General features: G+C 40.6%; 1 protein-coding gene, 1 long non-coding RNA gene and 1 pseudogene across 6 annotated transcripts; 2 read left to right on the forward strand and 1 right to left on the reverse strand.

The window, feature by feature from the left end:
* Positions 1–9,445: 9,445 nt before the first annotated feature.
* NAMPT (nicotinamide phosphoribosyltransferase) lies at positions 9,446–48,249 on the forward strand. The gene is made up of 11 exons (XM_020893508.2): positions 9,446–9,725; positions 20,129–20,285; positions 21,769–21,872; positions 23,918–24,046; positions 28,920–29,078; positions 29,570–29,706; positions 33,056–33,281; positions 34,790–34,909; positions 38,523–38,663; positions 41,096–41,230; positions 45,329–48,249. The coding sequence occupies exons 1-11, from the start codon at positions 9,669–9,671 to the stop codon at positions 45,437–45,439; spliced, it is 1,476 nt and encodes a 491-aa protein (XP_020749167.1). The 5' UTR covers positions 9,446–9,668; the 3' UTR covers positions 45,440–48,249.
* LOC139035637 (uncharacterized) lies at positions 31,282–83,275 on the reverse strand. 5 transcript variants are annotated; one of them, XR_011488284.1, is made up of 6 exons: positions 83,162–83,274; positions 63,286–63,418; positions 41,501–41,792; positions 39,529–40,594; positions 35,092–35,153; positions 31,282–32,105 (listed from the first exon to the last, which is right to left on the reverse strand). It is a non-coding gene; the product is annotated as an uncharacterized lncRNA (long non-coding RNA). The 5 variants fall into 5 exon arrangements; XR_011488279.1 differs by having other exon boundaries at positions 39,529–41,792; positions 83,162–83,275; XR_011488282.1 differs by having other exon boundaries at positions 39,529–41,792; positions 83,136–83,275.
* A 46,152-nt stretch (positions 83,276–129,427) lies between these two features.
* On the forward strand, positions 129,428–129,857 carry LOC110149937 (baculoviral IAP repeat-containing protein 5 pseudogene; annotated as a pseudogene).
* The last annotated feature ends 14,322 nt before the right edge of the window (positions 129,858–144,179 follow it).

Below are 144,179 nucleotides of genomic sequence, written 5' to 3' on the forward strand. Positions count from 1 at the left end.
AGTAAGCTCTGGGAGTTGGTGATGGACAGGGAAGCCTGATGTGCTGCATGCAGTCCATGGGGTCACAAAGAGCCAGACATGACTGAGCAACTGAACTGAACTAAACATCCTGGACAAAGATGGAGTCCAAAATGTTTCCTAGCCTCTGATTAATGGGTGCTGTAGGTGAATGGAAAATTCACCATTGGGAAAGAAAGAGGTAACTAGTCCAGGCTCAGATAAACTTTAAGGTAGATAACAGGTGGTTTCTTCCTGTTCCAAGGCAGATGGAACTGTGAGAGAATAGATTCAGACTTTCTTTGGAGAAAACACTCTCACTCTGGTGTCATGGGGAAAAACAAGAGGGATAATGGTTAAATGAAGAAAAGAAACTAAATCTGTTTTTATTGGTGTTACTAGCCAACATTTGTGAGATATAACCTTTGGGTCTTACAGTGTATCTGGCTGAGGTGTCAGTGCCACATAGACTAAACAAAGTAGAGATGGGAGGTGTAGATCTCTCTTTCTGGAAAAGGAAGTTGGTCTTTTTGGTTTAGTTTTAAAATGGAAGGTACTGAATTAGGTTTGTATGCTAAGAAGTCAGCAGAAAGGAGGCATTTGATAGTTTAGGAGAGAGAAAGGGTGATGACTAACAGGAATGGGACCTAAGGAGATGGGAGGCAGGGTGGTGAGGGGGAAGGGATTGGGTCCAGAGCACAGGTTAGGGAGATTAACCTGGGGTAGGAGAGGCACCTCTTTCCTTGAGCCTGGAGAAAAAAGGAAAGATGTGTGGAAGTTTATATCTGTCAGGATCAACCTAGTTATGCTCCAGTAACAGCCTCCAAAATCATCACGGGTTTACAAAGAGAAAATGACTTCTCACTCCCACTACACATCCAGAACCTGTTCGCTCTGATTTGGTTCTGTGTTCCTCACATTTCAGGATTTAGGCTTGTGGCTCAGTGCCTGTCTAGAATCCTGCAGTATTCATGGCAGAAAGAAAAGAGAGAATGGCAACCATATCTGAGTTCTTAAAGCTTCTGCAGGGAAGTTGTGCACATCAACTCAGTCTACATTTCATGGCTAAAAACTCCTTTGGTCGTGACTGAGTTTAATAGAATGAGAACAAAGAAGAGGGACTTTAAATAAGGGTGAACAATGCAATAACAAGGGGCTTTGAACATGGGCAAGTGATATAATCTACCACCCCATCCATCCTGCTTTTGTTGGTAATAGAAATAGCTCCATTCAGTCAGTAACTATTTACTAAATCCCTGCTATGTGCCTGGCACTACACATGGCTCTGAGAATAGACCTCTAAAATAAAACCGACCTCTTCTCTTAAAAGCTATTATAGTATAGGAAGTTCCTACTGATGGCTTGGTTTTTCTTACATAGGCAACTCTATCATCTGCTAAGAGGGAGAGAGTTGTTTGGGGTTAAGGAGTTTGAGGAGAGAGGTAAACATTTCCAAAAATGCTGAGCGAAATGGGAAAGAATGCTGAATGGGGGGAATAAAAGGATTGTCAGGCAGCATCACATTGTCCTGTCCTGTTCATAGATTCATCGTGGTGTGATGTTTCCTACCAGTGCTCAGCAGCCTGAATACTCTAAGGGCAAAAACAGTAAGGTTCTGGGGGCCAGCTAGGAAATAAGGGAACTGGAGATGATATTGACAGTAGAAGGAATGATCCAGATAAGGAGGAAAGTGAAGTCCTTTTGGGCAAATGCTGGGCAACAAATCTCTAGGAGGAGGATGAGTGAGTGAACTAGAAAGGCAAGATATACTGACCAGAGGAAACAAGGCTACAACTTAAGGTTTCACAGGTGGAGCAGTTCTTGGTACAGAAAAATTCCAGGGTGTGGACATTGGGTTGGGGCCAATTGATTTTTTTTTTTTTAACATTTTAGTGTGATGGCTAAATGGGCCTCTTTTTTTTTTTTTAATTGGAGTATAGTTGCTTTGCAATGTTGTGTTAGTTTCTGCTGTTCAGCAAAGTGACTCAGCAATGGGGCTGGTTGATCTTTATCCAGGCCTTCATTGTTCCCCAGAAATTGTTCCTGCACTTAAGAGTCATATCCATATGCAATTTTATCTTGATGTAACAATCCAATGCTTAATATACTGGGGATAATGAATTAACTACCTATATCATTTTATTTCCCCAACTCCAGAACCCAGTCATTTCATAGCTGCTTTGGAAAAGAACGAAGGAAAATGTGACATTTCCTTTTGAAGTCTTCATACTTCTTCGTACATAACTATGTATACATGCTGTGCTTAGTCACTCAGTTGTGTCCGATTCTTTGTAACCCCATGGACTGTAGCCTGCCAGGCTCATCTGTCCATGGGGATTGTCCAGGCAAGAATACTGGAGTGAGTTACCATGCACTCCTCCAGGGGATCTTCCTGACCCAGGGATCAAACTCAAGTCTCCAGCATTGCAGGCCAATTCCTAACCAATTGAGCCACCAGGGAAGCCTAGTGTGTTTATATATTCTTATTTAACTTAATCATATTGGAACTGATTCCTTTTCCTGCTTCCTACTGAGTAGCAAAAAAACTTTTTTTTACATCAAGTTTCTATAAATGTTCAGCAAATTCAACAACTATCCTTTCTTTTTTTAAAAAAAGTTTTTATTGGAGTATAGCTGATTTACAATGTTATGTTAGCTTCATGGGTACAGCCAAGGGAATCAGTTATACATATACATATACATATATTCACTCTTTTTTAGATTCTTTCCCCATATAGGTCATTACAGAGTATTGACTAGAGTTCCCTGTCTTACACAGTAGGCCTTTATTAGTTATCTATTTTATCTATAGTAGTATGACTATGTCTATTCCAAACTCCCAATTTATCCCTCCCTCCTCCTTTTCCCCCAGTTACCATAAGTTTATTTTCTAAGTCTGTGACTCTATTGCTGTTTTGTAAATAGATTTCTGTGTACAAAGTTTTTTAAGAAACCACATAAACGTGATATCATATGTTATTTGTGTTTGTCTGACTTCCTTCACTCAATATGATAATATCTAGGTCCTTCCATGTTGCTGCAAGTGGCATTATTTCCTTCTTTTTTATGACTGAGTAATATTTGATTGTATGTATGTACCACATCTTCTTTATCCATTCCTCTGTCCATGGACATTTAGGTTGCTTCTATGTCTTGGCTATTATAAATAGTGCTGCAATGAATATTGAGATACATGTATCCTTTCAAATTATGTATTTCTCCAGGTATATGCCCGAGATTGAGATTGCTAGATCATATGACAGTTCTTTATGTCATTTTTTAAGGAATATCCATACTGTTCTCCTTAGTGGTTGTACCAACTTACATTCCCACCAACACTGTAGGAGAGTTCCCTTTTCTTTACCCTCTCCAGCATTTATTATTCATAGATATTTTTGATGATGGCCATTCTAACTGGTAATAAGGTGGTACTTTATTGTAATTTTGATTTGCATTTCTCTAATAATTAGTGGTGCTGAGCTTTTTGGCTTTTTTTTTTTTTTTTTTTTTTTGAGCTTTCATGGGCTTTTTGGCCATCTGTATGTCTTCTTTGTATGTCTACTTAGGTCTTCTGCCCATTTTTTGATTGGGTTGTTTGTTTTTTTTTATTGAGCTGCATAAGATGTATAGTTTGGAGATGAATCCTCTTTGTCACTTCATTTGTAAATATTTTCTCCCATTCTGTGGGTTGTCTTTTTATTTTATGGTTTCCTTTGCTGTAAAAAACTTTTCAAGTTTAATTAGGTTCCATTTGTTCATTTTTGGTTTTATTTTTATTGTTCTAGGAGGTGGATCAAAAATGATATTGCTGCGATTTACATCAGACAGTATTCTATTTTTTCCTCTAGGAGTTTGATAGTGTCCAGTATTACATTTAGGTCTTTAATCCATTTTGTGTTTATTTTTATCCATGGTGTTAGAGAATGTTCTACCTTCATTCTTCTTCATGTAGCTATCCATTTCTCCCAGCACCACTTATTGAAGAGACTGGTTTTTTTTGCATTCTATATTCTCACTTCCTTTGTCATAGATTAGTTGACCATAGGTGCATGGGTTTATCTCTGGATTTTCTCTCCAGTTACATTGGTCTATGTTTCTGTTTTTGTGCCAGTACCATAATGTTTTGATTACTATAGCTTTGTAATATAGTTTGAAATTGGGATACCTGATTCCTCCCACTCTGTTTTTCTTTTCAAGATTGCTTTGGCTATTTGGGTCTTTTGTGTTTCCATAAAAATTCTGAAATTTTTTTGTCCTAACAACTATCCTTTCTCTAAGGAGAGCAAAATGGTGCTTATCTCCCAATCCTGTAAAGTAAAATGGGAACATGGAAATAGAAACATAAGAAAACAAAATGGGAAAAAGAGAGAGGAAATATTTTAAATGACTTCAAGAAAAGCTGTCTTTAGTTTTCTTGAGGTACAACTTATATACAATAAAATTCATCACTTTTATGATGAATTCAATTCTGACATATGTAAACCATTATATAATTATTACCACACGTCATTTCCTTCACCCCAAAAAGTTTCCTTATGCCCCTTTGCAGTTGACTTCCCTTAGCCTCAGGCTCTGACAAGAACTGATCTGCTTTCTTTCACACTAGTTTTGCCTTTCCTTGAGTTTTATATAAATGAAGTCATATAGCATGTAGCCTTTCAAATTTAACTTCAAGAAAATCTTATATATGAAAACAGCTGATACGTTAAGAAAGGCAAGAAAAATAACAAATTTCACCAGTCCAAGTGCCTATTGACTTTAGCTTCATCCTAAGTAATAATTTCCAAGAAACAAATTGAGTTATACTAGTACTATTACTATGTACTAGTTATATTTTGCTAAAACTCATTAAAAAAAATACACAATAATTGACATAAAAATGCATATCTGACTACCACTAATATGCACCTGATATTACCACCAGTGATAAACCTTTCTTAGGAAAGTGCTGCATGGAAAGATCTCAACAGTCTAATTTTAACAGTCTTATTCTCTCAGTCACTGATTTTGGCCATTGAGTCTGAAAGTGATCATCAGCAAAATTTATAAGTAGTTACGATATCCAAATTCACACACATAGTATTATAACATGTACACATTTTCCTTACTTTGTCCAAATAGTTGGTTACAAGAGTGTAGTACAGTCAGATCACAAGCATACAATAGAAAGTATACCAGAACACTTTGTAATGGAAGGTCTATGAACAATCCATGTATGTGTGTTAATTCTTCTTATACGTGACTTACACTTACTCTTAACATTTCTATTCTTGTAGACTAAGACTCAGCAGCTTTGTGTGTGTCTTTATGTGATTGTAGCAGATCCAACAAACAGTCATTAAAGAGTGCTTCAGGAGTTGACAGCACTGATAATCAGATTCATGAAAACCCATGTGTTTCTGTAGATAATGCATTTTCCTTATGAAATTAGAACTCTGAGGTGTCCCCAAAGGGCCACAGAAGTTTGAATAAGAAAAGGTCTAAGTTTAATTTAAAATTTCATCTTTAACATTTTTAACAACTGTTGTGGCTTGTAAGGCTGGAGAAAGTTATGAAGCGTGACAGATAACCATTGTCAGGAGTTCCAGGTGGGTGCATCCCACACCTACTTCTCCACTGTTTTACTTAGGTGAACTCAGGTCTGATTAGAATACCTGAGGCAACTTTGAAATACACAAGTGTGCCAAAGCTGAATGGAGGGGTGTGTGGAAATAGGAGAGGTGCAGGAACACCCACCTTGATCAAATGCATGAGTTGCAGGCCTTTTATAACATTCAGAAGGAAATAAACAAGGAGCTGGATGCCCAATTTAACCTGCTTCGACTAGCTATTTGGTAGGAATAGTAGATTAATCCTGGGTTTTGAACAAAGTCAGGGGCCCATTTGAGTCTTTGTTTTTATCATTATTTGTCATGTTGTGGAGACCTATGAGAAACAGTTTTTCAGATCTCCTATGCTACTTGTTTTGATTTAGGTCTTACCTGAATGGTCTAGTGGTTTTCCCCACTTTCTTCAATTTAAGTCTGAATTTGGCAATAAGGAGTTCATGATCTGAGCCACAGTCAGCTCCCGGTCTTGTTTTTGCTGACTGTGTAGAGCTTCTCCATCTTTGGCTGCAAAGGACATAATCAATCCGATTTCAGTGTTGACCATCTAGAGATGAAAGAGATGGGAATACCAGACCACCTGACCTGCCTCTTGAGAAACCTGTATGCAGGTCAGGAAGCAACAGTTAGAACTGGACATGGAACAACAGACTAGTTCCAAATAGGAAAAGGAGTACGTCAAGGCTGTATACTGTCACCCTGCTTATTTAACTTATATGCACAGTACATCACGAGAAACACTGGGCTGGAGGAAGCACAGGCTGGAATCAAGATTGCCAGGAGAAATATCAATAACCTCAGATATGCAGATGACACCACCCTTATAGCAGAAAGTGAGGAAGAACTAAAGAACCTCTTGATGAAAGTGAAAGAGAAAAGTGAAAATGTTGGCTTAAAGCTCAACATTCAGAAAAGTAAAATCATGGCATCCAGTCCCATCACTTCATGGGAAATAGATGGGGAAACAGTAGAAACAGTGGCTGACTTTATTTTTCTTGGCTCCAAGATTGCTGCAGAAGGTGATTGCAGCCATGAAATTAAAAGACGTTTACTCCTTGGAAGGAAAGTTATAACCAACCTAGATAGCATATTAAAGAGCAGAGACATTACTTTGCCAACAAAGGACTGTCTAGTCAAGGTTATGGATTTTCCATTAGTCATGTATGGATGTGAGAGTTGGGCTATAAGAAAGCTGAACGCCAAAGAATTGATGCTTTTGAACTGAAGTATTGGAGAAGATTCTTGAGAGTCCCTTGGACTGCAAGGAGATCCAACCAGTCCATCCTAAAGGAGATCAGTCATGGGTGTTCACTGGAGGGACTGATGTTGAAGCTGAAACTCCAATACTTTGGCCACCTGATGTGGAGAGCTGACTCATTGGAAAAGACCCTGATGCTGGGAAAGATTGAGGGCAGGAGGAGAAGGGGACAACAGAGGAAGAGATGGTTGGATGGCATCACTGACACAATGGACATGGGTTTGGGCGGACTCTAGGAGTTGGTGATGGACAGGGAGGCCTGGTAAGCTGTGGTTCATGGGGTCACAAAGAGTCGGACACAACTGAGTGACTGAACTGACTGACTGATGCTACTTGATAAATATACTAAATGCTAGCTATTAAATTGTCTTTCAAAGAAGGCCACTTGAAAATGAAATCTCTACTTTGTATTTTGTGGTAACTTCATAGTTCTAAATCCTAATTAACTAAAAATTGGTCCTGCTTAACCATGTAGTTACATATGTGTTGTTGTTTAGTCACTAAGTTGTGTCCAACTCTTTGTGACCCCAGGGACTGTAGGCAACCAGGTTCCTCTGTCCATGGAATTTCCCAGGCAAGAATACTGGAGTGGGTTGCCGTTTCCTTCTCCAGGGGATCTGTCCAACCCAGGGACTGAACCCACATTTCCTGCATTAGCAGTCTGATACTGCTGATGCCTAATTCTACCTTAGACAAATGGAGATTTTTCTATTGGTAACATGACTTCATTCTCCTCTTATCCTGTGGAGACTGCTCTGTGTTCAAGTTGCTGCTGTGAGTGCAGGCCTTATGACTGTTTCTGCATTTAACAAGCAATGTTAATAGCATATTTACTTGCACTGATATTAAGCCTTTCACCTTAAAACTGTAAATTCAATTCAAAGACGGAAGCTTAAATTTTATGCTACCATAAACAAAGCCCACTTTGTAATCAGAATTCTATTCCCCCCCCACACACACATACATAGAACAATGGTCAGTTATACATACATGGATTCCAGGAAGCTAAGCAAAAAGCATTTGTCATTTAAATAAAATAGGTTATAGAAATTTTAAATGAATGAAGGAAAAAAGGTCCAAATTAAGAGCAAAACAGATCATTTCTCTTCTCTGAATTTTACTCTTTTATGTATTAATAACAATCTCCCCAAATAAAATTTTTAGTATTTTAATATTTAGTTTTTAAAGTAATTTTCCCTAGTAAACATGAGTTAGGTCAACCAAAAAAAGCTTTGTTTGTTTTAAACCTTGTTGTTGAAATAATTCTAAATGCATTAGTATTATTCATTACCTTGGTGAGTGCCTAGGGATATCTCACCAGTCTGTAATCTTTGCCTTTACTGAATCTCCCTATAGATGGAGGCGATTGTCAGCAATCTGTACTAACTCCGAGACATAGTCTGGACTGAAGTTGCTTTTAATTGAAGAGGCCTCAGTGTTCGGACGATGAATCTCTCTCAATTCACACCCCCATCCTCCATAAAATGAGACTTCCACTAACTTGAATGACAATTGCAAAGTTCATGTACCAGTTTTCATTAAGTTGGTTTTCCCCTGGTAACCTGTGTCTTGTAAAATCTAAATCTTAAAAAACAAAACAAAACAAAAAAAAACCTATTAATCATGGGGACAAAGGAAATCAGTTTTACGCAAAAATGCAACCACGTATGAGAACTACGCAAACGGATGGTCCACGTTTGGTTGAAGTCATCCGACGTCGTTTCATTTGCTTTTGTATTTTCAGGTTGCCAACCCGTTTCCCAAAATTGAGCGATTACAGCGATGACACAAGTCTCGCACCCTGTCAAAGATTGTGGCCCGTTGCCGATTACTCCTCGGCAAACTAGACTCACTGGGTCTTGTCCTCTGATTTATCTGTCAGAACTAAATTCAACACCCGAATTTGGGCGCAGGCTATCTTCTCGGGAAAAGTCAAAACACCCTCAAAGGATCAAAGAGCTCAGTCACAGAGGTGGAGGAAAGTGGAGTCGGTTCGTCAGGTTAAGCAGACACCTCAGCCCTTATTCCTCAGCAAGCTCTTCAGATTTTAAAGAGGGTTAGGAGGACCAGGAGAGACACGAGGGATGAAGGCAAAAGGCTCGATCCCGAATCTGAGCCAGAGACAAAGGTGAGGAACTGCGCGAGGGGGACGGGGAGACGGACAGAGGGAGGCTCCTCAGCCCCCAGCCAGTGGCGTGACTTCAGGAGGACTCAGAAAACGGGCCAGGACTGGGTAAGGATAGGAAGGTGCCAGCGGGGCGGGCGAACCGGCTAATCGCAGGAGTGGCGAGGCTGGGAACGCCCCCCACCCCGGCCCCGCCCCCGCCCCGCTGCGTAGGGCCGGGAAATGAAAGCCAAGCGGGCGCATGGGTCACGGGCCGCGGCGGCCCCTCAGCCTCCGGCTTCCCGGTGTGGGCGTCTCCGAGAAAAGCGCGTGCCTCACGTCCTCCCCCGCCCCCGCCCCCTGCGATCTGCGCACGCGCGCCCTCACCCCGCCCCTCGCGTCCCCAGCGGAGCGATGGGACTGGGGCGGGCAGCCGGGGTGAGGAGGCCGCCGGGAGTCCCTAGATTGCCAGCGCGCTCCGCCTCCGCCGCCGCTCCACCGCCGCCGCTTCCCTCGCCGCGTCACGGCTCCCGGGACCTCCCTCCTCTGGCCCCGCCTACTCGCTCCCTTTCCCCCTCCTTTTACCCTCCCCCTCCGACCGATCGGTGACTTAAGCAACGGAGCGCGGTGAAGCCCATTTTTCTCCTTCCTCGCAGCCGCGCCGGGTACTCCGCGGCGCGCGGCCCCCACACTACCACCCGAGATGAATGCTGCGGCAGAAACCGAGTTCAATATCCTCTTGGCCACCGACTCATACAAGGTAGAGGCTCGGGGAGGAAGAGGGTGCGTCGGGGACTAGCGCGAGGCTGCGGGGCGGGGGCGGCCGGGCTGGGGTCGTGGCGCTGGGGAAGCCCCGAGGGAAGGCGCGGCGGCGGCGGCGGCGGCGGCGGCGGCGGGCGGGATGGGGCAGGTGAGGCTGGCGCCGCAGTTGGGGAGGAGGCTGATGGAGCAGGGATGGAGGGATGGACGGCAGGAGGCGGGGCCCGGGGGGGTGCGTGGTGGGGCGGTGCGGCTAGGGGTTGAGGCGGGCCCGAACCGGTTTCCCCGCACTCGCCGCCGGGGCTCGGGGCAGCTCAGCGGGCCGACGGCCGGGGCGTCACTGGGTGAGCTCACGCCTTCCCCAGGAGTGCGGCCTTTTGGCTCTGGGCCCGGCAGGGCCGGCCTTGGTTAGGGCTTGCCTGAGGAGAGCAGGTCAGTTAGGTAACGGCCCCTGGGATTCCGCCGTGGAAAGAGGGAGTCAGGTTTGAAAAGTGGGGTTTCCCCCGCGGAGCTGAGTCAAGCAAGCTCACCCCTTAGTCGGCAGATGTGTCCCTCCTCGAGGAAGGGGTGAGCGAGGTCTAGTAGGGCTGCCGGGGCAGCCAGCCACGTTCCTCTGCCGGTGGCCCGGGCGCGGAGGACCCTTATCTATCTGTTCCGGGGAGCCCTGCACGACTTCCCCGTCCCATTCCATTGGGCTCGGTTTCAAACTCCTTTGCCTCTGGTGATCACTCACACTCCTCATCCCCTGTGGCAAAGGCCGATCTGCCTTTATTCCACTAGAACCACTTTGTGATTTCTGTGAAAAGGAAAGTGAAACACAAGAAGTTTAAAAAACTGTAGTTAACCTAGAGAACTTGTTGAGAGGACACAGCGTTCTGTTACTATGGCTATTGGACGCTTGCATGTATAGGTGTCCCAATCATTTTATTTGAAACTCGCATACATAAATAAAGGGAAGAGTGATTAAAGGGAAATTTGAGAAATATCCCCTCCCTCAGTTTCCACATTATATGAAGTAAACTGGATTTACTTTGCTAACAAGCTTTGTTATCCAGGACACCTTAAAAATGACATGTCACTCTGAAAACACCACTTTCACAAAATAAGTTTCAGTTTTTACTTGAGCAGCATGGTAGTTTGGAGTATAGCGATTAAAGCATAATGTTGTCAGATTTTTTGTTGTTGTTGCTTTTAGTTTTTTTCTCTTAAACATTCCAGCAAAGTATTTTGGAGAATCTCATTTTACTTAGGTTCTCTGCTGAAATTTTTTTCCTAGCTGGTTTAAGATTCTACTTTTGATAATTAAGGTGGGTTATTATTTAAAGTAGAACCAAGTTCCGTTAAGGAGTGGTCTTTTAAATGGAACTTAAAAATGGAAATCTACACAGTTGCAAGGAGATCATAGTGCTATCAGGGATGGTTGGCCTGTGCTACTCTTGTGGTTACTTAGTTCATGGTAGTTTGAGTGTTTTTAATAGTGGTTTTAGAAGGGTGTCATTCACAGTTTTCTAAAACTTTATCCCCTTAACTAAATCTTTAAAATAATTTTCAAGTTTTTTAATGTATTAATAACAAGAAGGGTTAAGTTTTAACTTTTAAAAACAAAACAGTGTGCAAGCTTCTTTAGTTTGTGGCTCCTCTATTATATATAAGAAATGTAAAATTGCTTTAACATCAGTTTCCTGGGATGAAAGGTAAGAGTGGTTACCCTAAAGTTTTCTAATCTGCTAGCTAGGCATACTTAACAGCACTATTAGAATTTGTACCTATTTAATAAAGTTTATTCCTGTTCATTTCAAGTCAGACTGGTTGATGTATTTATCCCCTTCCTAATATAAAACCTTTTAAGAAGATTATTATCTTAGTAACTAACATATTTCATTTCCCACTCTCCCTCCCAAGAAAACCTTCAAGGGGATTCAATCAGGTTAATGTTTTATTATACTAGTGGTTTGCAGCAGTCAGTAAAATAAATTGTGTATTTTACACTTGGCAATTTAGTTTTTAAATTTCATTTTCCTTACATTTTTGGTGGTACTTATAGCCTGTTTATCATTTTTGTTTTTTTTATTTTCTTGGATGAAGAAGAGACAGCAGTGGTAATCTTGAGTCTAGAAACAGTGAAATTACACTTTTATTTGGAAATTACCTGAGAAGATTATATACACATCATTATCAGTACTTACATACTGTTGGCCAGTTAAAGTAGGGAGCTAGCAGCTTTGGTTGTATTGGTGGAATAGAACAGAAGAAACCAAATTGTTGATTTGGTTTTTTTTTTTGGTGTGGTGGGGTTGTGCGGGGACTGAAGTAAGGATAATTGACTGTCTGGGCACCCTAGAAAGGTATTTTGCAAGTAGATAGAATAATGTTCAAGCACATGACAACATATAGAAATTTTGTTTTTGCTTGTATCCTTTCCAGACAGTTCAGGACAATTTGGACTAAAGGGGCATTTAAAATATATATTCATTTCTGTAATCTCTTACTTCATTATACATAATGATGAACTAAGGAAATAGATGAATGTGGCTGTTTCTTCTGTTTTCATCCTGGGTTCTTGTTACAAATGAAAAGGACACTTAATCCTAAGTGCTAACCACTTATATTTTCAAAATGGTTTAAAGCAAAATTATCTACTGGGTTATATTTACATTGTGCTAATAAGCCAGCTAAGGAAAGGTGCATTGGGGCTGGCCTTAGCCATTGCCATGCTTAAAAAAGTATTTGGAACATTTTTTTGTAAAGGAAACAAGTCATTTTTTTCCTCACTTATTTCTGGGATAGCCATTGATCAGTTTCCAACTAAATGAATCAATAAAGATTCATTTCTACTCCATTCTTCTTCCCCTTCTATATAGATAATGTCTGTAACAAACTACAGCAGAGAGTAGTTTTAACATTTCTGAACATTCTACCTGTTAGCAGGTTGAAATGGAAGAAGTTGTCAATTCAGACTTAGTTGGAAAAAATTAAAATGCAGCACAAGAAAGAAATCTCTAAGCAATTTACAGTTTAAGCCACGTCAGACACATAAGTTATGAAATGTGCTGTCCAGTGTGGGTTGCTTCTCAAAAGGTCGTTTTAAACTGGTTATTCTTGAACTCGGCACATTTTCATCCATTAATTTAATAAATATTAGAGACCCATTAGGTATTATAATGGGTCCAGTCACTTCATGGCAAATAGATGGGGCAGCAATGGAACAGTGACAGACTTTATTTTGGGGGGCTCCAAAATCACTGTGGATGGTGACTGCAGCCATGAAATTAAAAGACACTTGCTTCTTGGAAGAAAAGTTATGACCAACCTAGACAGCATATTAAAAAGCAGAGACATTATTTTGCCAACAAATGTCCGTCTAGTCAAAGCTATAGTTTTTCCAGTAGTCATGTGTATGGATGTGAGAGTTGGACTATAATGAAAGCTGAGCGCCAAAGAATTGATGCTTTAGAACTGTGGTATTGGAGAAGACTCTTGAGAGCCCCTTGGACTGCAAGGAGATCCAACCAGTCCATCCTAAAAGAGATCAGTCATGGGTGTTCATTGGAAGGACTGATGCTGAAGCTGAAACTCCAATACTTTTGGCCATGTAATGCGAAGAACTGACTCAGTTGAAAAGACCCTGATCCTGGCAAAGATTGAAGGCAGGAGGAGAAGGGGACGACAGAGGATCACATAGTTGGATGGCATCACAGACTCAATGGACGTGAGTTTGTGTAAGCTCCCAGAGTTAGTGATGAACAGGGGGGCCTGGCGTGCTTCAGTCCATGGAGTCGCAAAGAGTCGATAGGACTGAGCAACTGAACTGAACTGAGGTATTATAAAAGACAAAAGATGTCCATTACAACCTAAGATGGGTGAAAGTTGATTTTAGAAAAGTTTCAAAAGGCTGTATGAACTAATAAAAATAAATGGGAAAAAAAAAAAAAGGCTGTATGATTTATGTATGGTGATTAAGCACCCAAGGTAGCTTTTTGAAAAACAGCTTTGCTTCCTCATTAGTGGCAGAATAACAAATCTTACTTGGGCATTTTGGGGTTAAAGATTTGGGGCCAGATGACAGTCATTCTTATGGGTAAGTTAGTCCTGCCTCAGACTTGAGCTACCCAGTGTCTTCCTCTGAGTTGTTCCCTGTTTTTCAAAGTTGCTTCTCCTTCACCAATTCTGGACACTTAAATATGGTTAAAACAGCTCCAGCAGCAGCCTCAGCCCTGTGAGAAGTGTGGTCCTGCTGCAGTTTGTATGTCAGAGAGCACCTGTGCATTCTTAGGATAGAGTTTTTCCAGTAAGTTTTATATTATGAATTACAGGAAAAACCCAAGCAACAGAAATAAAATCCTATATGTAAATCATGAATATACTTCATAGAAAGACTGGATAAGGCCAGTAATAATTGTAGAGTATCTTGCAAAACAAAAATACTAGAAACTGATAGACTTTTTGTCAGTTTATGAAATCTCTCTTAAAGGTGTGCCAAGAAAAGGTGCAAGTTGCTAGCAATTCTACCAGATTCAAGGGAAGAGGCACCATAATGATAATGGCCAGTTTTACAATTTCTCCCCTTCACTAAAGTAATATAATCCCCAAATCCTTAAATTGTATTTTGATGTTAGTAGAGCTTCCAAAGCCAAATAGTAATGAATCATTTTCTGGAGAAACAGAAGGACAGGGCTTGAGAAATCCTGAATAATATTGAAAAGAAGAAAAAATTCGTTATGATTTTTGCTGTTTCTGGCTCATGACCTTTGAAAAGGTAGAGAGTCTTAGCCAATAATAAATGCCTCTTATGAGTGCCCTTAGATATTACACAGGTAACATAGCTTAGTTTGTGACTTTGAGTCTGTTACTCCATATGCTCTTATATACACCTGGTGGTGTTGAAATGTTGGCTTGTGATTATTTCTTAGTGATTATAACTGAAAGTAGGTTAGTAGTAGTTACCTTTGGTCATGTGATACCAATGTGGGAGGAAAGCTCTTGGAATAGATTATGTCAACCTTATAGGAAATCTAGAGAAGCTCAGGAGAAAAGTATACTTTGCTGTCACAGAAAAACTCTATGCAACTGAAATATTTCTCATATTTCTCTTGAACTGTTATACATGGTTAGTTGACACTGGGAGTGCAGTTTTTAGCAGCTTATTTTTTCATGTAGTAAAATCAACCATATAACTGAAATTCAGATTTATTAGAAGAGCTACATTTTCCCCTGTGTCTCTGTTCTTCATCACATATATTTATGTGCTGGTGGGATTCTGTTAGTTGCAGGAAGGCTATGTCAGTTTAGGAAACATTTTTAGGGGTAGTCTTTGTGGAGGATATTAAGAGAAATTTGTTATTTTCTCATCTTAGAAATAATTTTAAATTTATTGTACAGCCATGTTTTCAAGTGGTGGAAGTTCAAAGCAGTGCTGAAAAACAGTATGATTTAAGAGCTCTCTTTTGGCGGGTCACTTAATTTTGAATTTACGAAGCTTTTTGTTTGTGTGTACTTACCATACTTAAAACTAAGCTCTTGATTTCCCTACCCAGTCATTCCATGCCTTTTCTCGTCTCAGCAAATGGCACCATCATTCACTCAGTTGCTCAAGTGAAAAATCTAGGAGACATCATTAAATTCTCCCCCTCTTTATTCCCAAATCTAATCTATCAGCCTGCTTCTTCAAAAATATTGTCATCTCTCACCTAATCTGAGTTTTGGCAATACCCTGTTAACTGATGCTCCTGCATCCACTCAGTAACCCTGTAATCTACTCTCCACCTCTGCCAGGCTGATCCTTGTTAAATGTGAATCAGATCATAATCACTCTAGCCTAAAGCATACTAGTGGCTTCCCCACTTGAGGTAGCCTGTGAGTCTTACGTGATTTTGTCCCTGCATCTCTCTCTGACTTCATGTACTTCCTCCTCCTCATTCTCTAAGCACCAACCACAGTGGTCTTCATTTCTTTTCTGACTCTGAAGTCAAAATATTTCCTATTTCCTTGTCATTTTGATCTTGTTCACATGTCACTATCTCAGGAGAAGCCTTCCTGGGCTCCTGTTTAGTCTCCCATGCCTCTTCTAGGCCATCATTTTAATTTTTCATAGCATCTCTCTAGCTCTGAAATTACTTTATGACCTCTCAGCCCTCACTAGCCCAGTGAGACTAGGGACTGTGTCAGTCTATTTTACTTCCCCATGCTTAGCACCTGAACCAGTGCCTAATTACACAGCAGGTAGAGTATATATTTGTGAATGAATGAACTGTTTATTAAATAAAAATTTATTGATAGGAGTTTCTGCTGTATCATCTCATTTTCTGATAAAAGTTCCAAGAGGCTCAGGATGACAAGTTTAGCAGAAAGTAAAATGAAGAGGACAGTAAACTTAGCACAACTAAAATTAGCTATTTTAGAAGCTATATTTACTAAGAAGCTCTGTTAAAAAAAATTTTCCCATTTAAACAATGTATATGCCAGTATATAAACAGATCTGAATATACTATTATATTTTATTCTTCTTCAAATATATTGGGTGTTAGTAAGTGGTTGATAGTAAATTGTTTCATAGTTAATTGCCAGAGAGTTTGCTGACTCTTTAGCTGAATTCTGAAACAGTTCTCTTAAGTTTCTCCAAAGATTTTAGAAGTCATACTTCATTTCTAACTAAGCCTAGACAACTTTGTATTTTTTTTTTTTTTTAATTTTTATTAGTTGGAGGCTAATTACTTTACATCATTACAGTAGTTTTTGTTATACATTGATATGAATTAGCCATGGATTTACATGTATTCCCCATCCCAGTCCCCCCTCCCATCTCCCTCTCCACCCGATCCCTCTGGGTCTTCCCAGTGCACCAGGCCCGAGCACTTGTCTCATGTACCCAACCTGAGCTGGTTATCCGTTTCACCCTAGATAATACACATGTTTCAATGCTGTTCTCCTGAAACATCCCACCCTTGCCTTCTCCCAGAGTCCACAAGTCTGTTCCATACATCTGAGTCTCTTTTTCTGTTTTGCATATAGGGTTATCGTTACCATCTTTCTAAAGTCCATATATATGTGTTAGTATACTGTAATGGTCTTTATCTTTCTGGCTTACTTCGCTCTGTATAATGGGCTCCAGTTTCATCCATCTCATTAGAAGTGATTCAAATGAATTCTTTTTAATGGCTGAGTAATATTCCATGGTGTATATGTACCACAGCTTCCTCATCCATTCGTCTGCTGATGGGCATCTGGGTTGCTTCCATGTCCTGGCTATTATAAACAGTGCTGCGATGAACATTGGGGTGCATGTGGCTCTTTCAGATCTGGTTTCCTTGGTGTGTATGCCCAGAAGTGGGATTGCTGGGTCATATGGCAGTTCTATTTCCAGCTTTTTAAGAACTTTGTATTTTTAATGTTTGTTTTCAGAGAGACATTCTGAATACTTCTGCAAAGGTTTTAAGTACCATAATTAAAGAAAACAACTGAAGTAAAGCTTTAAAATTATATAAACATATTTCATTATTGTCCATAACAGAAACTGTATTTGTAGGATGGAAAATCTTTAGTACACTTTTAGACCAAGGTAGAATTAAATAGCTTAGGTACATTTCCATTTAGCTTTTGACTGCTTGGTCTACTCAGAATAAGAAAGTAATTCATTTGCCTTCTAATACTTTTAAATCTGATACAGAAAAAGTAAACTTTTAAAGGTGCACCATTAAGTATGTGAACTGTGAAGAAAGTCCTACTAACTATTGAGTCACAACTGTGAATCTTTGTTCAAATTTTACTTCATCAGAGCTGACTTTTCTCCCACCTCACTGCTTATTCCCACTAAGGAAATTGGAGTTATTTAGATTGTAAACTGGACATTTTCATTTTTATATACATCTTGTGTACATTTTCAAGTTGGTGATATCTTTTTCTAACCAGTTTCTTAAGTAGTAATCATTTATTACTGTGATTATCCTGCCTATATATACATATGCATGTTTTTGCACTTTAATGAATCAGCTAATAGACTTAATTGCTCTGGATTCTGTATTAGCTTGGAGAAGGAAATGGCAATCCACTCTAGTATTCTTGCCTAGAGAATCCCTTGGTCAGAGGAGCCTGGGGGGCTGCTGTCCATAGGGTTGCACAGAGTCAGACACAACTGAAGCGACCTAGCATGCATGCATGCATTGGAGAAGGAAATGGCAGCCCACTCCAGTGTTCTTGCCTGGAGAACCCCAGGGACAGAGGAGCCTGGGGGGCTGCCATCTATGGGGTCGCACAGAGTTGGACACGACTGAAGCGACTTAGCAGCAGCAGCAGCAGCTGTATTAGCCACTTCACTGAACTACTTTTTAAATCTTAAATTTACACTGGCATCAGCCCCCGAGTTCTAACTTTAGAAAATGGACATGTACTTCTAGGTTTTCTTGTTTTTGTTTTGGCCTCGCCATGCAGCATGCGGGCTTTCCTCCTGGCTCAAACGGTGAGGAATCTGCCTGCAGTGCAGGAGACCCAGGTTCAGTCCCCAGCTTGGGAAGATCCCTGGAGAAGGAAATGGCACCACACTCCAGTATTCTTGCCTGGAGAATTCCGTGGATTGCAGTCAGACATGACTGAGTGACTAAAACACGCAGCACGAGTTCCCCGATCAGGGGTCAAGCCCAGGCCTCCTGTGGTGGAAGCACGGAGTCGTAACCACTGCACCGCTGGGGAGGGCCCTATGCTAGGTTTTGATGAAGCCTCCATATACCTTGTAATATATAGATAATTGTCTGTGTGTGTTCAGTCCAACTCTTTGAGACCCCATGAGCCTGCCAGGCTCCTCTATCCATGGAATTTTCTAGGTAGGAATACTGGAGTGGGTTGCCATTTCCATCTCCAGGGGATCTTCCTGATCCGGGGATCTAACCTGCATCTCTTGCAGCTCCTGCATTGGCAAGGGGTTTCTTTATACCACTGCATCACCTGGGAAGCATAGATGAGCAAAACAAAGTTCCAACTCTTACCTGACTTAGGCAACAGACCACATATTAACAATAAAGATTCACCTCCAAGATTACCTGTAAGCAGCATCAGGGGGTTATTAGACAGAGTTGTGAGTTGCTTCAATTAGAAAGGAAACATATTTTAAACATTTGTGACTTTTTTTCCTCTGTGTATTCATTTTAGAGTTTTTGTGTTAAGCCACAAAGATTCTTTAGGTTAAAGCCAAGTTTTACTTGGATTGAGACTGTGGAGCCCAACAGGGAAAACATTAGTTTTTCTGAAACTTGAGATCAGAAGTAAACAGGGAAAATGGTTTGTGTCCACAGCAGTCGTCCATGAAACTCATCTGCAAAGATTTATTACACCATTACCCTGACTCACCACCCTATCCGTAAGCTTTAAGGCATTATTATTCCTATTTTTTCAAATGGGAAAATAGACACTATTCTTCCAGTGGTTTTTTATTGGTAAAATATTGTAACCATATTAAAATGTAATAAATTCAGATTATAATAAACACAGAAAACAAAAACAAATTTTCAACAGTGGCTCTTACCCAAATTCATGGAAAAGAAATTTGTAATAATACCTCTTCATATCATTAAATTCACAAGGATTTAATGTTGCAATTGTATAGACATTTATTTCGCAATTCAGAGTGGTTTAAGAAAAGATTACAGAATAGGGTATTTTTTCCCACTGCTGCTGCTGTTGCTTTCATCCAGGTTTCACAGTGTCACTGTGAAGACTAGAAGAGATCATTTCCAGTACCTTGTTATACAGATGGAGAGCCTTAAGAAGTCATTGACTATTGACTTGTTGAGCCTTCCACACTTAAATAGTAACAGTACCAAATTCTGCTTTCAGTTCATTCTTTTATGTTGTATGTCCCCCCAGGCAGCTGCTTCCCTTTCCCAAGAGTAAACGAGATACCTTTTTTTTTTCTCCCCAAGTGTCCAGTTCTATAGAGGCTGTGTACTTCCTTAAATCAAGTCTGTTTATAAAAATTTATACTCGCCTGTGATTTTTAATTTAAGATACTGAAGTATTAAAAGTATCTTAATAATAATGGGGCTTCCCTGGTGGCTCAGTGCTAAAGGACCCACCTGCCAATGCAGGCGATATGGATTCAGTCCCTGGATGGAGAAGATCCCCTGGAGAAGAAAATGGCAACCCACTCCAGTATTCTTGCCTGGGAAATCCCATGGACAGAGGAGCCTGGCAGGCTACAGTCCATGGGGTTGCAAAAGAGCCGGACATGACTTAGCAACTAAACAACAACAATAAGCACTATACTTACTTTTTATCTTTTATCTCCAGAAAAGAAGCTCATCAATAGCAAATCAGTATATTTTAACTAGTTTTTTACATAGTTTCAAGTTCTTTTTGTTGTAATTTACATTCTGTTCTTCTGGTATTTTCTAATTGAAGTATTTCTCTTTCCTATAGGTTACTCACTATAAACAGTACCCACCCAACACAAGCAAAGTATATTCCTACTTTGAATGCCGTGAAAAGAAGACAGAAAACTCGAAAATAAGGAAGGTGAAATATGAGGAAACAGTATTTTATGGATTGCAGTACATTCTTCATAAGTATTTGAAAGGTATTGCTTTTCCTAATATGTTTAAAATACATATTTTAACCTTTTATATACCTCTTTTTTTTCATATACCTCTTCATAGTTGTTCTCTTATACTGTCATATTTTATTATTTGAACTACTTTTTGAAGAGTCTAATTTTGATATTAATTACATTAGCGGTTCTTTTGAAATTTTTAGAAATCTGTTAATTTGAAAGCATTAAATTTTAGTTTGTATGTACTTGATATTCTAAATATGAGAGAGATTTTCTGAAACTAATAAGTTTGGGAATAAATTCAGAGAAGTGAATAATTTTCTGAGAGTAATCTGGTTTGTTGGTAGACTTTAGTCACTAATTCAAAATAAAGGATTTGTTACTGACCTGGAAACTCATTTTGAGTTGTGATAGCAGTTATAATTAGAATATCTTTATGCTAGTGAGTTTTATCTTAAAGGCCTATTTTTCAAAACTACTTGTAACTGTAGACTTAGTCTCAAATTCATTTTAAAGAAGCAGAATCCCCAAAATAATTTCTGTACTTTATTACTTAGAAGTCCATTTGGAGGGTGGGGAAATAGTTCCCAAGGTTTCTATACATTTTGGAAAACTTCATTTTTACCTTTTCAAATAAAAGTAATCTCGGAATTGAATACAGATTAAGTTGAATTTTATGCAGATAATTTTTTCTGTAACATTGGCAGTTTTAAGATCAGATAGTTAAGATATGTTATGCTATTGAAAATATACTTGGATATCAAAAGTACTTCATTGCAACACAATTACCCAAGATATTTTAAATAAGTTTACTAGTGATCTTATTTAGAGAGTTACCAAAGACTAATGTTACACTTCAATTTCCTTCAGCTTAAAAGCTTTATAAAGTGTCATTTATTATTAATTACAGCTAAAATGTATGGTTTGTTATAGGCCAGGATTCAAAGAACTTTTATTCAGATGTCATAACTCATTCAGTTCTCACAACCATGCTATAAGTAGGTATTATCCTCATTTTATAGATAAAGTTAGCTAAAGGTGTATTGGGGGGGGCAACAACTTAGGAACTGTGAAAATTATTGGATTGTCAGCCTCCAAAGATATACTTTATGAATAAAGTAAACAGGTTCACCTGGAAACCACATATCAAAGGCTTACTCTCAAATCTGAAGACTGTATAAATTAACACAGGTTTTTAAAAAATCTCCGTAGAAGTGAATTTGTTACTGTGATTTAAAATATATATACATACACACATATAATAATCTCTTCTACTGCAAATTTGTTTTTCACATAATAAATGAACTTTTATGCTTCTGCTTATGAGTGATTGGAAGTGCAGATTCCTTTTCTGACTCTGCTCTTGACTCTAGGTAAATCATTTAACCTCTCAGTTCTTGTCTTTTAATCCATAGAATGTGTGAAATAGCTAGAGACATTAATCCTATGACAACTCAGCAATTCACAGCATGCCTTCAGAAATGTAAATAGGAGATATTTATTTTTTTAGGTAAAGTAGTGACCAAAGAGAAGATCCAAGAAGCCAAAGAGGTATACAGAGAGCATTTCCAAGATGATGTCTTTAACGAAAAGGGATGGAACTACATTCTTGAGGTAAAAAATAAGTATTTTTGATCTGTGTGTTTTGGTTTTTTAGTTCAAAATTTTTTGCCGTGGAATTTGAATAGAAGATTAGGCTATACAGTTGATCTTTGAAAACCAGGTTTGAGTTGCAGAGGTCCACTTCTGTGTGGAGTTTCTTTCAGTAGTAAATACCACAGTACTGCACAGCCTGCAGTTGGTGAATCTGCAGTTGCAGAACCACAGATACAGAGGAACTGCCGTTACGGATGCTGACTGTAAGTAATACCTGGAGTTTTTACTTTTGGCAGGGGGTGCCTCTAACCCCCACATTGTTCAAGGATCAGCTGTAATTACAGCTCTTGTCTATCTGGGAACCTATAACTAATATCTATTTAGATATTCTTGTGAGAAGTTAAAGGTCTGTTTGTTTTTCCTGATGATTAGTATCAAGAATCTATAGCATGTCTAAGCAATTTGATACAATATGTATTACAGTTTAAAATAACTAGCAAATCAGAAAGGTGATTTAATCCTTTATCTGAAAATACATTATGATTAAGAAAGAGCATGGGGCAACTTGAAAATTTAAGCCCATTTTCTGGACTATAGAATACCTAAGAAAATAGATGGTGTGAATCTATTACTACACAATTCTAGGACATTTCCTTTACTGAATAGTTAGAATGGTTTGCTACAGATCTGTGAAATGAATTTTCATTCTTTATTATACTGTAATATTCCTGTCTAACAATTTGGATTCCTTGCTTAAACTTTTGGGCATCCAAAGACATGGGAATTGAGTTATTAGTTGAATTGTCCCCTAGCCGTTTTCTTTATTACATAGATAGGTGGGGAATGGGATCTACTGACATCTTTCCATGTTAATTATATCTCTCAAATGAATGTCTTTTTCATTGTAAACTACCAAACACAAAGTGATAAATGCTTTAACTTTCATGCCTATATTGTAATACTGAATTTTACTAATTTTGGCTCCTTGAAGAAGTTGGGTAAGCACTCTGCTAGTTTTCCATATCTTAAGTAAAGTCAGTAAAATCTGTTGGCTAACTGCCACATTTAACTCATTTGATTTGTTTTGAGGATAACAGTTATGGTTAAGTTAGATGCTGTGCTTAGTAATATAATTCTGAGTCGTCAAGGTGGTAAATCTTTCATTTTATATTCAGAGAATCTTAGGGATTCATAGATGCTCTACAAATAATCTTGTGTAACCTGATTTTATAAGCATAGAGTCTGAGACCTCTAGAATCATGAATTTTTTTTTTTTTATCTAGTTATCTTGTCCCAAATCACATAAACTGTTAGGATTTCTGAAACAATCTACCTTACTAGCCAAAAGTTAACCACAGCTTTTAACTTTAAAAAAGGGGAGGCTTAATTAAGTATCTAGTAACATGTCGTGTAGCCACTATCAGTTCAGTTCAGTCGCTCAGTCGTGTCCGACTCTTTGCGACCTATATCCTCAGCCTAATCTGGGAGAGACTTTTTGCACTTGGATGTTGATTGCGAGAGTTCTAGAAACTATACTTAACAGTTAGCCTGTCTACTACCAAAATAGTGTCAGGTCTACTACCAGTATAGAGAAAACCTACTGGCAGAGAGTTCTTTTCTTTTTTAGTTTGTTCATTTAATTTTGCTCTCTAACAGCAGCTCATTATTTTATCTTCCAGTCATTAGCCTTTCTTTTATGGAAAAGAAGACTACTTAGAAGAAATATAGTGCTCTTAGAATATGTTGGAATAAACTCTTTGAAGGGGAAAGAAGAGGAAAACAACTTTATTTTGAAATTATCTTCAACTGATAAATTTTCTTAGCAAAAGTACTTTGTAGCATAAAATTCTAAAAATTAGTAATACTAAACTGTTAATCATAATAGTTAATTTTATTTCAGGAGGATGAGCATATTCTGACCATTTTACTAGCAATATAGTAAGATCTACAGTTGTAATTTCTCTGACAGTAAGTTTAGCTTCTGTAAAATATAAAGAACCTATTTAAACAGGTAATGGTGTACCATCTGTTGAGTGAATAATTTCACTATTGTCTTTTACCAGAAATATGATGGGCATCTTCCAATAGAAGTAAAAGCTGTTCCTGAGGGCTCTGTCATTCCTAGAGGAAATGTTCTCTTCACAGTGGAAAACACAGATCCAGAATGTTACTGGCTTACAAACTGGATTGAGGTGAATTGTTTTTTTGTTTTGCTTTTCATTCTTAACATTAATTGTAGACGTAAAAACCATTCAACTGGGATTCTAGTTTAAAAATTGCTACTAATAAAATTATGTAACCTCCTACCACCTCCTAAAGCTTTTCAGGCCTCAGTTTCCTCACCTGTAAAATGACAGTTGGACTAAATGATCTTTAAATTACCTTCCAGTAAAATCTAATCTTAAATTGTAAAGAATCGTTACAGTTAAAGTTCGGCTGGCTTCCATCTCATTTGTTGCAATCCTAAATATACACCACCATAGAGAAAGATTCCAAAAACAGCACAGGTACATCTTTAGTAACTTAAAAGACATTTTAGTAATCGTTTTTTTATTCCTCTCTAATCAGTTAGGGCCTAGGCTCCACCACCTGGTATTTCTCATCTAAATACATTCAAGGTTCACTATAGAAATTTCACCCTATTATCTGAGGTGTGTTTACTTGGTGCTTTGTATGCTCTATCTCACTAGTTTATTCGTTAAACTAATTTGTTGTTATAAAATAATACATTTGGGATTCATTTATAAAGACTAGAAACAGTTTAGAAAAACTTTTAATAGCCTAACAGGCTCTGAAACAATGAACAATTAACTAAAATAAAGATTTAAAATAGTTTACTGCTATGTGTTAAAACTGAATTGTGAACTCAGAGTAAAAGGAAACATATTAATAATTCTCATACTCCTTTACTGATAGATACTTTATTTTGAGGGGATGGAATTATAAAAAAGAAGAGTTATTAAAGAACCACATCATCTAATGTATCTTTTACCTTCAGTGCCAAAAGATCCCAAACAGATAAATCTTACTTTGAAAATCATCATTTGTGAATCACCTTTTTTCACTTGTTTTCGTTTTAGTTTTCTAGTTGAGGATTTAGTCAATAAGCACTCTTCCCCCGTGTTGAATGGGAGCCTCATAAAGCAGGTGTTTGTGGGCACAGAACTAGCTCCAAGTCTACCTTGCTTTTCAAGTATGTTTTCCTTTAGAAAATGAAAAATACTAGCCTTGAAAAAAATGTTAAGTACCTGTTATAATTATCATTATTTAGATGTATTTCACTAAAAAAAAAAAAGTTGATGTTTTTATAAATTGTGGACATCTTAGTAGTAGTTTGTTAGCAAACATAAAGATATTTTTAAAGATTATTAAATATAAAATCCAATATGAGATTTAGATTTTGAAGGGAAAAAAGTTCCCTATTTTCATCTGCTTATCAAGTTTACCTTCTATTCTAATATATATTATTTAAATAATTTCAGTCCTCGGTATGTATTTTTATCTAAGGCACCAAAATACATGTTCTGAAACAATTCTTTTCTGAAAAATCCTGTGGTTTTTTTTTTAATTGTGTTTAAATACCATGTCTTCAGAAAACACTTTCTCACAATGACTTTGCCTCCTCTGTGGGTTAGAGGATAGAGGAGGTTCATCTTTCTCTTATCCATCTCCCACCCAAGTTTACTACCTTGTAAATGCAGTCTGTTACCAAATCCAAAAAGCTTGTTATTTAAAAACTTGAGATTTTCTTCAGGAAATCCTTAATTTAAAATAATAGTGCTTAGTAGTATTCTTTGCATTTCTCCCTCCCAGTATGTGCAAAGGTTTTTTTTTTTTTTTTTTGGTGTTTATTTTTTGGCCTCACTGCACATTTTGCAGGATCTTAGTTCCCCAACCAGGAGTTGAACCAGAGCAGTCAAAGTGCCAAGTCCTAACCACTGGACCACCAGGGAATTCCTTGTGCAGAGTTATTAATAACATTCTTTTATTCACCATACACTGAATTTTAAAACCCACTAAAATTATTGAATTGCTTTATCAATTTTAATATCAGTGGTAGAAGAAATCTTAGTCCTCAAATCAGATTTCAAAATGTATTTAGGAGAGCTTAAGAGTTCTTCAGAGGTATCTCAGACTTAAGAGGGGCTGAAGAATGAGCATGTTGGGCTAAACTTAACAGTTTCTTCCAACCAAAAAAAAAACACCTTTTTGCTGTTAAAAATCAAAGGTGACTTTATAAACTATTACACTGATCAAATGCCCTCATTTCACAGATGAGGAAATTGAGCCCTGAAGGGTGAAGGGACTAGTTAACAAAGTAGGTTCAGTACCCTTTCTACTATACCATACCATGTCTCATTTTTTGAAATTCTTTATTCTGCACAGTAATGATATAATGAACACTTCTTAAATAAAACTTTCAGGTTCTTTTACTTTAGTCTTAGTTTTCAGCTAAAAATTTTATCTTGATTTGTGTGGGCAAATTGCTGTTTTGGAGAAGTTTCCAACAAGGCCTACTTTATTAGACCTTGGATTAACCCAAACTAACTTGCCTTTTTTTCCCTTGCTTACATCTACAGTGATCTTTTTTAAAGGGGAGTGATTTTATTAAGAGTATAATTTAAGCTGATTTTGTTGGACTATGGAAAGGAAATGGTGATGTGAAGGATCACTGTGTCTCATAGTTATTTCTCTCCTTCCCTGGCATTTTTCGAGGGGTAAGGTCAATCTTCTACCTTTATAACTCAACTAGAGTTTTTCACATTATGTTTTCTATCTTTCTCATACTCCTAGATAATATCATTCTAAGTTAAATTAAAATTATGAGTGGATTGAATTAAATCAGCAAATGAATATTGATTACTAGTTATATACCCCAGAAGTGCTGGGCACAGATATTAGAGTAAGGTATATGTTACTTAATGGCCTTTGGAGGAGGAGCAATTTATTCTTAACTAAACAATAATAAAAGTAAGAATGCTAAATTGGTAGCAGAAGTAGTGAATTCTGTGTATGGGAAAAAAAAAAAAAACTTTTCCGTTTCATGAAGGTATTCTTCATGAAAGAATGAAGAGTTGAGGTATTCTTAGGATGGCAAGTAGCTCAAGGGAGACTATAGCAAAAAAGTGGAATATATCATAAGCAATAAACCTTTAGATGGTAAATAAGGCAAGATTGCAGAAGGCCTCAGATTTCAACATGAATTGGCCTTCTTCTTCTGTGGAATAGATAGCCATTAAAGGATTTTAAGGAATGACACAATCTGAATAAAACTCTGCTTTAGAGGAATAACCAGTGGCAGTATAAAGAGGAAGAGAAGCTAAAGATTAATTAGAAGTAGGATACTCATAGGCTGGGGCAGTGGAATCTCTGAAATTATGAAAGAAGAATTTCAGAAGCAGAATGCCTAGGTAAGAGGTGATTTGTCATAGAGTTCAAGTTAGGAGTTGCATCAGTTTTCTACTGTTACATAACAAACTACCCCCCCACCCCCTCAAAAAAAGGCTGTTATTTCTCATGATTCTGCAGTTGACTGAATGGTTCTCTGCTGGTCCTGCTTGTACTTACATGTCTGCATTCAGGGAGGGGTTCAGCTCAGATGAGGGACAGTCTAAAATGGCCTCACTCCCATGTCTGGACCTCAGCTTAGGCAGCTGGGACTGCTGGACCTCTTCTCTTAACTTAGGCTTCTTTACAACAGGGCAGTCTCAAGGTTCTAAGAAAATGAGAGTAGAAGCTATAAAACCTCTTGAAACAGAAGCTTGGAAGTTATAAATATGGCTTCTGCTACATTCTGTTGGTCAAAAGCAAATCATAGGAACATCCCAGAATCAGGGATGAAGAAATAGATTACACCTCTTGATGGAAGAAGCCGCAAAGAAGTTAATCACAAGAGTCTTTAACGCTGCAGTTTTTGTTTTTAGGGGACTGAGTTGGGAAGTCCAAGAATAAATATTTTTATTTTTACTTATTTTATTTATTGGTCACTTATCAGGTATTCAATAAAAGCTTGTTTTTGTAAACTTTAGAAAGTAAGTAGCTTTTTGATTGAGCATAGACATGTTGTCATCTTAGCAGCTTTTTCTAAAACTTGAAGCTGCTGTAATAGCAGGCTATCTGGTTTACAAAAAGAATAGGAAATTATGATCCTAGGATGGAGGAGTGAATTCCTAAGTCATAATAATTAATGTAGTTGCTGTGATTAGCTGTTTTTTGTAGTTGCCTGGAAGCTAAGGAAAAGGGGAGAAAACCAAGAGACAGTTCTTATCAAGAAGTAGCAAGTCTTAGTATTAGAACGTAGCAATTCTTTCATTTCCTCATTTGGAAAACTATATAATAGGAACTGAATTACAAAATAGGGACCTCAGAAGTAAACAGCGTATGCAGAAATGTTTCATGTGCCTCTTTTATAATGACTTTTGATAAATGCCAAGGATATAAAACATAACTCAGTGAATAGAATTATCTAGTACTAAAGTATCTCACATATATAACCTACCAGTAGTCATATTAGATCCAAGGAAAAATTAGATCCAGTACTAGAGGAGTGAAAAAATAACTCCTCTAGATGTACACTATTCAAGGTGCAGTCCGTGGACCAGTGCTGGTCCATGAACTCTTCGATGCAAGTCTGCATGAAATAAATCAAGGATAAGCATTTAGAAACTTTTATGGCAATTGCCTTAGCATCCAAGTGTGAATATAGTTTGTAAAACTATTGATCCATGATAGATTGAAAATAAAGAAATACATCGGTCCTTCATCACAGATAGTTTTCATAAATATTTGCTTCTTTGGAGCTTAGGGTGGAAAAATAGATAATTCAACATTCTCTACTGTTTAGGGCCTAGTTTGCTTATCGCTTGTTTTGCAGCTTTGAGAGCTGAGCTCAGCACTGTATCTGAAATACATGTGGTAGGCTTCCCACCATACAGCTGAAATGTCCAATTGGTATTTCTACTAGTATGGAAATCCAGGACATACCTCCAGAGAAAGCTAGGATTTTCCTCAGAAAGAATCCAATTTTTTATGTATTAATGTTTGTGGTTAATTTTATTACTACAGACTATTCTTGTTCAGTCCTGGTATCCAATCACAGTGGCCACAAATTCTAGAGAGCAGAAGAAAATACTGGCCAAATACTTGTTAGAAACGTCTGGTAACTTAGATGGTCTGGAATACAAGTTACATGATTTTGGCTACAGAGGAGTCTCTTCCCAAGAGGTAAGAAACTGAAGGGAACCTCAATTAATAAAATATATATTGTTGGTTAGGTTACCAGTGTATAGTTTTAGGAAGTTACTAGGAAGTTATTTTGGAAGTAGGTCACATTTTGTAATTCCAGAAATTCAGTCAAGGATATTAAATACCTAATATTTGTCAGCCTCTGTTAAAGATACCTGAAATAATAGTCTTCAGTAAACATCTCTGTCCTTTATATATTTGATGGATGGGTGTACAGATGACTAAATATATGTAATAAACATGGCAGATGTCAGATAATACTACAGAGAAGCACAAGACAGTAGTGGGAAAGAGGATGATGGGAAGTACGGGTAGATCACTATTAATTAAGTAGGTCTCTTTGAGGAGGTAACAGTTGACTTCTCTTTAAAAATAATTGAAGACAGTAAGTCCTTTGGGGGCTATGCTCTGTACTTCAAGTATAGGTCTTTTTTCTTTTTTTGGATTTTGGTTTATGGTTTATTTTGCAGACTGCTGGCATAGGAGCATCTGCTCATTTGGTTAACTTCAAAGGAACAGATACAGTAGCAGGAATTGCTTTAATAAAAAAATACTATGGAACAAAAGATCCTGTTCCAGGCTATTCTGTTCCAGCGGCAGAACACAGGTAAAATTTCTGTTTTCATCCTTCTATTATCTCACATTGGTTTTCCATAAATAAGCTTCTTCATTTTTGTAACTCAGTCATGTTCTGTTTAACTACACAGCTAGGTACTACAGTAAATCTTTATACTCTGTATAAAAACTGGTATCTGGGAGGTAGACAAAACTTTTAACTGTCCTAATAGAAACAGTTTAGGAGTTCTTTTTCTAACTTTTATATTGCTGTATAAGTTTTATTGTTTAAAAAATTTTAGCTTCTCTATTGCCATATGCAGATAGGTCGTTTACTTGAAGTCTAGAAGCACTCATTGTGAAACCTGGTCAGTGTTCTCGCTCTCCCTGCTTTTCTACATAACTTCACTTATCTTTGCTCTGGAAATTATGTTCTGAACCCAGTACCCTCAGTTGTAGATGAGCAAGTTATCCCTTTTGATGAAAGGAAGAGTATTCACATTCTTCTTATGTTTCCTTGTCTGATTTTACTAAACCATTTAAGTTAAACTAGAAGACATTATAATCCAGGCTACAGCTGCTCTGGTTCTAGAGTTAGTTTTACTGAAAGTTAGGAGTTTTTAAAATGTTTGCCAATCCTTATTGCTGATTCATACAACAAAAATAATGTAATTAGTTTGGGGGAGGAGGCTTATTAAATTCTGCTTACTTGAATATTGCACAGTGCTAAAACCAGCAATGAGTAAAGCTGAGCTTTGATCCTAGCAATCTACTAGATGCTGCAAAGGATGAAAAGATATAAAGAATTAAACCTATCTTTTGGATAAAAAAAATAGTACACTGGCAACATTCTGCTCTGTTAAAGTGCTCTTAAAATGATACAGTTAAAGTACTGCAGCAGTGCAAAGGAAGGAGAAGTAGGGTCATATTCCACTGGTAGGATCAAGAAAGGCTTTATAGAGATGGTATGTAAATATTGACTTCTTGAATGATTGGTAAAATTTAATGGCAGACATTAGGGGATTCTTTATTCTCTGAATAAATATTTATTACATACCGTGTGTTAAGCATTGTCATGAAAGAGGCAAATATGGATGTGCTTAAGGCATAAGGACTGAAATGTATTTTGTACGGAGATTTTGTAAGGAATGTCAGGTGGGCTGGAAAGACAGGTTAATAAGTAAAAGCCCTCAAATGTATTTTCACATTGAATGTGCTGGGTTATTCTAATTCCATTTTCAAATGAGGTTGGGCATTGAAGTTTTTGAGCGAAGTAGTGGTGTCAGAGAAATGTTGTAGAACGATCACTTTGATAGTGGGCTATCTTATGAATTTAAAAATAGAGAAAAATGAGAAGTTAGGATTTATAGGAAACTGTTGCAATACTTTTGAGAGATGATGAGGTTCAGAACCAAGTGGCTAAATAAATGAAAAGCAGGGGATAAACATGAGCAGTGGCTTGGGAGATGAAATTGCTGAAATGATGATTTGAACTGGGGCTCAGTAGAAAGTGGATTGAGCTAACACTTAGTAGCATTGCTCTCTTAGTAGGGACTTGAATATTTTCACACATAAGTTTCAAAACTAGTGAAATTAGGAAAATAAGAGTGACATTAACAGCTCAAGATTTAAGGGTTGCAGTATTTTAATTTTTGGTCTTAGATACATGTACACCTTTTAAAAACTTACTAATACAGTACACCTAGATGAGACTGTTTATTAATGGTTTTGTTTCAAAGTAATAACATCATGAGTGTGATACTATAAATCTGAGAATAAAGATATTTTCTTCAGGACTTTCATGTTAATACAAGGTGAAAATCTACTGTATTTTTATAGCCTCATAATATTTATTACATCTACAAATTTGACTCCTTAATATATCAGCTGTTCTTAAGTAGACAAGTCTTTTTAAACAACAGCATAGTATAGTGAAAAGAGCTCTAGACTGAAAGTTGGGAAATATGAGTGACCTTACAGCTGACATACTGGGTGGCCTTGGGCAAGTCATTTATCTCTCTGTTCTTCATTTCCTCCATCCAAGCCAACAAAAGGAGGAACAAAAATTTTTGCATTTCCAACATCAGAAGGTCATTGAGGAAAAATGAACTAACATCTAAGATAACTTTAAAATAAGAAAACGCAAAGCTCTCCACTGCTAGTATTCTTTGAGCTTAATTCTCTCCCTTACAGAGAAGACCATAGCAATTCTTGATTTGAAGAAAGTGCTTTCTTTATCCATGTCTTAATTTTCCTTTCAACCTGCAGATGCTTGCATGAAGTGGAGAATAGGCATCATAGCTACTTTGTCCACTATAAAATAAATTTTATGTAAATATGCGCTCTCTCCGCTTCAGTAGCTCTGGATGGCGAAGTCCGTATCCCTGAGGTGCATCCTCTGCTGCCCCCAGCATATCCTTGACAGCTTGAGAGAAGTCGTTTACTTTAGTCCTTTAGAGGAAAAAAGAAAACAGTTTCAAAGAGAGTATGACTCTTTAAATAGCTTGGAGATGAATGGGTTGTACACTTTCCATTATTTTACTTTGGAAAATGAAGTAGAAGCAAAAATTAATAAATTAGGGAGAAAGTAAAATTACTGGGCATGAGAAAATTGTAACAATTCTAAAATTCATTATTAGGTTCTCATTAAGAATTTGTTATTTATATTATATATTAGTTAACCAGCAGGTACTTTAGTTAAATGCTGTTAATCTGTTCAAAAAGAACCACCATTATTGAGGACAGTATAAAAATCACTGTAATCATTCTTGCCTAATAGAAACTCTCACACTATTTCCCATCTTAATGATGTTTAGCTCAAACTAAATATTGTAATTCTTACTTCCTGGGCATATGTTAGTTAGTAGATTATGTTGAGTGTATCTATGCATGATACAATATAAGTAATTGCCTAAGTAATTGTCTTTTAGGTGTAAGGTTTGGAGAGTAAGAAAGATAAAATATATGTCCTTATTATTATTGGTATATGGTTTTGAAAATTCACAAAAGGGAACTGCATTGCTTAGTGAAATAATGGCAGTATGTGTTCATTCTTTCTAACATCTCAGCATAATGTATAGAGTGTATTTAACAGATGCTTTTTTAGCTCACTCATTTTAGGTTCAGAAATACTAAAAAAGAAAACATAGTTTATCCTTTGGTTGAATATGACTTAAGAGTTTGAATAACTATTGGAGAGATTATTTGTAGTCTTAAAAATTGGCCAAAGGGTGGTTTGGTTTGGCTCAAATATTCAACTAACCTCTTGATGTGCATTCATTAAACTAAATCACTCAACTTCTCTGCAGTGTTGATGGTGTAGTATAGTAAACATGAGATATAATTCAGGAACAGATGATGTGTCTACCTAAGTAAATCTGTATTCTCATTTTGTTTTCTAGTACCATAACAGCTTGGGGGAAGGACCATGAAAAAGATGCTTTTGAACATATAGTAACACAATTTTCATCAGTGCCTGTATCTGTGGTCAGCGATAGCTATGACATTTATAATGCGTGTGAGAAAACATGGGGTGAAGATCTAAGACATTTAATAGTATCAAGAAGTACAGAGGCACCACTAATAATCAGACCTGATTCTGGAAATCCTCTTGACACTGTATTAAAGGTAAATTTTAATACATAACTTGATTATTAAAAGTGCCAGTAGACCAGCTGCATCAACACTGCTTTTAACTTCATTCATATACACACCATTTCAGAACTGTCTGGACCAGTCCCCTTATTTTAGAGGTGCAGCCCAGAGAGAGTAATAGATTTGCCCAAGGTCACACATTAATAACAGAGGAACTATTTCCAGAGGGAAGGGTCATTTATTAATATGTAACTATCAAATAGACAAGTACTGTTGACTATTGAATAGATATTTTCTTTTCTACTTACCTTCAAGATTAATAAATACCATTACCATTTTAACCAGTCCTATGATTTGGTTACCAAGTTTGTGTCTTTCTCTGCCTTTATCACAAGTTATTGCTGTACCTTTGAAGGTTTTAGTGCAAAAGAAGTATGTGCAAGGTAATGTGGAACAAAAGTAATTCGAAAATACTTTTCAAGTAGAGATTCTTTAGTGATACTACCAGTCCTCAATGTAGCCTTGCTGTCTTTTTTTTCTTCTTTTTTTAAATCTTTAGGACTTGGTTTACCTTCTTTGAAAAGCACTAATAGAAACAGGTTATTGATGCTTACTACTAGAAAAATAGTGTGTTACATGCTTTGTTTAATTGTGTCACTGAATCTCCAAAAACCTTATGATCCATATTAAAACTCTTTTTTATAGACAAAGAAACCAGCTTAGATTAAAATTTACTTGCTCAAGTTCAGACAGCATGTAATAAAATGAGCCAAGTAGCCAACATAGGTCTTTATGACTATCACTGTCTCTCTTTACCACAATTTCCCAGCTGATGATTAGGTGATGAATTACTCTTTAAAACAGTGGGGTGTAGAATCAAGGAGATCTTTTCCTATCCTAAGTAATAGACCAGTCTGATGGTTTTATCTTAGCCTGAAATGTGAACTAATTTGGTTTTAGCAAACTGAACAGGTTTCATGTTTTTTCTCTTACCTAATAAAAATATACAAACCTGGTTTCAAGAATCAACTGAGTTATCATATGGAATTTTGTCATTGTTAGAATATTAAACCAGCTTATTTAAGAAAAGGGAGTGTTTGTTCGGTAAAACCTTCAAATCTCTGAGGAAGCTTTGTGATAAATCTTCAGTCAGTGTTGAAGTATTTCAGCTGCTACCAAACTTTCAATAGTTAGTGAATGAGTTGCACAACTTGCATATTAAACAATTTGGCTTAAAAAAAAATTGATGTCATTGTTAAGTGAGAAGGACTTCAGAAAATTCAGCTGGATTCATGTTTGAGTTACATCAAATTAAATTATTGGCACAAGCAGAAAAAAAAATCCAAGTCAAAAGTATTATCGTGAATTTTTTAAATGATGTTTTATATACCTTTTAAAAATATTATATTTACCATTGTAAGTTTCTAATGTTAAAGGATTTTTTTCCTGAATCTAATTTGAAAAATGTGAGGGAAAAATACATTTTTACACTTTTTTTCAGTCTTAGTTATTTTATGTTGGATGTGTATTTTTCCAAACAGGTTTTGGATATTTTAGGTAAGAAGTTCCCTGTTACCGAGAACTCGAAGGGCTACAAGTTGTTACCACCTTATCTTAGAGTTATTCAAGGAGATGGAGTAGATATTAATACCTTACAAGAGGTATGTATTTTACATTAAAGAGTTTCAATAAGGTAATTCTTATAATTAGACTGTTTACTAATTTGATAACAATAACATTAATAATTTAAGTACAATTGTTATTCTTTTAGTAAGATAGTGTATGTCTTTTCTGTTAAATGCTTAAAATTTATGGATAATAGTAACTTAAAATACAGACATACCAGCCAAACCACACTCCCAGTCCTCATTGGCCACCATGGATGATGAGCCCAAAGAAGTGTCACTAGGAAACAAGAAAATGCCGAAGAGTACTCTTTATATGTAAAACAAAAAGTCTTAACACTGCACAAATAGGTCTCAGTTTCAATAGAATGGAACTTCACATACTCTAATAAAGTGAAACCTGCATGATACTAGTCTTTTTGATAGTGTGCTTTTTCAGATTTATAGAATGGTTTGTTACCTCCTCTAAATTTAGCATTGACTGTTATTACTATTATTGTTAGAGTTAGCCAATCAGTGTAAATTTTATATTATCTTAAACCTTTTTCCTCTTTTGTTTCTCAAATAAGTTTCTAAAGAACTATAATTTTAATACTTAAAGTACTCCATAACAATTAAGACTATCACTGATACCATGATGTAGATTGTCAACTATTGTAAAGCACTGACGTTTTAATGTATACTAGTTTCAGATGATATCCACTTGTATAACGCAAGTTACCAAAAGAATTTTCTGTTTGAAAGGGTTGGTGTGAAGGGTTAGAGGAAGGTCAGTACTCCAGTTATGAACAGTTTGTTTTCTAAAGATTCATTTAAAAGAAATAACTATTGCATATAACTCTCAGTACTCCTGTGGTGATATGTATTTAGAGTTCCAAATGATGTCTGAAATAGATCTCTTAAAATAACAGAAATGAGGTTTCTTCCACCAGCTCTTCCAAACCACCTTGCCTAAGATAAGCAGAAACTTCCCCAGCTCTTTTAAGACATTTGCTGTTGGGGCATTAGGGGCTTTGATGTACAAAGGAAGAAACAGAAGGAAAGTCTGCAGCAAAGAGGAGGACCTGAATATAGAAATCTCAGGTGGCATATTTAATTGCTGTTGTCTTCTAGCTCAGCTGAATTGAAAGTTTCTGACTTGGGGTCAGTTAAGAACTAGTACCCAAACCTCCGTTTTAGCAGGTCCCTTTCAGATGAAGAAACCTGGGCAAGGTACTGTATGACAGAATGTCTACTAGCTCAGTGCTCTTCCCATTGCTTATCCCTGTCCTTCCTTGTTCTTAGGGGCAGCTCTTTTAAGTTCGGTTGCTCCATTGGGTATTTGAACTTCTCTTTAAAAACTGAAGCTCTTTGGCTTTTATTTTCTTTTTTTTTTTTTTTTTCATTTTTCTAAATAAAGTTTGAAAATGTACATGCATTTTTAAAGTTGAGAATCAGTTCAGAACTTGAACCTTTTTTAAAAAAATAACTCCATTAACAAAAAGTTAAATCCCAAGATACATATTCTTTGGCATTGGTAAAACCTTAAACAGAATGGTCAGAGAATGAGTAGTTTGTGTTAATACATGCACTCATTACCTAAAGGATAATACCTGCTCTCTCTTCATATTGGAGGTGGGTCAAAATAAGTTTTTAGAAGCAAGGAAAGGAATTTATATAGACTTTTTGTCTAGTCAGGTTTCCTTGTGTAAAATTTTTCTAAAGTAATATTTCCTCTAATTCTGTAACATCCAGTAACATTAATAGAAAAATTCACATAAACTTTAAATTGTATAAATTTCACAACTTGTGATGGTGAAGCTATATGGGAAGAACACCTTAAAGAAATTGGTCCTAAATGACAGAATATGACATTAGGTGGTACTGTTTTTTTGTGAATTCCTCATTCTTGTGTTTCTGAGGTGTACCTAAAATCAGGTGACAGGTCTGAAACTATTTTCTCTGTATTTTACCCAGATCTCCTTACTCTCTGTCTGTCTGTCTCCGTGTCTTTTACTCCCTTTTTCTCTTCTACTTGTGTTTCTTCTATGTTGAAATTCACTTATTAGAACTTTAATTTCACATTGTTTTATAAGGTTTTCGTTATTGTTTTAGTTATACTTGGTTTACAGTTAGTTCAGTGAAAAAATTTCAGAGCCCTTGAGTGTTTTGAGTTCAAGTGTAATAATAAAAAGACATGAGAATTACTTTAAAATGCATATGTCTCCATCTTGATTACTGACATACAGCAGGAGAGTTAAACTGAGATTTAAAAAGAAAGTTGCATTTCTAAATGTGGATTTGTTAAAAGATGTAGGTCCTTGAAGTTTATTTTTGTATCTTAAAATGTTGAAAATGGGGCTTCCGTGGCGGCTTAGTGGTAAAGAATCTGCCTGCCAATGCAGGAGACGTGGGTTCAAGCCCTGGATCAGGAAGATCCCCTGGAGAAGGAAATGGCAACCTACTCCAGTATTCTTGCCTGGGAAATCCCATGGACAGAGAAACCTGTTGGGCTACTCTTGATGGGGGTTGCAAAAGTCAGGCATGACTTAGTGAATTAACAACAGCAACTATTCCTCATTTAGATAAGAGGTTAGTTTGAGACTCTTGGTATTGGGAGTATATAACAAATCTGTATGAATAATTCACATAAACCTTTTAAACTTGATTTTGATTTTCTAATCACTTCTGAAAATTATGTTTAAATTTAAAAACCCCATACTTTCTAATTACTTCCTTTTGACTAGTATGAAATTAAAATAATGGTTATTAAACTTTATCTGCTACCTTCTACCATAAAAGTGATTGAGTATGTTACATAAGAAGACAGACACTAGTTAACTAAGTCCTGCCTGGGAAAAAGAAATGCAAATGAGATTGATAATAGAGTAATAAATTAATGTAAATTTTAAATTATGTGTCCCTTGAAAGAAATAGTCTAGTTGTTAGAAGTCTGTGTTTACATTGGTCTCTCTTTCTGGCTTTTTAGATAATCATTCTGCCAAAAAATGATCCACTGATAACTCTTAGCTCCCAATCAGTTCATAGTTTTGCTTATGGCACTAGAGTACCAGCCAGGGTCAGACGACTGCCAGTGCCTTAACTCTTAAATTAGCAGGAGTGTTTTACACTTTTTTTTAAATCACTAATATCTGTTGATTTTAAGTGCCCCATTATATGACTTGCACTCTGACATGTGACAACATGTATGAAATTTATTAATGATAAGTAGAGTCATAGAATCTAGTAATTTGGGACAAATGTCTGGGCCTCATTGCTTGTGCTACTGGCATCTGGGCAATAAATTAAAGATATAGATGAAAGTTTACTCAAGTAACCTTGTGTATTGATAGCCATTTTTTTCTACCTCTCATTCCCTTTATTCCCCCAACCTAAACCACAATCACTGATAACAGTACAAATTCAGGAACTTGGAATGAAATCCCCTTTTTCTACACTTATTCCTTGGGCTTCCCTCTTTGAGGTGGGTGGGTCTTTTAAGAGAAAAAAAAAAATGGGATGTAACTTCATGTAGGCCTTATTCTTAACCCATTCTTTACTGTGTTATAAACAGCTTTAGATGGTTTATTCATCAGTGTGGCCCATGGAAAAATAACTTCTTTCCACTTCCAAATTACCTGGCTTTTTTCTATTTTCTTCTTTAATCTAGATTGTGGAAGGCATGAAGCAGAAAAAATGGAGTATTGAAAATGTTTCCTTCGGTTCTGGTGGAGCCTTGCTACAGAAGTTAACAAGAGATCTTTTGAATTGTTCCTTCAAATGTAGTTATGTTGTAACCAATGGCCTTGGGGTATGTCCCACAACTTCTGCTCTTGTGTTGTTGCTATCTTCTTTATGTGTAGGCCTAGAATATGCCTAGAATGTATGTATTGAATGCAGTAGTCGAAGGATAATATGGTCCTAAACTGTTACTGTATTGTACCCCTGACAATACTCAGAAACAGGGGAAAAATAAGAGATAATAGGTGATGACTTCAGAAAAGAGGAAAGACTTAGAAAAAAGAGGGAAAATGAGAGATAATTTAAGAGAGATGATGCAGGTCAATTCATTTCTACTACTTTAGTATATACCTTTGAATCAAGAAGTTGAGCACATTTGAGTGAGAATGTCAGCTCACCTGGGCTTCCCAGGTGGTGCTAGTGGTAAAGAACCTGCCTGCCAATACAGAAGATACAAGAGACTCGGGTTTGATCCCTGGTCGGGGAGATCCCCTGGAGGAGGGCATGGCAACCCACTCCAGTATTCTTGCCTGGAGAATCCCCATGGACAGAGGAGCCTGGCAGACTACAGTCCATGGGGTCACAAAGAGTCAGACATGACTGAAGCAACTTGGCATGCACACACAATCACATCAGCTCACCTAGCCATCATACATTAAAGATAAGCAAATATGTAAATATGTCAGTGTTTTAGGAAGGTGAACTATGAGGTTCCAGTTGTTACACTAGAATCATTTTCTGGTAGTCTTCAAAGGGGGAACCCAAGATGCAGGCAGCTGAACAACCAACTCCCTAGTAGCTCTTCACAAACTCTTGGGAGTCTCTGTATCAAAGGGTGTGTTCAGTTCAGTTGCTAAGTCGTGTTTGACTCTTTGTGACCCCATGGACTTCAGTACACCAGGCTTCCCTGTCCATCACGAACTCCCAGAGCTTACTTAAACTCATGTCCATCGAGTCGGTGATGCCATCTCGTCCTCTGTTGTCCCCTTCTCCCACGCCTTCAGTCTTTCCAGCATCAGGGTCTTTTCCAGTGAATCAGTTCTTCGAATCAGGTGGCCAAAGTTTTGGAGTTTCAGCTTCAACATCAGTCCTTCCAATGATATACAGGACTGATTTCCTCTAGGATGGACTGGTTGGATCTCTGTGCTGTCCAAGGGACTCTCAAGAGTCTCCTCCAACACCACAGTTCAAAAGCATCAATTCTTCAGTGTTCAGCTTTCTTTATAGTTCAACTCTCACATCCATACATGACTACTGGAAAAACCATAGCTTTGACTAGACAGACCTTTATTGGCAACGTAATAAAGTCTGTCACTGTTTGCATTGTTTCCCCATCTATTTGCCACGAAGTGATGGGACCAGATGCCATGATTTTAGTTTTCTGAATGTTGAGCTTTAAGCCAACTTTTTCACTCTCTTCTTTCACTTTGATCAAGAGGCTCTTTAGTTCTTCTTCACTTTCTGCCATAAGGGTGGTGTCATCTGCATATCTGAGGTTATTGATATTTCTCCCAGCAGTCTTGATTCCAGCATGTGCTTCATCCAGCCCAGTATTTCTCATGATGTACTGTGCATATAAGTTAAATAAGCAGGGTGACAATATACAGCCTTGACCTACTCCTTTCCCAATTTGGAAGCAGTCTGTTGTTCCATGTCCAGTTCTAACTGTTGCTTCTTGACCTGCATACAGGTTTCTCAGGAGGCAGGTCAGGTGGTCTGGTATTCCCATCTCTTGAAGAATTTTCCACAGTTTGTTGTGATCCACACAAAGGCTTTGGCATAGTCAGTAAAGCAGAAGTAGATATTTTTCTGGAACTCTCGCTTGTTCGATGATGTGTGTAGTGGATCCTAAAGACACATGGGTTGGTTCCCTACCTTAGTTCACCTCCATCATTCTTTGGCGAGTTCTAGGTTTGCTTCTTCCACTTCTCCAGCTGCCTTCTACCTTTCTGATCCTAAAGCACTGTGCTCTAGGTCTCTAGGTTCTCAAGGTTGTCTTTGCTTCTTGTGGTAACAAGATATCATAATAGAATAAAAAGTAACAAAAGGGAAAAAGTTATGAAGTGGGCAAGCCTTTACTGTAGTAAAATCCTACTACCCTTGCCACAGATTATAGAGTTGACATGGATTTATTTTTCAGTAACATGCATGTGCTATACTTAGATCAGTTTAAGGGCAATGCATAATAGAAAAGGGGATACTTTAAGGGTCACATTGTTGACCTCAGAGACTTACTACAGATGGAGTTATTAGTATTCTGCACTAGTAAGAAAAGATTTCAAAGACTTGGATTTGGTTCATACCTTTTTCCTGATAGAGGACTCTCTCCTCCACAACAGGCTAGAGTTTTATTTCTTAAGAGCTAGATGCAGATTGGCTTAGTTATACCTGCAAAGTACCTTAAAATTTATATAAATTTGATATATACTTTTTTTAATGTGAGTTGAGTGAACATTTCTGATGATTAGTCTTCTATTTCTCTAACTTTAATTTGGATTCCAGATTAACGTCTTCAAGGATCCAGTTGCTGATCCCAACAAAAGGTCCAAAAAGGGCCGATTATCTTTACATAGGACACCAGCAGGAAATTTTGTTACACTTGAGGAAGGAAAAGGAGACCTTGAAGAATATGGTCATGTATGTATCTATGCTGATTGGGGTTTGTTTTGTTTTTTAAACAGTAATAAGTTCACTTTTCAAATTAAGAAAGGAGGCTTTTGTGTTTAAAATTATTTTCAGAAAAGTTCTTTTCTTGGAGGACAAGAGTTTTATTGTAAAATGTTTACAATTGCTGACCTAGCCTACCAAAATAAGATGAAAAATAAGAAATGGCTAGATAATAAATATGAGACCTTTACATTGAGTGAAATATTTTATAAGAAAAAAAATGGTGTTCCATATAGTTACCAGAAGAGAGTGATTGATGAGCTTCAATAAGTGTGTGTACTTGATCTTACTCCTATTGCCAGTTAGCAGTGAATCATTTCTGAACAGGAATGGTTAGGAATACTTAAAGGATGCTGGTCTTCTTAGACTATTCATAGCTGTTTATGTTACAGTAAACCCGTGGTAATTTTAGTGGATAAAAGAAGAGCTTTCCAAATTCCAAGATGTTGTTAAAGATGATTCCATTTTTTCAAAACAATAGAATCCAGTTCAGATGGTTTTCTTTAGCCTCATTTAATTCTCACCGCAACATCTATGGGTTAAAAATGCAAATTATATCATCTTAATAGTGTAAGATATAAAAACAGTAAGGCTTGACTCAGATTATAACTAGTAAATGAACCAAGTTTTCTGATTTAAGTCAACCAAGCTAGAAATATTCATAGTATGCTTAGTCTGTATGCTCATTGACTTAGAAAATTACACTTATATTCAACTTCTAGTTTTTATTAATAAGCCACTGGATTGAACAAGAAAATACTACTTTTTAGAAGGGAACTACTCATAATTGATAAAAATTTAATTTTATTGATTATATAATAAAATTGTATTTTTTAACTTTTGAATATTATACTACATATATTCTGCTTATGCTACTTCTATATTCTTTTAAGATTTTAAGCCATAATTATTACAGTAAGAGTTTTCTGTTATCTTTAATGAGAAATATGTACAAGTTCCTAAAACTTTTAGAATTAGATTTGTTTATATAGAGCCTATTACACAGCCTTCATTGAACTCTTCTACTACCGAGACTTTGCTTTATTAGTTTACCCCAGACGGACAAAAATTGCTTTAGACGTGGTCATAACTGTAACTAAAACAAGGCATTGGTTTTAATAGTATGTGGATGATACTCTAGAACGTTTGAGTCAGTAAGCCATTTATAATCATCTAGACATTTTAATAGGAACCACCCTTCCTCAATAGATTATGAATTTAACTTTGAAAATTTAAATATAAAGAAAATGCCACAGCAAGAGCAGTGTGATTGGAAACAACACAGGGATAGGTAAGATTGTTTCAAGATGGTGGAGTAGGAAGACCATGAACTCAACTCCTCTTATGGGCATGCCAAAATTATAACTATTTACAGAACAAATATTGATGAGAAAGAGCAGAATCTACCAGGAAAGATCTACAACTAAAGCCTAAAGAAGGAACTATGACAAGATAAGAGGGGCAGAATCACCATATAGTCAAGACCCATATCCCCAAGAGGGCAACCCATAGGAGAATAATTACAGAGGTTCTTCCAAAGAAACAAGGGGTCTGAGCCCCACCTCAGCCTCTCCAACCTTGGGGGCCTTGCATTCCAGAGAGCCCCAAAAGAATCACATTCAAAGAGGACCACACCAAGACACACGGTAATTAAAATGGCAAAAGTTAGAATATTAAAAGCAGTGCGGAAAAGGAACAACTTACATACATGGGAACTGTCATAAGGTTGTAATCTGACATTTCAGCAGAAATTCTGCTGGTGAGAGGGATGGTACAATATATTTAAAGTGATGACAGAGTAAAACCTTCAACCAAGAATATTCTACCTGATAAGACTTTCATTTAGATTTGATGAAGAGATCAAAAGGTGAGCTGAACTTCTAAGCAGGGGAGAAAAATGCTACAACTAGAAACATAATAATTACAAAAGGAAAAACCTTGTCAGTAAAGGCAAATGTATATTAAAGGTAGCAAATCAACTGTGTTTACTGAGGAAGTTTAAAAGACAGTAAAATCATCTACATCTGCAATAAGCAGTTCAGTGATACACAAAATGAGATGTAAAATATGTCAAAAGCAGTAATGAACCTAAATGTAAGACATGATTCCATGAAACTCCTAGAAAAGAACATGTAAAACACTCCTCAATGTAAATCATAGAAATGTTTTCTTAGATCAGTCTCCCAAGGCAAAATCAATAAAAGCAAAAATATACAAATGCAATCTAATCAAAAGCTTTTATACAGCAAAGGAAACCTACCAAAACAAAAAGACAGCCTACAGAATGGGAAAGTATTTGCAAATATGACCAACAACATCCAAAATACCCAAGGAGCTCATATAACTTAATATCAAAAAACAGTCCAGTCAAAAAATGGGCAGAAGAACTGAGTAGACATTTTTTCTAAAGAAGTTATACAGATGGCTAATAACCATGTGAAAAGATGCTCAACATCCCTGACTGTTAGAGAAATGCACACCAGAACCACAAAAAGGTATCACCTCACACCTGTCAGAATAACAGCTGTCATCCAAAAGTCTGCAAATAACAACTGTTGGAAAGGATTTGGAGAAAAGAGAACCCTCATACACTGTTGGTGGGAATGTTAACAGATACAGCCACTATGGAGATTCCTCCAAAAACTAAAAATAGAACTATGATATGATTTAGCAATTCCATTTCTGGGTATATATCCAAAGAAAATGAAAACACTTATTTGAAACGTGCATGAAATAATAAACCCACACATGAAATAATCGCACCACTATTTACAATAATACAAGATATGGAAGCAACCTAACTGTCCATCAACAAATGAATGAGTAAAGAAAATGTGGCGTATGCACACACACAATGAAATATTACTCAGCAGTTAAAAGTGAAATTTTGTCACTTGAAACAACATCGATGAACCTGGAGGGTATTATGCTATGTGAAACAAGTCAGAGAAAGACACATACTGAATGTTATTACTTGTATATGGAATCTAAAAAATAAATGAATATAATGAAACAGAAGCAGTGTCACAGATACAGACAACAAATTAGTGTTTGTGGGGAAAGGGAAGCAAGGAGGGGTGAGGCAGGGGGTAGGAGGTACAAACTTACATGTACAAAATAAATGAGGTGCAAAGACATACTGTACAGCACAGGGAATATAGCCAGTATTTCATAACAATTTTAAATGTTTATAATCTAAAATAGTAAATCATTACATTGTGTACCTGAAACTAATATTGTAAATCAACTATATTTCAATAGAAAAAGGGTAAAAAGGAAACAACATAGTGACAAAAATACTGTTATATGCTCACCTTCAGATGAGATGAAAAACTCTGGCGCAGTAGATTACTTCTATGGATTTTTCAAGAAAAAACTAGAGGCAGATAATTCCTTACTACGACAGGAATTTGCCAGACCCAAAGGGAATTTAGTCCTAATTCTCTTAATTTGTCTTTGTTACTCTTGCATAAATCAAATGGATTACACGTATCAGTGACTTCTGGAATACACACAGTCTTTAAAATCAGTGACTATGTATTGGTCAAGAAATCAATATCTACTAATATTTCTGTTTGGGTTTGGTTTCTTGTTTTTAGGGTTGACTTTTGTTTGTTTAAGGCAAAAACTTCTGATTAGTAAGTTTAGTAAATTCCAGGTTGATAAGTTTAATCGGTGTTGAGTCTCTTGGCTAGGAACAGGGACCGTCTGGCAGGCTTTCCTTGCTGATCTGTCCATCATGATTATCAGCGACAGCCATAGTGCTTCTGGGCAGCCAAAGCAGTAAGCATCTACTAGATTTGTTTTGCTGTTAAGGAAGACTGTTTTAAGAATGTAATACTTGAATCATTCCTTTTCAGAAAGTTAAACATGTCTACATCCCATTTTAGATCCAGGTCTTGCCTCTGCCTGCTCCGTCAGCATCCTTTGTATATAAAATCATTTCATAATTTGAACATTATCAGCATCTCTGTATTTGACTATTCAGTCTAATTCATCTAATCATTACTGAAAAATTTTGATAGCCTAATATAACCATTAAATTTCAATATTGTTATATTTGTGCAGGATCTTCTTCACACTGTCTTCAAGAATGGGAAGGTGACAAAAAGCTATTCTTTTGATGAAGTAAGAAAAAATGCACAGCTGAATATCGAACTGGAAGCAGCACCTCATTAGGATTTGTTTTATGACTGGGTGTGTGTGTGTGCGCCTGCGTATGCGTGTGTGTGTGTTTACGTGCATGCACACACGTGTACCCCTGTGTGTGTGAGTATGTAATACATAATGTTTATTGTACAGATGTGTGGGGGGTCTTTGTGTTTTATGATACATTACAGCCAAATTATTTGTTGGTTTATGGACATACTGCCCTTTTCATTTTTTCTTTTTTCCAGTGTTTAGGTGATCTTAAATTAGGAAATGCTCTTAACCATGTAAAAGATAATTGCTAAAGTAAGCTTTTTAGGGCCCTTTGCCAATAGATAGTAATTCAATCTGGTATTGATCTTTTCACAACCAACCACGAAACTTTTATATATAACTGAAGATCACATAAAAACAGATTTGCATAAAATTATCATGATTGCTTTATGTTTATATTTAACTTGTATTTTTGTACAAACAGATTGTGTAAGATATATTTAAAGTTTCAGTGATTTAACAGTCTTTCCAACTTTTCATGATTTTTATGAGCACAGACTTTCAAGAAAATACTTGAAAATACATTGCCTTTTGTCCATTAATCAGCAAATAAAACATGGCCTTAACAAAGTTGTTTGTGTTATTGTACAATTTGAAATTATGTCAGGACATACCCAACAAAATTACTAAACCTCCCTGCCCCTTGTAGACTATGTATTAATCATTCTACATTAAAGAAAATAATGGTTCTTACTGGAATGTCTAGGCACTGTACAGTGATTATACAAGTTGGTCATTGTATTGTACCAGTGAAATGCCAAATTGACAGGCCTGTACTGCAGTTTTATATGTCAGATATTGCCTGTGGCTCTGCACCTCAAGATTTTAAGGCGATTTTTAGAGAGAATTTCTGCTTACACTAGAGAATATATACATAAATGTAAAATATTGACAAATACGGAAGTAGTTATTTTAAAGTAATTACACTTCTGAATTTATTTTTCCTATTCTATAGTTGCTATGACTGAAATGAATTAGTGGAATGGGTAGTGAGTGTACTTATTTTAGATGTTTTGATTGTTATATTTTTCATTAAGTTTTTCAAAAATTAAGTCAGATATTCAATTTTATGGACATCACTTACTAATTTTAAACTGAATCCCTCAATAAATAATGTTCAAGCAAGTACTTACTTAAATGAAGATAAATTATCCCAAAGGAAAAATAAGATGACATGAGTTTGAAAAGAAGAATCTGAACCCTCAGTGGTAATTTGGCTGAATTCAAAGTGTTCAACATTGACATGTTCTAGAGTGATTAAACTGCTCGATTCTGAGTCAGTCATCACACCTGACTAGAGACCAGGGTTTTGTAGATTCCTTTCTGTTCTAAGGCTGTGACAAGCAGGCCAAATTCAGACTATTTTTTTGTGAATACATACTGTCTATGACTGCTTTCTCTCAACAACAGTAGAAGTTGAATCATTGCAATAGTGATCCTACAACCCACAAAGCCTGAAATGTTTATTATCCAGCCCTTTATAGAAAAGTATGTTAACCCCTGTTGTAAGAAAAAGAGTGTGCCTTGATATGTAGAGTTTTTCTCTTTTGTCTTCTCTTTTTTTCATTTAAGAGTCTGATATTAGAAGACTATTTAGAAAAGCTTTAACAATACGACGTTAAAGTAAAATTTTACAAATTGAAAAGCCATATATTATTTGTCCTAAATAGTTACATGAGAAGGTATTTTATCACGAGTAATCTAATTAGAGATGAGTTATCTTTATTAAGCATCTTTTATAAGCATTATTAAAAAGAAGATGGGTTTTAGAGATGATTCTAACCACTTGTCTAATGAGAACAGTAGGCATCAGCCATACTCCTAGGAAAAGTTTTCACCCTGTAATCCCATCCCTGGTAGGAAATAATTTTAAAGTGATTACTGTTTTTTTAAATGTATCCAAGTGAAGAGTAATAGTAAGAAAAACACATCATTCTTGATAAATTGTGCTAAGGGGCTTATAGCAAAGGGAAGGAAACTTAGCAATAACAACTTTGATAACCACTCATAATTTTTATTTTATTAAACATTGGAATTACACTATAGACAACAGTCTTTGTACACTGAATTTCAGCAATTGCAGAGTATCTCGAGGGGTTTTATTTTAGTGCTTTTCACTGAATGCTAAAATACTTGGTCAGTGATTGGGGGGGGTGGAATGATTAATTGTGTTAGTTTTCAACCACTTGGAATTGATTAATCCCGAATCTCCATCACGTAAGCACTTAGTATTTTGACCATCTCCATTCTGAGAAGCAACTGGCTAACATGGATACCAAGTAGAGCTCTATTGTGTCACCCATAAATCAGCCTAATCTTTCAGACAAAAGCAAATGGCATGTATGAGTTTGCTCTAAATCATTAGATTTGCAGTTAGCAATTAATCCCCCTCAATTCATAATATCATGAAGTATTTGTATTTTAAATAGAAGATAGGAGTTCTGTATTAAGACTCTTTATTTGTACTCTATACTTAAAATGGTTTTAATGATTATCCCTTATTTCTTTTCTTGAAATAAATTGTTATGAAAATTTTATAAGGAAATCCATCTTGGAAAACTAGAAAGAGAAAACGGCAAGGTAATTATTGTTCTGTTTGCCATAATTTAGAATTCAAACTTAAACAAGTATTTTGTAGTTTTACATTCCTTTTTAACCCATTCAGTGGAGAATGTCAGCTTTTCTCCCAAGTTGTATGTTAAATCAATCTAATATGTATTCAGCATCAAAGATAAACATGTAATAAACATGGAAATAAAGTTTAGCTCTATTAGTGAAATGTTAAATTTGACTGTGTGCTTCAAATAATGGCATTTCCAGAGTTATCTTTTTTAGTTATTCTTCCAGTTCAAAGAATTAAGAGAATGAAAGAGGGAGAGATTTCTAGGATGACTCTTACTTTCTACCTTGTGTAGCATATGACAGTGCCTTTTAGTAAAGACACTGGAGGGAGATCAGATTGGGGGGCAAAGAGCACAATTCATCAGATAAGATTTGAGATGCCCGCTCAGACATTTAAATGTGGGTTTTAGGTAGCTGGAGAGACAGATTTGGACATGAATGTGATGTATAGATGGTCAGTGGAGACATAAGAGGATATGTCTCTAGGCAGAGTGTAGAGTATGGCATAAACAAACCACAGGCTATAGGCCAAACCCAGTCCACCATCTGTTTTCTAAATAAAGTTTTATTGGAACACAACTACATCAATTAATTATTGTTCATGGCTGTTTTCATGCCACAATGGCAGAGTTGATTAGTTGTGACAGACTATGCCCTGCAAAACCTAAAATAATTTATTATATGGCCCTTAAAACAAAAATGCATGAATCTCTGCTATAAAGAAAAGAGGGCTTAGGGCAAAAGCATAAGTATTCTCAATAGTTAAGTGGCAGATGAGCCAGCAAAGGAGACTGACAAGCAGTAGCTAAAGAGGTTAAAGCCAGGAGGAGAAAGTCATGAAAGCCCAGGGGACGGGCATTTTCCTGCACAGGTGCTCTGTACTACTGAGATCACGTTCAGTGAGGGATGTGAAAGCAGCTATTGGATTTGACCTCCTGGTAGCAATAGGCAGCTGAGAGACATTCTCTCCCAGTAGTAGAGGAGGCCGAGGTCAGAAGGAAGCTACCTTACACAACTCGAGTGCTGGATGTATAGAGGAGGAGCAAATGAGGCAGCAGCATGTCTTCCTTTCCTTTTGGAGCTACTACTGTATCTCAGAAGGATGTGGGAAAGCGGGAAAAGTTGAAGACCAGAGAGTTAAAGAGATCAGCATGGTATTGGGTTCCAAAAAAGTGGAGGACCATGGAGTCCAAAGCACAGGTGAAAAGATTGACGAGATGTCTACGAGTGTTTGTAATCTAGAAGATAAAGGAGACGAAGCCAGGCTGTATGCAGGCTTTGGTTTTCTCTGAAATTTGAGACCAGAGCAGATTAAAATGGATGTTTTAAAACAATTCTTATGGAGAGTCAAGTGGCCAGAGGTATTGGAGAACTATAGAATGGTGACAACTTACAGTGAAATCTGCCTCTTGTGGTTTTACTTTTGTTCCTCTCCCTAGTAACACACTGATGCCTAGGTAAAGAGAGAGAAAATAGAGAGATGTGGGATTTTTCCGGGTAAGTCTAATAGAACAAAGGACAATAATTGAATAATTACTAAAATTGAGTTGTTGAAAAATGGGCCTGTGGTATCTAAATGGAATAGGTTAAGGATGTGAAGGCAACATACAGTGTCGTGAAGACGGCAGAGTCTGATGGCAGCTCTGATCTACTGGGAGTTGTTAAGTCGGGAAGGACAAAAAACCCTCGCCTGATCTGAGGAGCAAGTTTATGGTGTGTACAGTCTAAGGAATGGCCTTGCAGTGGCTCAGTGAGAGAAAGATTACTGGAGACAAAAGCAAGGTCACAAAACCTAGAGATAAGTGGGTTCGATGGGTGGACATTATAATTATCCAGAGTTGTAGTGGAGAGGAAAACTTAAGTCAGGTGCCAACTTGCTCACAGAACGAAGGGAAGGGGCCAGGAGGTCAGCAGGAAGCAGCAATAAGGAGGGGTGTGAACCTCAAAGGATCAGGCAGTAGAGACCACTGACCCAGGCAAGCCTGCAAGAGGAGGAGCTCGGCCTCTTGGAAGGGCTCAGACAGGTGTGGACACGTGAAAAACTGATTAACAAGTGCTCTGTGTGTTGCCAGAGTCAATGTCGCTTACCAGGTGCTCACGCAATATTTGAGTTAGTGAATGGACAGAAGGAAGAAATAATCTAGATTTTTAATTTGGTTTTAGTAGCTTGCCACAACATCCCTTTCACTGCCACTAGTCCCAAGTGTTCCAACCTTTAAATACAGTTCTTGAATTTTTGTTGTTTTTAACGTTTTAAGATTTACATTTTTAAAGAAACCATCTGAAGCTTTCCACACCAGTTAAAATCAGTCACCTCTTATTCAGGTTCTTCCCACCTCATTTTTTATTTTATTCAGAAGTTTCTCTAATTTGTTCCCCCCAGAGACAACTCTATCTGAATTGGTTCACAGTTCTTCATTCCATTAAACTGTATTAAAATTCTTATTCTTCAGCAATGAGAAATACATTCTTGAATGGAATTTTAGAATCATTTGAATTAACAACTTTACCAAAATTTTAAATTTTAAACTAACATGAAAATGAGTCCTTGGTAATTAGGAATTTTCCTTGCATCCTCTCACATGGACTGGTTGACCCCTCACCTCACTGGTATATAGAATTTTTGGTGACTTAATGGGTGTATTAACAAGGGACCTGAGGCTTTTACCACTCTTCAGGGCTCATGCTCTCTTGGTGAGTAGAGTAAGCTGCCAATTGACTTTTCTACCAGTTTATAGCATAATCTCTGCAGAAAAATATAATTTTGGTTTACACTGATACATGTTCACCCCAGGAAAAAGAAGCATCTTTAGTTGACAACAAAATATAATTAAACATACTGTTATCGTGAGGGCTTCCCTCATAGCTCAGTTGGTAAAGAAATCTGCAATGCAAGAGACCGGGGTTCGATTCCTGGGTTGGGAAGATCCCCTGGAGAAGGAAATGGCAACCCACTCCAGTATTCTTGCCTGGGGGATCCCATGAACAGAGGAGCCTGGCAGGCTACAGTCCATAGGGTCGCAAGAGTCAGACACGACTTAGCGACTAAACCACCACCCACCAACGTTATCCTTACTTTTTTTTTTTTTTAAATTCTGTAATTGCCTTCTGAGCTGTTACTTCTTTGAGTTAAACTAGAGAAGATGTTCTGTAGTTTTTACCCACATGGATCAGCTATTGTACTGAAGTGCTGTCCCGAGGGACTGACTTCAAGTTTAATTCATTTAGGTCTTCCTGAATAGCCTGAAGATTTCTACCAGATCACTGAGCCTGCGGAAAAAAACAACGCATATCTTCAACCTCTCCCTTTCTATTCCTTTCTCCTCAGCCAGTAAAGAAACATGTTCCCGTTTCTCCCATCCTTTCAGAAAAAAAGGAACTCCCTTAATAACAGCAGCACCTGTCTCCCTCTCCCATTCACATCCAGACTGTGTGTACATTTCCTCTCCATTTACCGCCTCACTTCCTGTTCATCTCCCATCTGGTTCCTATCCCTCATTAAATAAAACAGAGGCCTCTTGATTGTCAAACAAATATGTTTAGTTATCTTATCAGGGGATCTCTCTCATATTTGCCACTGTTAATAATTCATTCCTTGAAACTGCTTCATCTTATATGTTATAACACCTTGGGTTCCTTCTCTCTCTGGGGCTCTTGACACATTTACCTTTTCAGTGTTGCCACATATCACACTGTTTCCCTACTTCTCTCCTTGCTTATGCTGCCTCTGGCTTACTCATTTTAGGTGCTAGGTGATAATGCCCCCCAAAAATCAGGTAACGATTCTGTCATCTGCCATTCTCACCCCATGCCGTGTGCCCTCCCTCTGGCTTCCATAGGTACTGAGTGTATTTCTAAAACAGCTCTTAAGATGGATAAGTTTTTCAAAGTATGCTCATATATTAATGTCTTTTTTGGAAAATCCTTAACAGTAAATTCATGAAGTAAAATGTTTCATCAAAGTATAGGTTAAAAAACTAAATATGTAAACATGATAAATTGACTATACTACCCAAAGCAATCTATAGATTCAGTGCAATCCCTATCAAGCTACCAATGGTATTTTTCACAGAACTAGAACAAATAATTTCACAATTTGTATGGAAATACAAAAAACCTCGAATAACCAAAGTAATCTTGAGAAAGAGGAAGGGAACTGGAGGAATCAACCTGCCTGACTACAGACTATACTACAAAGCCACAATCATCAAGACAGTATGGTACTGGCACAAAGACAGAAATATAGATCAGTGGAACAGAACAGAAAGCCCAGAGATAAATCCATGAACCTATGGACACCTTATCTTTGACAAAGGAGGCAAGAATATACAATGGGAAAAAGACAACCTCTTTAACAAGTGGTGCTGGGAAAACTGGTCAACCACTTGTAAAAGAATGAAACTAGAACACTTTCTAACACCATACACAAAAATAAACTCAAAATGGATTAAAGATCTAAATATAAGACCAGAAACTATAAAACTCCTAGAGAAGAACATAGGCAAAACACTCTCCAACATAAATCGCAGCAGGATCCTCTATGACCCACCTCCCAGAATATTGGAAATAAAAGCAAAAATAAATGGGACCTAATGAAACTTAAAAGCTTTTGCACAACAAAGGAAACTATAAGCAAGGTGAAAAGACAGCCCTCAGATTGGGAGAAAATACTAGCAAACGAGGCAACAGACAAAGGATTAATCTCAAAAATATACAAGCAACTCCTGCAGCTCAATTCCAGAAAAATAAATGACCCAATCAAAAAATGGGCCAAAGACATTTCTCCAAAGAAGACATACAGATGGCTAACAAACACATGAAAAGATGCTCAACATCACTCATTGTCAGAGAAATGCAAATCAAAACCACAATGAGGTACCATTACACGCCAGTCAGGATGGCTGCTATCCAAAAGTCTACAAGCAATAAATGCTGGAGAGGGTGTGGAGAAAAGGGAACCCTCTTACACTGTTGGTGGGAATGCAAACTAGTACAGCCGTTATGGAGAACAGTGTGGAGATTCCTTAAAAAACTGGAAATAGAACTGCCATTTGACCCAGCAATCCCACTTCTGGGCATACACACCAAGGAAACCAGATCTGAAAGAGACACATGCACCCCAATGTTCATCGCAGCACTGTTTATAATAGCCAGGACATGGAAGCAACCTAGATGCCCATCAGCAGAGGAATGGATAAGGAAGCTGTGGTACATATACACCATGGAATATTACTCAGCCATTAAAAAGAATTCATTTGAATCAGTTTTAATGAGATGGATGAAACTGGAGCCCATTATACAGAGTGAAGTCAGTCAGAAAGATAAAGACCAATACAGTATACTAACGCATATATATGGAATTTAGAAATATGGTAACGATAACCCTATATGCAAAACAGAAAAAGAGACACAGATGTATAGAACAGACTTTTGGACTCTGAGAGAAGGAGACGGTGAGATGTTCTGAGAGAATAGCATTGAAACAAGTATACTATCATGTGTGAAGCAGATCACCAGCCCAGGTTGGATGCATGAGACAAGTGCTTGGGGCTGGTGCACTGGGAAGACCCAGAGGGATGGGGTGGGGAGGGAAGTGGGAGGGGGAATCGGGATGGGGAACACATGTAAATCCATGGCTGATTCATGTCAATGTATGGCAAAAACCACTATAATATTGTAAAGTAATTAGCCTCCAACTAATAAAAATAAATGGAAAAAAAAAAACTTAACATGTAAAAAGGATAAATTATTGGCCTAAGATTTCCTTGTATGTACTTAAGTAGTTCATAAACTTCCTTGATCTTGGACCCCTGAGAATGTACTCTGAGCTATGGACCTTCTTCAGAGAAAAACTCTTATTTGCAAATAAAACTATCTACATATAACTTAAAAGGGGGTTGCTGCACACACTCCACACTGACTCCTAGTTACAAGCAGACCTCAAAGACACTGCAGGTTCCATCCTGCTGCTGCTGCTAAGTTGCTTCAGTCGTGTCTGACTCTGTGCGACCCCACAGACGGCAGCCCACCAGGCTCCCCCCTCCCTGGGATTCACCAGACAAGAACACTGCAGTGGGTTGCCATTTCCTTCTCCAGTGCATGAAAGTGAAAGTGAAGTCGCTCAGTCATGTCCGACTCTTAGCAACGCCATGGACCTGCAGCCCACCAGGCTCCTCCATCCATGAGATTTTCCAGGCAAGAGTACTAGAGTGGGGTGCCATTGCCTTCTCCATCCTAGACCACCTCAAAATAAACATTACGATAAAGTGAGTCACATGAAGTTTTGGCTTTCCCAGTATCTATAAAAGTTAGGTTCACACTATACTATCATCAATTAAGTATGCAATAGCATGTCTAAAAAGACAGTGTACATACCTTAGTTTTAAAATATTTTATTTTTAATAAATTCTAAGCATCATCAACCATGCAGGGTTGCCACAAACCTTTAATTTGTAAAAAATAATAATAATAAAGCAAGTGCAATAAAATGAGGCTGCCTGTAACTGCAGGGCAGAGATTAAGGGTGCACTCTACCAAATGCCTTTCCTTCTTTATTTGAGCTTCTAGTGGTACTCTTAAAAATTTTTTAAGATTTTAATCACCGTAAATTGTTCTTAGAACAAGGCAGAGTAATTAAATACAATTTTAATTCAGCTCTCAATGGTTCTACAGACTTCATTGATGCAGATCCCAAAATTGGTGGCTATTTTAAATGCCTTTTTTACAGATGGAGAAACAGAATCTTCTGTGTAAACCAACGACACCAAAATTTTGACAAATGCTCTCGGTATTTTTATAACTAGACGATTCTGTTTCCAGAAATGTAAACAGACTAGGTAATTCTGACCACTGTCCCACTGAAAACAACAAAAATGAACAGGTAACTTTTTTTTTTTTGGTATTAAACTAACAGGACAATAAGAAATTACTAGGTCAAAATCCAAGTGAAAAGGAGACCCAGAATAGAGTCAAGCCCTGAAGGTACCTTTGTCCTTGGGCATCTATCAAGCCTGTGGACTGTGAGCTTCAGTTTGTAGGGCCTGACAGGAAATGTGAATAGAAATCAAAGACACTCTACAAAGCAAAGAGCTACTTCAGGATGATGAACTAGCAGTAAACCAACCCCCACACCAAGAGGGCCCTGCAAGAAAAACTGCTTTAGCTCTAGGCAGACTGAGTTTAAAAAAACCTCTAAGAAGGTGTCACTGCAAGCTAGCCCATGCACCTAGTTGCAATCCAAATTCATACCCCTACGTGTTACAGAAACTTCAAGCTGCAAATTTAGATTAAATTGGACTGGTAGAATTCTCTAAATGCCTGACAATGCAAATTCTCTTCTGAAAGGATCCAATTTCATCCTAAGCCTCAAAGAATTCCCAAAATAATGTTCTAAGGAAAATGAGCTACGCACAAAGAAATCACACAAGGAAACAGGACACCATGAATGACAGTGACAGAAAAAGAATCCAGAAGTTTCAGACATGGAAATTACGGGCTATTATAAAACATGCATGTTTTCTTTAATGAAATTGCTTGAAAATACCTGCATGAAATAGTAAAGTTTTTGAATGACAAACGTGAAAAAGAGATTAACAGAATTTGTTTAAATAAAAAACACAGAACCTAAAATTATCAGATTAGACAGCCGCAGAGAGAACCAAAGGGAAGACAGAAGAAAGAAAACAGAATTATTCAGAATGCAGCACAAAACAAATGGACAAAATCAGAAAGAAGCAACATGAATGAGGGAAAGAGCCTAACATGTCTAATCAGAGCTATAAAACAAGAAAAAAAAAATGGGGTAGAAGCTATATGTCAAGAAATTAGGGTTCAGGATTTACCTGAACTGATAAGAAGCAACAAGTGAAAAGTTAAAGAAGCTCAATGAATCCCAGGCAAGACAAATTTTTTAAAAAACCACAGAGACATGCTATAGTGAAACTGCAAATAGCACAGAAAGTATCTTAAAAAGCAAAAAAAAAAAAAAAAAAAAAGCAGCCAGAGAAAAAAAGATTGTGGGAATTCCCTGGCGATCCAGTGGTTACAACTCTGTGCTCCCTCTGCCAAGGGCCCAGGTTGACTCCCTGGTCAGGGAACTAAGATCCCAGCAAAGCAAGCTACGTGGCCAAAAACAAACCAAAAAAAAAATGCATTCTAAGGACAGAGACCAACAACTGGACTCTGAGCAGTGGAAGCCAAGACACAACACACTGACCTAAAAGGAAATAACTGCCAACCTGGAACCCTACTCCCATAAAAAAATATTTTTTTGAGAATAAAAATAAAGACATTTTCAGGTCACCTACCACTGAAATATTGCCACTAGCATACCCTCATAAAGAAAATTCTACGCGATAAAAGAATGAAGAGCAATAGAAGTAGTAAATACATATAGGACAACTAAACAAAACTGATTATATGAAAAAAAAATGATAATGCCTAACAAATTTAAATTGAACAATATTTAAAGTCTACAGGTATAGCCTAACTCAGGAGCTAGGTAAATGGAATTCAAAGTGTTCTAAGGCACTCGAATTGTCAGAATGAGATTAAACTTATTGACAGTTTTTAGACTTTGGTTAAATATGTTGAATTAATAGGAACAGGAACAAAGTATGTTACTTTCAAACAGGAAAAGATCAAAATTTTTCAAAAGTTGGCCAAAAATGACAGGAAAGAAAACAAAAATAAGTAGGGCAAACATAAAAATAATGGGGTGTATGCTCCATACATTCAATATATGTAACATGTACGTCAATGGTACATAAATACCCTACACACACATACAGTGAAAAGAATTTTTTTAATACAACTATTTGCTACTTAGAAGAGACATGTCTAAAATATGCCAAAAGGATGAAAATATTTTTGAAATGAAAAATTTACTGAAAATAATTGCTGCTATTTTCCTTTAAATCAGAGGACTTGTTTGCTGGGGATTTCTGAACCAGGCAGGCTGAAACTACACATTGCATCACTGGTTCCCAGGGGGTGCCAACAAAGTGTGGCACTCACAAGGAACAGAACTTCCAGCTCTGGGCTCAGAGCTTTATTTACCAGGCTTTGGGGATAGTATGTGCCTCTGGCAAACAGCCATCTCCCTTCAGATAATGGTGATGCCCAAGAAGCCACATTTAGGATTGTCAGGGGACACTTAACTGCAGGAAAAGATGTATCTGAGAAATAGTGCCTCCTGTTCCTTTTTTTTCCTGAAGCTTTTAGCTTCCAGTTCTTGTATTTTTTACCTCCACTCTCTATATCTTTAAGCAGGGTTTACATGCATTCCCTTTTGTATCAGTAGGTGGAGTAGGAAAGGGATAGACTGAGAATTACCTGTGGGGCTTTTCTAAAACATATTGATACATTTATTCCTGAACATACGATATGTTCTTTGATATGACAGCAAAAGGGGTCTGTGCAGTTGGGATAGACCACTAGAGAATTCATAAATACCCATCATCTCTGGTAGAGAATCACTGTTCTGTATAAATCACTACTCAGATCCTGATGTAGGATTTGTGCTTTATAAACCTTATCACCTCCATCCTAAAACTTCACCAGCAGCACCCTCCCTTCTGCTTAGAGAACAAGGCACCGTGAAAGATGGCCAAGAATGGTTCCATTAGGTTTACACAACTTGTCACCACCCTAGCCTGCCTGAGGAAAGAAAGGTCACAGTATTTTTCCTACAGGGAAGAACGAGGGGAATGACTTAGCTCTGGGAAAAAGACACATTTCAAACTATTTCCAGGCTCTGCAAATCTAGTAACATGTCAAAACATGTCCTTTCACAAACAAATGGGACCTAATCAAACTTAGAAGCCTTTGCACAGCAATGGAAACGATAAACAAAACAAAAAGACAACCTATGGAAAGGGAGAAAATATTTTCACATGATGTGACCGAAAAGGGCTTTATTTCCAAAAATATACAAACAGCTCACACAACTCAACAACAAAAAAACCAAACAACCCAATCAAACAATGGACAGAAGACCTAAGTAGACATTTCTCCAAATAAGACGTACAGATGGCCAATGGACACATGAAAATATGCTCAAAGTTGTTAATTATTAGAGAAGTGAATATCAAAACAACAATGAGGACTTCCCTGGTGGTCCCGTGGTTAGGACTCCGAGGTCCCACTGCAGGGACCACAGGTTTGATCCCTGGTTGGGGAACAAAGATCCTTCATATTGCATGTTGTCAAATAAAAAAGACAATGAGGTACCCCCTTCATACCAGTCAGAATAGCCATCATTAAAAAGGCTACAAATAATAAAATGCTGGAGAGGATGTGGAGAAAAGGGAACCCACTACACTGTCAGTGACAAGGTAAGTTGGTGAAGCTACAAGGCAAAACAGTATGGAGTTTCTTTAAGAAAGTAAAAAGAGAGTTACCATATGATCCAGCAATCAGTGTTCACAGCCACACTATTTACAACAGCCAAGACATGAAAACAACCTAAATGTCCATCAACAGATGAATGGACAAAGAAGATGATGTTTCTGTGTGTATATATATAAATACATACATATGTACACATAGTGGATATTACTCAGTTATAAAAAAGACTGAAAGAATGCCATTTGTAGTAACATGAATAGACCTAGAGATGAACATACCAAGTGAAATAAATCAGACCAAGAAAGAGAAATACCATATGATATCACTTATATGTGGAACCTAAAAATATGATAGAAATGAACTAATTTACAGAACAGAACCAGACTCACTCACATAGAAAACAAATGTATTGTTACCAAAGGGTTAAGAGGGTCAGGGAGGGAAAAATTAGGAGCTTGGGATTAGCAGATATGAACTACTATATATAAAACAGATAAACAAGATCCCGCTGTATAGCACCAGGAACTATACTCAGTATCTTGTAATAAACCATAACAGAAGAGAATCTGAAAAAGAATAGATACATATATATAAAACAATCACTTTGCTATACACCTGAAACTAACAACAGTGTAAATTAGCTATACTTCAAATTTTTAAAAAATTTCCTTTCCTCTTCTCTTCACATGTGATAACCTGGAAAAAAAATAAATAAACCTTGAAGGAGCCTTCTAGCAACAATTTCCATGTCCAAAGAGAGTTCTGAGTCTATATGTTTCTGTGTTATCTATGATCACCATCAGGGGCAAGTTGTGATCAAGAAATAACAAGCATTTTTAATAAACAGAATTACAAGTGCTGACCTCATCAGCCAAGACCATGGGGTGCCCAGGACTCTTCTGGAAATGAATTTTCCCAAATGCTGGAGGAGGGTGAGATGAGCTTTCTGCTATCATGAGTCACTAGCCCATTGAAAAAACTGAGGATCACAAAACTCAAAAGCAAATTAATTTAGCACTCTGTACACATGTATACACACATGTGTCCATGTGTGTGTGTGTGTGTACACAGAGAGGGAGAAACACGTCATTCCTCTCCCTCTCAGCTAGTTTTGAAACTAGGAACAGAAAACAAAATAATATATATACCACCAACCTAGGTAGCATATTGAAAAGCAGAGACATTACTTTGTCAACAAAGGTCTGTCTAGTCAAGGCTATGGTTTTTCCAGTGGTCATGTATGGATGTGAGAGTTGGACTATAAAGAAAGTTGAGCGCCAAAGAATTGATGCTTTTGAACTGTGGTGTTGGAGAAGACTCTTGAGAGTCCCTTGGACTGCAAGGAGATCCAACCAGTCCATCCTAAAGGAAATCAGTCCTGAATATTCATTGGAAGGACTGATGCTAAAGCTGAAACTCCAATACGTTGGCCACCTGATGCAAAGAGCTGACTCATTTGAAAAGACCCTGATGCTGGGAAAGATTGAGGGCAGGAGGAAAACGGGGCAACAGAGGATGAGATGGTTAGATGGCATCACCGACTCAATGGACATGAGTTTGGGTAAACTCTGGGAGTTGGTGATGGACAGGGAGGCCTGGCGTGCTGCATGCAGTTCATGGCGTCGCAAAGAATCGGACATGACTGAGTGACTGAACTGAACTGAACAGTTGAAAAGCTATCTCAATCCCATGTCATATTCAGGGACACATTAAATTTTAATAGGTAAAAAATAGAAGTCATTGGATAAAACTACTACTTTGGCTGGCCTTCATCTGTTTCTGCACCAAATGCTATGTTCTGTGAGGGCTGGAACAAGGCCTGACCTTTTAGCTGCACAGGCCTCAGGCCTAAGCTGGAGCCTCGCCCCTGGAAGACATTCCCCAGGTAACTGCTGAGCAAATGTCACTTCCTAATCCTATTTACAATGCTCACTTCTCCCTTCCACCACCCCTACCATCCTGCCTTATCTCATCCTCCACCTGACTCTTCTTTCCCTACCTCCAGGTCCTTATTATCTACAGCCAAATACCGGTGCTTTTCAACTGGTCAACCATTCAAGTAGCCCTTATTCACCTGCTTCTTGTGGGGAACTCCAGACTAGAACTTCCATCTGCTTTAGGCAAAAAATGGTCAAATTAGACTGTTCTCCAACAGAACTCCAAAGTACTACAAGTGGTACAAAGACCTCAGGAATTCACAGGTCAGAAGGCCTGAACTCCCAGTGTAATCAGAACTCCCTAAACAAAATATCTGATTCTCCAGATCATAATTTTTACTTGTTTGTTTCTACATTTTGACCATAATCTTTAGTAAGAAACACATTTCACACACTACGTACATGTGTTACCGAAACCCTTACCTGGTGCAGTCTTCTTACACTGCTGCATCTGTTGTTTGGGTCTATTCTAGTCTACTGTTTTGGGAATGCTGGTTCTAGGCCACAAAATTGGATGTCTTGAACCACTAGTGGTCATGATCTGCAGTTAGAAACCAGTGGCCTAAATTGACCCAGTACAGCAGCACCCACCCTGGTCTTATACTCACAAGACCATAGCTCTCCAGGAAGCCCCACATCATGCCACTCCCGAGCCACACTCAGGAATAGCCTAGGGTTCACACTCAAACCATAACCAGATAAGCTTCAGGAATGCAGTGAGTAAACAGACTTTCTGACTGTGCTACTTCCCACATAAATCAAAAAATGAACAATTATGCTTGCTAACTCTATGCTAGGCATGCTAGGTACTTTGCATGACTGGCCTTCCTTAATCCCCTCAACAGCTCTCTGTGGCAGGCATCATCCCCACTTGGGAGCCAAAAACATCGGATGAAAACAAACAGAAAGTAACAAGCTCGTGAGGAAGAGAGTCAGACTTCCAGCCAGGGCCGTGTGACTCCACAGGCCACCAGGCTCATCTTCCTGGCTGCACTGCAACAGCCATAAGAAAGTCTTTCCTTCTTTTCCTCACCCCGTGCCTGTCCACAATGCACCATCTCACTCCAGATCCGGCCTTCTGTCACTTCCTCCAAGGAAGCCACTGTTTGCCAAACTCTAGACATTCAACAGGCATTTTATTTTCCACAAGGTTCTACAGTACCTGGTCATTGTGTGCGCAGTGTGTGTGGAGCATGGGTGTGTGTAAATGTGTGTGTGTGCCTATTGCTCTTCTGCTGTCAAAACTACACACAGGCTTCCTGTAGAGAGGCGCCTGCAGGCCTCAGAGCTGTACATCAGGCTCCACGATTCTCTCTTTCTGGTGCCTCATCTGACCCAGCTACTTGAGAATGATGAGCTAGAGCATTTCCAGCTATTTTTAGTTCCTTCTGACGCTGACCTAGGCTATTCACTGAGGAGCCGGCAGGAGCTGGAAAGGGCGGTATCAGCCTCATCAAAACAACTTCTCAGGCAGCTGGCTACCTGCAGCGCTGGGACAAGGGGTGAAAATAAATCCTACGTGCAGAGCTTTCCAAGTGGGGAAGGAAAGAGCAGGCAATCCAGGATGTCCATCAGCAGTCCAGACCGCCACTGAGCCAGCTCAGGCTGTGGGCAACAAGAGACCAAAGACCAGAAAGGAGGAGGTGGGGGCACCCTAACAAATCTACAACCAGCCAACCCCCAAGAGCAAAAAACCATGAAGAGAGCCAGAGGTGGGCTCTCTACCCTGACCACCTCCTTGAGCTTTACTCAAAGGTTTGCCAGCGTACGCGGTACCGTGGGATACTGGGAACAACCTGCCTGGACTACGCACTTGGAGAAATACCCTGCACTCACACTCAGTAAAGGGGACTCGGTCTGCTAGACACAGACTGACTCCTTTGGTTGGAACGTGTCCTTCTTCAGACTGGAATACTCAAAGCCATCTACCTGCCCAGGTGACAATTCAGCACATATCCTTATCCAATGTCACTTTGAAAAACTTTCTAGATCTACTGCTTTAAGAATACACAGAGAGTATAGGTATACAGAGATATGTGGAATATATATGTGAACATGTAGAATATTCAGAAGGAGAGAGATTATACTTGACACTTTTACTCTAAGAGACCCACATTAGGAATGATAATAAGCACTTTAGAGAAAAACTACCTTTCGGTTCCTTATGAATAGACACATTTGCTCAAAGAACTCCAGCCCAAAACAACATATCAGGCCTTTTTGAATCATTTGAACTGGTGGTTTCCTCTTGATTTAGGTAGACTAAAAAGAACTAGTTTCTCAGCCTTTCTCTGTTTTTCAGAGTACTATGCAAAATATAACAGCATTCTGCAGTATTTTTCTAAATACTTCATTTGTGAGTTTCTCTACCTTTTATTTCCACTTTTGATTTATATTGTTCTTCCATAGCTTCTATCATTTTCTTATTTCATTTTAGCTTGTTTTAAATTTAGGTTATGGCTTTCATCTTCTTTGTGAGCATGTCCTTCTTATGTGCTTTCCTCATCAGAAGGAATGTTATTCTTCTCTATTTTTTCTTATAAGAACTTTGTACGAACATGAACCACAGTCTTTTCCTGTTGCTCTACGTAAGTAAAATGAATTTTCCTTTTATTTTTCAAAGGGTAGATGCCAATAATTTTTTAACTTCATATCTCTAAAGTTCATTTTGTTTTATAATAACAAATATATGGCCTTAATACTTCCTAAAATATGTTCCAATTTCCCTCACTCGTTTTTATGCATTCTCTTTCCTTTGTCCCTGTTTCCCTTTTTATGCTCAGTTTTGATCCTACTTCCAGTACCTTTTCCTCATGGCAGTACTAAGAAGGCTTAGCAGAAGAAAACAAACATGCAGCAGTGATTTATGTAGCCCGTAAAGCCTAATATATTTACTTTAGAAAACAAGTTGCCAACCTCTTCTCTAGGGCAGCTTTTTCTCTGGAGGGTTCCTTCACATTCTATATAGTCCAGGTGATGCTGTCAATCATAGTGTACCATCACAGCAACGAGATGGGACCCGAGCAGGTGGTGATAGATGGGCTCTTTCCTAGAGGTAAATGCAGACATTAGAAGAGAGATCTTTCTATCAGGGTGCTTAGCTATGGGTGCTTAGCTATTAGGGTATTTGCTTATAGGTTCGTGACTCTCAGGCTGCTTGTGGACATTGCTGTTAGCCACATGGAGGGAGCCTGCGTCCAATGAGAGAAAAGGAGGCTCAGATTGTGAAGGAAGCCGGGGTGGCTAACAGACCCTCTAAATCAAGCTGACACAGCTGCATGTCTGGACTTTCCAGTTTCACGAGCCAATAAATTCACTTTTCTGCTCGAGCTCATTTGAGGTTGATTCTGATATTGCAACCTGAAAAGCTGCAGACTAACACAGTTGCATACATGAAGACACATGTATTAATACATGGCTATTTAAAGGATTTTTCTGAAATTACTCCCTACTCTGTTTTTCTTGAGGTTTTTGTTTGTTGTTTTTAGCTAAGAAAAGGATTAAAGACAAAAGTCATAAGAGCTGAACAATGGATGAAAGAGAAATAAATTACTTTGGGAACAGTAGAATTCCTTAGTTAAGAGTTTGTAAATTAGCCTCAATGCTTTAAAAGTATGCTTATGGTTTATAACTAAAACGAAGGGAAGTAATTGGGTTAGTGAGAACAACTAACATCACAAGGGCCAGTGCTGACAGAGTTTAAAAATGTAAAAGACTATTTTGTGAAATGGAGCTTATCAGAATCATCAGTGGAGTTTTGGGGTGTTTTTTTTTTTTTGTAAAGAAAAAAAAAAAAAACATTTGAAAGGCTATAGCAAAGACCTACTGTGGTAACCCTGATATACATAAAAGTTTGAGAATGACTGCTCTAATATAGTCACCTTAATGTTTAAAAATTATGTGTACTTTATATTTTGCTGACCTTAGGGCTTTTCTAAATGATAAAGGTTCAAACTTATTTCTGTCATCTCTAAACATGCAGTCATATCACTACCAGGTAGTTTCACCAATGCTACATAACAAGTTTTCAGTTGATCACACATAGTAGTAATAAAGATTTGGGTAAATTTGTTAGATTTTTTTAATACCAAGGTCAGATCCCAAACAAAAATTAACAATCACTAGGGTATCAGAAAGCCATAGAGCTTTCTTACGATCACAGAAGAGATTTATGATACTAGCAGAGCAATAGTCTCTTTTTCTTGAATAAGAGAGTGAACAAAAATCTGACCCAGATAAATAATTTAGGCTTGACTTTAATTAGCTTCTGATGCGATTCTCTGGATTCTAAAATCATTTATGTGTAAGCATGACAGATGCCAAGCCCTTGGGCTCTTGAAAGCAACCGCTCTTCAGCCTTCATTAGAGTGGCTGAGAAGACCACTATATGCACTCTTACACACGCGAGTGGCAACAAGAAGCCCAGTATGACTACAAACTCACCTGCAAACCCCAAGGATGAAACAACACTTAGCAGTTGCATGGAACCATCAGTGCTACCAAGTGGGGGCCTCTGGGTCAAGTCCACAACGGAGGACCCCTTCTGTTCTACTGGTAAGTGCACTATAATCTGTCCACAGAGCTCTTTTGTTCTCCATGCCAGAAGAGAGACATGTGAGGGCCAGCCAGGAAGAAACAAACTGCTATAATTTTTTGTGATTTTTTTTTAATACGTAAAATAACTCTTTTCTGTACCTTTTCTCTTCAAGTCTCTGAAATCAAAGAGAGCTAGTTCTTGATATGGATGGAGGGGTGGATCAAAAGGTTGTCAATCATCCTGTGTTGTGCTTCATCTGTTCCAAAACAGTGAATGCACTTCTCCCTGGTTTGACCTTCTAAGAACTCAACTTGGCCATTTCCCAGGCATCTCAACAAGCTGCCCAACAGTCAGATCTTGGGCCACAGGTTGGTAGTAATTCTTTGAATAATTCTTTCCCACACATCCTGTCCCCAGCCACTTCCTAGAAGCTCAGGGTGACTTGCAATTAAGAGTTTTTCATTTACTTCCAGTGTTGATTCTGTCTAGAAAAAGAACTCCTGCTAGGCCCTTAGTAGTAGCAGCAGTAGTTACTAGCAAAAAAAAAAAAAGACAAATACTATCACCTTCGATTTCAAAACAGTCCTGTGAGGGGAGGCAAGTACTATGATCTTCACTCTGTGGATTAAAAGATAGATTTGGAAAAATGAAGCTAGACAGAAAGAGAGCAGAGCCTTGAAATTACAGTTTTTTAGCTATAACTCAGGTCAAGGGTGTGAATCCTCATGTTCAAAGAAGTTATATCACCTACTCAAGTTATCTCAACTAATTAGACATAGATCCTGAAACTGATTGGTTAAATAACTAGGAGAACCAGAGAAAATGCCTCTCAAATGAGAAGAGGAATCTGAACCTGAGGGGCTGGTGTTGCTTCCAAGGGCTTCCCATGGGAGATGCAACGGCTTTGCTCTGTCACACTCTAGCCAGCTTACTGCTGACAGAATGGAGAAGTGGATTTTCAGTTGACATAAGAAAACAGTATCTAATATGCCTCAGGAGGAGAGATGCTTATGCAGAGCCTAAAAATGTAGGCCGTTCAAGGAGACCCAAGCCACCTGTGGACTTGAAAACATGTCAGGACTCCTCCAGTCCCAAGGTTTCTATAAGTCCCTGGAAAAGTGGGGAGGAAGAAGAGGCTCTGAAAGCAGAAGTCATGATTCAGTGAGGACGATGGCTGCATTTTTACTCTGAGTAGTGAACCACAGAATAAAGAACAGATTTCCCTTTATTTTCTGAAGATGAGGAAGATGAAGATGAAGGAGAATAGAGAACAGAGTGGGAATTAATACAACTGGAACTGGAGACACAAAAGAAAGGGATAAGCAAGCAAGCAGGGAGGACAACGAAAAAAAGGAACATGCAGTATTCCCTCAGAGGGAACCCTTTGAAAGGACACTGCATCTCAAACCCAATATCAGCTGATAAACTCAACTTCAAGTATTCCATGGAAGAGAAAGGTATCATCTAATTGAAAAAATTTAAAAATCTATTTTTAGTCCATTTCTTCATCCCTTCCATACAGAAATATTTAACCATGCATTGCGACTGCTGTTATGGGCTGGCTGAATTGTGTTCTCCAAAAAAGATACATTGAAATCCTAACTCCTAGAACAGTCAGGGTGTGACCTTACTTGGAAATGGGTCTTTACAGTAATCAAGTTAAAATGAGATCATTGGGGTGGGCCTAATCAAATATGACTAGTGTCTTTATAAAAAGGGAAATGTGGACACAGAGACAGACAGACACAGGGAGAATGCGACGTGAGCACAAAAGCAGGGAAGACGAGGAACACCAAGAACTGAGGCCAGCAGTCGCGTGGAGAGGGGTGTTGGACAGGTTCTCCTCCAAAGCCCTCGGGAGGAGCCAACCCCGCTGACACTTTGATCTGTGATGTCTAGCCTCTGGAACTATGAAGCAATAAATTTCCATCGTCTAAGCCGCCCGGTCCATGGCACTTTGTTACAGTCTCCCTAGCAAACTAACAGAACTGGCTCTTCTCAGTTTCACCTTCCCAGAATACACACTTTTTGGTAAAGGTGTGGAATGCTCTCAATTGTGACACTCGAAAGCAAGTTAGAGCAGGAACTCAATGAGTACAACTCTTGCTTCACAACAAGAAAACCAAAATCCAGGAAGAGTGAGCAGCTTGCCCGTGTTTTCATAGTGGCAGAGCCGTGACAGAAGCCCAGGCACCCTGACTTCAAGACCACACCTCTTTCTACCAAGACCTGGTTGTACCAAAACCACAAAGACAGTTGTTGAATACTGGTTGCAAGCACCTGAAGTATGACACCTTAAGCTGAAGATAGCTATGTTTTGCTGGCATGGCAATTGGGAGAGAGGGCCCATTTTACTCCCTGGGGAAACTGACCAAACTGACCAGAGAGGCCACTGCTGGGAGGCCTAGAAGCATCTGCTCTCTGCAGGTACACGGCATCACTAGTCCTTCCCCAGATGGTCAATCCACAGAACTGGGAGGCTGGAAAGAATTCTGCGTTAGCTCAGATGCCAAGAAAGAACCAGCGACTGCAACACACGTTTGCACAAGATCTTAGGGAATTCAGCTCAGAATAAACTTTCTGATCCGCAAGTAAATGCTCAAGGACAGAAGCATTTCTTTCTTCTCCTCTATCTTTATATGAAAAAACTCATCCTAGGCTAATTACCTTCAATCATGCAGACTGACAGCGGCAGCCTGGAGTTTTTAAGTGTCTTGTCTTCCCAAGTCAGAAGGCTTGCTACCCTCCCCAAAAGCCCTCCAAAAGTGCAAGAAGTAAATACTTCATGGAGTGGGCTAGAGTAGACCTTTGCTTTCTGTCCCACTTAGCAAACCTGCCAAGTACTAGGTAATGACAGGTATAAAGGGGGGGCAATTAAGTGAAACCCTGGTAAGGCATGGATTTGTCTCCCAAGTCAAGAGAAGGTGAGGGATTTCTGCTGCTATTGACTTTCTGGGACTGGGCTTCTCTAGATTTTATCTCCCAGCAGAAGGAATGAGGAAGAGCTATGATGAAAGCAGCTTGCAGCTCCAAGGAGTGGATGGCCAAGAAAGGGTCATGGATCCTCACAGGGCACTGGGGAAGTCCTGTGTTCAGACGCTCAGATGCAGGCCTGTGGAAGGAACCCAGGCCCAGCGTGGGCACTCGGGGCCTGAGGAGGTGGCCCTGTCACTCTTCCCCACCACGCCTCCTCAGCCATTGGACCCGCCAGTGTCGCCCTCCTGGGAATGTGGACTCGAATTCAACCCCAAACAGGTTGTGCTCGTAAATGGAGGAAATATGATGCGGAAGCTGTTGGTAATGGCCATCTCTATCAAGCGGATTAGAAAGTAGAGAAAACTCCCCTACAAATAGATAGATGGATAGAGCAGACTTGCAGGCCAGCAGGAAAAAGAGACAGAAGGGGATCCCTAAGTTTCCATGGGGCTTTGACTCCTAGTTCCAGAACATCCCTAAGGTCCAGCTGTCTCATGACCTCGTGTTCCTTGAGAATATTTTGTTTTGAACTAGCGCATGTAGCCTTCTGTTGCTGACAGCCTCGAGAACTCATTTATCAGAAATCATCTATGAAACCACTGGCTGGGGAATGGCTGAGGCCAGAGCACTGTGGGACTCTCCTGAGCACCTCCCAGGAGCCGTGCAAATCCACCTAACCGTACCTTTGAAGCCATATTTTGCCACCTCATGGATGAAGATGAATTTGAGTTTTGACACTGACCTGATATTATCCAGACACTCCCCTCACCTCATATTATACTTTAAGCTGGCAAACTAACACAACCAAAGTCTTGTGTTCCTTCTAGATGACACGCTCTAAGGAGGACAGTAATGGGTCACAGTGTGTGTGTTAGTTGCTCAGTCATGTCTGACTCTTTGCAACCGCAGGGACTGTAGCTCACCAGGCTCCTCTGTTCATGGAATTCTCCAGGCAAGAATACTGGAGTGGGTTGCCATTTCCTTTCCAGGGGATCTTCCTGACCCAGGGATGGAACCCAGGTTTCCTGCATTGCAGGTAGATTCTTTACCATCTGAGCCACTGGGGAAGCCCTTGGGGAACAGTCCCCTTATTGGAAATTCTTGGGGTCCAGAGTTTTACAAATTCAAAATTTTTCAGGTTATAAAAAACATGACCCACACACATGACTCCTGTGTGTGTCTGGGACTGTCCCCTAATCAAACACATGAACATTTCTGTAGCAAAATGCACAATGATTTTTTTAAGTGGGTTAAATCAAAATAACAGTTTCACATCAATGTTAGTTTCCTGCCAAGCAGATCAGATCAGGCCAGGTTTTGCCCTCTAGTGAGTTACTAAAAACCGTAGTTTCAGAGCTTTCTATGTTGTGGTCACAGACTATTACTAACCCCTATTTAATATTAACAGATAAAAAACTGATGACTAGAGAGGGACAGTATTGATACTTCACTCAGGGTGACCCAGATAACAGTGGACCAAATGGGAATTCAAAACGAAGCTGTCTGGCTCCAAAGCCTACAGCCTTAACTCCCCCCACATCCTGGCACCCCACTGTTATACTGTTTCTCCAACTGGACACTGCATGAGGGTATCAGGCTGGTCCCAGACCTGGAAAACCACATGGAGAACAATTAAGAGAACTAGAGCAAAGGGCAACGAAAGCCGAAGAGATGTGTCCATTCTCCTCAGCTACCTGTCTCCCTCCCAAATTCCTTCCCCAATTCCATTTTTCATAAGAGGACATCGGGCTACCGAAGACACTGGAAGCGACTGCAGGGAGAAAGAGGCTCTGAGATTGGAGACAGGACCTGAGAGTGTGCACAGTGAGGAGAGGAGAGCTGCGCGTTTGAGGCTGGCCGCCAACAGCCTCAGATCTTCGTCCTTCTTGCATTCGTTCATCAAGGAATTAATGAGCAAGAAACTGTGCCTCCATTTTGGGAAATGTGTTAGCTTTGTTTCTTTCTTTTGTGTGTCTATGTTAAAACCTGTGGTGATAAAATAGAGAAAATATAACATGAGTTCTGTGGTTGAGATGGCCAAGTGTCAGGAACATCCAAGCTTCCCTCTTAACGCAACTCCAGCTGGAGTTTACTCTCTCAGCATCCTTCAGAGCTTGCGTTTGGTCAGTAGGGTGTGGGTAGAAAAATGAGGTGTGTCATTTCTGAGTTATGCCCCTAAAAGAAACATGCATTCTGCCCCTGGCCTTTCCCCTTCCCGCTACCTAAATGATGTCACAAGCTAAAGCAAACACTTTGGACTCAGAAATGGAAATCTTGTGTTGAGAAATAGAACTGCCTTGCCAGCATGGACAGCTCACCTCCAGACTATTACACTGAGAAAAATAAGCTTCCATCTTGTTTAAGCTATTATAATTGGGGGAGGGGTCTTAGTTTCAACAGCTAGGCCATTACTCTGACTAATAACAAGTTTTAAAGGCTTTTTTAGCAATTTAGAGCATTCTTGCTCAGCACTTGGTCTGCCTCTGCCAGGGACTACTACCCAAATAACTTCTCCATATTTTTTGGTTTTTTATTTTATCCTTACTGTTTTTCAAGTTAATTTCTGTGTCCCACTACATACTGTATTTGCAACCTTTCACTTGCAGAGAGGAAACACTTTAGAGAAGGTCTGCTAGGAGCCAGTTAATATGCTAAATGCCTGACCTGCAATGTCTTGTTCAATTTAACAGATGTGTGAGTCCAATATCGTCATTTTTATTTTATAAATAAGAGGCAGGCTCAGAGCAGTTAGGGGTCTTGTCCAAGGTGACACAGCTAGGTAGTGGCAGGGTTTGGCTTTGAAGCCAGCTGATGTCCAGGTTGGTTCCTTCCACCACTCTATATTTATACTGCGGTGAGTACATCATGGGCGGCATTCAGGTTGTGAGATTGCTTTTCATCTGGCTGTAATTGATTTCATCAGTGTAACTGCATGACTTTTACTTTGTCACATCTCTATGCAACCCGCAAACCCTTAGGGCCATGTCTGTTCTATTTTTTATAAATTGTGGGGAAATACTCAGAACCTAAAACTTACCATTTACCCATTTTAAGTGCACAGTTCTGTGGCTTTAAGTGAATTTATACTGTTATACAACCATTCACCAATATCCACCTCCAAAACTTTTTCATCACCCCTGAAAAAATATGGGATGTGTCACAAGTTTGTGTGCTCACAGGGACCACATGAATCATCTCTGCTTTGTTTCACGTGCTGCCCGAGTGAACACAGCAGGCGTATGACTGAGTAACTGGTTTTCTAGTTGTTGGTTCCTTTCCTGCTTTTCTTTCTTTTTTCTTTCTGTGACTGCTGTATGATCTGCCAGTAATGAAATGAACTGTCCTATTCACAGATGTGCCTGTTCAGAGTCCCAAGATAACACAGGGAGAAATGAACATGATCTTCTATAAAATGGCCTGGCTTGGGTCCTGTCTTCATCTCTGCCTCACCAATCCCCAGGAGGCTGAGCAAGAAAGCAGAAAACTCACAAGCTGCCCAGTTCAAATCTGAACCAATTAGTGACACTGATTTGCTCTGCTTTGGGGCCACTGGGGTGAGACTCAGAGCACCGTCCAGTGCCAGAGCTGGAAGAAGATACAGGGGTCGTTAAGTCTAGCCCCCTTGCTTCACTGGTGAAACCACTGAGGCTCTGACAGGCAGGACTCCTGACTCTGCCCAGAGCTCTCTCCACCTTGACATCTGCTGGTAAGTCTCGCCGAATGCCCTTCCTTTCCCTCCTAAGTCTGTTTAAGCCTTTCTCTCCCTAAAAGCCAAAAGTCTATTTAAAAGCCTCAATCCCATCAGCTCCTTACACAGGCCATGGATCCCTCTGCCCACCCCAAGCCCAGTGCTAGGGTACTACAAGAAGACCTTAAAAATATTGGCAGTCTCGTAAATGCTAGACTGTTCTTCCCAGATCCCCATGTTAGGACAGCGGGGCGTGTTGGCTGACAGCTCTCAGCTGCCAGCACTCTGGACGGTCCCTTCCCAGGACAGATGGCAGCCTGCATCCAGAGACTGGGGCCCCAAACTGGCCAGTGTGAAGGCCATCCTTGCTCTAAGCTCTCTGTGCAGCTGCTGAGGCCAGTTGTGACTACCTACAGCCCGGCCCTCCCTCTATCCAGTGTGGTTCCTTCCCCAATAGTCCCTCTAATAAACCTCCTGCACACAAACCACCCATCAGAGCCTGCCCCCAAGAGCCAACCAAAATAAAAACAACAACGAGGAGGTTTTGGTTAATAAATACTTAAAGAATGGTTTACCAATGCCACATTAAGTCAACTCCATTAATTATTCCCTTTCATATTCATGAGCATCTCAAGTGTCAGTACCCTAGTAATAATCCATAGGTAAAAATTTCTCACTTTATATAAATCCCCAGCCTATATGTAGTCATTGCAGAGAAATTGTCAATAATGATAAATTATGGGTTTTTTTATTTTTTTAGCTTGGAGGATCCTAGTTCCCAAACCAGGGATCGAACCCAGGCCACTGCAGTGAAAGCGCCAAGTCCTAGCCCCTGGACCACCAGGGAATTCCAATTAATGGTAAATTAAATGTAGCACTTACAGCCAAATAATTTCTAAGGCAAAATTATTAAACAGCATAAAACTGCTAATGCATGACTTTTGTTGGGGGGGGACTTTAAAAATGGAAATTTCATATGATTCAACATAGTATTCTCTCAAAAATATTTACCAAGAAGGTGGAAGTGTTGGTCGCTTAGCCATGTCCAACTCTGCAACTCCATGGACCATAGCTCACCAGGCTCCTCTGACCATGGAATTCTCCAGGCAAGAATACTGGAGTGGGTAGCCATTCCTTTCTCCAGAGGATCTTCCCAATCCAGGGACGGAACTAGGATCTCCTGCATTGCAGGCAGATTCTTTACCATCTGAGCCACCAGGGAAGCCCAGTTACAAAAAAATTATATTTGATTTGGGATGTAGATGCATCCTAATGACTTTGCCTTCCAAAAAGAAGCATGTAGGTGCTATGAAGATGTTAAAAATGGCCTTTCCTCTTTGAAGCATAAATGCAACAAGCAGAACATAGAGATGAAAGTCAAGATATGCCAAGATCTAGGAGAAAAGAAAAGAAATTGACCCACAGACTGATGCATCACTCTGTGACTCATGGTCCAGGGTGACGTACTCATTGCCTCTTGGGGTTTCATCCTCATGACAAGCTCCCATGTCCTCTCTGCATTTTTCCCTCGTTCTATGCTCACTCTCTCTCCTAAAGACCTTCCTTGTCTGCAGGAAAGCATGGCAAGGAGAAGAATCTATAGTTTAAGGGGAGGAAACAAATTTTGTGCTTTTTCTCTCCTTTCCATGAAAGGCTTTTCCATGATGATACCAACATTTGAGAGTTTCCTAAATTCATTATCCTTTCAGGCCCTCGTGACAATTCCTCAAATTTCCACAAATAAATAAGCCGATTCACCTCTCCAAAAATGTCTTGTCCCCACAAACACTTATTCATGAGAAGAAACTCTTGAGTTTAGTCTGTTCCTCCCAGACTATTTATTGATTGCTTTGTTTTTTGTGCTGGTTTGACATTAGTATTTGGGCTTCTGATATATACTTTATGCAACTTTGAAAGTCTAATGATTGGTACAGAGAGCTCCATGCTCTCGCAGCATGGGCTCTGGTCAGCACGCTTACCTGGACTGGCCGCCTGCCTCTCTTTTCCCTCAGAGCGTGGAGGGTGCCTGTGAGAGTGCAGACAGCGAGGCACGGGGCCAAGGGCTCTCATCTGCCCAGGGTGCCTCCAGGACCTAGTGGGGGCAAACTGAGGCTGAGTGAGCCAGGCCAGAGGCCAAGCCCGGTCCTTGAGAAACTGAAATCTTGTAGGCAGGCACACTTGTATAAGTGTGAAAACTTATACCTGCTATCAGTAAATAGGGGAGCTCCTTCATAAAAAAAAAGAGTTTATAAGCAGGAAAGCAATGACTAGTGGAAAGTGGAGTATCAAGAAAGAAACTATACACATACACACACATCATTCTAAACCCACAACCGAGAGATAACCACTTTAAATTTTCTTTGATGTGGAATCATTTTGTTGTATACCTGAAACTAATGAAATGCTGTATGTCAATTATACTGCAATTAAAAAAACAACATTTCTAAAAAATTATCTCATTTCATTTTACTTGGATTTAGCAGGAAAAAAGGGAAGGGAAACTAGAGGAGTGACTGACCTTTATACATATCTATACATATTTCCTCAAAACAAGACCTATTAGTTACTAAGGAACTTTTCAAAATGATTATGAAATATGAGGCTTTGGTGTTAATGGGTATTTTTTTTGAAGCTTATGCTTCTTAATGGCCATAAGTTTAAGTTTCCAGATGCTGAGCTTAAATGACTGTCTAATCACCATTCAAAGTCTTCAGGCTCCCTGACTTCAGACTATACTACAAGTCATCAAAGTTAAGCTACAGTCATCAAAACAGTATGGCACTGGCACAAAAACAGAAATATAAATCAATGTAACAGGATAGAACATCCAAAAACAAACCCACACACCTATGGTCACCTAATATATGACAAAGGAGGCACAAATATACAGTGAAGACAGTTTCTTCAATAAGTGGTGCTGGGAAAACTGGACAGCTACATATAAAGGAATGAAATCAGAACATTCTCTAACATTATACACAAAAATTAACTCAAAATGGATTACAGACTTAAAAGTAAGAGCAGATACTATAAAACTCTTAGAGGAAAACATAGGCAGAACACCCTCTGGCATAAACACAGCATTTTTGATACACCTCCTAGAGTAATGAAAATAAAAACAAAAATAAACAATGTGATTTAATTAAACTTAAAAGCTTTTGCACAACAAAGTAAACCATAAACAAAACAAAAAGACACCCCTCAGAATGGGAGAAAATATTTGCAAATCAAGCAACAGACAAGGTTATACTTTAGTCTCCAAAATATACAAACAGCTCATTCAGTTCAATATCAAAAAATAAACAACTCAATCAAAAAATGGGCACAAGATCTAACCAGACATTTCTCTAAAGAAAGCATACAGATTGCCAAGAGGCCCATGAAAAGATGCTTAACATCACTAATTATTAGAGAAATACAAATCAAAACTACAGTGAGGTATGTATCACCTCACACTTCAGAATGGTTATCATCAAAAATCTATAAACCAAAGATGCTAGAGAGGATGTGGAGAAAAGGGAACCCTCCTGTTGGTCCTCCTAGGTAGCACAGTGGTAAAGAATCTGCCTGCCAACGCGGGAGACACAGGTTCGATCCCTGGGTCAGGAATTTCCCCTGGAGAAGGAAATGACAACCCACTCCAGTGTTCTTGCCTGGAAAAATCCCATGGACAGAGGAGCCTGGCCGGCTACAGTCCCTGGGGTCACAAAGAGCTGGACACTACTGAGGGGGCATGCCTACGCTGTTGGTGAAAATGTAAATTGGCAACAGTCACTACAGAGAAGAGGATGGAGATGCCTTTAAAAATAAATAAATAAAAATATAGAGTTACCATATGATCCAGCAGTCCCACTCCTGGGTATATATCCAGAGACAACCATAATTCAAAAAGATACATTTATCCCGATGGTCACTGCAGCACTAATTAGAATAGCCAGGACACAGAAGCAACCTAAAAGTCCACCGATGTAGGAATGGATAAAAAAGATGTGGGATAAACATACGCACACATCCACACCCACACTGGAATATTACTCAGTCATAAAAAAAAGAATGTAATAATGCCATTTTCCATGCCATGGATGGACCTAGAGATTGCCATACTAAGTGAAGTAAGTCAGACAGACAAAGACAAATGTATCCCTTATATGTGGGAATCTAAAAAAATGGTACAAGTAGATCTATTCACAAAAAAGAAATAGAGTCACAGATATAGAAAACAAAGTTATAGTTACCAATGGGGAATACAGGAAGAAGATAAATTGGGAGATTGGGACTGACATATACCTACTACTATATATAAAATAGATAACTAATAATTACCTACTATATAGTGCAGGGAACTCTATTCAATACTATGTAGTGACCTATATGGGAATAGAATATGAAAAAGAGTGTGTATACATATATGTACACATATAACTAATTCACTTTGATGTACAGCAGAAACTAACATTATAAATCAACTATACACCAATAAAAATTTATTTAAAATAAAAATTAAAAAGATAGACAATAAATATGTTTGACATGAGAATGAAAAAAAGTAAAATTCAAAGACACCATTACTATGTTAAAAACTACAAAATCTATTTCCTTTTTTCTTTTGACAGGGAAAGAGAGAAAGAATGAGAACAAAATTTATAGCTAAGTTTATTCTCTAGGTGATTCTTCCAAAATATATTATGGAAAAGCTAATATATAAAGAAAATATGCTATAAAAATGACAAGCCATGTTCAGGAATAAAAAAGCACACTCAACAGAGGCAAATGCATATACCAAGTACCCATTACAAGTCCAAAAAGGCTGTATTTAGTTCAGAGGGCCTGTCACTAGTTCTCATATACCACCAACAGCTCAAAACTGACTTGTTTCATATTCAGACCATGACTCCCCTGTAGAGTGTTTCCTTGTATTTTCTAGAATATCTAGAGGCCATTCTTTATCTTGTTGGGGGTTGGTGGGGAAAGACTCATGCCACCATCTCACTGATAGCAGGCTGGGGTGACTTGTCTAGATCCTAATCACAAGATCTGCAAGATGTTACCCACTTTCTTCCTGAAAACGGTTTCCATGGAGCCCTCTGACTTCCTGTTCTAATTTGAACTCACTACTCTAGGCTGCAGAGCAACTGTCTTCATCTGAAGACATACTGTCACTGTCCTAGACTGGCTTCTTGGAGCCCATGTTTTTCTCTTTCCTGGCTTCCTTTTCTGCTTGGCTCTAGCACAGCTCTGAGTAACTCTTCTAGAAAAAGTACAGAGAAGATGATCTTGCCGAGTCCTTATCTGTGTCTGCAGGTATTTTTAGGCTTAGCTTAGCTGGTGTATATTTATGTGTTCAAACCATTTCCTTCAGAACCTGGAACTTGGTGCTTCATCTTTTAACATCCACTGTTGCTATTTGTAGTTTTCTGATCCAGTGTGACTTTAGTCAGGCAATTTAATGTTTTCTTCTGAAAACTTTAAGAATATTCCTTTTATTCTTACAGGGCAAAAATGTCACCAATATGTACTGAGATGAGCCCTTTCCAATCTGAAGACCAAGTCATTTCTCTCTTTTGAGAAAAGTCACATCCTCTTCTCCATATTCTCTTTCCCTCAAAAGTGAACTGCTTAGATCTTTCCCCAACCATTTTCCCCCTCTCTTTTGACATCATGTCTCTAAGTTTCAGAAGATTTCTTTTTTCAAATTTATTTTCCAAATTTCTAATTCAGTCCTTGGCTGCATCTATTTTTTTCAGACTTCTGTGGAATTTTGATATTAATTTTTTTTTTTTTTTTTGGCCACACCATGCAGCCTGTGGGGTCTTAGATGGAACCCATAACCCCTGCAGTGGAAGCACACAGTCTTAACCAGTGGACCTCCAGGGAAGTCCCTGAAATTAATTTTGATAATCATATATGTCAAGATTCAATGTCAACAATTCTAGTTTTCTGATGATTCCTTTAAATGGCAACTTGTTTTCAATGTATGGATATAATGTCCTCTTGAATCTCTCCAATCTCTACTGAGACCCTTTCAAAAGTTCTCCTCCCCAGTACTATCTCCCTTTTCCTCTAGAGGGAAGTTGTTCTGCTTGTTCACAGTGCAACTCCTCCTTTTCACCAATAGTTCCTGTTTAATTACCTGGTTATCTTTTTGCCTACATGTTGACGGATGGACAGCCAGTTTGCCCTGGGCTTCCCTTGAGCTGTATTTTGAGTAGTAGCATTTTGTAAGAGGTGAGGACTAGGAATTGGGAAAGTTTGGGTGAGGCATCTCAGGTTGACTGTAGTGTTTCAAGTTTATCCTTCTTCAACTGTGCATCCTGTCAATAACAGATACTATATGGGGCTCTGAGGGTCACTGGAGTAGGACCTCTATTTTAATACTGTTCCTAATACTTGATTGCAGATTTGCAGAAGTAAGCAAATCATAGTCAAGACCAAGAAGTTACCATGACTAGGAAAAGTGTGTCATGCTGGGGATACAAAAGAGAGAGGTGAAACTGGAAGATTAGAGTGAGTGTAAGAGGACTGACAAAAGATTTTTTACAGAGGGGAGAGAGAGGCCAATCTGATGGGAAGGGACTTCCCTGGTGGTCCAGGGGTTAAGACTCTGCACTCCCAATGCAAGGGGACTAGGTTTAATCCCTGGTCAGGGAACTAGATTCCACGTGCCTCAACTAAGACCCAGTGCAGCCAAATAAATAAATCTTTTTTAAAAATCTGATGGGAAATGGGAATACTTCTTCTCCTGCCACCTACTGCTGTTTTCCCAGAGAGAGATTTAAAGACTGATTTCAATTTCTCACTTGCCTCCCCAACAGAAATATCTACTCCTACCTCTTCACAGAGTCCTGCAGAATTGAGGGCAAAGGCATGAAGCAATCGGGAAGAGGAGGCCGTGCTGTTCAGAGTCCAAGGACCCAGCACAGCCCTGGCTGGCTGCTCAGGCTCCGGCTCAGCTCCCCCATGGGTGACTGCCCTATTGCTCAACACCACCGTGATGAGTCCACATCCCTTCCTAGCTGAACTTGCAAGCCGACTTACCATCTCTGCTGCTCAGCCAACTGATTAGGACAGCAACCTTGATGAGCTTCGCATGCTATCAAAACTTTTAAAGCTACCACTTGTAGAAACTTTCAAACATATTCAAAAGTAAGAAGAACAGATAATGAATGTGCCTGTCATGCCTGTCACCTAATATCTTAGTTTTCCTGTGCTCCTATAACAGAAGAACATGGACTAGGTGGCTTACTAACAATAGAAATGTATTTCTCACAGCTACAGGTCTACCATGGCTAATTCATTTCAATGTATGACAAAAACTACTGTAATGATGTAAAGTAATTAGCCTCCAACTAATAAAAATAAATGGAAAAAAAATAAAAAATAAAAAAAACAAAATCTTGGATAAATAAGAGAAGACCCAGAAGACATAAAAGGAAAATAGTTACATCACTCCCTATAAAATATGTAAATAGCAGGGCAGCAAAAGATCACAAAGACAAAAGGATGAGAGAAATATTTTCAACATAGATAATATCCTTAATTCAAGGACTTCTTATAAATTAGTAATATTTGTTCAAAGTAGCAAATATTTGTAAAATCTCACAGATAAAGGCTCTGATGAGACAGACTCTTCAGACTGAGAATCTGAACATGGCCAATAGATCTATGTATAGATTCACTGTCTCTTTATAGATCAGGAAAATGCAAATAATAAGAAATTGTTTCCAACCATCAAATTAGCCAAAATTGAGAGGATTCCTCATTTCCCGGTGTTGGTAAGGTTTGGGAAAGAGAGCCATTTCTGTTCACTTATAATAAGACTATAAATTGCTGCAAACTGTTTAGATAGTAATCAGGTACTGTGATTTAAAATGTATAATACGCATACTCTTGAACCCAAAAATCTTACTTAGAGGCATCCAGCCAGGAGAAATAAAGTACAAGTCTATTAAGACCTGTGTTTCATGGCAGCCTCTGCAACTAGCATTTACTAAGGAACCACTATGTTCTGACAGCTGTGCTAAGTGAATTACAAAGGATGCTTTAACTAATCCACATGACAACTTTATGAGGCAGTTCCCATTATCTCGGGGAAAAAAAAGAGAGAGACTAATATTTAGAAAATTTAAATATTTCTCCAAAGGTTTTTAAAAAATGTGCCAGTAAATGTTGGAGTTAGAACCTGGAACTGGTCAACACAACTACAGAGTTCATGCTCTCGGTCACTGCAATGTGTTGCCGAACTAGATACAAATAACCAAAAAAGAAAACAAACACCAATGCCCCAGGTAGAGCAACAGTCTTTACAATAAGCCCAACCCCTAGAAACACAAAATGCCCTACTCTGGTATCACAATTAAAATTCATTTTGGGGGTAGGAAAGTTGGAATACATTTTCCATAGAGACAGAAAGCAGTTGTAATGAGGAAGAAAGACAAGCGTGAAAGTCTTCTTAGATGCAAAGAGTTTTCTCTCCCAGGCAACCTCAACTTTTCCTTGTAAATGCCTGGTTCAAGGACTTCCAAACGGGCCCCAGGCAAGGTGCAATTTCCCCACTCCCCCTCTAGAAGTAGCTGTGTTGGCCTCACCCCAGCTGACCCTCCCAAGGCAAAGGGTTGAGGGTGTGAGCAACTTTTTTCATTGGCAGAGGAATGGCGAGTATAAGGATTATCAGGGCACTGGAAACATGGCCTCAATTTTCCTGGAAAATGACCACTTGTTTGTTTTATCTCCTTGGAATTTGGAGAGAATGTCATGAATACTCTTTCCTCATCAAGTCCCTGGCTGACCCTACCCTGAAACCTTAACCCCTGGTGGAAAGGAGAGAAGCGTCTTATCCATAGCAAGGTCATTGCCCCCAAGTTCTGGATTTCAGAGCAGATTCTCCTAAACCTCCCAGGTTTTATGTCCAGATTGTGGGAAAAGATTCCACAGATAAACCATATGCCAGAGCTGTAGCTCTGGGTCCAGAGTATCCAGAAGCATGTATTAGAAAACATTCTCACTTAACTTTGCTTTTAAAATAGTGATCAGTATAAACAAGTTGCAAGGACCAATGTCGTATGTTATAAAACAGGATTATGATTGATCCAATTCTGTACACTTCAAACCAGTAACAAACAATATAAAATAAGCAAGTAGTAAGTATTAGCCTGATGATCTAATTAAGAGACTGTGACAACCACAGTCCTGGAGTTGCTTTTTGCTTATCGTCAACTGTTATTAATAGCTACTTAACCTAAACATGTTCTCTCTTCAGACTCAGGGGAGTAAACACAGTTCTAACTTGTCCAAACCCCTGCCTTACAGTAAAAAATTCATAAGCATATTTACTGCTCAAGCCCCAATGATGCAGTATTTTCAGATAGACTCTCCCCACATCAAAGTCCTTGTAAAAGCTCCTATTGAGTTCTTCCTTTTCTTGTAGGAAAAGGTGGCTTGTTACCAGCTTGTCCAAGAAGGTATGATGCTGCTCCCATGTGCTCACAAGCCCTGAGCACCACAAATGATCACATATCTTCCCGAGCTTTGACCAAAACGCAAGGAGAAAAGACTGGCCTGCAGCATCAGCTAGGTGGGAATTGCCCAGACTCTGAACAGAATAGTACTTGGGTTCAGATCCCGGCTCTGCCTCTTAACAGCTATGTGAACCTGGACAAGATACTTCACTTCCCTGTGCCTCGGTCATGCCATCTGTGAAATAGGTTTCTCCTTCACAGCTTTAAGGAACAAATGAGAAGTTACATGTAAAACATATAGCACTATGACTACACAGAGGAAACACTCGATAAACATTCATTTTCGTTATTTTTCTCTCAACCCTTTCTTCACCTAGAAAATCAGAAGTTATTATATTTCTCCACTTCTTAGGGTTTTCAGGAGAATTAAATGAGATAACACATGGACTTTTCAATGCCTAGCACAGTAGTCAATAAATGTTAGTGGATTATTTTAAACTTTATACTTTTTATTTCAATTTCCACTTCAATCAAGAATTTAAAAATCAGAACACTACTGCTTTCCCTACTAAGATTCACAGGTAACAGTTTTCTAGTTAGTCCTTTTTTTCTTTACATTCCTTCTATTTTTTTTTTTTTTTTTTTTTGGAGCAAACCCTGACACAGGAGTCAGATTATAATGGTATTGGCATGACTCCATGAAGTGCTAGCCAAGTGATCTCAAGAAATATCAGAATCTTGGGTTTCTTAAGTAAAACCAGATAAAAGTGTCTCTCTTTTAAAGTAGAAAGATCTCCATAGGGTAATAAATAAAACATGCTTTGTAAACAATTAAACAATGCAGCAATGTAAGACCTCATCATTTTCCCAGGATGAATGAGGACTTACTGGAATAAATATAAATAGAGCATAATATAGATCTATAAAGCAGCTTCTCCATTGACTAGAGCAGATTTTTATTTCTGAATAAGTTTTTATCTGCTTTAAATGGTTAAGAATCTCTCAGGAGGAGGTGAATAGAAGGACAGAATTCCACCACAACCATCAGTTAATGAGGAAATGAGGCCACAAGAATAGGAAATAGATATGCTTTTTTCACATGGATCAAGAAGCTTAACTTTACTTCTAAGTGCCAGGCCAAGTCTTTAGGCATTTTGTGGATATGTTTGCTTCCAGTTAATTTTTATTCTACATCTCAATAGTCTCTAATGTAGACAATGAGCTAAATATTGTCTGACGATCTCTCAGTCTCTCTTCCTCTCTTTTACTCCCATGCTCTAAAAATAAATCCACAAACATCAACAGAATGTGGTAGGTAAGCGTTCACACTTCTACTAGAAAATGAATATTAATTAAATCAAGAAAAAAAAATCCTTATTTCCAATCCTCAAAACGGTAGTGGTAGGTATCTTTCTTTTTTCCCTCTATTTTTCTTTAAAGGAAATACAATTTTTCTATTTGAATTTATGAACTGATGTATGCCTAAGAAAATTAAAAGAAGATTTGAGATGCAAGAAAATGAATCTTTGTTACCTTTTCCCTTTTCCCTTTATGCAGGCAGTAGCACTGGTAACCCAAATAGCTAGCCATTAAGATCTCCGTGTTAATCCACCCCCAAATATCCTATTAGTTCCATACCAAATGCATTTTGTTCTGATGAGGAAGATGCTCAGAGCAGTCAAAATGTTGATAAAACCCATGAAAAAGGAAGAAGAGGAAATGCTTTCATCTCACAATGAGCGTATCAATGTACAAAGAAACTGAAGCCTACAGCCCCCGTCACATGCCAACCTGCAGTTCAGTGTGAGATCAGAGAACTTCCTCCTGGTGTCTGCATCTATTCCTAATTGCCCTATTTAAAAGGAAAAAAAAAAGTGAGAGAAATATAAATTGGGGTGTGTGTGTGTGTGTAAACAGACCTTTTTTCACTGTGTATTTACTGATTGTCTACTCTAGCAGAGCACTGCCAGGCACACAAGGCTGAGACATGGTCTGCTCTGTTGCAAAGGTTTCCTTCCAGAAAAGTGGATTAGACCGAACAATGGGGCCTTATACCCACCCCCCTCCCTACCCCACCCCCTCCCCAGCCTGCCTACTCCCACACACACACCCCCACCGCTGCTTCAACCAGCAGACCATAATCTGAAGCAGGTCGTGAATCCCCTCCTTCACAATCTTCCATAAGGCTTACAGAGTCCTCCCTCTTCATTCATCCTGGGCTCTTCACAGCTGGAATCCAATCATTGCAGCATGCCCAGTCCACAGAGCTCTCTAGCATCCCCCAAATAAACCACGTGACTGTGCCCAGCCCTAGCTCCAGCTCTCTTCTTTGCTGCTAGAACTGCTGCTGCTTTTCACTTCCCACCTGCACCCTGCACTTCATCCCCCACCCTACCCCACTCCCACCCAGGAAGTTTTCCCTATTCCCACCTGCCTCCCTCTGCAGCCCCTCGAATCTCCTGCCCACCAGCCCTGGAGATGGAGATGTGTCATTTTCCATCATTCTCTCCAGCTCCACCATGAGCCTGAGGAGGCAAGAGCCATGTCTTTATCCTCTCTGCCCTCAGAGCCAAGGGCAGAAAAACTTAGGAAATCTGTGGTCTTGAATTAAATAGAAGACTATAAAGCAGTCCATGCTGACTGTCTTCAGACGGACCCTTAGAGAGTCATGAAAGTCCAATGGAAAAAGAGAGGAAGAGGAAGTTATAGGAAGGATTCTTTCCAGTAGCCTTAAAAAAAACCTGCAGTGCCAAGAAATCAATAGATTCTCAAATCTCAGAAATGCACAAGGATAAAGGGCACACACTCCTGCAAGTGCCAACAGAAACCTTTAGTTAAATAAACAGTGATGTAATATTAGTAAAAATCAAAATAAACCTTTATAAAAACAAATAGTGCATGAGCCACAGCTTTAAGCTTATAAACTGATTTTTAAAGGGGCATAGGACAGAGGTTAAGAATCATCAGGGATATCTCTACTATGAAGCAACAATGCACTGGTGAAACACAAGACCTTTGAACTCACAACTTTAGTTCAAATCTTGGTTATGCCATTTGGTAGCTGTTTACAGTGGCTATCATCAAAAAGACAAGAGATAAATGCTGGAAACCCTTGGGCACTGTTGGTGGGAATGTAAACTGGTGCAGCCATTATGGAAAACAATGGAGAGGTTCCTCAAAAATAGTTAAACACAGAAGTGCCATATGATGCAGCAGTTCTACCTCTGGGACTATTTCCAAAGGACATGAAAACACTAACTCAAAAGATATCTGCACCACCATGTTCACAGCAGCAATATTTAAGAGTCAAGGCATGGAAACATCTACCAACATATGAATGGATCAAGAAAGCCTGACATATATACACACATAATGGAACATTATTCAGCCATTAAAAATGAGGAGACCCTGCCATCTGCTACAATATGGTTGGACCTTGAGGGCATTATGCTAAATGAAATATATCAGGCAGAGAAAGACAAATACCATATGATCTCATTTATATGTGGAATCTAAAAAATAAAAAAACAAAAGCAAAAACTCAGACTCATAGAAAAAGACAGAGTCTGTCATCACCAGACTCTGGAGTCAGGGGAAGGGAGAATTAGAAGAAGGTGGTAAATTACAAGTTTCCAGTTTACAAGGTAGATAAGTGCCTGGTGGGCAGGGGCAGGGATGTGCAGCATGATGACTATAGTTAACACTCTGCATGACATACAGCAAAGGTGTTGAGAGTAAATCCTAAGAGCTCTCATCACAAGGAAAAAAAAATGTTTTTTCTTTTTTTGCTTTCTCTTTTTGCTATATCAGATGATGGATGCCATCCAAACTTACTGAGTTAATCATTTCACAATATATGTAAGTCAAACCACTATGCTGTATACCTTAAACTTCTACAGTGATATATGCCAATTATATCTCAACAAAACTGGGGAGGAGGTGAGGAGATGGGTAAAGAAGATCCAGAATGTAAAAGGTTGCAACTTTGAATAGAGTGGCCATGGTAGACCTACCTGAGGAGGTGATGTTTAAGCAAAGTGGGTGAGGGAGGGAGCTCTTCAGATACCTGAGGGAAGAGTGGTCCAGGCAAGAAAAATAACCAGTGCAAAGGTCCTGGGGCAGAGTCATCCTTAATGTGTTCCAGCTTCACAGGGGTGTCAAGAGTGGCTGGAGCAGGGGAAACAATGAAAGCTGTAGAAGAGAAGGTCAGGGGGAGTAAGCCACTATAAAGACTTTGGTTCTGATTTGAAAGACAGAGATCCACGGTGTGGTTTTGAATATGGAGTCACTGACTGCATCAGTCTAGAGGTGAAAAGGAGGGACCAACTGTAAAGACAGAAGCAGGAAGAGCCACCAGAATGCTATTGTATAAAGTCAATGAGTGATTATGGCAACCAGAACAGGGCTGCAGCAGCGGAGGTGGAAAGTGCAACAATCCTGGCTACACAGTTGACCTTTGAACAACATGTGTTTGAACTGCTTGGGTCCATTATATGCAATGGTAAACACTACAGTGCTACAGGATTCACGGTTGGTTGGATCCCAGGATATGGAACCACAGATACAGAGAGCTGACTATAAAGTTATAATGTAGATTTTTGACTGCACAGAGGGCCTGCACCCCTAACCTCCACATTGTTTAAGGGTCAACTATATATTGAAGCTGAGCTAGTTGGATGGATATAAAAAGTGAGAGAGGGGAGGCAGGAAGCATCTGGTGTGAGCAAAGTGAAAGGATGGAGTTGCCATTCACTGTGGCAGGGAAGGCTCTTAGGAGGACCAGGTAGGTGATCGGGCATTTGGCTGTGGACATGTTGAGTCTGAGAAGCCCTGGACACATCCCAGAAAAGATGTGAAGGACACAGTTGAAAGTCAGAGGCAGCTGGTGTCTGAAACTGGAAGAGAAGATATGGGTCAACCAAGATGATGTGTTAGAAATTACAGTCCGCTTAACTATGGCCTTGAGAGTTTTTTCCCCACCATAATTAGTCTTGAACCTGTGGTTCTCAAATTCTAGAGTTCACAAAAATCATCAGAAATGCTTATAAAATACTGATTCTTGGGCCCCATCCCCAGAGAGTCTAATTCAATTGATTCTGGGATCCAAGGACGATGGTGGGGAGGGAGAGCAAGGAATGTACATTGCTGAGCTCAAGGGATTCAGAGGGAGTTGACTCACAGACCAACCTCTGAAAAATCTCAGGGTCTCTTCCCTTCTTCCCAAATCAGATATTCCAACCAACTGACAATATTTACTTAATTTCTCCAATGACTCATAAAAATATGCTCTCTTTCAAAATATTAAGGAGGTGGGGGACAGTGGTGCTGGAAAAAGAGTGAATGCACTTGTTTAAAGCACATTTCACTTGCTGCTTCATTATAGGCAGTCTGAATGTTGTTTTGGTCAGTTCCATCTCAGCAGGGCTGAGCCATGAACTCAGGTGGAAAGTGGACCCAGGATGGTCTCCGATCCTTCATGCTGTGCCACTTTCTTAAGTGCTATTCACCCTAATCCCACATGCCACAGTTATAGCAACAGAGACATGTTAACAAAACTCTCCTCTGAGGAAACAATGCTGAGTTATAGACATGGACTACACGATGTGAAAATTTTCTGTATTTACGTATCCTATGTTGTTGTTCAGTCACTCAATCCTATCCAACTCTTTGCGATCCCATGGACTGCAGCACTCCAGGCCTCCCTGTCTTTCACTGTCTTCCAAAGCTTGTTCAAACTCATGTCCATTGAGTCAGTGATGTATCCTACACGTGTGTGCTAAATTGCTTCAGCTGTGTCAGACTCTGTGCAACCCTATGGACTGACCCCCCCACCCCCAGGCTCCTCTGTTCATGGGGATTCTCCAGGCAAAAAAGCTGGAATGGGTTGCCATGCCCTCCTCCAGGTGATCTTCCCAACCCAGGGATCAAACCCATGTCTCTTGTGTCTCCTGCACTGGCAGGCGGGTTCTTGACCACTAGTGCCACCTGGGAAGCCCAAGCATCCTATACCTAATATCAGTCCCACAATAGGACACAATGCTTCCTTGAAGGGTGTGGCAGCCAGCCTCCAAGACGGTCCCCACCGACGGCCACCTCCTAGTGATGATGCCACGTTGCAGTCCCCTCCCCACTGAATAAGAGTAGAATAAACAAGCGACAGCATGTGACTCCCAAAGTTAGACCACAGAGTCACAAAAGGCTTGTGGCTCCATCCCGGTCTCCTAGAGCTCTTACTCTGGGGAAGCTGGCAGCCATGCTATGAGGACACTCAAGCGACCCTGTGGAGAGGCCCACGTGAAGGCACAGGGAGACCGCCTACCGACAGCCAGCACTGCTTGGCCAGCCACGTGAGTTCACGTGGATCCTCAAGTCCCAGTGAGGCCTTCAGGCGACCTCAGCCCCAGCAGATTTCTGCTGCAAACTCAAGAGAAATCTCGAGCCAGAATCACCCACCTAAGCTGCTCCTGAATTCCAGATCCACAGATACTATGAAAGGCAGGAAACGATGATTCTCATTTTAAGCCAAGTGCTGGGGTGATATGTTTTATAGCAATAAGTAAATAAAAAGGGATACCCTAAGTATCCCAGCTTTCTGGGATACTTACAGATACAGTTTCTGGGACACAGTTCTCCCAGCTTCCCATAAAGAAACGCATTAAAACTCATATGAATGCAACGAGGTAATAAGTACTTTTTAGTGAGCCCCCATATTAAAAGAAAGAAAGAAAGAAAGCAGGAAGGAAAAGAAAACAGGCATTGAGAAGTTAAGTTCTTAGCCAAGGCTATTCATTCAGGAAGTAGAAGAGCAGGGGTGGAAACCAGGCGGTCTGGCTCCAAAGTCTGTGCTCTTAGCCACCACACTGTCCTGCCTTGGGTGTGGGAGTTGCCTTGAAAAGAAAATATTTGTGCTTCTTAGCTTACTCTGAGTAATACTTTGTACTCTTAAATACTTCTTCTCTGTTTTGGCATTTACGCATAGTACTTTTTTAGAAACTGACTGCAGTTCAGGACGTGATTTTTGACTTGGAGTAAACATTACTTTCTTCCAAAAAACACATTTCTAATACTATAAAACATCACTGCGAAAAAGTATTCAGGGATCAAAGTTTCACTTCACCATCAAGCTATAGGCTCTTCAAAGCAAGGCATACCTCTTTCATCCCAGCCTGCAACGCAGGAGACCTGGGTTCGATCCCTGGGTTGGGAAGATCCCCTGGAAAAGGAAATGCCACCCACTCCAGTATTCTCGCCTGGAGAATGCCATGGACAGAGGAGCCTGGCGGGCTACAGTCCACGGGGTCACAGAGTCAGACACGACTGAGCACAGCACACAGCAGTGTTTGCTCATCCTCGCTGGATACACAGGGTATTGTGGAGGAAACATAAAAACAGCTAACAGTGAATCTTTCTCAAATCCTTACCACCCTACTTAATCTGCACAGTGGGGCATTTGCTGATGTTATCATGTATTCATTTTCTGTTAACCATCTCCCTAGCTTAATAATCAGCTCTTTGCATGAAAGACTAATGGTTTACATCTCTTCTACCCTCCATAATGTGTTGCACATAATAGACTTTCAAATCTTTGTTTATTTAAGACACTTCAAACTTTCAAAAATAAAAAAATCATTCTAGTTGTTCCTTGAACAGCTTCCAATTCCACAATCTCCTCTTGCTCTGACATCCATCATTTCTGTGGTGACACTCAGTTAACCACCCCCTCCCTGGTCAGGTCAGAAATAAAAGGACAGAATGACAGTGTTCCCAGGGTTCTAACTGTGTCCAATGGAACCAACCCAAAGTCTACCACAGGGCTATTTCGTGTGTTTTGAACCACACACTTTAGGAGGGACCTTGGCAAACTAAAGAGTGACCAGATGGAGAAAGATCTGAAAACCTAATCATGAAGAAGGCTGAAAGGTGTTTAGTTTAGAGAAGACTGTACTTGGAGCACATGCCCAAACATTTGAAAAGCTGGCCTGGGAGAGGAGGAGCATGCTAATTCTAACTGAGGGAAGCCAGAGCCTTGCCTCCCCAGCTGTTTCAATGGGATGTGGATATGTGCCTATCAAAAAAAAAAAAAAGTTGGGTGGGTGAATAAATTTGGAAAACGCCACAAAGGCGATCCCCCTCTGAGATTCACAGAGCACATTAGCATACAAAGTTCTGAGAAAATCCTCTAAGAAAGAAACCTGTGTTAGAATTTATTTACCTCATCTATTGTGTACACTACTCTTATTTCCCCATATAATGTCTATTAACATCTCATACACAGAACATTAAGAAACAATGTCCTAAGAAATAGAACAAGGGCTGGTTTCCGTAAAATATCAGGTTTCCTCACCATTCGGCTGGCCAAAGACAAAATGGGCAGTCTTGTGAGGTCAGGAGTGCTTTGCAATGAAGTTGTTAAAACCAGGCCACATGTTGTGAAAAGTCATACACAAGCAGACCTCAGAGATAGTGTGGGGCAAAAGTGAAAGTGTTACTCAGTCAGTCATGTCTGACTCTTTGCGATCGCATGGACTGCAGTCCCCCAGTGCTCCTCTGTCCATGGAATTCTCCAGGCAAGCATACTGAAGTGGGTAGCCATTCACTTCTCCAAAGGATTTTCCTAACCCAGGGATCGAACCCAGGTCTCCCATGTTGCAGGCAGATCCTTTACTGTCTGAGCCACCAGGAAAACAAATAAGGCAAATAGTGCAGTAAAGTGAGTCACACGAGTTGTTAGTTTCCTGGTGCATTTAAAAGTTATGCCTACACTATACTGTAGTCTACTAAGTGTTCAGTAGCATTATGTCTTCAGAGAAGGCAATGGCACCTCACTCCAGTACTCTTGCCTGGAAAATCCCATGAATGGAGGAGCCTGGTAGGCTGCAGTCCATTGGGTCGCTACGAGTGGGACACGACTGAGCGACTTCACTTTCACACATTGGAGAAGGAAATGGCAACCCACTCCAGTGTTCTTGCCTGGAGAATCCAGGGACAGGGGAGCCTGGTGGGCTGCCGTCAATAGGATCACACAGAGTCAGACACGACTGAAGTGACTTAGCAGCAGCAGCAGCAGCATTATGTCTTTAAAAAAAAAATGTATATACCTTAATTTTAAAATACTTTACTGCTAAAAAATGCTAACCATCATCTGAACCTTCAGTGAGTCATCTTTTTACAACAGTTACATCAAAGATCACTGATCACACCTTATCATAATAAATATAATACTGATAAAGTTTGAAACATTGAAAAAATTACCAAAAAGTGACAGACAAACACAAAGTGAGCAGATGCTATTGGAAAAATAGTATTGACAAACTTGTTCAATGCAGGCCTGCCACAAATCTTCAACCTGTGAAAAAACACAGTATCTGAAAAATGTAATGAAGCAAAACACAATAAAACAATCTATGCCCATAGCAGGCTCAAGATTCTGTGGTTCTATGATAATTATCAGGAAAGAAAACAAAATTTCTATGTTGGGGTTTCCATGCTCATTTGGTCTTCCATCTGGAATCAGAGGTCTCCACTTCATTAGAAACAAACGGTCTCACTATTCTTATGTTCCAGATACATTTATAGCATTATAATTATTTATAAATATGCCTGTCCCTGTAGACAATGACTCAGCCTGGAGAACATGTTCCACCTGCTCCTCAGCTGTGTAATGGACATGATAATAGTACCTACATCGTGCCTAATTTCCATGATCTTCATGACCTTCCTGCTATATTTCCCATGCAGGGCAGAGCACTGCGGAGGAGAGAACTGCACAAGTTGCTGGGGGATGGGAGGAGTTGGGAAGGGAGCGAGCGAGAGAGAACACACACCCCAGAGATGTGTACAGTATTCCCTTGAATAATTACCAGAGTACTGATTAGAGCATATGTGTGAGAACTTACCTGAAAGGGTTAAAGAAAACAGTACCTAGATTACATGCAGACCTAGGATTAGTGTCTGTCCCTGCTAACTAGACTGGAAAACACTATTAATTCAAATATGTGGTACTAAAAAGCATCATGCATCAGTAATAAGGAATAATTAATCCTAAAATAAAGATAATTCCGGTTCTGCCTAACAAATCTTGAAAATAAGCCCTGAAAGGCTTAAACTGTTTAATTTTTAACTTATTTTTTTACTGTTCTAAACGCACTAACTGCATCCCAGAACAAAGCTCAAGAATCTTTATAAAGATATAGAAATATCCAGTACCCAAGAAGGTAAAATTTATAATATCTAGCATCCAATCAAAAATAAATAGACATGCAAAGAAGCAGAAAACTACAATCTCTGAAAAGGAGGAAAAAAAAAACCAATTGAAGTCAAAACATAATGGACACAGATGCTAGAATAATCATAAAATGGCATTAAAATAGTTATTATAACTATATTTTTATCCAGAAAGCTGGAGAAAACATTGAACATGTTAAGTAGTGACATGGGAGTCATTCTTAAAAGAGGCAACTTCCAGAGATGAAACTCACAATATTTGTGATAAAAAAATAAACAAAATGAGGTGAATATGTAAAACAGATAGCCAATGGGAATCTGCTCTGCGACTCGGGGAACTCAAACATGGGCTCTGTGACAGTGGGATGGGAGGGAGACGGGGCGGTGGGGGGACATGGGTGTCCCTGTGGCTGATTCTTGTTGATATATGACAGAAAACCACAGAATTCCCTAAGGCAATTATCCTTCAATTAAAATAAATAAACTAAATGAGGTTAAAAGCATATTAAACATTATGAGAAAATGATTAATGAGTTTAAAGACATAGCAATAGAAGTTATCCAAAATTAAACACAGGAAAAAGACTAAAATATAAACAGAGCATCAAAGCACTGCGAAAACATCAAGAGGCCTAACCAACACATAGCTAGTTTCCAAAGGAGAGAAGAGAGACAGAGAAACAAAAACACATGCATAAATCATAGCTTCAATTTTATAAAAGTTGATAAAAATTATAAACACATTCAAGAAGTTCAGCAAACTCCTTGCACAAGCCTAAGAAACATGAATACAACTATACCAAAGCATATCATACATCAAATTTCTGAAAACCAGTGTTAAAGGGGAAAATCGTAAAACCAGACAGAGAAAATAGATACTTTACATTCAGAGGAACAAAAATAAGCAAGATATTAGAAATGATGTAAGCTATGGAAAACTTAGCAGTGGCCACAGGACTGGAAAAGGTCAGTTTTCATTCCAATCCCAAAGAAAGGCAATGCTGAAGAATGCTCAAACTACCACACAATTGCACTCATCTCACACACTAGTAAAGTAATGCTCAAAATTCTCCAAGCCAGGCTTCAGCAATACGTGAGAACTTCCAGATGTTCAAGCTGGTTTTAGAAAAGGCAGAGGAACCAGAGATCAAATTGCCAACATCTGCTGGATCATCGAAAAAGCAAGAGAGTTCCAGAAAAACATCTATTTCTGCTTTATTGACTATGCCAAAGCCTTTGACTGTGTGGATCACAATAAACTGTAGAAAATTCTGAAAGAGATGGGTATACCAGACCACCTGACCTGTCTCTTGAGAAACCTGTATGCAGGTCAGGAAGCAACAGTTAGAACTGGACATGGAACAACAGACTGGTTCCAAATAGAAAAAGGAGTACATCAAAGCTGTATATTGTCACCCTGCTTATTTAACTCACATGCAGAGTACATCATGAGAAACGCTGGGCTGGAAGAAGCACAAGCTGGAATCAAGATTGCCAGGAGAAATATCAATAACCTCAGATATGCAGATGACACCACCCTTATGGCAGAAAGTGAAGAGGAACTAAAGAGCCTCTTGATGAAAGTGAAAGAGGAGAGTGAAAAAGTTGGCTTAAAGCTCAACAATCAGAAAACTAAGATCCATGGCATCTTATCCCATCACTTCATGGCAGATAGATGGGGAGACAGTGGAAACAGTGACTGACTTTATTTTTCTGGGCTCCAAAATCACTGCAGATGGTGACTGCAGCCAAGAAATTAAAAGACACTTACTCCTTGGAAGGAATGTTATGACCAACCTAGACAGCATATTAAAAAGCAGAGACATTACTTTGCCAACAAAGGTCCATCTAGTCAAGGCTATGGTTTTACCAGTGGTCATGAATGGATGTGAAAGTTGGACTGTGAAGAAAGTTGAGCGCTAAAGAATTGATGCTTTTGAACTGTGGTGTTGGAGAAGACTCTTGAGAGTCCCTTGGACTGCAAGGAGATCCAACCAGTCCATCCTAAAGGAGATCAGTCCTGGGTGTTCACTGGAGGGACTGATGTTGAAGCTGAAACTCCAATCCTTTGGCCACCTGATGGGAAGAGCTGAGTCATTGGAAAAGACTCTGATGCTGGGAAAGACTGAGGGCAGGAAGAGAAGGGGATGACAGAGGATGAGATGGTTGGATGGCATCATCTACTCGATGGACATGGGTTTGGGTGTCCGGGAGTTGGTGGTGGACAGGCAGGCCCGTGGGGCCTGCAGTTCATGGGGTCACAGGAAGTTGGACACGACTGTGCGACTGAACTGAACTGAGCCAAAAATGCAGCAATACCTTAAAGGAACTATAAGAAAAAATTCTCTATACCCTGTGAAAATATCTTTCAAAAATATATGTGAAATAAAGACATTGAGGCCTATAATAGTGACAAAAACTTCTCATTGGCAGTTGTACACTATTTAAAAAAAATGGTAAAGTCCTTACCTTCAGAAAAGAAAGAATGAGGAGGGAAAGGAATGGAAATGATGTCAAGTGAAAATGTGGATCCATTCAAAAGATTGAAGACCACTGGAAATGATAACTATGTTGGTCCAATATTTTTCTTCTTATTTAACTCTTTAAAAGCCAACTGGCTATTTAAAATGGATAATACATCATGACTAGTGTGTGTGTGGCGGGGGGTGGGTGGGGGTCAGTTAATCCCCAAAATGCAAAGCTAATTTAACATTTAAGAATCTACCAATGTTTTATAAATACAGTACACTATATTAACAAACTAAAATGAAAATCCACATGATCATTTCAATAGATAACAGAAAAAATGTTGGGCAAGATCCAACACCTTTCTGATAAGATGAGCAAACTGAAAATATTAAGGAACTTTCTTAATTAGATGAAGGATTTCTATGAAAAACCTATTAATAACATTATATATAATTGGGAAAGACTAGATTCATAAGGAAATGCAAAGGGCATAGAATAGACAACTCTGGAAAAGAAAGAGCAGCGCCATCTGACTTTAATGTTATCTTAAAGCTACAGATATCAAGACAGTGTGGTATTAATGGAGAGGGAGACAAATAGATCAATGGAACAACACAGAGTCCAAAAGTAGATCCACACTATGGACAATCAATTTTCAACAACGGTGCAAAAGTAATGCAGAAGAGAACGGATCATCTTCTCAATAATTGATGCTAAAACAACTATATCCACATGCCCCCAAAATGAACTTTGATCCATATATCATATCATCTTTAAGAATTAACTCAGAACAGATCATATACCTAAATGTAAACCTAAAACTATAAAACTTCTAGAAGGAAACCTAGGAGAAAACCTTGTGTTAGGCAAAGATTTCTTAGCTATAATAGTAAGTATACAATTCCAATAAATGGAAAAATAACTGATAAATCATACTTCATTAAAAAAACAAACCTTCTGCTCTTTGAAAGATGACCTTAAGAATGAAAACACAAGTCATAGATTGGAAGAAAATACTTAAAAATCATATATCCAAAAAAGAACTTACATTCAGAATATATAATGAATTCTCAAAACTCAGTAACAAGAAAACAACCAACATTAATACTCAGCAATAAATTTGAATAAACATTTCACCAAAGACAACATAAAGATGGCAAATAAACACACTTTTTAAAAGATGCTTAACATCATTTAGGCATTCAGGAAACGCAACATCAAGTAACAATGAGGTAACATTATACACCTGTTCAAAAGGCTAAATACGTAAAAACTGAACATAGTAAGGTTAGTGAGGTGTGAGAGAACTGGAAGTGGGAATGTAAAATAGAGCAACTATTTTAGAAAACAGTACAAAAGTCTCTCAAAATGTTAAACATCCTTAGACCATATCCAAACCATATTCCACTCCTAGGCATTTAGCCAAGAAATGAGGGCAGACATTCACACAAAGATCTGCACATGAGTATTCATAGCAGCTTGATTTGTAGTAGCAAAAACTAAAAATGATCCAAATATTCACGAAGAGGCAAATGGATAAATCAACTGTAGGGTATCCATACAACATAATACTACACAGCAGTAAAAAGGAATAAGCTAATGATACACTCAACAATGTTGATGAATCTCAAAATAATAATGCTGGATAAAAGGAGTCAAACAAAAATACAAACTGTATGATTCTATTTCCATAAAACTCTTTAAAGTGCAAACTAATCTATAGTGACAGAAAGTTGATCAGTAGTTGCCTGAGGATTGAAGTGGGTGAGAGAAGAAGGAGAGGAAGAGATTACAAAAAGGCACAGGAAACTTGTAGGTGTGATGGCTATGTGCGGAACGTTATTTCTCATGATGGTTCCATGGACATATGAATATGTCAAAACTTATCAAATGGTATACCTTAAAATGTACGCTTTATTATATGTCAGTTACACCTCAACAGAATAGGTAAAAATGAACAAATAATAATAAATGCTAACTTGATCAAACCAGTGAAAGTAAACAGAATGGAAGTTGGCAGAATACAATGAGCTTATCAACTGTCATTGTAAATAAACTGAACTCATTAAAAGAGACAGTAAGACTGGCTTAAAAAGATATTAGACTCTGTACTACACACAAAAAGCAGATGTAACCTACCGTGTGTTAACTTCCCTCACCCAGAAGAATTGAAATCTTAGTAAATTAACAAGTTCTCTTGAATAGAGGAGTTAAAACTTAGGATACTTAATAACATGATTTTACATAAAGCATGATCCAAGAGAGGGGGCGGTATTGATTTTTAAATTAACACTCTAAAGTCTAAATTAACAAGTTTTTCAGAAGAAAGTTGTCCTTGTTGGAGGTTCTTGGAATAACACCATTTGTTAACTGATACATTGCAGTGGTCTTTAATCTTTTATTCCCAAGGTTTCCAAGTTGTTGCTTCTAAATAACTATACATATTGGAGAGTCTTAGAGGGGGCAAGTCATAGTCTGTGACTTAACCAATGAGTTAACAGCATTTTTCCATCTGGAAAAATACTGGAGGATACTAGTTTAACATATTATTCATTTTTAATCATTGGTGGCCAACAGCTGTGACAAATCTTGGGTTAGAAACATCTCTCCTGATTCTCCTTTCTTATGGAAAAGGGATTTGGGGCCAGTGTAATCACTGGCCCTGCATTTTGTTGCTTATTACTTGGTCCAGAGTTTCCATCGGGGTGGGGAAGAGGAAGATAAGGATCATGTCCAATCTATGATGGGCCTTGACTGGCCCTCTACAAAGGTCCAGAGCTCAGTAAGTACTCACGGATGCTTTAACCAGTCCTACCAGTGGGGTGGATTGGAAGGAACACTGGTTGTATCAGAATCACCCAAGCTGGGTGAAACAGATCACCAGCCCAGGTTGGGTGCATGAGACAAGTGCTCGGGCCTGGTACACTGGGAAGACCCAGAGGGATCGGGTGGAGAGGGAGGTGGGAGGGGGGACCGGGATGGGGAATACATGTAAATCCATGGCTAATTCATTTCAATGTATGACAAAAACTACTGTAATGATGTAAAGTAATTAGCCTCCAACTAATAAAAATAAATGGAAAAAAAAAATTAAAAAAAAGAATCACCCAAGCTGTTAGAACGCAGATTCCTAGGCCCCTGCGCCAGAGTGGCTGACTCGGGAGGTCTGGGGAAGGGCTAAAAATGTGGATTTCTACCAAGTTGCCAGGTATGCGAGTGCTGCTAATTGGGAGACCACCATCTGAGGATCATTCTTTTTCTTTTTGTGCCATGCAGCGTGTGGGATCCTAGGTCTCCAATGAGGGATTGAACTCATGCTCCCTGCCTTGGAAGCTCTGAGTCTTAACCTCTGGACCACCAGGGAAGTCCCATGAGGAACACTGTTTCACCTGTTCTCCCTTCTCAGCTTCAGCCTCTAGCATTTCTCGCGCCGTCTTTTGAGGACAAGCATGGGTAGTACATGTCTTCCCCAGGTTCCCCTTATAAGACTTGACCCCTCACTCCCTGACAGCGGGGAGTATTAGGCACGTCTGACTGCACTAGCCTCAGAAAACTAGATGCTCGGAGATCTCCCGCGTGTCCCTGGGTGTCAAGAACAGGGCGAACACATACAGATAATCCTCCGAGGTGGTGGTCTGGCACGTAACAGGGAAGCCTTCGCTGCCCTCCTGGCTTCCAGCTGGTCACAAGGGTGAAGCAGCCGCCACCACCGGGGGAGTCAGATGGACGCCAGGTGTGCTCACCAGCCTGCAGGCAGACTCCCAAGGAATGTGCAGTGCTCCAGGCATGCACAACCACGCAGGCAGGCGGGGTAAGAGCGCCAGGCTGGGGAGGAACAGGGAACGAGCATGCAGGGTTCCTATCCTGATGAGGGGCACTGTGATCTCCCAGAGCATTACCCTCAAGAGGCCAGCAAGTTCCATCCTGTACTCACAACCCGTCAGACACATTAGGTCTAAGAAATGCAGAGCAAGGGAACAACCGTTTAACTAATGCTTTTGTTTTTTCACTCATTCATTCATTCAACCAACATTTGTTTGAACTTCTACTATATGGGCTTTAGGTTAACCTTGATATCTGAACGGGATTAAAACATAATCAATCCCCTTCAAGTTGTTCACCATATGGTATAGGAAGCTGGATGGGAAGAAGGTGTCCCAGTGAAGCACATTTAGAGGCAGTATAACCCATGGCTAAGAGCTCTAGAGCCAGAACATCCAACTCCAAATCCTGTGTGCCCTTGGGCAAGTCACTTAACTTCTCTGGGTCTCCACATCCTTACCCATAAAAATGAGGCAATACATCATAGGTGTGTCTGGTGTAAGGTCTAAATGAGTTCATGGAGACCTCCCCGGAGACCCGGTGGCTAACACTGTGTTCCCAATACAAGGGGCCTGGGTTTGTTTCCTGGTTAGGGAACTATTAATAGATCCCACATGCTGCAACTAAGAGTCCTCATACCACAGCTAAAGATCCTGCATGCTGTAACCAAGAGCCGGCACAGCCAAATAGATAAAATAAATAAATATTTTTTAAAATGAGCTAATACATCCTAAGTGTTAACAATCTACCTGGTGCAGAATCCTGATTGCTAACTATTGTCAATAGTGGCCCAACAAAGAGAAAGATGCTGAGGACATGCGGGGAGGAGAGGTCGGAGACCCAGATGTAAGACTCAGCACCTCAGAGTGGCAGCTGGCCCTCTGTAACACGAGCAGATGCAAACAGCATCCCAAGGCCCCTTCCAGGTGAGAGCGGCGGGCTGGAGGGCCACCCAGTAGGCACACTGGATCCAGAAACGGAATTTCTCCTGCCCTGGACGTGGAGGAGTTAGGGAAGGGTGAAGGTCCTCTCTACTTCACTCGGATTCAGGGGATGTTTGACAAGATCTCACTCACAGTCAAGGGCATCAGCTGAGGCTAGCCGTGGTGGTCCCGTGCTCGGGCAGGCCCCTCCTCCTCCCAGGCCGCCCGGAACCCGGGGGCTACATCCTCCGTCCCCGCCCCACCCCTTCAGGGCCCCCACTCCGTCTCTGGGCCTGTTTTCCTGTTCTTTTCGTAACTGCCACTGAGAACCTGCTCGTGTGCACACACACCTGCTCTCCTGGCCAGAGGGCCTGCCAATGCCACCGCACTGGCCGGCTGGAAGTTCTCGGACAGCCTCGGGCCAAGGCTTTTGGGAACACAGCCCCGTCCCTGAAGACCCAGGTCAAGAAAGAATGACGAGAGCCAGAGCTCACAGCAAGGCCAGCGGCTCCCTGGACAGTGACCCAGGGGCAAGCGGGCCAGGAGGGAACGGGCCAGCAGGCAGCCCTCGTCTCAGCCGCCAGTCAGGGCGGCCTCGGCCATGTGGATCAGCCTTGCTGGACTCGGCTGGAGAGCAGAGCCTCCAGCTTGTGATCTTCCGGTGCTCATGTGCCGTGAGGGTGACTGATCACAGAGAAGAGAGAAATCACCGAGCAAATTCAGGGTGTGCCCAGGGTCTGCCTTGTGCTCTCTAAGGACTTCGTGCCTGCTCCCTTCTCCCCAACTCCAATTAAGAAAAAAGGGAGGGACCAAGTGCTTGGAATATCCTGGATGCTAATTTCAATCTAAAACCTTGGGTAAGAGCCTGGCCTGCAGCCCTCAGCAACTTCCAGCTCAGCCACCCTAGGCCTCCACGGCTATAAACACCCAAGCACTTGATGAGGCAGCAACAGTTAAATTTAGCCCTGGCAAACCTGGGGGTCTGCGTGCCCTGAGCAGTGGAGTGGACCCAAAGATGCAGCCATCCCAGGTGAGACCCTCCAGCTGCAGACAACAGCCAGTGCAGTGACAACGACAACATCCGGAGGGAAGGAGAGCCAGGGAAGGGAGATGGAGACGGGTGAGGCTCTCAGCCCAGAGGCAGCGGTACTGCCAGGACCCAGGGCCCGTTGCTGCCACCAGCAGACACCCAGGAGGTGGCATGAATGAGCAGAGCATAACAATGGAAAGAAAAGGGAACGGCAAGAACTGTGATGAACCGAAATTCAGATTTTTAAATAATACCATATCAGCCAAATAAAATCCTGCATCAGGCCTGCAGATGTTGAGCATGACACCCAAGCCCAGCTGTGTGGAGGAGGCGACCCCACGGGGATATTCCACCATCAGCCATTCTTTCTTTGTTTCTTCAGTCTCGGGGTGAAATGCAGACTGTAGGCTTTAAGATTTCCTAGCTAACACAGTTATTCTTACTGGTTTCTTTGTTTAAGATAGAAGGAAGGAAGAAAAGAAAAAATAATCAGCATGAATGGGTAAATTATTTGATAAATTAACATTTATTAATATGTTCGGAATCAAATGTTATTTGTATGAGGTGGCAGTTGTGCAATGAAAGGAACACTTGGCTTGGAGTCAGACAGGCTTGAGTCTAAATCCTGGCTCTGCCACCCACTAGGAAGTTAATTAACTTCCCTAAGCTGCAGCTTGTTCCTTGGGAAAGTAGAAAAAAGCCTACCCTGGATGACTATGAAGACTCAATAAAATAAATCCAGGACAGTGTGCGACCTGAGATCATTCACACTCAATAAATGCTGTTTGAACGCTAACCATCTGAGAGCCAGGTTCTGCAGGACGGAGACTAAGGGCTGGAGGAGAGAAGGGAAGCGAACAGCCCTCCAGACCAGCGCTCTCCCGAGCCTGCGGCAGAGTCCAGGCCACCTCGGCGCCACGTGGGGCCACACTGCCCCCCTGTGGCCGCTGGCCACACCCCAGCAGCACCTGACTGGTGCCTCCTCTTTCCTCCGCCACTGGAGGAGGAGCAGGCCTGGAGACCTGCTTCACCCTGGTCTCTGCTCCCTCTGAGGCCCTCACGCTGTCTTACTCAGAGGTGGTTAGCTACTGAAGGTGATTATCTGAGACTGCAAGAGCAGGCTTGTCCAATCTCCCAAGCAAGCTGCCCAGGCTGGGGGGCATTTGTTGAGCTTCCCTGATCCAGCACTAACCTCAGATTTCCAGCCCTGATAGTATATCAGGACACCTGGGGGAGACATTTAAATAGGGAGCGATGTGGACATTCCACCCTACTCCAGTGGAATCAGAATCTCAGGGTGAATTGGAGAAGCCATATAAAATGGAAAAAACTTGAGGAATCTCAAACATAGTCAGTTTTGAAAATGCATTGTTTTAATTTCCTACTGTGCTCCATCCAGTCACCTCCCTAGTCTGTCTTGGCTGTGTAAGTAACACAAGAACAGACAGTGTTCTCTGCACTGAAATTAGTATTCTCGTGGAGCAGGAAAAGCAAGGGGTGAGGAGCCAGTGAGATGGGGAGAGAGAATAAGAGGCACGAGGAAAGATACAGAAAGGCAGGGCAAGGGGAAGTAAAACTGGTGTGCGTGTGTATGCACGCACACACACACAAGAGCACAAAGATGGGGCAGAAAGGAAGAGAAAGGAGAAAGGAGGAAGATACAGGAAGGCAGATATTCATGACCATGACAACATTTTGTAAGGCAAGAGATAATTCAAGCCAAATCAATGAATAAATCCTAGATTAAGAAAAAAATGTTTTAATCTAGGCAAAGGATTAATATGTGCAACATGCAAATGCTCTTACATATTGACAAGAATACAAACAACACAATAGAGACAGAAAGAGAAACTCCAAATAGCCATGTCATGAAAAGATGTGGGAGTTCACAAGTGGTTGGGGAAATGCAGATGGTTATTTTATATCCAAGCGGCTGGCAAAAATCAAAAAACCACTTACTTATGGCTAAGTAGGATGCAGGAGAAGTGATTTCTTTAAATCTGCATGATAAAAATATCAATTGTCAAAGAACTTTGAAAAGCTATCTTACACCATCTAACAAAATTTACCTCTCATCATTTAGTCCAACTGTTCTATTGCTGGGACTAGATGCCCTAGAGATAAAATCCCCTGTACATAATGACATATGTTCAAGAACGTTCACTGCTACATTGCTCATGGTAACAAAAACACTGGTAACAAAGAGGAAGTCCACAAACGGTACTGTTGAATAATGTTAATACATCCCGCCAGCTTAATATGCCTTAAACATCAATCAAGGAGAGTGAATAAAAGCCTTACCACAGGTGGATTGCAGAGACTGAGTGTTGTTGGATAAACTACAGTAAGACAAAATGTTTATAATATTGCTCCATTTTTGCAAAGCATAAACATTGATAGAAACTCTTCTGTCTGTGTGTCCATGTGTTTGTGTTTACATGTGTGTAGAGAGTTGGCATATAGTCAGCACACACTGATAGAGCCACTGGTATTTCAGCTGGTGTTTATTCTCATTGGTTGCTACCATGCGTATTTATGCTACATATTTTGAATGTCACTCATACATGTATGTGATCATATTATTGCATATAAGTACACAAGAAATATGGGGCTTCCCAGGTGGCTCAGTGGTAAAGAAACTGCCTGCAATGCAGGAGACACAGATTCAATCCCTGGGTTGGGAAGTTCCCCTGGAGTAGGAAATGGCAACCCACTCCAGTATTCTTGCTTGGAAAACCCCATGGACAGAAGTATCTGGTGGGCTACAGTCCGTGGGGTTGCAGAGTCAGACACGACTTAGTGATTGAGCATACATATAAGAAATATGGAGAACATACAAATAGGAACATTCTAAGGTGTTAACATGAATTATGTGGGAAGGAAAACAGGGCTTTGGTGGGATGGGGGAAGAAGGGTAGCCAATCTAATAAAAGAAAAATAAAGAGAGTAGTTTAAAAAAAATGTGTAACATGATCATAATTATGTTATCTACTGATGTAAAATTATATGCATATATGTTTTCATGTATACACACTTTCCTAAAATATAATTGTTAAGAGTTTACACAAGTTGATTATTTTTGCAATAATGTTGTTAAACAAACCAAATCCCAAAGAAGCTACACAGGCTTAAGAATCCTGCCAGAAGAGGGAGCAAGAAGTGTGGAGTAGGTAAACCCACACAGGCAGAAGTAAACCTCTGATGTAAACGACCAACAAACTCTAGACCCCACCTGAATGCAACAAGTAAAGGCTTAAAGAGGTATCTGCTCGCTTCAAATGCAAAAGCAGAAATGAGGAACACCAGGATCAAGGAAACATGTCATCACCAAAAACTCCAGTAACCCTCAATTAGTGAGACTCTTAGACAAATGATGCTGGGAAATCGGGACAGTTACAAGTAAAACAAGCAATTAGATCATTCTTTAACATGATACACAAAAATGAGCTCAAAATGGATTAAAGATCTAAATGTGAGATTGGACACTATAAAACTCCTACAGAAAAACACAGGCATGACATTTGGGACATAAATCAAAGGATATCTTTTTGATCTGTTTCTTAGAATAAAGGAAATGTAAACAAAAATAAATAAATGGGACCCACTTAAATGCATTTGAACAGCAAAGGAAAAATTAAACAAAATGAAAAGACAACTAACAGACAGGGAGAAAATACTCCCAAATGATGTGACCAGCAAGGGATGAGTCTCAGAAGCTGATAGGCGAGTCACAGCACTAAACAGCATGAAAACAAGCAACCCAGTCATGAAATGGCACAAGATCTAAATAGATTTCTTTTCCCAAAAGAAGACATACACATGGTCAAGAGGCATATGAAAAGATGTTTAAGATCACTATCAAACAAATGCAAATCAAAATTACAATGACATGGGATATCACACCAACTTAAATGGCTGTCACCAAAAAATCAACAAAAAATAAATGCTGGAGATGGAGTAGAGAGCAGAAAATCCTCCTACAGTGCTGGTGAAAGTTTAAACTGGTGCAGCCACGCTGGAGATCAGCATGGAGATTTCTGACAAAAAACTAAAAACAGACTGTCTTATGACCACACACTTTCACTCGGCGGACGTAACGGTGAGGCAAAACAATACACGCAAACCAATGTTCACTACAGAACTGCTTCCGAAAGTCAAGACATGGAAACACTTGTATATCAAAAGATGAATGGAAAGATGTGGTACACATACACAAAACAAACTTACTCAGAAGTAAAAATGAAGGAAAGAATGTCATTTGTACCAACATGCCAGGACACAGCCGAGATCACAGGAAGGGAAGGAACTCAGACACAGAGAATGTGAAAACCAACTTGGTGTTCCGGATGAGGAACCGCCAGGGAGAGGGATCCATCAGGAGTGTGGAATGATCAAAGACTGAAGCCTTGCTCACAACAGCCATGACCTGGAAGCAACCATAACATCCATCCACAGAGAGTGGACCAGGAAAATGTGGCACATGTCTAAGACGGAATGCTATTCACCCACTAAAAAGAAGGAAAATATGTCATTGGCAGCTAGCAGGACAGACCCACAGATTGTCATACTGAGAGAAATAAGGTAAGTGGAAAAAGCAATTATTTCCAGGGTCCACGGCATCTCCGTCGATCTGAATGAAGTTACTGTTCCGATAACAGCAAATTACTGTTCCGAGATGATCCAATACAAAAGAGACATTCATTTGGCACATAAATGGAAAGCCTACTGGATTCTGCTGAAGGCTCGATGACCTGGGTGGGGTCCCCTGCTTGCACCCCTAACAGCCTTGGGACCCAAGGCTGTTTGGTCATGGGACTGACGGAGCTGAGAAACTTCTGCCTGAAACTGAGCCCCCCGGACCTGTCATGCTTCTCCCCACTGGATGAAGCCACAATCTCCCGATGGGGGTCCACCCCTCTAGAGCTAAAGCAAGTCTAGTGCACCCAAAGGATGGGGACCCTGTGGCTAGAAGAGCTCTACAGAGTCTCAACCTCTCCCAGGGCGGGGTTCCCATCTCCAGCCTCCTTCCTAAAGACTTGCCCCACTTCCGGATGACAGCACCAAAGCCAGGCAAAATTTCAGGGCTTGGGACTGGTGGGAAGCGGGGCAGGGGAGGGTGAAGGGTAAGTGGGGAGAAGACATTCACGGAGGCCCAGGTGCCCCTTGAGCACACAGGGAAGTGACCCAGTGCTGTCGCCTTGTGGCCATTTCTGGTAACAACAACTTGAAAACCCCTGCCCCTGGGAATTTCAAACTCTAAGGACTGTGGAGCTAGAAATGACTCCTGCCCTCAAAGATTGGCCTGGGGTGGGCCACCGAATCACAATTCGAAACAGGGCAGGCTTTCCAGAAACAAATCTCAAAGGGTAAACTTAACAAACCTCGTACATGGGGCGGGGGGGGACTCCATCAGATAAAATACTCCTCTCCATGGTTCATTCCCTAGAAAACGGCAAATCAAAGCGGCAAAGAATAAGCTCGAAGCTCATACAAAAGCCATCATCAAAACGGCTGCAAACAATGCAACCAAGAGAGGACCTGGATAAAAGGGAACACTCCTGTGCCTCTGCTGGGAGAAATGAATAGGTAAGAGCTACAGGGGAGGACAGCATAGAGGGTCCGTCTAATCCTAAAGACAGAGAGAGCTCCTGATCCTGCAATCCCCAGTTAGGCTCATATACGGAGGCTTATCAAGGGAGAAAAGTCTAACTGAGAAAGACACAGGCACCACAAAGTTCACTGCAGCCCTACTTACAACAGCCATGACAAGGAAGCAACCATAACGTGCATCAACAGTGAGTGGACCAGGAACATGGGGAACACACAGGATGGAATGCTACTCAGCCATTAAAAAGAATGAAAATAGGCCATTTGCAGCCACATGGATGGACCCCGAGACTAACATACTAACGGAACTAAGACAGATGGAAAAAACAATATAGCCAATGACATGCCTTATATGTGGCATCCAAAAAGAAATCATACAAATGAACATATTTACAAGCCCGAGACAGACTCACACACATACAGAATGAACTTACGATTGCCACGGGGGAATGATGGGGGGTGGGGAGAGGCAGGATCCTTAGGGAGCTGGCATCGACTGTACACATGGCTCTATTCAAAATAAATGACCAGCACGGTCGCACTGTGGACCACACTGAATTCTGATTGACGTCATGTGGCCGCATGGGGGGAGGGCTGTTCTGGGGAGAAGGGATGCACATATATGGAAGACTGAGAACCTCGCGATCCACATGGAAAGAACACCACAATGTCAACTGGCTATTTTCCAAAACAAAAAAAAATTGGAAACAACACCCAACAACTTATTATTACCTTGGAGCCCACAGGATGGGCACCATCAACACGTGGGAAAACCAGGAAACCTGCAGAGGGCCTGGGAAAAGGGAACACTCTTCTGCCTCCCCTGGGAATGTCAATCAGTTAACACCCACTGTAAAGAACAGCAGACCAGTGCCTGAGAATCCGCAAGAAAGAGATGGCGTAAGATCTGGAGCACACATCCTTGGGCCTGTTGCCAGAGGAAACTACACTTGAAAAGACACGTGCACTCCAACCTTCACGGCAGCACTGCTTCCAAGAGCCAAACCACGGAAGCAACCAACAGGGAAACAGACACAGACCTGGACAACATGACGTGGTACAGACATACAAGGGAAAGGCACAAAGCCATCCAAACAAAAGGAAAGAATGCCGCTGGCAGCGACAAAGAAGGACCTAGCGAGGAGCCCAGGAAGCCAAGCCCAGTCAGACAGAGGAAGACCAATATCATCCGTATCCCTTCCAGGAGGAAGCTCAAAACTCAATCACATCGACTCACTGAGAAAAGAGACACCAACTCACACACTGAAACCCACTGGGAGTTCCAAGTGGAGAAACCTCAGAGGAGAATCTGTCAGGAGTCTGAATAGACACACTCACATATGGATACAAAAACAGGCCTCCACGAGGCCCTACAGGAGAGGACGGGGAACCCTACCCATCGCCCTGTAGAACCCAGACAGATGGGCAAAGCACCAGAAATGACTACGTATACAACTCTGTGGACCTGAACTAAGTTGCTATTCCCATAACCACACACAACATGGAGAATCCACTCTGGTCCAGTTAAAAAAGAAACACTGATTTTGCACATAAAATGAGAAGCCTACTGGATTCAGCTGAGGCCTCGGTGACTAGGCTGGGGTCCCATGCCTGCACTCCTAGCAGGCTCGAGACCCAAGGCTGCACCGGTCCTGGGACTAGGGAGCTGAGAAACTTGTGCCTGAAACTGAGCCCCGCACTGGCCCTCTCAGTGTTTGTCCCCTCGGGATGAAACCAAAGTCTCCAGATGGGGCCCTGCCCTCCAGGGTTAATCAGGTCTTCAAACTATACTTCAAAATGACACATGCACCCCAACCTTCACGGCAGCACTAAGTTCAAAAGACAAAACATGGAAGCCACCACCAGGGTAACTGACCCAGGCCTGGACAACATGATGTAGCACATACGTACAAGGGAAAGGCACAAGCCATCCAAAAAGGGGGAAAGAATGTCATTTGCAATGACAAAGGAGGACCTCGGGAGGACGCCAGGCAGCCACACACTAGAAGCTAAAGCAAGCCTAGTGCATCCAAACGATGGTGGACCCTGTGGCGGAAGAGCTCTGAAAGTCATGGGGTCTCCACCTCTCTCGGGGGCAGGGATCCCAACTCCAGTCTCCGTCCTAAAGACTTGTCCCACTGCAGGATGATAGCACCCTGAACCGGGCAATATTCCAGGGCTTGGGATTGGAGGGAAGTGGGGCAGGGGAGGGTGAAGGGTAACTGGGAGAAGACGACTTTCACGAGGCCCAGGTGCCCCTTGAGCACACATGGGGATGGCCCGGTGCTGCCACCGTGTGGCCATTTCTGGTAACAGCAACCGGCAAACCCCTGCCTCTGGGAACTTCTAATTCTCACCGCCTGTGGGGCAGGAAGACTCCAGCTTTCAAAGATTAGCCTGAGGTGGGTCATCCAATAACAATTTGAAACAGCACTGGCTTTCCAGAAGCCAGTCGCAAAGGTAATTTGACACACCCCATACATGAAAAAAAAAACACTTCATCACATAAAATGGTCTTCTCCAGAGCTCATCATTCAAAAATTGCAAATCAAAGCGGCAAAAAGGTATCACCTGAAAGCCCACATAATGGCCATAATCAAAACGGCTGTAAACCATGAATGCAAGAGAGGACTTGGAAAAAAACAGAACCCTCCTGTGCCTCTGCAGTAAATAGGTAACAGCCACAGTGGAGAAAGCATAGAGGGTCCTTCCGATCCTAAAGACAGAGATAGCTTCTGATCCGGCAATCCCCCGACTGGGCTCATATATGGAGGCTCATCAAAGGAGAAAAGTCTATTTGAAAAAGGAACAGGCACCACAGAGTTCACTGCAGTCCTGCTTACAACAGCCACAGCCTGGAGGCAACTGTAATGTCCATCGACACACGAATGGACCAGGAACAAGGGGGACACATACATGAGGGGATGCTACTCAGCCATTAAAAAGGGTGAAAATATGCCATTTACAGCCATGTGGATGGACCCAGAGACTGACATACCGAGGGAACTAAGGGAAAAAGCAATATATCCGATGACATCCCTCATATGTGGCACCCAAAAAGAAATCATACAAATGAACATATTTACAAAACCGAGACCGACTCACAGATATCCAGAAGGAACTTAAGGTTGCCTTGGGGGGGGAATGGGGTGGTCAGGGTGGGGACCGGATCATTAGGGATGTGGCTCAACGTGTACACATGGCTCTATTTAAAATAAATGACCAACAAGGTCTTACTGGGAAGCACAGAGAACTCTGCTCGACATCGTGTGGCAGCTGGATGGGAGGGCAGTTTTGCGAAAAGGTATGCACGTGTATGGAGGGGTGAGAACCTCTGCTGTCCACCTGGAACGACCACAACACTGTCAACTGGCTATTCTCCAATACAAAAAATATTGGAAACAACACCCAACAACTCGGTATCACGTTTGAGCACACAGGATGGGCACCATCCACATGTGGGCAGACCAGGGCCCTGCAGAGGGCCGGGAAAAGGGAGGCCCCTTCTGCCTCCACTGGGAACGTCAGTCGGTTAACAACCTGTAGGGAACAGCAGAGCGGGGCCTAAGAAACCTCAGACAGCGAAGGCCTAAGATCTGGAGCACACATCCTTGGGCCTGTTGCCAAGGAAACTACACTTAAAAAAGACACGTGCATACCAACCCTCACGGCAGTACTAGTTCCAAGACCCAGACCACAGAAGCCACCAACAGGGAAACAGACACAGGCCTGGACAACGTGACCTGGTACAAACATACACGGGAAAGGCACAAGTCGTCCGAAAAGGAGGAAGGAACACCGCTGGCAGCGACAAAGAAGGACCTAGCGAGGACCCCAGGAAGCCAAGCCAGTCAGAGGAAGACCAATATCATACGGTATCACTTCTGGGAAGAAGCTCAAAATTCTTTCACATCGACTCACTGAGAAAAGAGACACCGACTCACATACTGAAAACCCAATGGGATTTCTGACAGATAAACCCCAGAGGGGATTCCATCAGGAGTCTGGATCATCACAGACACACTCACATACTGATCTAAAACAAGGTCTCCATGAGGACCCACAGGAGAGGACTAGGAACCCTACTCACACCTCTGGACAACCCAGACAGATGGGCAAAGTGCCCAAAAGACTACACGTGCATCTCTGTGGACCTGAATCAAGCTGTTGTCCAAGAACCACACATAACATGGAGTATCCACAATGCCTGCTAAGTCACTTCAGTCGCATCTAACTCTCTGCTACCCTATGGACTGCAGGCTGACAGGCTTCTCTGTCCATCAGATACTCCAGACAGGAATACTGGAGAGGGTTGCCATTTCCTTCTCCAGAAGGTCTTCCCAACCCAGGGTTCGAACCCATCTACAGACCACTACAAAAGAAACATTCATTTGGTACAGAATATGGAAAGTCTACGGGATTCTGCTGATGCCTCTGTGGCCCCAGGCTGGGGTCCCATGCTTGCACCCCTAGTAGCCTCAAGACTCAAGGCTGAATGATCCTGGGGCTGAGGGAGCTGAGAATTGGTGCCTGAAACTGAGCACCCATTGGACCTGTCCTATTTGTCCCCTTGGGATGAAACCGCAACCTCCAGATGGTGGCCTGACCTCAGGAGCTAAACCAAGTCTAGTGCACCCAAAGGATGGTGGACCCTGCGGTGGAAGAGCTCTGAAAAGTCCTGGGGGCTCCACCTCTCCCAGGACGGAGTTGCCACCTCCAGCCTCCTTCCTAAAGACTTCCCCACAGCGGGACAACAGCACCCTCAGCTGGACAATATTCCAGGGCTTGGGATTGGTGGAAAGTGAAGCAGGAGAGGGTGAAGGGTAACTGGGAGAAGACGACTTTCATGGAGGCCCAGGTGCCCCTTGAGCAAACGTGGCCAGTTCTGCTGCCTTTTGGTCATTTCTGGGAACAAAAACTTGAAAACCCCCCAGTTCTGTTCAGTCACTCAGTCATGTCCGACTCTGCGTCCCCATGGATTGCAGCACGCCAGCCCTTCCTGTCCATCACCAAGTCCTGAAGTTTACTCAAACTCATGTCCACTGAATTGTTGATGCTACCCAGCCATCTCATCCTCTGTTGTCCCCTCTCCTCCCACCTTCAATCTTTCCCAGCATCAGGGTCTTTCCAAATGAGTCAGCTCTTCGCATCAGGTGGCCAAAGTATTGGCATTTCAGCCTCAATATCAGTCCTTCCAATGAATATTCAGGACTGATTTCTTTTAGGATGGACCGGTTGGATCTCCAAGGGACTCTCAAGAGTACTCTCCAACACCACAGTTCAAAAGCATCAATTCTGCAGCAGTCAGCTTTCTTTATAGTCCAACTCTCACATCCATACATGACTACTGGAAAAACCATAGCCTTGACTAGATGGACCTTTGTTGGCAAAGCAATGTCTCTGCTTTTTAATATGTTGTCTAGGTTGAGCATAACTTTTCTTCCAAGGAGCAAGCGTCTTTTAATTTCATGGCTGCAGTCACCATCTGCAGCAATCTTGGAGCCCAGAAAAATAAAGTCAGCCACTGTTTCCACTGTTTCCCCATCTATTTGCCATGAAGTGATGGGACCAGATGTCATGATCTTAGTTTTCTGAATGTTGAGCTTTAAGCCAACATTTTCACTCTCCTCTTTCACTTTCATCAAGAGGCTCTTTAGTTCTTTGCTTTCTGCCATAAGGGTGGCGTCATCTGCATCTCTGAGGTTATTGGTATTTCTTCCTGCCTCCTGGAAATTCAAACTCACAAGGCCTGTGGGGCAGGAAAAGACTCCAACCCTCAAACATTGGCCTGAGGTGGGTCATTGAATAACAATTTGAAAAACAGCTTTCCAGAAGCCAATATCAAAGGGTAAATTTCACACATCTCATACATGAAAAAATAAAGAAACTTCACCACAGAAAATGTTTCTCTCCAGGGCTCATCATTCGAAAATTGCATATCAAAGTGGCAAAGAAGTATCACCTCAAAGCCTACAGTGGCCATCATCAAAATGGCTGCAATAATGAATGCAAGAGAATACCTGGAAAAAAGGGAACCGTCCTATGCTTCTGCAGTAAATAGTTAAGAGCCACATCAGAGAACAGCATAGAGGGTCCGTCTAATCCTAGAGACAAAGATAGATAGCTTCTGATCCTACAATCACCCAACTGGGCTCATATATGGAGGCTTATCCAGGGAGAAAAGTCTAACTGAGAAAAACAAAGGCACCAGAACGTTCACTGCAGCCCTACTTACAATAGCCATAACAAGGAAGAGACCATAACGTCCATCAATACATGAATTGACCAGGATCGTGGGGAACACATATGTGAGGGAATGCTATTCAGCCATTAAAAAGAATGAAAATATGCCATCTGCAGCCACGTGGATGGACCCAGAGACTGACATACTGAGGGAATTAAGAAAAGGAGAAAAATCAATATATTCGATGACATCCCTTATATGTGGCATCCAAAAAGAAATCATACAAATTAACATATTTACAAAACCGAGATAGACTCACAAATATCCAGAATGAACTTAAGGTTGCCACATGGGAATAAACTGGAAGGGAGTGGGGAGGTTTGGTGGGCAGGATCCTTGGGGATTTGGCATCGACATGTATACATGGCTCTATTTAAAATAAATGACCAACAAGTTCTTACTGTGGAGCACAGAGAACTCTGCTCAATGTCATGAGGCAGCCTGGATGGGAAGGCAGTTTGGGGAAAAGGGATGCACATATGTGGACGGCCAAGTCCCTCTGCGGTCCACCTGGGTCTGCCGCCACAATGTCAACTGGCTATTCTCCAATACAAAATAAAAATTGGAAACAACACCCAACAACTTGGTATCACCTCCCAGCCGACAGGATGGGCACCATCAACAAGTGGGCAAACCAGGAACCCTGCAGAGGGCGGGGAAAAGGGAACCTCTTCTGCCTCCACTGGCAAAGTCAGTTAGTTAACAACCTCTCTAAAGAAAAGCAGAGAGGCACCTGAGAAGCCTCAAGACAGCCATGGCCTAAGGTCTGGAGCACACATCCTTGGGCCCGTTACCGAGGATAATACACTCAAAAAGACACGTGCACCCCAACCTTCACGGCAGCACTGCTTCCAAGAGCCAGACCACAGAAGCAACCAACAGGGAAATCGACACAGGCCTGGACAACATGCGTGGTACAGACATACACGGGAAAGGCACAAAGCCATCCAAACAAAAGGAAAGAATGCCACTGGCAGCGACAAAGAAGGACCTAGCGAGGAGCCCAGGAAGCCAAGCCAGTCAGACAGAGGAAGACCAATACCATACGGTATCCCTTCTGGGAAGAAGCTCAAAATTCAATCACATCGACTCACTGAGAAAAGAGACACCGACCCACACCCTGAAAACCCACTTGGTGTTCCAACTGGAGAAACCTCAGAGGGGAATCCGTCAGGAGTTTGGATCATCACAGACACACAGATATAGAAACAGGCCTCCACAAGGACCTACAGATAAGGACAGGGAGCCCTACTCATCCTCCTGTACAACCCAGACAGACGGGCAAAATACCCGAAAAGACTGCATATACGTCTCTGTGGACCTGAAGTTGCTGTTCCCATGACCTCACACATCATGGAGACTCTACCCTAAGCCATACAAAAGAAACATTGATTCGGCACATAAATGGAAAGCCTACTACCTTCTGCTGAGGCTCATTGACCTGGGCTGGGGTCCCATGCCTGCACCCCTAGCAACCTTGCAACCCAGGGCTGCATGGTATTGGGCTGAGGGAGCTGAGAAGCTTGTGCCAGGAGCTGAGCCCTCACTGGGCCTGTCGTGTTCGTCCCCTGGAATGGAACCAAAGTTTCCAGATGAGGGTCCGCCCTCCAGAGCTAAAACAAGTCTAGTGCACCCAAGGGACAGTAGTCCCTGCGGCTGGAAGAGCTCTGAAAAGTCATGGGATCTCCACCTCTCTCGGGGCGGGGCTGTCACCTCCAACCTCCTTCCTAAAGATTCACCGCAGATTGGGATGACAGCAGCCTCAGCCGGGCAAAATCCCACGGTTTGGGATTGGTGGGAAGCGGGGCAGGGGAGGGTGAAGGGTAACTGGGAGAAGCGTTTCACGGAGGCCCGGGTGCCCCTTGAGCACACATGGGAATGACCCAGTGCTGCCACCGTGTGGCCATTTCTGGTAACAACTTCAAAACCCCTGCCTCTGGAAACTTCAAACACAAATTCTGTGGGGCTGGAACTGACTCTAGCACGTAATGACTGGCCTGAGGTGGGTCATCAAATAACAATTTGAAGCAGGGCAGGCTTTCCAGAAGCCATTCTCAAAGGGTAAATTTCACAAACCTCGTACATGGGGAGGAAATAAAAGAACTCCATCAGATAAAATACTCCTCTCCATGGCTCATCCCTAGAAAACTGCAAATCAAAGGTATCACCTCAAAGACCACACACTGGCCATCATCAGAATGGCTGCAAACAATGAATGCAAGAGAGGACCTGGAAGAAAGGGAACCCTCCTGTGCCTCTGCAGGAAATAGGTAACAGCCACCGTGGAGAAGAGCATAGAGGGTCCTTCCAATCCCAGAGACAGAGCGCGCTTCTGATCCAGCAGTCCCCCAGTTATTTTGATATATGAGGAGGCTTACTGACTGAGAGATGTCTATTTGAGAAAGACACAGGGACCGCAAAGTTCACTGCAGCCCTACTTACAACAGCCACAACATGGTAACAACCATAATGTCCATCGACAGAGAATGGAACAGGAACACGGAGGACACGAAGACGAGGGAATGCGACTCAGCCATTAAAAAGAATGAAAATATGCCATTTGCAGCCACGTGGATGGACCCAGAGACTGACATACTGAGGGAATGTAGACAGACAAAGAAAAAACAAGATATCTGATGATAGGTCTTACATGTGGCATCCAAAAAGAAATCATACAAGTGAACATATATACAAAACTGAGACAGACTCACATACATGCACAATTTTGCCCAGGTGAGGCTGCTGTCATCCCATTCTGCGGCAAATCTTTAGGAAGGAGGCTGGAGGCGGCAATCCCGCCCCGGGAGAGATGGAGACTCCATGACTTTTCAGAGCTCTTCCAGCCACAGGGACCACTGTGCTTTGGGGGCACTAGACTTGTACACATACACAAACGTAAGTTCATTCACTAGAATGAACTTATGGTTGCCACAGGGGAATAACGCGGCATGGGGGGAGGCAGGATCCTTAGGGAGCTGGCATCGACTGTACATATCAGTTCAGTTCAGTTCACCTGCTCAGTCATGTCCTACTCTTTGCACACCTGTGGACTGCAGCACGCCAGGCCTCCCTGTCCATCACCAAGTCCCAAAGTTTACTCAAACTCATGTCCATTGAATTGGTGATGTCATCCAACCATCTCATCTCTGTCATCCCCTTCTCCTCCTGCCTTCAATCTTTCCCAGCATCAGGGTCTTTTCAAATGAGTCAGTTCTTCGCATCAGGTGGCCAAAGTATTGGAGTTTCCACTTCAACATCAGTCCTTCCAATGAATATTCAGGACTGATTTCCTTTAGCATGAACTGGTTGGGTCTCCTTACAGTCAAAGGGACTCTCAAGAGTCTCCTCCAACACCACAGTTCAAAAGCATCAATTTTTCGGTGCTCAGCTTTCTTTATAGTCCAATTTTCACATCCATACATGACTACTGGAAAAACCATAGCCTTGACTAGACAGACTTTTGTTGGCAAAGTAATGTCTCTGCTTTTTAATATGCTGTCTAGGTTGGTCATAACTTTTCTTCCAAGAAGCAAGTGTCTTTTAATTTCATGGCTGCAATCACCATCTGCAATGATTTTGGAGACCCCAAAAATAAGGTCTGTCACTGTTTCCACTGTTTCCCCATCTATTTGCCATGAAGTGATGGGACCAGATGCCATGATCTTAGTTTTCTGAATGTTGAGCTTTAAGCCAACTTTTTCACTCTTCTCTTTCACTTTCATCAAGAGGCTCTTTAGTTGTTCACTTTCTGCCATAAGGGTGGTGTCATCTGCATATCTGAGGTTACTGATATTTCTCATGGCAATCTTAGTTCCAGCTTGTGCTTCTTCCAGCCCAGAGTTTCTCTTGATGTACTCTGCATATAAGTTAAATAAGCAGGGTGACAATATACAGCCTTGACGTACTCCTTTTCCTATTTGGAACCATTCTGTTGGTCCATGTCCAGTTCTTTTTTTTTTTTTTTTTCATTTATTTTTATTAGTTGGAGGCTAATTACTTTACAATATTGTAGTGGTTTTTGCCATACATTGACATGAATCAGCCATGGACCATGTCCAGTTCTAACTGTAGCTTCCTGACCTGTAATAGGTTTCTCAAGAGGCAGCTCAGGTGGTCTGGTATTCCCACCTCTTTCAGAATTTTCCACAGTCAAAGGCTTTGGCGTAGTCAATAAAGCAGAAATAGATGTTTTCCTGGAATTCTCTTGCTTTTTCTTTGATACAATGGATGTTGGCAATTAGATCTCTCGTTCCCCTGCCTTTTTAAATCGAGCTTGAACATCTGGAAGTTCACGGTTCACATATTGCTGAAGCCTGGCTTGGAGAATTTTGAGCATTACTTTACTAGCATGTGAGATTAGTGCAATTGTGTGGTAGTTTGAACATTCTTCGGGATTGCCTTTCTTTGGGATTGGAATGAAAACTGAACTTTTCCAGTCCTATGGCCACTGCCGAGTTTTCCAAATTTGCTGGCAGCACTTTTGAGTGCAGCACTTTCACAGCATCATCTTTCAGGATTTGAAATAGCTCAACTAGAATTCTATCACCTTCACTAGTTTTGTTCGTAGTGATGCTTCCTAAGGCCCACTTGACTTCACATTCCAGGATGTCTGGCTCTAGGTTGGTGATCACACCATGGTGATTATCTGGGTCATGAAGATCTTTTTTGTATAGTTCTTCTGTGTATTCTTGCCACCTGTTCTTAATATCTTCTGCTTCTATTAGGTCCATACCATTTCTGTCCTTTATTGTGCCCATCTTTGCATGAAATGTTCCCTTGATATCTCTAATTTCCTTGAAGAGATCTCTAGTCTTTCCCATTCTATTGTTTTCCTCTATTTCTTTGCATTGATCATTGAGGAAGGCTTTCTTATCTCTCCTTACTATTCTTTGGAACTCTGCATTCAAATGGGTATGTCTTTCCTTTTCTCCTTTGCCTTTTGCTTCTTTTCTTTTCACAGCTATTTGTAAGGCCTCCTCAGACAACCATTTTGCCTTTTTGTATTTCTTTTTCTTGGGGATGGCCTTGATCCCTGCCTCCTGTACAATGTCACGGACCTTCATCCATAGTTCATTCGGCACTCTGTCTACCAGATCTAATACCTTGAATCTATTTCTCACTTCCACTGTATAATCATAAGGGATTTGATTTAGGTCATACCTGAGTGGTCTAGTGGTTTTCCCTACTTTCTTCACTTTAAGTCTGAATTTGGCAATAAGGAGTTCATGATCCGAGCCACAGTCACCTCCCGGTCTTGTTTTTGCTGGCTGTATAGAGCTTCTCCATCTTTGGCCGCAAATAATATAATCAATCTGATTTCAGTGTTGACCATCTGGTGATGTCCATGTGTGGAGTCTTCTCTTGTGCTGTTGAAAGAGGGTGTTTGCTATGACCAGTGAGTTCTCTTGGCAAAACTCTACTAGCCTTTGCCCTGTTTCATTCTGTGCTCCAAGGCCAAATTTGCCTGTTACTCCAGGTGTTTCTTGACTTCCTACTTTTGCATTTCAGTCCCCTATGAGGAAAAGGACATCTTTTTTTCGTGTGAGTTCTAGAAGGTCTGTAGGACTGTACACATGGCTCTATTCTGAATAAATGACCAACTCGGTCCTACTGTGGAGCACACTGCACTCTGTCTGATGTCATATGGCAGCCTGGAGGGGAGGGCTGTTTTGGGGAGAAGGGGTCCACATATATGAAAGGCTGAGGCTCTCTCGATCCACATAGAGAGACCACCATAATGTCAATTGGCTAAGTTCCAAAACAAAATAAGAATTGGAAACAACACCCAGCAACTCATTATCACCTCCAAGCCCACAGGATGGGTCATATTAACATGTGGACAAACCAGGAATCCTGCAGAGGGTCTGGGAAAAGGGACCGCTCTTCGGCATCCCCTGGGAATGTCAGTTGGTTAACACCCACTGTGAAGAACAGCAGAGCAGTGCTTGAAAAAACGAAAGACTCCCACAGCCTAAGATCTGGTGCCCTCTATCTTTGGGCCTGTCGCCAGATGAAGCTATACCTGAAAAAGACACGTGTACCCCAACCTTCACGGCTGCACTAGTTCCAAGAGACAAAGCATGGAAGCAACCGAGAGGGAAACTGACACATGCATGGACAACGTCACGTGGTACATATTTACACGCGAAAGGCACAAAGCCACCCAAAAAGAAGGAAAGAATGCCGTTTGCAATGACAAAGCAGAACCAAGCAAGGGTCATAGGAAGCCAAGCCATGTTTATACTGTAACCAGCTTTGTACGTGTGTGAGTCATGATTAAAATTTTCTTGAGAACTTTGTATAGCCCTCAGTTTCCATATAGACAGACAGAAAAAGCAACCCATAAAAGGAATCTGGGAGGTTAGAATGTCTTTTTACAGCAACATCCCCTGAAAATGCCAGCAAATACAAAGTCCACCCCTGCCAGGGCCGTGCTTCAAAGGGTGGACACTGATACTTGGAAAGTGACCAACTTAGGAGGAAAAAGAAAACCCACTGTAGGTCCCACTGTGGTTCCAACTAGCTGCACCTAAGATCTGTGCACCTAACGCTTCTCCACGTCACGTTAGTGTAATGACATGGAATCAGCAGTCAGTGGTCAAGGGATCAGCAGGCTGGGGGGCAGCTACAAGGGGCTGCCTTCCGACAAAGGTCTGTACAGGCAAAGCTATGGTTTCCAGTAGTCATGTACTGACGGGAGAGCTGGACCACAAAGAGGGCTGAGTGCCGAAGAATTCTAAATTGTGGTGCTGGAGAAGACGCTTGAGAGTCCCTTGGTTTTCAAGGAGATCAAACCAGTCAGTCCTAAAGGAAATCAACCCTGAATATTCACTCAAGGACTGATGCTGAAACTAAAGCTCCAATACTTTGGCCACCTGATGCAAAGAGCTGACTCATTGGAAAAGACCCTGATTCTGGGAAAGATTGAAAGCGGGAGGAGAAGGAGATGACAGAGGATGAGATGGTTCTATGGCATCACCGACTCAGTGGACATGAGTTTGAGCAAACTCCAGGAAATAGGAAGCCTGGCATGCTGCAGAAATGGGGCCCCAATTAGTCGCACACCACCGAGCAACTGAACAACAATAACAACAACCAAAATGACAAGGGTATATCACCTTCCTCCTGTTTGTTTGGTATACATCTAATTGTGTGCCATGGATAGATGCAGGAGAGGGCCGGGAGCAAAGGGAACCCTCCTTTGCCTCTGCTAAGAATGCAGTCTCATAATAGGCACTGCAGAAAACAGGATGGAGGTTCCTTAAAAACCTAAAAACAAAGGTACTGTATGATCCAGCAAGCTCACTGTTGGGCATGTATCTGGTGGAAACTGTAACTGGAAAAGTCACATGTACCCCTAGTTTATGCAGCACCATTCACCATAGTCCAGGGATGGAAGCAATCATAATATCCATACACACATTAACAGTTAAAGAAGCTGTGTTATATACATACAAGAGACAACTAGTCATAAAAAAGAAATAAGTAATGTCATTTGCATTTACATGACTGCACCCAGAAATTATCATACTAAGTGATGTAAGTGAAACATAGAAAGTTAAGTATGGTATCCCGGTTGATTAATGATAGCCTATAACTTTTTGCTAGATACTATCACAGGGAGATATGTATTCCCTTTTGTTAAAATGTGGTATAATTCATCTGTCAGGATGAGACCTTTTAGAAGCATATAATGTGCATATTGTTTTTCACATAAATGTGAAATGGTTTTAGATTTAGAAGACATAGAATCATATCAGAACATAATTACTGAAAAAAATGGTTATGAAAACAGACAAATCAAGGGGAAATTAATCATTTACTATTATAAGTGCTTGAGAAATCTTCATTTTCTTCCTCAGATACTGGGAAATTTAAAGTGTCTACTGGTATTAAATTAAACTAACTGGTATTAAATTAACTAAAGTGTCTACTGGTATTAAATTAACAGTTCCAAGTCTGGCCCCAGTAGTAGTGAATATCCATCAGACCAGAGGCAGTAAATGGAATAATACCTATTATTCAGGAATTCTGTGAAAAAAGATTTATAATTCCTTGCATCAATGCTGTAATAATCAATTTTCCTGTTAAGAAAGCCAAATGGAAAAAACTGTAGGTTTGATCAGGAACTGAGATCTATAAATAATTTTCTGACTCCTCTCCACCCTGTGATTACTGCTTATTCTCACACTCTGTTCTCAGCCCTTCCAGCAGACACCAATATTTTCATCGGACACTATATATTTCTACGTAGTATATTCTTTAATATTCCAGTAGAAAAAGAAAGCCACCAACTCTTCACCTTCACATGGGAAGATGCTCAATATACCTGGCTGGTTATACTACAGTTCAGTTCAGTTTAGTCGCTCAGTCATGTCCGACTCTTTGCAACCCCATGAATCTCAGCATGCCAGGCCTCCCTGTCCATCACCAACTCCCGGAGTTCACCCAGACTCATGTGCATCAGGTCGGTGATGTCATCTAGCCATCTCATCCTCTGTCGTCCCCTTCTCCTCCTGCCCCCAATCCCTCCCAGCATCAGGGTCTTTTCAAATGAGTTAACTCTTTGCATGAAGTGGCCAAAGTATTGGAGTTTCAGCCTCAGCATCAGTCCTTCCAATGAACACCCAGGACTGATCTCCTTGCAGTCCAAGGGACTCTCAAGAGTCTTCTCCAATACCACAGTTCAAAAGCATCAATTTTTCGGCACTCAGATTTCTTCACAATCCAACGCTCACATCCATACACGACCACTGGAAAAATCATAGCCTTGAATAGATGGACTTTTGTTGGCAAAATAATGTCTCTTCTTTTTAATATGCTATCTAGGTTGGTCATAACTTTCCTTCCAAGGAGTAAGCGTCTTTTAATTTCATGGCTGCAGTCACCATCTGCAGTGATTTTGGAGCCCCCCAAAATAAAGTCAGCCACTGTTTCCCCATCTATTTCCCATGAAGTGATGGAACCAGATGCCATGATCTTAGTTTTCTGAATGTTGAGCTTTAAGCCAACTTTTTCACTCTCCTCTTTCACTTTCATCAAGAGCTAAAGAGCTAAAGAGCTAAAAAGCTCTTTAGTTCCTCTTCACTTTCTGCCATAAGGGTGGTGTCATCTGCATATCTGAGGTTATTGATATTTCTCCTGGCAATCTTGATGCCAGCTTGTGCTTCTTCCAGCCCAGAGTTTCTCATGATGTACTCTGCATATAAGTTAAATAAGCAGGGTGATAATATACAGCCTTGACCTACTCCTTTTCCTATTTGGAACCAGTCTGTTGTTCCATGTCCAGTTCTAACTGTTGCTTCCTGACCTGCATACAGATTTCTCAAGAGGCAGGTCAGGTGGTCTGGTATTCCCATCTCTTTCAGAATTTTCTACAGTTTATTGTGATCCACACAGTCTAAGGCTTTGGCATAGTCAATAAAGCAGAAATAGATGTTTTTCTGGAACTCTCTTGCTTTTTCAATGATCCAGTGGATGTTGACAATTTGATCCCTGGTTCCTCTGCCTTTTCTAAAACCAGCTTGAACATCTGGAAGCTCATGGTTCATGTACTGCTGAAGCCTGGCTTGGAGAATTTTGAGCATTACTTGACTAGCATGTGAGATGAGTGCAATTGTGTGGTAGTTTGAGTATTCTTTGGCATTGCCTTTCTTTGGGATTGGGATGAAAACTGACCTTTTCCAGTCCTGTGACCACTGCTGACAGTAGGTATTGCGAGAGGGCATCAGAGGGCAGATACACTTAAACCAAAGTCACAGAAAACTAGCCAATCTGATCACATGGACCACAGCCTTGTCTAACTCAATGAAACTAAGCCATGCCGTGTGGGGCCACCCAAGACAGACGGGTCATGGTGGAGAGGTCTGACAGAATGTGGTCCACTGGAGAAGGGAATGGCAAACCACTTCAGTATTCTTGCCTTGAGAACCCCATGAACAGTATGAAAAGGCAAAATGATAGGATACTGAAAGAGGAACTCCCCAGGTCGGTAGGTGCCCAGTATGCTACAGGAGATCAGTGGAGAAATAACTCCAGAAAGAATGAAGGAATGGAGCCAAAGCAAACACAATACCCAGTAATGGATGTGACTAGTGATAGAAGCAAGGTCCGATGCTGTCAAGAGCAATATTGCATAGGAACATGGAATGTTAGGTCCATGAATCAAGGCAAATTGGAAGAGGTGAAACAGGAGATGGCAAGCGTGAACATCGACACGCTAGGAATCAGCAAACTAAAATGGACTGGAATGGGTGAATTTAACTCAGATGACCATTATATCTACTACTGTGGGCAGGAATCCCTTAGAGGAAATGGAGTAGCCATCCTGGTCAACAAAAGAGTCCGAAATGCAGTACTTAGATGCAATCTCAAAAACGACAGAATGATCTCTGTTCATTCCAAGGCAAACCATTCAATGTCACGGTTATACTACAAGGCTACACTAAAAACCCCACTTATTTGTCACAAATATTAAAGCTGATTTGGCTGATGTACAACTTTCCTAGCAGCTCTGCTTTATTTCCATGCATTTCCATACATAGATGATTTACTTCTGTGTTCCAGAACTGAGCAGCAAGACTGCCAAAGAGATACTATCCATCCATTACAACTGTTAACTTCTAAGCAGCATAAGACTTTCAAAGACAAACTACCATTCTGCTAACCAGTTGTGAAATAAATATTCAGGTCACTTAATATTAAAGAAGGAATACTGATTGATTCTGAAAGAATTAAAGGAACCCCAGTTTTATCACTCCCCTAAGCAAACAACTGAGAGGGATTTGTAGGTCTAACCAGACAGTACAGGAATTGAGTACCTAGTTTTTCCCACATTGCCCAACCTCTATACACATTATTAAAGACTGACCAGCCAGACCCAACTGAATGACAGAGGGAGAAAAGTTATAAATGGTTTAAAATCTGCATTAGCTCAGGCTTTAACATTAGGCCGTCCTAACTATACATCACCATTTTTCCTCTTGGAAACACCTGGGCATATTAACTCAGAGCCATGGTGACCAGAATTGACCCATAGGATATTATTGTCAGGAGTTAGATTTGATGACAAGAAGGTACCCACCCTGTATGAGAGTTATTTCAGCAACATCTCTCTTATGCAAAGCTACTAAAGAACTTATAATGGTCTCCATAAAAGATCTCCTCTATTTATATTCCTCACTCAGTTGACTCTCAAATTCTCATCATACTCAACACTATTCTGTGAGTGAGTCGCTTGTCCTCTTATGAAGTACTGTTCCTCTTGTCACCCGACAACATTTTGGCTAATTTTTTTCAACTGGAGGGAAATTGCTTTACAAAGTTGTATTGGTTTCTGCCATACAACAATGCAAACCAGCCATAATCACCCATGTATCACCTCCCTCTCGAGCCTCCCTCCTCTCCCCCTGCCCCATCCCATCCCTCAAGGTCATCACATAGTACCACACTTTGGCTTGACATATAGTCTTAATCCCACAACTTTGCTTCCAGGGCATCAAGATGGCAACAACATGCCTGCATCATGCTAACTGAGTATTTTCTTACTCCTAGGACTGATTCAAAATAATGTTAACTATCTTCTCACTCCTAGGACAGGTTCACAGGAAGTTCCCACTGATAAAGCTGATTTAATTTGGTTTAAGATGGATCCTTTTCAAACAATGAAGAAGGACATTATCAAACTGGGTATGCAGTAACTTCAACAGCAGAAATAATTGAAAGTTCTTACCTACCAGCCACCAAATCAGCCCAACAAGTTGAACTGACTGCATTGAGTAGGGTTTGTCAATTAGCCAAAGATCAAGAAGCCAATATTTATACTGATAGCCTCTATGGCTTCAGAGTAGTGCATGATTTTGGAATGCTATAGATACTTCTTAGCTCTTCTAATCAGCTTATAAAGAATAAACAGCTAGAGGTGGATGAAACTGCAGCCTATTATAGAGAGTGAAGTAAGTCAGAAAGTGAAACACCGATATAACATATTAACGCATATATACAGGATTTAGAAAGATGACAACAATGATCCTGTATGCAAGGCAGCAAAAGAGACACAGATGTAAAGAACAGACTTCTGGTCTCTGTGGGAGAAGGCCAGGGTGGGATGATTTGAGAGAATAGCATTGAAACATGTATATTACCATATGTAAAACAGATGACCAGTGCAAGTTTGATGCATGAAGCAGGGCACTCAAAGCTGGTGCTCTGGGACAACCAGAGGGATGGGGTGGGGAGGGAGGTGGGAGGGGGGTTCAGGATGGGGGACACATGTGCACCTGTGGTCGATTCATGTTGATGCATGGCAAAAACCATCATGATACTTTAAAGCAATTATTCTCCAATTAAATGTATTAATTTTTTAAAAAAAGAATAGACAGCTAGTCTCAAAACCATGAGACTCCATTCAATTGCCCAAACAGCTGGCCATTGTTAAAACATCTGGACATTCCAAATCTGATTCAATAGAAGCCAAAGGGAGTCGACTGGCTGATGCAGAAATCAAACAAGCTGTCTTAAGTCTGTTCTCTCCTAATTTTGAGTATGTCCTCTGCTCAAACATAACTCTGATGAAACTGTTAAGAAATTTCTTTTGCAGGCTGAAGAATTAGCTTCAGAAAATGAAAAGCAGGCCTGTAAGAAAAAAAGGTATATTTTGATCCCATCTCACAAATATGGTTCAGATCAGATAAGAGGTTTATAGTACCCATAAGTGCCCAGGTGGTTCAGTGGTGAAGAATCTGCCTGCAGTGCAGGAGATATGAGTTTGATCCCTAGATCAGGAAGATCCCCTGGTGAAGGAAATGGCAATTTGCTCTAGTATTCTTGCCTGGGAAATCCCAGGGACAGAGGAGCCTAACGGGCTACAGTCCATGGGGTCATAAAAAGTCGGACACGACTTAGTGACTAAACAACAACACAGTGTTTAATTACCTTTACTCCAATATGTTCATTTCCTGATCCATTGGGCATCTTAAAAAATGATATTATGTGGAAAACAATACATCTGGAACCCTTCGCCCACGATAGCTTGTAAGATTTATGACCAATGCTTTATCTATCCTAAATATAATCCTGGTAAGCCCTTTCAGTGGAGGTGATGGAATTCCAGCTGAGCTATTTCAAATCCTGAAAGATGAGACTGTGAAAGTGCTGCACTCAATATGCCAGCAAATATGGAAAACTCAGCAGTGGCCACAGGACTGGAAAAGATCAGTTTTCATTCCAATCCCAAAGAAAGGCAATGCCAAAGAATGCTCAAACTACCACACAATTGCACTCATCTCACACGCTAGTCAAGTAATGCTCAAAATTCTCCAAGCCAGGCTTCAGCAATACATGAACCATGAACATCCAGATGTTCAAGCTGGTTTTAAAAAAGTCAGAGGAACCAGGGATCAAATTGCCAACATCCGTTGGATCATCGAAAAAGCAAGAGAGTTCCAGAAAAACATCTATTTCTGCTTTATTGACTATGCCAAAGCCTTAGACTGTGTGGATAACAATAAACTGTGGAAAATTCTGAAAGAGATGGGAATACCAGACCACCTGACCTGCCTCTTGAGAAATCTGTATGCAGGTCAGGAAGCAACAGTTAGAACTGGACATGGAACAACAGACTGGTTCCAAATAGGAAAAGGAGTAGGTCAAGGCTGTATATTATCATCCTGCTTATTTAACTTATATGCAGAGTACATCATGAGAAACTCTGGGCTGGAAGAAGCACAAGCTGGAATTAAGATTGCCGGGAGAAATATCAATAACCTCAGATATGCAGATGACACCACCCTCATGGCAGAAAGTGAAGAGGAACTAAAGAGCCTCTTGATGAAAGTGAAAGAGGAGAGTGAAAAAGTTGGCTTAAAGCTCAACATTCAGAAAACTAAGATCATGGCATCCAGTCCCGTCTCTCCATGGCAGATAGATGGAGAAACAGTAGAAACAGTGGCTGACTTTATTTTGGGGGGCTCCAAAATCACTGCAGATGGTGACTGCAGCCATGAAATTAAAAGACGCTTACTCCTTGGAAGGAAAGTTATGACCAACCTAAATAGCATATTAAAAAGAAGAGACAAAAAAAATAAAAAGCAGAGACATTACTTTGCCAACAAAAGTCCACCTATTCAAGGCTATGGTTTTTCCAGTGGTCGTGTATGGATGTGAGAGTTGGATTGTGAAGAAATCTGAGCGCCGAAAAATTGATGCTTTTGAACTGTGGTATTGGAGAAGACTCTTGAGAGTCCCTTTGACTGCAAGGGGACCCAACCAGTCCATCCTAAAGGAGATCAGTCCTGGGTGTTCATTGGAAGGACTGATGCTGAGGCTGAAACTCCAATACTTTGGCCACCTGATGGGAAGAGATGACTAATTGGAAAAGACCCTGATGTTGGGAAAGATTGAGAGCAGGAGGAGAAGGGGACAACAGAGGATGAGATAGTTGGATGGCATCATCAACTCGATGGACATGGGTTTGGGTGGACTCCAGGAGTTGGTGATGGACAGGGATGCGTGGCGTGCTGCGGTTCATGAGGTCACAAAGAGTCGGACACGACTGAGCCACTGAATTGAACTGAAGCCCTTTCATGGCTGTCAAGGCCACTTTCCCCTCCCAAAGGAACCCTTTCAAGTTTGGCAACTGGATTTTACACAGGTGCCTTCCTCTCAAGTCTACAAACACATCCTAGTAATGGTAGATACATTTTTCACACTGGATGGAAGTGTTGCCTTGCAGAAGAGCAACGGCCTTAACAGTAGGCAAATTACTATTGAAAAGAGCAGTTCCATATTGAGGGGTTCCTTTGAGCTGCATAGTGGCCAGGAAACCTATTTTACTGGACCAGTCATTAAATCTACTTGTGAGATTTGGCTGATAATGCAGCATTTTCACTGTGCCGATCACCCTCAGGCCTCAGGATTAATAGAAAGATCCAACAGCACAATTAAAACACAATTGCCTAAACTTTCAGAGGCTTTTCATCTTCTATGGCCAAAAGTCCTTCCCTTGGCACTCTTCAACCTTAGTTCTACCTGCTTTGGTCAGCACTGTGTCCTTTTGAAATAATTACTAGACAACCTATGCATCTAGATGCAGGTACTTATGAACCAACGCTTCTTAAATGTGATATTCTACATTACTGTCAAGGACACATCAAAGCGCTTGACTAAAATGACAAATTAGTAACTGATTCCTTCCATAGTGAGCTCCAGTGAGAACTAGATTTTAAGGACTCTGGAGATTTTGTCCATTGGAAAAGACATAAAATAAAAGACTCTTTACAACCATGTTGGGAAAAGGACCATATCAGGTATTGTTAGCAAATCCCTGTGCTGCAAAACTTCAAGGAGTAGGCTGTGGGATTCACACTGCTCACCTCAAAAAGGCCTCCCCTCCTGAATGGACTGCAACTCCTATTTCTGATAGCCGGCTTTGACTAAGAAAGGCCCCACCAAGTCAGAACAAGAAGATGACAGCAGTGGTAGACAGCTAATCCAAGAGTTGAGGCCGGGTCTGTAATACTTATCTTACTAGTTCCAATTATCTCTCTGTCAAAGTGTCTGTCTCCATCAAAATTGAAAGTCATTGTTCTTTTTCTGGCTATGATTTTGTGCCAATGCTTAAGATGGAATGAAAACTCTTTAGTAAAACTACCACAAAGCTACTGGGGACAATTAACTGTTTGTCATCAAATTCCTCGGTCAATACAAGGCCAATTTAAATCCCTTGGAATTCCTGTCACTGACTTCTCAGTGTTCCTAATGTTGGAGAAGACTCTTGAGAGTCCCTTACACTGCAAGGAGATCAAGCCAGTAAATCCGAAAGGAAGTCAGTTTTGAATACTCATTGGAAGTACCGATGCTGAAGCTCCAAAACTTTGGCCACCTGATGCAAAGAACCGACTCGAATCAGCTCTATTGAGATGGACGAAACTGGAACCCATTATACAGAGCGAAGTAAGCCAGAAAGATAAAGACCATTACAATATACTAACACATATATATGGACTTTAGAAAGATGGTAACGATAACCCTATATGCAAAACAGAAAAAGAGACTCAGATGTATGGAATAGACTTGTGGACTCTGGGAGAAGGAGAGGGTGGGATGTCTCAGGAGAACAGCATTGAAACATGTATATTATCTAGGGTGAAACGGATAACCAGCTCAGGTTGGGTACATGAGACAAGTGCTCGGGCCTGGTGCACTGGGAAGACCCAGAGGGATCGGGTGGAGAGGGAGGTGGGAGGGGGGACTGGGATGGGGAATACATGTAAATCCAGGGCTAATTCATATCAATGTATAACAAAAACTACTGTAATGATGTAAAGTAATTAGCCTCCAACTAATAAAAATTTAAAAAAAAAAAAAAAAAAAAGAACCAACTCATTGGAAAAGACCCTGATGCTGGGAAAGACTGAAGGCAGGAAAAGAAGGGGACGAAAGAGGACGAGATGGTTGGATGTCATCATCAACTCAATGGACATGAGTTTGAGCAAGCTCTGGGAGTTGATGACAGACAGGGAAGCCTGGCATCCTGCAGTCCATGAGGTCGCAAAGAGTCAGACACAACCGAGTGACTGAACTGAACTGAATGTTACCACTTACTCAGATCAATCTCCCTCTGGCCTAAACTTTCAGGTTCAAATTTCCAGCACATTAATATGTCCATCCCTTTTCTGAATTATATTCAATTCTTAGAGACCAGACACAACTTACCCTAGGAACCCTTGCTCTGTCCCTTAGTTGGTTAATAGACATATTAAATTAAAAAAAACAACAACCAACCATAAGTCACTGATGCCAGCAATCCCCGTCATGTCAAATATCATACAGACAGCTTTTGGAAAGCCTGCAAGAGAGAGATCTGTGGTTTAATATTATGCTAACACATAACATTTGTGCTATTGCTCACACTATTTGTTGCACTTTTGTCAGCACCTCTAGAGGTTGACAGATGCCTGGGGAAAATTTTCCAAAGAGCAAAATAGTTACAAGATGTAAGAAACACTGCCCTTTTAAATGACCTATTTAGTTGACTCCCCTTAAGACTAAGCAACTTGTTCCTCTGCCTCACAGACAGTTGTTATTTTCATAATATGCGTTATCATCCTTTTCCTCGCTATCAAATTATTCATGACATGTATCACTGCTTGCTTTAAATCTACTGTCAAAAGCACATGTACAATGATTGTACAAATTGAGATGACTGAACAAATGCATAATCTATAAAACTTTTCTCCATCAATATATTTATATGCTTATTTACTGCATTTAATTAATTTACTATGATTATATATATACACATACAAAGCCCTGCTCATAGCTCAGCTGGTAAAGAATCTGCCTGCAATGCAGGAGACCCGGGTTCAGTTTCTGGGTCGGGAAGATCCCCTGGAGAAGGAAATGGCAACCCACTCCAGTATTCTTGCCTGGAGAACCCCATGGACAGAGCAGCCTGGTGGGCTACAGTCCATAGGGTCGCAAGAGTTAGATACGACTTAGCGACTAATCACCACCATACACATACATATTGTTTAATGAATTAAACTGAATTTTAACATGAATTTAAATGAATTCAAATGAATTGAAACTGCTGATCACATCTATAATTCTATACAAGATACTGGACATGCACAATGCACGTATAAGATAAAATTGGCCTAAGTCCTCTTGGATACCCTAGGATTGACTATAAGACCTTGCCAAGCACTCTACTAGCATAATCCTCCAAAAGGAAAGAAAGAACTCATTTTCAAGGCCAAGCACTGAGGGACATGATCCAGGGCAGGTAAGGAACCATCCGGGTAACAAGGGACCAAATAGTTGATCACCTTATGTTTTCTATGTAAAGATTTATGATCAAAAGGGGGAAGATGAAGAGGAAAAATCATAAATATTTTTCTATGGTAGGACAATCAAATGAAGACAAAAAGAAAAAAATAATGACATGGGCCCTTTGTGGTAGGCCTTTCCCAATGTGCAGTGTACATCTACAAGACCTCCTCAAAACAGGAGGATGCCCCGACATGCCTCAAAGAGGCCGTCAACCGCTGGATTTGAATCGAGGCACCAATTAGAGGTGGTGGGATGGGCACCCGGTGGTTGCCCCCGGCCTAGGAGCTCTACCTCAAGAACCACTGCTTCTCCACACTTAAGAACTGGCCCTTCTTAGAGGGCTGCGCCTGCATCTCAGAGCAGATGGCCGCGGCAGGCTTCATCCACCGTCCCGCTGAGAACAAGCCTGACTTGGCTCCGTGTTTCTTCTGCTTCAAGGAGCTGGAAGGCTGGGAGCCAGATGACGACCCTATAGGAGAACATAAAAAGCATTCATCTGGCTGTACTTTCCTTTCTGTCAAGAAGCAGTTTGAAGAATTAACCCTCGGTGAATTTTTGAAACTGCATAAAGAAAGAATCAAGACCAAAATCGCAAAGGAAAACCAACAATAAACAGAAAGAGCTTGAAGAAACTGCAAAGAAAGTCCGCCGTGCCACTAAGCAGCTGGCTGCCTTGGAGTGACACCTCCCCGTCCCTGCCACACGGAGACACAGACACGTCGTTTCGGGGCACACCCCTCAGCGTGACCAGTTTTTCCCTGGGGCCTCTTAACTGTGCCTTAGGAAAGGACAACATCAACATTTTGAAATTTGAATATTTAAACTGTATTTTTCCTTTTTCTTTTCTTGAAGTTGGTGCCAGGGGCTACTTCTGTTATATAGCAAAACCTCTTTGGGGGAAACTTAAAAAAAAAAAAGCACGGCTTTTTTATGTTGTTTTCAGTCTTGCAAGATCATAAATGCAATGATGTATGAGTTTCAGCCCCAGCACAGACTAAGCAAAGAACTGGAGCAGCTGTATAAAAGGTGTGTGGAACCCCTCTGGCCGTGACCTCTGCCTTCTAATGGGATGCTTGCCTTGTGGGCTTGGTTGGGCCTAGTGCCTATTGAATTAGAGCTGCGGTTTCCTCACCAGTGATCCAGGGCTCTCAGAGACTGCGCTGCCTCAGCTGGCTTTTTTTTTTTTTTTTTTTTTTTTTTGTGGCAACAGTGTTTTCATATAAAGGGGAATTGGGGCAAAGCCCTCAGCCCCTCCTAAGATTCTGCAGTGTTGTTTTCTTATCTTGTTTGAATTATTATTTTGCATAACAGGATAAACTACAATTAAAAGTGAGCACAGCAAAAGAGACACAGATGTAAAGAACAGACTTTTGGACTCTGAGAGAAGGCAAGGGTGGGATGATTTGAGAGAATAGCATTGAAACATGTATATTATTATATGTGAAACAGATTGGCAGTCCAGGTTTGATGCATGAGACAGGGCGCTCAGGGCTGGTGCTCTGGGATGACCCTAAGGGATGGGATGGGGAGCGAGGTGGGAGGGGGGTTCAGGATGGGGGACACATGTACACCCATGGCTGATTCATGTGAATGTATGGCAAAAACTACCACAATATCGTAAATTAATTAGCCTCCAATTAAAATAAATTTTTTTTAAAAGTGAGCACAAAGCCTTTCTTAGTCACTGGGGACGCCAGTATATACTTTAGATGGATTTGGAGACAAAGTAAGATAGCAGGAAATACCTAGCAGAAACTGTCCTGAAATTGCTGCATGGTTAGCCAGCCCTAGTGAGCAGGAGGGCGCACACTGGCTGCTCCTCTGTGAGAACAACGCAGTGGCCTGAATCCCTTCTAAGCGACTTAGTTCAAAACTGTGGGGACTTGGTGGGCTGTGCAGGCGATCAGGTAGCCCTGATTGGCTGTGTCTCCATTGCTCCACATCTGTGCCATGTTCTCCACAGCATCACCTCCTCCACAGCGGTCCCCTCCTCTTCCCCGAGGCCAGCTCACACCGAGGCCTGATCTTCAGATTAGATAGATTTGATCTCACCCTCCTTCATGAAGCAAAGCTGAGGATGGATTGTTACTGTCCTATTGGAACCTCTAAGGGTCATCTTGGTAGTTGCTGAAGAATAAAAATTATTTCATTCCAAACAAACAAACAACAAAAAAAAAAAAAAAAAAAAAACAGGAAGAGGAAATCAACCTTTGAGAAAAATTGGTCCCTTTCTTCAGATGCCAGCACTGTAATCCTAAGATTATCAATATTTCCTTTCCATCTCATACAGGGGTCACATTGACCAAAGGCTTGTTCTGTATCAATACATACATAACTGACTTAAAAAACTTTGATGAACTGTGTGAACAATGGTTAACCTGTCAACATGACACACAAATTCTTTGTCTCAAAAATGTATAAAATTGCATCTCTAACTCCTGATTAATCAAACAGTTCTCAGAGCTTCTGAGAATATTTCCTGGGTTATAACCCTCAGTTTGACTCAAATAAAATTCTCTTTTCTTTTTTCTTAGCTTGACTGTTATATGATTTTTTCGTTGACACACTCTACACATTCATGTGTATAGATATATCTAAGATATATTATTAGATTTTTAAAATCTAAGTCCAGAAAAATGATCAAATAATACAAAGTGGCAAAGAAAACCATAACCCAGTCAAAAAATATGGAAACATGCTCAATCTCAGTAATAATTGGGTGTCTCTTATTATAACAACCATAAAATACCATTTCACCCTCACAAAACTGACAAAGTTACTTCTGATAATATCAAGAGTTGGCAAAAATATGGAACAGCAGGAACTCTTACACATTAGCAATAATATAATGCAAAAGTTATAAAGAAACCTGCCTCTTGGGGCTTCTGAGTGACGGAAATACAGATGATGATTTGGAAATAATAAAATCTTTTTCTTTTTTGATAAAGATGTAATAATGCAGACTACATACGGAATATGAATTTTAATAAAGTACTTGAAAGGGGCTTTCATTGCACCCTTGTGGACTATATGAAGCCATGTGGGGTTGACAATTAGAACAATTAGGAGCATCCATAGCCAACTAAACAAACAAAGAGATCAGGCTGATTATCAGCCAAAGTGGGTCTAGAATGAGCTCACTCAACGCCTTGGGGGACAGGATGGATGGCATGTTCACCCAACGGATGAACTCTCCATCCAACAACAGTGCACATCCAGCTGATTTGCTGGACAAAGGAAAAGATTCAAAAGCACTGGGCACAAACAACAAAGAATGTTATAAGCATCAGTGTTCAATAGCTGAGTTCAGAATAGTAACAATGTGATTATCAGCAGTTCACATAAAACAGAATTGGGAGACTTTTTGTTCATTATAAGATCAACTTGAATCAATAGTATGATGTGGCAACACTTGCCCTCCCCCCCACCAAAAAAAACATGTATTGCAGACTAAACTATATCATTAGAAGTGTTCAGAACAGGGTGAGCTGATTAATCATTATCTGAAGTGCCAAGTTCAGATTTTGTTTCTACATTTGAAGAGCAGTGGAAATAGTAATCCTGTTGATGATGTAGCAGTTATTTACTATGTCCCAGGGGCTAACTATACACATACATATACACACACACATACACACACACACACACACACACACACACACAATACTGCAAGTTCTGTGCCACTTAATAGTTACATTATGAGGCAGGTACTAAAATTTCCATTTTAGAAACTAGAGCTCAGAGAGGCCAAGTCTGCACCACAGGGACACAGTCAAGCCAAGACTGAAGCCCAGGTCTCTAAATGTAAAGCCCTGACCCTCACCTATGACATCCTACCACTCTCAGCCTCAAGGTGGCCAGAGACAGGTCTAGTCGCTGAGGAATGTTCCAGCAGTGAGGACACTGGGAACAGAATTTTATCAGATACTCTCAACACGTGGCACATGCCTATGTGGTAAGATTTCTGGAGTTGAACCGTCACTGGGCTGAGGAGGCTGCTACAAACTAATCAGCAGCTGGTCGTGAAGACAGAAGATGAAAACTATGACCACTTGAATAGTCACATGATGGCTATTCACAGATCACAGTCAAATAACCCAACATCTTGTGGAGACACTGACCGTCACTGCCTCATCTAAGTCATCTGTGTCCTCTGTTTCACTACCTAGACTTGAGTCAAGGTTTGCCTGTGGCCAGGAATGAGCCAACAGAACTCGAAGGTCACTTTGGCCTAAGCTACAATTCAGAAAGGCTCCAAGTGGGGAGTTGAATCCTCCAGGTAGAATTACTATTCAGATGTTTCCAAACCACCAGAGGTAGCAGCGTCAGAAACACTTATGCTATATGCTCCAGCAAGAAGTGACTTAAGTCAGTTTCATAAGACTGAATTCCAGGAATTTCCTTTTATCCACTGCAAGGGGGAAAGTCACTTCCTCTTGGAGGGGGCTGGGCCATGAGCCTGGAGCTACCAGCTGCCACCTCATGAAGAAGATCTGCTTGGTAACAGGGGCCTCACTCACAGAGAAGGCCATTGTGTGGGGCTAGACAGAGAATCCTAGGGTGAGTGACATCTGTATTTATTATCTATTTTTCTATAGAACCCCCCCAATTACTCCCAGTTACCCCAACACATGTTTAGTTATTTTTATCTCATAGTAGCTGTGGGTCAGGAACACAGGGGCACTTTGCTAGGTGATTCTGACTCAGGGTCTCACACAAGGCTTCAGTCAACATGTTGACCAGGAACAGAGTCTTCTCAAGGCCCCATAGGGGAAAGGCTGCACTCACACAGCTGTCCTAAGTCTCAGAAGACCCACTTACAAGCTAGCTCACGTGGCTGATGGCAGGCCTCAGGTTCTTACTGGTTCTAGGGTTGAAATATCCATTTCTTGCCACCTGGGCCTCCCCACAGGGCTACCCACAACATGGCAGCTTGAGTCACCCAGTCAGAGCACTCTGGGAAAAAACGAGTGAGCAATTGCAAACAAGGTAGAAGTCAGTCCTTCCATGCCCTCATCTGGGAAATGACATCCTGTCACTTTTGCCATGTTCTCTTTGAAGCAAGTCTCTAGGTCCAACCTTACACTCAAGAGAAAGGGATTACAGAGGGCAAGAATGCTAGGAGGCAAGAACCACTGGGAACCACTTTAGACACTACCTGATACACCACATGAGCCCTTGGAGTCAGCCATGCCGGAAGCCAGATCATTCCTTGTCTTTTCAGTTATGGGAGCAAATATAACCTTCCTTTGCTGAAATCAATTTGAGTTGGGTTTCTGTCATGTCATGTGTAACCCATGGAGTCCTTCACTAATACATTAATACACACTCTGAAAGCAAACACCATCATCAATAAAACCAGAGTGGCAAGGGTGAGGTCAACAGAACAAGTTTTTTCTGGAGTGGACAAATAAGCCGACCAGAATTCTTAAATGTCCTGTATGATCCTAGATGATATTTTTGGATTTTTTCTGCCTGGATTTATTCTAGCATTTCTGAGATTCTGCTCAGCTAATTTAGCAAGCCCGTGTCAGTGTGAGAGCATGCCAGACTCGGAATTTTACTGCCAAAAATGACAGTGAATAGAATTAGACCATGAGGAGTGCAATTAGTTTGACATGCTATTAGCACCCCAACGTGAACACAAAAGGAAAAGCTTGAGAAAAAGTATAAAGTTAAAATAAAGTTTAGTTCAGTTAATGGCAATGATAAATAAAATTACTACCTCAAATTTTTTTGTTTGCCATACCAACTGAATGAAAATAATAACATACAAATGATGTGAAATTTGATAAAGACTTGTATAATTTTAGCAGGAAGACAATATATCATGTTTCTCTAGCCAATTAACCATAGTGAAACTTGAGAACATTCCTCTACACCCATCCTTAAAAATGGATCCTGCTTAGCACCCAATCATGGGAGATGATGTCACTTGTCTTCCAGACAGTAACCATGAGAGAAAAAAAAAAAAACAGATAAATTGGTTTCCTTTAGAAAATATATCGCCTGTGTAGCATTGCCTAAAATACAATATTTTTTTAAGACAAACATCAGTAATGATGTTTTCAATATAGAATATTTCACAGTGGTGTTCCACCTCCATCCAAGTCAGATGTCAAACCCAAATGGGCTTCAGACTCATCAGGCGGCTTGTTAAAACCCAGATGGCTGGGCCCTGACTCTATAGAGTTTCTGATTGTGTTGGTCTGGGGTAAGGGCCTAGAATCTTATTTTTTTTTATTTATTTTTTTTTTTGCCTGCACCACATGGTTTGTGAATTTTAGTTCCCCAACCAGGGAACAAACCCAGGCCTTCAGCAGTGACAGCATTGGGGTCCTAACCACTGGACTCCCCAGGAATTCCCCAGAATCTGCGTTTCTAACAAGCTCTCAGGTGCGATGGCTGCTGCTGCTTGGGGGCCACACCCCAAGAACTGTGTTCCAGGGGCAAAGGAGCTCGGTCCTCCTGCAGGGACTCGCAAGCTCCTCTGGGTGGTTCCTGCAGCCTCCAGAACTCTGCCCTCTCTCTCGGGCATTGCTATTTTCCCACCCAACTCCTTCTCTCTTCACATCTGCCATTTCTCCTAGACTTCAAGACAGACAACCCATGCCGCTACCAGTTTCCTCCAAGAATTCCAGATTTCCCAGTTTCACTTCAAAAAGTGTGTGGGCTGTGAGTGGGTATCACCTCATCTCTTGCTTACAGAGCAACAAAACTGGAAGCTGAATATCGATAGAGCTCAAAATATTAGCCACAGAGTAGGATTCTAACTGATTTATTATACAGCCTAAGAGGACGTTATTACCAAAAAGATACTGCATTAATTCAATTAAGTTCCCAGTTTTGTTTTGGGGTTTTTTTTTTTTTTAGAGTACTAAACAATTGTTCGGGAAAAGTGAATAAATTCAAACAAATGATATTTCAGTGCCACTCAGGGACAATGATTTCTTAAATTAGATCTTTTTCTTCTTTGTTCAAACAATTTGTGTTTAGACAGAGTCTAGGCATGTATTCAGACTTCAAGGGGGAAATATATTCAAAACAGATGAAAGAGTTTAGGAGTTGCACAACAAAGAAATGCCATCCAATTTTATATATGTCAGTCTAAGAAAATTTGAAGCTGTCATCGACTATAACTGAAAGAACAGAAAAAACCGTTTAAAGAAATTCTATGTTTCTTGGCCTTTATTCACCAAACTGCTAAGGCAAATTGTTTTCCAGAACCGCTCAGAACAGACGATGCCAGAGAGTGGTTTCAAAGAGTTTCTAATGAAAATGAGCTGTATTTATTCTGACCTCCATGTGAAATGGAGTTGGTCTGTTGGGTTTATTGTTTTGTCTTCACTTTTCTCGCATTTAAGACTTCTCCTTTCTGATGAAGAGTTAAATGGGACAACTGAAAGCCACTCTGATAAGAACTGCTATATTTTCCACTCTGTATAAAGTACTTCACACATGGTTAAGCATTCCAACTTAATGGTATATAGCTTCGGTCTCATCAGTAAACACTCCCCTATTCATTCATTCAGACACGTACTAGGTACCTGCTAGGAATGGGAGATACAAACCTAAATGATATACGGTCCCTGCCTTGAGCCTACAGTCTAAAGGTCTAGGCTGAAGCTCTAGACTCGGGAGGCAGAGCGTGTGGGTATCCGCCACTGTTTATGGGAGGCCCTGGTGGCTCAGTTGGTAAAGAATCTGCCTGCAATGCAGGAGACCCAGGTTCAATCCCAGTGTTGGGAAGATCCCCTGGAGAAGGAAGTGGCTACCCACTCCAGTATTCTTGCCTAGAGTATTCCATGGACAGAGGAGCCTGGCAGACTACAGTCCATGGGGACTCACAAAGAGTCAGACACGACTGAGCGACTAACACTTTCCATTTCATTTCATGCCATCACCCCAGCCTGTGTAGGCCAAGAAGCTGGAAAAGGCTGGAACCTGAAGGAAGGCCAACATTTAGGAAGACAGAGACAACAGAGGGGTGAGAGAGGGAATCAGAGTATGGTGAGGTGCAGGGGTTATGTCATGGAAGCCAAAGGAGCTGTTTCTAGGAGGGAAAATGCAAAAATGTGACAATGCGCAAATGCTGTGTGGAGACCCAGTGAAAGAGACCTGAAAGACTTGCTGGGATTCCAAGTTTGCTGATGGCTTTAGTAGAGGTGGTGTCAGGAGACAGACGGGCGAAGCTCATTGCTGGGACTGAGGAGCAGATGTAAATGAGGTAAAGGCGACAAGCAGGGAAATTCTTCCCATATAGAAGAGAGGGCATGCCTTTCTGGTGTGAGAAAGTGTTCCTCTTTAATAGGGAAGGGCAGGGGAGAATTAACCATGAATCAAACAAGTGAATCTTAAGCTTCAGGTCCCTCATCAGTATGGACCCGCCACCCCACCAGGCCCTGGGAGGGACCCTAAGGTAGGCAGACCTGAGAGATACTACAGGTTTGGTTCCAGACCACCTCAATAAAATGAGTATCAAATAAAGCAAGTCACATGAATTTTTTTGGTTTCCTAGTGCATACAAAAGTTGTTTATACTATTAAAATAGTAGTCTATTAAATGTACAATAGCATTACGTCTAAAGAAACAACACACATATCTTAATAAAAAATACTTTATTGAAAAATGCTAACCATCATCTGAGCCTTTAGTGAGTGGTAATCTTCTTGCTGGTAATCTTGTGGCTGGTCTTGCCTCGATGATGATGGCTCTGTGCTCCTGACCCAATTACCTCCCAAGAGCCCCACCTCCAAATACCAAGACCTTGGTGATTAGATTTCAACATCTGAATTTGGGAGGAGGGCACACAAACATTCAGTCCATAGCACCATCCTTCTGCTGTCTCTCACAAAATGATACTAGAAAATCTTTCATATGTGAAGATGTGCTCGAAGAGTGTGTGCATGCTAAGTCACTTCAGTCGTGTCCGACTCTGTGCAACCCTGTAGACTGCAGCCCACCAGGCTCCTCTGTCCATGGGATTCTCCAGGCAAGAATACTGGAGTGGGTTGCCAGAATAGGCAGTCACAGATAAAGAAAAGAAGTATTACAGAGATACATTGGGTGGTTAATAATTGCTATTTTGCTGAATTTTTGTGACATTCTGTTATTTGTTAGCTTAATTTTTTTTAACTTTCTATGACTTATTTCACATTCTAAATATATACCTTCATATCTAATTATTATGCCTAATTTTGCATTCTTTTCTTTGAAGTGCTTGCATGGCGCACACACACATGTGCACACATGTGCGCATACACACACACAATTATATAAGCTTCAGACCTCACAAAACCTGGGTCTGCCCCATGGCGTTAGCCTTCAGGGGAGAGGTCTTGAGTGAAGGAATTGAAGGTTGAGTACCCAGCATGCCCTGGGATCGACCCCTCACTCCCAAATGGACAGAGAGAAGCTCACTGAAAGGTTCTGACCATCTAGAAGGGAAGCTGGCACTGAGCATGTAGGTGGAGGCTGCATGCCCTTGGGCACAGCAAAAGGAAGCAGGCTTCCCAGGAGCACTGGTCACCAGATTTCCAGTCCCTGCAAGACCCAGGGCCAGAGGAAGCTGTAACCAAGCAGGATGCTGCGGGGCCATCTCTGCTGCAGCTCCTTTCTGAAATACCCAGAAAACAGTATTTGATGCACATTTCCTGAGTTGTTTTGCAGAAGTGAAAACTCCCCACCAGATGAAAGATGTTAACTACTTGACCTGAGACACAGCCCCAGGCCTCCAGGAGCCTAAGGACTGACCCCTGTGATACTATCCTGTTCACTCACGATTACCCAACCAGAGAATTGTGCACGAGCTGATCACATATCCTGTAACCACCCCACCTCCATCTGACTTGTAAAAATGCTTTGCCAAAACCCTTTGGGGAGCTCAGGACTTTTTAGGACATAAGCCAACCATTGCTTTCCATGGCCCTACAATAAACCTTTCTCTGTTCCAAACTCTGACATCTCAGTTTGCATGGCCTCACTGTGTACTGGACTCACACAATTGTGCTAACAAAGCCAGCCAGGATCAGTAGATCCTGTAAGAAGTTAACAGCTGTTGCCTGTATAGCGGGTGAGTAGTATTTTGAATATTTTCCCTGGAAGTAAAAGGACCTAGGGTTAGAGAGAAAGAGAAACCTGACGTGGTGGAGGCACTGCTCCCGTGGACATAGGGATTTAACTACATGCCCATCAGTTCTATTTACTGCAAGAGTGTAAGCTCCTTTAGGTCAGCAACCTTGGCCATCAGTGTCATATCTGCATAAAAACATAAAATTATAAACTTAGGGACCTTGATTCAACTTGATCAAGATTATAGTTGAAATCAGAGGCTACATATTTCAAAAATGGTTAAGGAAATTCAAGAAGATGAAGATACTATTATTATCACACATGTTTGAGAATACAAGCCCAGAGTGAGTCTAGAAGACACCAAAAAACATAAATCCTAGCCAAGATGGAGTTAAGGCTCTTTGAAGCCAAATCATAAAATTGGGTTGTTTGCCACAAGCATTCTTGTGAAATTCTATTGTAGCTGCAATGATTTACTGTTACAGAACCCTTAACTTAGAGACTGTGACACTTGTTCAACTTTTTGGGTAGAAAATTGAATTTACTCATTGTACATTTGTTATGGACAATTTGGTTTACCATAAATCTTGTCTTATTTATCCCATTATCTATGACTTATCTGATCTCATTACAATTAACCAAGGTAACACTATAAGCGGTGTAGATTCACTTGGGCTTAGAAAGGACAACACAAACTCTGCCCCCCCATGTAAGTCATGCAAGTTTTTGTGTGTGTGTGTTTATTTCGTTTTCAATAATGATAATGAAATAGCTGTTGGAATACAGTGGAGGACATTTTCTTCCAGCTGGATCCTAGTATCTAGAAGAGTGTGCAGTACTTGTAAGCATTCAGTAAGTGCTTGTCGACTGACTTATTTGCTGACTTCTCATTAACACCGAGGAAAAGGATCTGTTAGAAGAGGTATCAACTGGACATCAAGACATTAGAGGAGGACTTTCCTTGGGTTCTCTGAAGTAATTTTTATTAATTTGCTTCAAATATTTCATTTAAATAACTGTACATTCTTTAAATACATAATTTAATATTATGAAGGAGGCTGAATCCAGTCAGAAATGAGATGCAACCATGAAACATATCCTTTAAAACCCTTGTTTCCAAAAAAAAAAAAAAAGAAAGAAAAAACCCTTGTTTCAACAACTGCATCCAGCATACAGGCAGTTAATCATTATCATACACATGCAGTAATTCAGGTGGCCACTAGAGGGCAAAAACGGCCAGAGAGTTATTGAAAACTAAGGAAGTGCACATGAACCACAGCCCTGTCTAACTCAATGAAACTATGAGCCATGCCATGTAGGGCCACCCAAGACAGACGGGTCATGGTGGAGAGTTCTGAAAAAACATGGTTCACTGGAGAAGGGAATGGCAAACCACTTCAGTACTCTTGCCTTGAGAACCCCATGAACAGTATGAAAAGGTAAAAAGATAGGACACTGAAAGATGAACTCCCCATGTCGGTAGGTGCCCAATATGCTACTGGAGATCAGTGGCGAAATAACTCCAGAAAGACTGAAGAGACGGAGTCAAAGCAAAAACAATACCCAGCTGTGGATGTGACATAATAGAAGCAAGGTCTGATGCTGTAAAGAGCAATATTGCATAGGAGCCTGGAATGTTAGGTCCATGAATCAAGGCAAATTGGAAGTGGTCAAACAGGAGATGGCAAGAGTGAATGTCAACATTTTTAGGAATCAGCGAACTAAAATGGACTGGACTGGGTGAATTTAACTCAGGTGACCATTATATCACAGCAATCCAAGTCTATGCCGCGACCAGTAATGCTAAAGAAGCTGAAGCTGAATGGTTCTATGAAGACCTACAAGACCTTCTAGAACTAACACCCCAAAAAGGTGTCCTTTTCATTATAGGGGACTGGAATGCCAAAGTAAGAAGTCAAGAAATACCTGGAGTAACAGGCAAATTTGGCCTTGGAGTACAGAATGAAGCAGGGCAAAGGCTAATAGAGTTTTGCCAAGAGAACACACTGGTCATAACAAACACCCTCTTCCAACAACACAGAGAAGACTTTGTGTTCTATGTGTAAGAAGACTTACACATAGACATCACCAGATGGTCAACAACAAAATCAGATTGATTATATTTTTTGCAGCCAAAGATGGAGAAGCTCTCTACAGTCAGCAGAAACAAGACCAGGAGATGACTGTGGCTCAGATCATGAACTCCTTATTCCCAAAATCAGACTTAAATTGAAGAAATTAGGGAAAACCACTAGACCACTCAGGTATGACCTAAATCAAATCCCTTACGATTATACAGTGGAAGTGAGAAATAGATTCAAGGAATTAGATCTGATAGACACAGTGCCTGAAGAACTAGGGACAGAGGTTCGTGACATTGTACAGGAGGCAGGGATCAAGACCATCCCCAAGAAAAAGAAATACAAAAAGGCAAAATGGTTGTCTAAGGAGGCCTTACAAATAGCTGTGAAAAGAATAGAAGTGAAAAGCAAAGGAGAAAAGGAAAGATATACCCATTTGAATGCAGAGTTCTAAAGAATAGCAAGGAGAGATAAGAAAGCCTTCCTCAGTGATCAATGCAAAGAAATAGAGGAAAACAACAGAATAGGAAAGACTAGAGATCTCTTCAAGAAAATTAGAGATACCAAGGGAACATTTCATGCAAAGATGGGCACAAAAAAAGGACAGAAATGGTATGGACCTAAAAGAAGCAGAAGATATTAAGAAGAGGAGGCAAGAATGCACAAAAAAGATCTATACAAAAAAAGATCTTCATGACCCAGATAATCATGATGGTATGATTACTCACCTAGAGACAGACATCCTGGAATGTGAAGTCAAGTGGGCCTTAGGAAGCATCAGGACAAACAAAGCTAGTGGATGTGATGGAATTCCAGTTGAGCTATTTCAAATCCTAAAAGATGATGCTGTGAAAGTACTGCACTCAATATGCCAGCAAATTTGGAAACTCAGCAGTGGCCACAGGACTGGAAAAGGTCAGTTTTCATTCCAATCCCAAAGAAAGGCAATGCCAAAGAATGCTCAAACTACTGCACAATTACATTCATCTCACATGCCAGTAAAGCAATGCTCAAAATTCTCCAAGCCAGGCTTCAACAGTACGTGAACCGTGAACTTCCAGATGTTCAAGCCAGATTTAGAAAAGGCAGAGGAACCAGAGATCAAATTGTCAACATCCGTTGGATCATCGAGAAAGCAAGAGAGTTCCAGAAAAACATCTATTTCTGCTTTATTGACTATGCCAAAGCCTTTGAGTGTGTGAAACACAACAAACTGTGGAAAATTCTGAAAGAGATGAGAATACAAGACCACCTGACCTGCCTCTTGAGAAATCTGTATGCAGGTCAGGAAGCAACAGTTAGAACTGGACATGGAACAACAGACTGGTTCCAAATCAGGAGAGGAGTACATTAAGGCTGTACATTGTCACTCTGCTTACTTAACTTATATGCAGGGTACATCATGAGAAATCCTGGGCTGAATGAAACACAAGCTAGAATCAAGACTGCTGGGAGAAATATCAGTAACCTCAGTTATACAGATGACATCACCCTTACGGCAGAAACTGAAGAACTAAGAGCTTCTTGATGAAAGTGAAAGAGGAGAGTGAAAAAGTTGGCTTAAAGCTCAACATTCAGAAAACTAAGATCACGGCATCTGGTCCCATCACTTCATGGCAAATAGATGGGAAAACAGTGGAAACAGTATCAAACTTTATTTCTTGGGTCTCCAAAATCACTGCAGATGGTGAATGCAGCCAAGAAGTTAAAAGATGCTTACTCCTTGGAAGAAAAGTTATGACCAACCTAGACAGCATATTAAAAAGCAGAGACATTATTTTGCCAACAAAAGTCCATCTAGACAAAGCTATGGTTTTTCCAGTAGGCATGTATGGATGTGAGATTTGCACTATAAAGAAAACTGAGCACCAAAGAACTGATGCTTTTGAACTGTGGTGTTCAAGAAGACTCTTGAGAGTCCCTTTGACTATAAGGAGACCCAACCAGTTCATGCTAAAGGAAATCAGTCCTGAATATTCATTGGAAGGACTGATGTTGAAGCTGAAACTCCAATACTTTGGCCACCTGATGCGAAGAACTGACTCATTTGAAAAGACCCTGATGCTGGGAAAGATTGAAGGCGGGAGGATAAGAGGACGACAGAGGATGAGTGGCTGGATGGCATCATAGACTCAATGGACATGAGTTTGAGTAAACTTTGGGAGCTGGTTATGGACAGGAAGGCCTGGTGTGATACAGTCCATGGGGTTGCAAAGAGTTGGACATGACTGAGTGACTGAACTGAACTGAAGGAGGAAGTGAGGGGGCTGGAATAACCCATTTCCTATTGAAGCGGGTTTGTGTGAGCCAATGGGCAGAGGTAAGAACATTATTCACAAGAACTGATGAAGGCTAAGCTGGGAAATTTTAAATCCAAAGCAGTAAAGAGAAATTATAGGGTAGAAAACATTTAAAAGGTATGAATGTAAGGGTCAGAAAACAATAGTGTTACCAGAAATGTTAAGTGTAGGACTGAAAACATCAAGGGCCATGGAGAATAGGCAAAAACAAGGTCAGAAACCACTAGAATTTAAGGCCCCAAATGCAGAAAGCAGAGCGCACATTTCTGGATCTGGTCTGAGTGAAGAACTGACTTGAACCTCCTATAGTTACTATACATTCCTCAACTGTGTCCTTTGGTAAAGAAAAAGATTTTAGGTTGTTAGGATTCTTCTAACGTCCTGTATTGCTCATCACCCTGGAAGTCAGTAGTCATTGTGTAATCTTAAACTTTCTCTACACCTTCGTTACCTCATCTGTTAAATGGACACCAAAACAGCCCAAGGTAGCTGTGTTTCCTAAGCAGGATTCAACAGAGACTTCATATTATGGAAGACAGTAATTTAAGGTTG

Source organism: Odocoileus virginianus, chromosome 1 (assembly GCF_023699985.2).
Source record: "Odocoileus virginianus isolate 20LAN1187 ecotype Illinois chromosome 1, Ovbor_1.2, whole genome shotgun sequence".
Lineage (NCBI taxonomy): Eukaryota > Metazoa > Chordata > Mammalia > Artiodactyla > Cervidae > Odocoileus > Odocoileus virginianus.

What these genes read in the sequence shown, in the direction of transcription:
- NAMPT (XM_020893508.2), top strand. Translation starts at nt 9,669, where the DNA reads ATGAATGCTGCGGCAGAAACCGAGTTCAATATCCTCTTGGCCACCGAC. An exon ending in ATATTAATACCTTACAAGAG is followed by an intron (nt 34,910 to 38,522) that starts GTATGTATTTTA and finishes TCTTTAATCTAG; the next exon opens with ATTGTGGAAGGCATGAAGCA. An exon ending in TTGTAACCAATGGCCTTGGG is followed by an intron (nt 38,664 to 41,095) that starts GTATGTCCCACA and finishes TTTGGATTCCAG; the next exon opens with ATTAACGTCTTCAAGGATCC.